Source organism: Zingiber officinale, chromosome 6A, assembly GCF_018446385.1.
Source record: "Zingiber officinale cultivar Zhangliang chromosome 6A, Zo_v1.1, whole genome shotgun sequence".
NCBI classification, from domain to species: Eukaryota; Viridiplantae; Streptophyta; class Magnoliopsida; order Zingiberales; family Zingiberaceae; genus Zingiber; species Zingiber officinale.
The window spans coordinates 96283873-96428051 of record NC_055997.1 but is presented as its reverse complement, the minus strand read 5'-3'; the positions used below and the strand labels follow the sequence as shown (position 1 = coordinate 96428051).

The 144179-nt window shown below is 38.5% G+C and overlaps 5 protein-coding genes, 2 long non-coding RNA genes and 1 other non-coding gene across 15 annotated transcripts; 2 read left to right on the top strand and 6 right to left on the bottom strand.

Moving 5' to 3' along the window:
- Positions 1-33278: 33278 nt before the first annotated feature.
- On the top strand, positions 33279-34864 carry LOC121997033 (arogenate dehydratase/prephenate dehydratase 6, chloroplastic-like). The gene has a single exon (XM_042551241.1). The coding sequence runs from the start codon at positions 33374-33376 to the stop codon at positions 34742-34744; it is 1371 nt and encodes a 456-aa protein (XP_042407175.1). The 5' UTR covers positions 33279-33373; the 3' UTR covers positions 34745-34864.
- A 681-nt stretch (positions 34865-35545) lies between these two features.
- On the bottom strand, positions 35546-47093 carry LOC121997031. 6 transcript variants are annotated; one of them, XR_006116215.1, is made up of 9 exons: positions 44804-47093; positions 44577-44721; positions 38798-39130; positions 38627-38725; positions 37943-38219; positions 37004-37072; positions 36249-36343; positions 35946-36149; positions 35546-35811 (listed from the first exon to the last, which is right to left on the bottom strand). It is a non-coding gene; the product is annotated as an uncharacterized LOC121997031 (long non-coding RNA). The 6 variants fall into 6 exon arrangements; XR_006116214.1 differs by having other exon boundaries at positions 38627-38895; positions 39033-39130; XR_006116212.1 differs by having other exon boundaries at positions 38627-39130.
- A 5817-nt stretch (positions 47094-52910) lies between these two features.
- Positions 52911-56685, bottom strand: LOC121995074. The gene is made up of 4 exons (XM_042548911.1): positions 56445-56685; positions 55447-56031; positions 55000-55396; positions 52911-52935 (listed from the first exon to the last, which is right to left on the bottom strand). The coding sequence occupies exons 1-4, from the start codon at positions 56683-56685 to the stop codon at positions 52911-52913; spliced, it is 1248 nt and encodes a 415-aa protein (XP_042404845.1).
- Positions 56686-72000: 15315 nt separating this feature from the next.
- LOC121994215 lies at positions 72001-72405 on the bottom strand. The gene is made up of 2 exons (XR_006115641.1): positions 72307-72405; positions 72001-72125 (listed from the first exon to the last, which is right to left on the bottom strand). It is a non-coding gene; the product is annotated as an uncharacterized LOC121994215 (long non-coding RNA).
- A 17796-nt stretch (positions 72406-90201) lies between these two features.
- Positions 90202-92323, top strand: LOC121997030 (growth-regulating factor 3-like). The gene is made up of 4 exons (XM_042551240.1): positions 90202-90870; positions 90942-91121; positions 91242-91548; positions 91637-92323. Exons 1-4 carry the CDS (start codon positions 90723-90725, stop codon positions 92058-92060), a joined length of 1059 nt encoding a protein of 352 aa, XP_042407174.1. The 5' UTR covers positions 90202-90722; the 3' UTR covers positions 92061-92323.
- A 433-nt stretch (positions 92324-92756) lies between these two features.
- LOC121997029 (probable glycosyltransferase 2) lies at positions 92757-94614 on the bottom strand. The gene has a single exon (XM_042551239.1). The coding sequence runs from the start codon at positions 94284-94286 to the stop codon at positions 92937-92939; it is 1350 nt and encodes a 449-aa protein (XP_042407173.1). The 5' UTR covers positions 94287-94614; the 3' UTR covers positions 92757-92936.
- Positions 94615-105278: 10664 nt separating this feature from the next.
- On the bottom strand, positions 105279-105384 carry LOC121998952. Its single transcript, XR_006116733.1, has one exon. It is a non-coding gene; the product is annotated as a small nucleolar RNA R71 (small nucleolar RNA).
- A 31930-nt stretch (positions 105385-137314) lies between these two features.
- LOC121997028 (histidine-containing phosphotransfer protein 1-like) lies at positions 137315-143416 on the bottom strand. 3 transcript variants are annotated; one of them, XM_042551237.1, is made up of 7 exons: positions 143124-143416; positions 142956-143034; positions 142347-142477; positions 142187-142255; positions 139122-139193; positions 138866-138938; positions 137315-137493 (listed from the first exon to the last, which is right to left on the bottom strand). In XM_042551237.1, the coding sequence occupies exons 2-7, from the start codon at positions 143004-143006 to the stop codon at positions 137449-137451; spliced, it is 441 nt and encodes a 146-aa protein (XP_042407171.1). In that variant the 5' UTR covers positions 143007-143034; positions 143124-143416; the 3' UTR covers positions 137315-137448. The 3 variants fall into 3 exon arrangements, with proteins under 3 accessions (XP_042407171.1, XP_042407170.1, XP_042407172.1); XM_042551236.1 differs by having other exon boundaries at positions 142956-143053; positions 143124-143415; XM_042551238.1 differs by lacking the exon at positions 142956-143034 and having other exon boundaries at positions 143124-143415.
- Positions 143417-144179: the final 763 nt, after the last annotated feature.

The window sequence follows — 144179 nt, the reverse complement described above, 5'->3', positions numbered from 1 at the left end:
GGATTTTATTTTTGATCTAGATACATGTACATTCCTTTTATGGAATATAGGATCAAAAATGTAAAATTCTATTTATGTCGCGGATCGAATCTTGCAAAGCGTGGAACCTTCTAAGGACTAGAGGCGCAGCGGAACTAGGAGCAAGATGGATGCGACAGCTAGACCCGTTGGCGGTGGCCAAATATGGCAGTAGCTTGGGATGACAACACACGGAGGACAACTAGAGATAAAAGCCAAAATAGTTGAAAATTAGATTTTCTATTTATTGCTTTTATATTGTGCTGTGTGTGCATGTTAGTTTACATGTTTAGTAGGCTAGCATAGTTAAAATTCCTCATTTATAAATAACTAAGTGGGAGAGGGATTTTTAAGTAAATCCCATGGTCTCCATTACTGGTTTGTAAGTGATGCAAACAAGCTTGCGCGTTGGCTCTGAGTGCCTTCCTCCAAAACGGATGAGCTTGTTTGTGGATCACTAGAACAGACTTCCATTTTGGATGACTATAGGAAGTTAATTAAGAGCGTGTGATCTTCCCCAACGGAAGGGGCATAATCTTATTAATGGACTTAGTGTCAAGTAATGGTATACACTTAGACACATCTAATAGTATCCTCCCCATCGGAGTCACTGCTATTATTTGTGTGACCAAAAGACACCAACTATTAATTTTATTTGTCAAAAAGTTAGGTTGACAAGATAATAAAATTAATAGGTTAAAACCCTCCTTTTACAAATGTTGAATTTGTATACATCCACACTAACGTGGCATACAAAATTCACGGTGTTTTGAGGTGTTGGTTAATTTAAAATAGTATTGTTTGAGGAATCAATATTATTCTAAATTTAGAGTTCTGACCAAAAGTTATTTGTGATTCTTAGGATGACTTTCAACCCCATCATACTTCAACAGAATAGACTTCTTGGACCAAACTACATAGATTGGAAAAGAAACACGGACATTGTTCTTCTTTGAAAGCTATAAATTTATCTTGGTGAGCCTTGCCACAAGCACCCTCTTGGTGAATCTACTCAAAGGAGATTGAATATCATAGGAAATGGGTAAAGGCGATGAGATGGCGCGGTGTTACATTTTGGCTTCAATGTCAAATGTATTGCAACATCGATCAAGATTTACCAACAACTTATGATATTATGAACAATCTCAAGGAACTCTTTGGTCATCGGGATAGGGCTTCTAGGAAAGAAGCCATGAGAAAGATAATGACGACCACCATGCAAGAGGGTACTCCTGTGAGGATCATATCCTAAAGATGATGGCTTATCTAAATGAAATACAGATCCTTGGAGGAGAAATTGATGGGGAAACCGGATCGATATGATCCTCCAAACGCTACAAGTTTTGAGCGTTCCGTTTGAACTATAATATGAATAAGAGGATTTATTCATTAGCGGAACTTTTGACAAGCTGCAGAAGGATTATTTCGTCACAATGCTCAAATTCACTATGTCGAAAATGGTTCTACTTCTAAACCGAAGGAAAGAAGAAGAAGAAACAAGTGGTTCAAAAGAAAGTGAATAAATCTCAGTCTACGGGATTTAAAGTTGGAATGAAGAAGCCGAAGGGCAAGTGCTTCATCTCGAAGCAGACAAGGCGGACTGTCCTCATAGGAACCAAAACAAAGGTATATCTCATACTCTAGTTGTTGAAACATGTAAAGCGGTGTTATCTACCAGCACCTGGTGTGTAGATACGGGAGCCACTGATCATGTCTGCAATTCTTTGCAGGGGTTCCAGGAAACCCGACGACTATCTAAAGGAGAGATTACCGTCTACATGGGCAATGCTACTAAGGTGGCAGCTGTTGCAGTGGGAGACGTCTACTTATCTTTTATTAGAAATAGAAATTTGGTTTTAAGAAATTGTCTTTATGTACCCAGTTTTAGAAAGAATTTAATTTCAGTTTCTAAATTGTTTTTAGATGGATATTCAGTTTCTTTCAGTAACGATGTAGTTATTAAAAGAAATAAAGTGATTATCTGTTCTGGTGCATTGGTTGGCAATTTGTATACTTTAAATCCAATTTCTTCCACAAAGCAAAACATGGAAATTTATAACTCATCTTCTAACTCTAATAAGAGAAAAGAACCTTCGGAAATGAACCAAGCATATCTTTGGCATCTAAGGCTTGGTCATATTAACTTAAGTAGGATTCATAGGCTTATAGCTGATGGACTTTTGAGTTCGGTAGAGTTGAAAAATTTTCCAACTTGTGAATCTTGCTTGGAAGGTAAAATGACCAAGAGGCTGTTCAAGGCCAAGGGGTATAGAGCCAAAGAAGTGTTGGAATTGGTTCATTCTGATTTGTGTGGTCCTATGTCTGTCCAGGCAAGAGGTGGTTTTGAATATTTTGTCTCTTTTATAGATGATTATTCAAGATATGGATATATTTACCTAATGCGCCGCAAGTCCGAGTGCTTTGATAAGTTCAAAGAATACAAGGCTGATGTGGAGAAACGATTAGGTAAAAGTATCAAGACACTACGATCTGATCGTGGTGGCGAATACCTCTTAGGAGAGTTTAGGAATTACTTATCAGAGGCCGGGATTCAATCCCAACTCTCTGCACCTGGAACACCCCAACAGAATGGTGTAGCAGAGCGAAGGAATAGGACTCTTATGGAGATGGTTAGATCGATGATGAGTTATTCAGAATTACCAAATTCGTTTTGGGGATATGCTCTGGAAATAGCAGTATACATTCTGAACTTAGTACCTTCTAAATCAGTTTCTTCTACTCCCATAGAATTGTAGAATGGGCGAAAATCCAGTCTAAGACATATTCGGATTTGGGGTAGTCCAGCACATGTGCTGAAACCAGATGCTGATAAGTTAGAATCCCGTACAGAAGTTCGCGTGTTTGTAGGATATCCCAAAGGAACGAAAGGTGGTTTATTTTATAGTCCTAAAGACCAGAAGGTCATTGTTAGCACCAATGCCCAGTTTTTAGAAGAAGACTATATAATGGATCACAAGCCCAGTAGTAAAGTTATTTTAGAAGAACTAAGAGAGGACACGTCTACTTTAGTACCAACAGTACAAGATGAAGTACCACAAGAGACTGCAACACGTGTCACACATGATACACAACCACAGACAGTGCCTCGTCGTAGTGGGAGGGTTGTGAGGCAGCCTGAGAGATTCATGTTTTTGGGAGAGTCTTCGGACTTGATCCCGGGTAAACATGAACCTGATCCCCGGACATATGACGAAGCACTCCAAGATATAGATGCAGCATCTTGGCAAAAGGCGATGAATTCTGAAATAGAGTCTATGTACTCTAATAAGGTCTGGGAGCTTGTAGAACCACCTGATGGTGTAAAAGCCGTTGGATGTAAGTGGATCTACAAAAGGAAAAGAGGGACAGACGGGAAGGTAGAAACCTTCAAAGCTAGGCTTGTTGCGAAAGGGTACACTCAGAAAGAGGGAATCGATTATGAGGAAACCTTTTCACCGGTAGCCATGCTTAAGTCTATCCGGATACTCTTATCCATTGCTGCTCATATGGATTATGAGATTTGGCAAATGGATGTCAAGACAACTTTCCTTAATGGAAGTCTTGAAGAAAACATCCATATGAAGCAACCAGAAGGGTTCATTGAAAAAGGCAAAGAGCATCTAGTGTGCAAGCTCAATCGGTCTATTTATGGACTGAAGCAAGCTTCAAGATCTTGGAACATCCGGTTTAATGAAGTAATCTAGTCATATGGATTTATTCAAAGTCCGGATGAGTCTTGTGTATATAAGAAGTGTAACGGAAACGTGGTGGTATTTCTTGTACTATACGTAAATGATATTTTGTTAATTGGCAACAATGTCAAGTTATTATCAGACGTAAGGGTATGGTTGTCCAAAAAATTTGATATGAAGGACTTAGGAGAATGTGCACACATTCTTGGGATCAAAGTTATAAGGGATCGCAAGAAAAGAATGTTGTGTCTGACCCAAGCATCATATATAGATACAATCCTTGCTCGTTTTAGCATGCAGGATTCCAAGAAAGGTTTCTTACCTTTTAGGCATGGAATAGCTCTATCTAAAGAGATGTCTCCAAAGACATCAAAGGAGATAGAAGACATGAAAGCAGTTCCTTATGCTTCGGCTGTAGGAAGCCTTATGTATGCAATGCTATGTACGAGACCTAATATCTGCTTTGCCGTGGGCATGGTCAGTAGATATCAGAGTAACCCTGGACAAGGACATTGGACTGCGGTAAAGCATATATTAAAGTACCTGAGAAGGACTAGAGATTATATGCTAGTTTACAAAGCAGATGATTTGCTCCCTGTGGGTTACACGGATTCAGATTTCCAATCAGATAGAGACAGTAGTAAGTCTACATCAGGCTATGTGTTTACTTTAGGAGGTGGAGCCATTTCATGGAGGAGTGTTAAGTAGAAATGCGTTTCGGACTCAACCATGGAAGCTGAGTATGTAGCAGCCTCTGAGGCAGCTAAAGAAGCAGTATGGCTCAGGAACTTTCTAGTGGACTTAGATGTGATTCCTGGTTTGCCCAAAATCATCACAATTTATTGTGATAATAGCGGTGCAGTTGCAAACTCGAAGGAACCATGAGCTCATAAGGCAAGTAAACATATAGAGCGCAAGTACCACCTGATACGAGATATCGTGAAGCGAGGAGAAGTTGTCATCGCCAAGATTGCATCAACGAATAACCTGGCAGATCCTTTCACTAAGGCCCTTCCGGCGAAGCTTTCGATCGGCATGTGGAGGAAATGAGAATCAGATGTATGGTAGAAGATATGGCAGCTTAGTCATTAGTATAAGTGGGAGATTGTTGGAGTGTATACTGAAAGCCTAAGCTTTGTAAACATTCATTATGAATAAAGAATCACATTTGGTCAAATTGTCTACATTTAGTTGTAGTTGTTCAATTAATTTATATTGTAGATAACATAGTATGTGGTGTCACATGCAGAAGATGATGTTATCAGTACCTTATAAATTATAAACAGTAGCTCACGACCAAAATGGAAAGGAACAAACCATTAGAAGGTCGTAGTGTAATTAGGTATCAGTTTATCTTGACTGTATAATTACACTAGTACACTTAGAGTGTATTGAGTAGGACCATTTGAGGTCGTTTCTTTTATACTGATTTTATAAAGAAACAAAGACCTCGGTTATTATGGAAGTGTGTGCTCTTAATCCTAATATAATAACAAGCACATATATTTGATATTTATTTCTTTAATTTATCAATGGGTGAGATTTAGTTCGATGAATCAATAAGCCCGATAAGTTGGGAAATGGTATCACTTATAGTGTGTGTTGTTGATTATAGAAGGAAACTGTGTCCTAGAGATACTAGGTTGATAATGTCCCCAATAGGAGCTCATAAGGATTGTCATGTTAAACCCTGCAGGTGGACTTAGTCCGACATGATAATAAGGTTGAGTGGTACTACTCTTGGACTAAGATATTAATTAAATGAGTTGTCAGTAACTCACTTAATTAGTGGACATTCGATATCTTAAACACAGGAAGACTAACACACTCATAATAAGAAGGAGCCCAAAAATGTAATTTGGGATTGGTGCGGTAGTTCAATAATAGTTCTCTAGTGGAATGAATTATTATTGATAAAATTAAGTTGTGTGTTCGGGGCGAACACGGGATGCTTAATTTTATCGGGAGACCAAAACCAATTCCTCCTCTCGGTCCCTATAGTATCCTCTTATTTATAGAGTACTATATCCACCTATACCCACCTTCTATACCCACCAATAGGGGGCCGGCCAAGCTAGCTTGGGGACCAAGCTAGGGCCGGCCTAGGTATAAAATTGGGTGGTTGGCCCTAGCTTGAACCCAAACTAGTGGGGGCCGGCCAAATTAAATTAAAAAAGAATTTTAATTTTTATTTTTATTATGTGGAAGAAATAATTTATTAAAGAGAATTAAAATTATCTCTCTTGTAAAAGATCTACAAAAGATTAAAGAAAGAGATTAGATCTCTTTCCTTATTTGTAGATTGGTGAGATATTTTATTTTCTCTTTAAAAATTATTCACATGTTGTAAAATTAAAATTATAAAAATTTCTTTTTATCAACCATGAAGAGATTTTTGAAGAGAAATTTTAATTTTAAAATTTTCGGAAACAAATTAGGAAGTTTTAATTGTTGATTAAAACTTGTCCAATTTGTTTTCATGATGTGGCCGGCCACTTGAATTTAATTGGGGAAATTTTATTTTATTTTTCTCAATTAAATCATGTCAAGGAAATCAAGAAAATTTTATTGTAATTAAATTTCCTAATTTGCCTAGGCCAAGGAATATAAAAGAAGAGGTGAGGGTGCCTTCACAAGACACAACCTCTATTATTTCTCTCCCTCTTTTGTTCCTTGGTGTGGCCGGCCATCCTTTCCCTCTCTTCCTCTTGTGGTGGTCGAACCCCTCTCTTTCCTTGGAGTTCTTGTGATGGCCGGATACTACTTGGAGAAGAAGAAGAAGAAGGAGAGGAAGCGAGCATCTCTTGGAGCTTGGTTAGTGTTTTGATTTTCTTCCTTGGTGAAGCTTCTTTCTTTGTGGCCGAACCTAGCTAGGAGGAGAAGAAGGTGGTTGGTGGTTTCTCATCTCGGAAGATCGTTGCCCACACAACGTCCGAGGTTAGAAGAGGAATACGATAGAAGATCAAGAGGTCTTTCTAGAAGGTATAACTAGTAGTTTTTCCTTTTCCGCATCATACTAGTTATTTATGGAAATAATACCAAATATAAGAGGCTTACGTTCTAGTATTTCGAATATGTTTTTTGATATTGTGTTCTTTTGTTTTATTTATCCTTGTGATTTGATTGTTCTTTTCGGTTAACCTAAAGTTATTTTAGGAAATTAAATATTAGCTTTCTATAAAAGGTTTTGTCTAGTCGGTGGTGGTTGCTCCCATATCGAAGAAGGTCATGTGCCTCACCATGTCAGTACTGGGAACCAGTTATGAAAATTAATATTTAATGGAATTAATAACTTAAGGCGATTTGGGTCGAACGTGTTAAGTTCCGCAGGAGACCCAAGTCAAAACCTAAAAGAACGAATAGATTAAGTTTTGGATCAAACGTGTTAAGTTCCGCAGGCGATCCAAAATTTAATTTAAAAGAACACATGGTAGCCTCGCCATGTACTCTCACGCCCAATGACCGTCCAGGTCGGGTCCCAGACTCTCGCCCCAGTGCGAGTTATAAGTGAGCAAGGCTCTCATGCCCAACGACCGTCCAGGTCGGGTCCCAGACTCTCGCCCCAGTGCGAGTTATAAGTGAGCAAGGCTCTCATGCCCAACGACCGTCTAGGTCGGGTCCCAGACTCTCGCCCCAGTGTGAGTTATAAGTAAGCAAGGCTCTCACGCCCAACGACCGTCCAGGTCGGGTCCCAGACTCTCGCCCTAGTGCGAGTTATAAGTGAGCAAGGCTCTCACGCCCAATGACCGTTCAGGTCGGCTGTTCCAAACTCTCGCCTTAGTGCGAGTTATAAATGAGCAAGGTTCTCACGCCCAACGACCTTCCAGGTCGGGTCCCAAACTCTCGCCCCAGCGCGAGTTATAAGTGAGCAAGGCTCTCACGCCCAATGACCTTCCAGGTCGGTTGTCCCTGACTCTCGCCACAGTACAAGTTATAAGTGGACAAGGCTCTCACCCCCAACGACCTTCCAGGTCGGCTGTCCCAGACTCTCGCCCCAGCACGAGTTATAAGTGAGCAAGGCTCTTACGCCCAACGACTGAGCAAGGCTCTCACGCCCAAAGACCGTCCAGGTCGGGTCTCAGACTCTCGCCCCAGTGCGAGTTATAAGTGAGCAAGGCTCTCACGCCCAACGACCTTCCCGGTCGGTTGTCCTACCCTCTCGCCCCAGTGTGAGTTATAAGTGAGCATGCTCTCACACCCAATGACCTTGCGATCGGTGCAATGATTTTCTTAGTCAGTACCCCTTATATTCGCAGATGTAAAATACAGCAAGCCAAGTTATCGTGTCGGACTGGTCAATAAGCCATATTTCAAGGGTTCTTGCTAAATATGAAATTTTGCAAGCACATTCTCAAGTCACTGGCACATCTCAAGCATCTCATTCGCTGCGACCAAAGTCTCATATGTTATGAGGTAAGAGGAAAAGGGGTAAGCAAGTTGTCTTTATTATTTTTGTTATTTTTGCTAGAAATATTAGAAAAACGCAGGTGTCCTACAAAAACACAATGATACATGAGCAATAGAGTGTAGGGGCTACCATGTGAGTAGAATGCAGAAAACAGGATTTATTCCATTAAAATCAGAGGTACATTTCTTAAGGGTTTACATGGCTACCAGAGCCGGAGTCTTGATCCTTTCTGGCTAGATGAGCTTGGGCTTTCATTAGATCTTCTTTAATAAGATCAATGGTGCGCTTCAGTTGCCCAATCGTCTCATCTTTGATCCGTCCCTCCTCTTTCAGAAGAGCCACCTCATCCTCATGCTTTATTTTCAAGTAAATAATATAGTGGACTTGGCTCTGGAAGTCAGATTGAGCTTTCAGCTTGAGAACAACTTCAGCCCGAGTCCTAGATTTGGCTGCCAGCCAGAGGCTTTCCATTTCATGAGTAAGGGACGCTTGAAGATCTCTGATCGCAGTCATCTCCAGCAGGATTTCTTCTTTTTGAGCCAATAACTCCGTCAGAGCGGTAATTTGCTGAAGCGAGGCTTCCTCTTTCTGAGTCGATAACTCCAGTAGATGGGAAGTTTGCCGAAGTAAAGAAGCAAGTTCGCTGGATTATGTCGTAGGTTCCATGAAGACAAGATACTACATTAGCAAGAGGATAACTTGAGGCATTAGATGCTCGGACCTTTTATAAGGAAGGAGAAGGTGAAGGGATTTCCTCAGAATTTGAGTTGTTGCTTGGAGAACCGTGCGGCATTCATGGAAAATGAGTACGCTCGGAAGTTGAGGAGCCAACATACGTGTAGGAGCCTGTTCGTCTCCCCGGACGGAGGGAAACTGTGTAGACTACAGATGGAGGACAGGTCGGAGGAGAACGTGGGAGCCAAGTCAGGTAACTCAGGGACACGGGTCTAGTCAGTCGGACTATAGCCTCCTTCGACTAGACTTGAGGGGGAGGCTTGTGATACGGTGCATGTTCGTGGGGTCAGTAAGATGATGTGGTTAGTAGTCGAGACCACAAGATGGTCAGAAGTCAAGCTTACGTGGAGGTCAGAAGTCAAGCTTACATGGAGGTCAGAAGTCATGCTTACGTGGAGGTCAGAAGCCTAGCCTACGTGGCTGGTCAGAAGTCAAGCTTACATGGCCAGGGGTCAAGTCTCAGCTGATGGGGCAGTCAAAGGATGCGAGTATAAGTCGGACAAGGGCCAGCCCGGATAGCGGTCAAGGAGCGAGCCCATAGGCCAGGTACAGTTGAGGACTGAGCTCACAAGCCAAGTAAAGGTAAAGGAAAGAAAGCCCTGAGCGTAGAATAAACAGACCTGGCGTACAGGTCGGGATGTGCAAGCCATGGATAATAGTAAATTGAAACAAATCGGGAAACAGACCTAGCATATAGGTCTGGACCTGCAAGCCAAGGATAACAGTAAATAGGTCTGGACACATACCTGGCGTACAGGTTGGGACGTGCAAGCCAAGGATAACAGTAAACAGGTCTGGACACAGACCTAACATACAGGTCGGGACATGCAAGCCAAGGATAACAGCAAACAGGTCTGGACATAGACCTGGCGTACAGGTCGGGACGTGCAAACCAAGGATAACAGTAAACAGGTCTGAACACAGACCTAACATACAGGTCGGGACATACAAGTCTAGGATAACAGTAAATGAATACAGGTCAAGAAACAGATCTGGCGTACAGGTCGAAACATACAAACCATGTATAACAAGAGATAAAAGCAGGTCAGGACATAGACCTGGCGTACAAGTCGAGACGTACAAGCCATGGATAACAGTAGACGAAGGCAGTTCGGGAAACAGACTGGTCGAGCAGGTCGGAACGTACAAGCTATGGATAACAGTAGACGAATGCAGGTCAGGAAACAGACCGGTTGAGTAGGTCGGAACTGTTGGTTAATCCTAGGAAAACGTACCGGTTCCACTGTACAAAAATTTTTGTACAAGTGTCGAACCTTTCTTTAAATAACATATTGTGTTCTTTAGAAGTTAAATTAGGAATCGCAGACGGAACTTAACATCATTGATTCCAAATTTAATTTATCTATTCTTAATGGTTTAGATTTGAATCGCAAGCGGAACTTAACACTATTGATTCAAATCCACCTAAGTTATTAATTTCATTAAATATTAATTTCCAAAATTGGCTTCCAGGACTGCATGGCGAGGCACATGGCCATCTTGGATATGGGAGCAACCACCACCGCCTAGACAAAGCCTTTTAAGGAAAGCTAATATTTAATTTCCTTAAATAACTTTAGGTTAACCAAAAAAGAACAATCGAATCACAAATTCAAAAAATAAAAAGAAACACATCTTCGAAACAAATTCGAAAATCTAGAATCTAATGCCTCTTGTGTTTGGAATTCATAAAAAAGAAATACAACTATTTAAATTTACCAACACCTCAAAACACCATGAATTTTGCATGCCACGTTAGTGTGGACGTATACAAAATCATCATTTGTAAGAGGAGGGTTTTACCCATTAACTATCTTGTCAACCTAACTTTATGACAAATAAAATTATCTCAAACACCGTTAATTTTGTATGCCACGTTAGTGTGGATGTATACAAAATCAATCATTTATAAGAGGGATTTTAACCCATTAATTTTATTATCTTGTCACCCTAGTTTTATGACAAATTAATAGTTGGTTTCCCTTTGGTCACACAAGTGATAGCAGTGACTCCGTTGGGGAGGATTCTATTAAATGTGTCTAAGTGTATACCATTACTTGATACTAAGTCCATTAAATAGAATTGTGCCCCTTCAGTTGGAGAAGATCACACACATCCTAAATAACTTCCTATAATCATCCATTAAGGAAGTTTGATCTAGTGATCCGCAAACAAACTCATCCATTGTGGAGGGAGGCACTCAGAGCTAACACGCAAGCTTGTTGCATCACTTACAAACCAGTAATGGAGACTGTGGGATTAATATACTAATCCCTCTCTCACTTAGTTATTTAAGGTGAGGAATTTTAACCTATGCTGGCATACAACACATGCATACACACACATCACAGTAAATAAAAGCAATAAACATGGAAATTAATTTTCCAACTATTATGGCATTTTCATCACTGTCCTCCATGTGCTCCAACCCTAGCTGCTGCCATCTTTAGCCACCGCCATCGGGTCGAGTTGTCGCATCTATCTTGCTTCTTGTTCCGCTGCGCCTCTGGTCCTCCGATAGCACCACGCCTCGCAAGGATATGATCTGCGACAAATATAGAATTTTACATACATCGATCCTATATTCCATAAAGGAATGTACATATATTCTAGATCGAACAAAAAATGTAAAATCCTAATAACTAATACAGCTCCTGCTGTATTTAATTTTACAATCATGCACACACAATTAAATGCCCTTGACATGTCCAAGGGTCCAATCACACACAATAAAAATATGTCATAATAGTTGGAGCCTGCAACCATAAAATTAGCACATCCTGCTATTATCCTGCCTAAATTATGTATGACATGTGCATAACCTAATTAGAAAACCAAACACACAGAGGCAAACTCTAGCTCTGATACCAATTGTTGGTTAGTCCTAAGAAAATCGTACCGGTTCCACTGTACAAAATTTTTTTTGTACAAGTGTTGAACCTTTCCTTAAATAACCTATTGTGTTCTTTAGAAGTTAAATTAGGAATCGTAGACGAAACTTAACATCATTGATTCCAAATTTAACTTATCTGTTCTTAATGATTTAGATTTGAATCGCAAGCGGAACTTAACACTATTGATTCAAATCTACTTAAGTTATTAATTCCATAAATATTAATTTCCAAAATTGGCTTCCATGACTGCATGGCGAGGCACATGGCCTTCTTGGATATGGGAGCAACCACCACCGCCTAGGCAAAGCCTTTTAAGGAAAGCTAATATTTATTTCCTTAAATAACTCTAGGTTAACCAAAAAGAACAATCGAATCACAAATTCGAAAAATAAGAAAACACAAACTCGAAAAAACTATTTCAAAAACTCTAGAATCATATGCCTCTTGTGTTTGGTATTTCCATAAATAACTATACAAAGAAACTAGTATGATGCGGAAAACAATTACTAGTTATACCTTTCTTTGTAAGCAAAATAACCTCTTGATCTTCTATCATATTCCTCTTCTTATCCCGGACGTTGTGTGGGCAACGATCTACTGAGATGAGAATCCACCTAAGCCACCTTTCTTCTCCAAGCAAGATTCGGCCACCACATAAACTCCAAGAGATATGAGGTTCGGCCACCACCACCAAGCTCCAAGGGATGCTAGAAACAAAAACTCCTTTCTCTCCTTCTTCTCCTAGCTAGAATCGGCCACCATCAAGAGCTCCAAGAGGGGTTGCCGCCGGCCACAAGAAGAAGAGAAGAGGGAGAAGCTAGGGTCGGCCACCAAGGAGGAAAAGAGAGGAGAAGAATAATAGAGTCGTTCTCAATGAAGGCACCTCTACCCCCTCTTTTATAATCCTTGGTCTTGGTAAATAAGGAAATTTTAATAAAAACTTCCTTAATTCTTTTACCATGAAAAAGAAAAATTATTTTAATTAAAACAATTTTCTTTTTTCAATTACAATGGTCGACCACCTCTTTCCCCAAAACAAGGAGAGTTTTAATTAAAACAAAAATTAAAACTTCCTAATTTGTTTCCAGAAATTTATAAAAAATTTCTCCAATAATTTTTCCCTTCATGGTGGGTTATAAAAAGGAAATTTTATAATTTAAAATCTTTCTTTTAAACATGTGGATAATTTCTAAAAGGAAAAGTTATCTCTAAAAATTAAAATCTCTTTTCAATCTACAAATAAGGAAAGATATCAATCTTTTCTTAATCTTTTGTAGAAATTAATAAAAGAGAATATTAATTTTTAAAACTCTCTTTTAAATTATGATCATGGTTAAAAAGGAAAGTTTTCTCAAAATTAAAATCTCCTTTCAATCTACAAATAAGGAAAGATTTCAAATCTTTTCTTAATCATTTGTAGAAAGCTATAAAAGGAAAGATTTAAATTTTAAACTCTCTTTTAAAAAATATAATATTCACATAAGAAATAATTTTAATAAAAATCTTTTTTAATATTCTAGTGGTCGGCCACCTAAGCTTGGGACCTAAGCTTTGGCCGGCCACCTAAGCTTGGGACCCAAGCTTTGGTCGGCCACCAACTTGGCTCATCCACTTGGTCTTGGCCGGCCCTAGCTTGGGTTCCAAACTAGCTTGATCGGCCCCATTAGGATGGGTAAGAAGGTGGGTATGTGGTGAGTATAAATCTCTATATACAAGAGGATACGATAGGGACCGAGAGGAGGAATTGGTTTTGATCTCTCGATGAAATTAAGCATCCCGTGTTCGCCCCGAACACATAACTTAATTTCATCAATAATAATTCATTCCACTAAAGAACTATTATTGAACTACCGCACCAATCCCAAATTATATTTTGGGCTCCTTCTTATTATGAGTGTGTTAGTCTCCCTGTGTTTAAGATGTCGAATGTCCACTAATTAAATGAGTTACTGACAACTCACTTAATTAATATCTTAATCCAAGAGTAGTACCACTCAACCTTATCATCATGTCGGACTAAATCCACCTGCAGGGTTTAACATGACAATCCTTATTAGCTCCTCTTGGGGGCATTATCAACCTAGATCACTAGGACACAGTTTTCTTCTATAATCAACAACACACACTATAAGTGATATTATTTCCCAACTTATCGGGCTTATTGATTTATCGAACTAAATCTCACCCATTGATAAATTAAAGAAATAAATATCAAATATATGTGTTTGTTATTATATTAGGATTAAGAGCACACACTTCCATGATAACTGAGGTCTTTGTTTCTTTATAAAGTCAGTATAAAAGAAACGACCTCTAATGGTCCTACTCAATACACTCTAAGTGTACTAGTGTAATTATATAGTTAAGATAAACTAATACCTAATTACACTACGACCTTCCAATGGTTTGCTCCTTTCCATCTTGGTCGTGGGCTACTATTTATAATTTATAAGGTACTGATAACATGATCCTCTGTGTGTGACACCACACACCATGTTATCTATAATATAAATTAATTGAACAACTACATTTATTATAAATGTAGACATTTGACCAATGTGATTCTTATTTCTAGATAAATGTTTATACCAAATGCTAGGCTTTTAGTATACATCCTAACAATCTCCCACATATACTAAAAGACTAAGCTGTCATTTCTGCTGCTATACATCTGATTCCCAACCCTTCAACATGCCCATCAAAAACTCTTGCCTTAAGGACCTTAGTGAAAGGATCTATAGGTCATCACCTGATGCAATCTAAGCGGCAACAACTTCTCCTCGTTATACGATTTCTCGTATTGGGTAGTACTTGCGCTCTATTGTGTTTACTTGCCTTATGGACTTATGGTTTCTTTGAGTTTGCTATTGCACCAAATTATTTTGGGCAAACCAGAAATCATATCTAAGTCTATCTTAAAGTATCTGAGCCCTACAGCTTTTATGGCTACCTCAGAGGCTACCATATACTCAGCTTCTATGGTGGAGTCCGAAAAAGCACCTATGCTTATTACTCTTCCATAGTTATGACTTCACCTCCTAAAGTAAACACAAAACCCCGAGGTCAACTTACTATTGTCCCTATCTGATTGGAAGTCAAAATCCGTGCAACCCACAGGGACCAAATTAACTGCCTTGTAAGCTAGCATATAATCTCAAGTGCCTCTAAGGTACTTCAATATATGCTTTACCTGTTGGTTGCTACTCGGAAAACCTAGAGATTCCACTGTACAAAAATTTTGTACAAAGTTCTGAACCTTTTCCTAGCTACCATGTGTTCTTTTAAATTAAATTTTGGATCGCCTGCGGAACTTAACACTTTTGATCCAAAACTTAATCTATATGTTCTTTTAGGTTTAGACTTGGATCTCCTGCGGAACTTAACACATTCGACCCAAATCACCTTAAGTTATTAATTCCATTAAACATTAATTTCCATAATTGGTTCCCAGTACTGACGTGGCGAGGCACATGACCTTCTTGGATATGGGAGCAACCACCACCGACTAGACAAAACCTTTTATGGAAAGCTAATATTTAATTTCCTAAAATAACTTTAGGTTAACCGAAAAGAACAATCAAATCACAAGGAAAAGAAAAACAAAAGAACACTATATCGAAAACAAATTCGAAACACTAGAATCGTAAGCCTCTTGTATTTGGTATTATTTCCAAAAATAACTAGTATGATGCGGAAAGAAAAAATACTAGTTATACCTTCTAGAAAGACCTCTTGATCTTCTACCGTATTCCTCTTCTAACCTCGGACGTTGTGTAGGCAACGATCTTCCGAGATGAGAACCACCAAGCACCTTCTTCTTCCTTCTAGGTTTCGGCCACCAAAATTCTCCAAGAGAAGTAGAGGTCCGGCCACCACCACCAAGCTCCAAGGAATGCAAGAAACAAAACCTCCTTTCTCTCTTTCTTCTCCTAGCTAGAACCGGCCACCATCAAGAGCTCCAAGAGGGATTGCCACCGGCCACAAGAAGAAGAGAAGAGAAAGAAGCTAGGGCCGGCCACCAAGGAGGAAAAGAGAGGAAGAATAGAATAGAGTTGTTCACCATGAAGCCTTCTCTACCCCCTCTTTTATAATCCTTGGTCTTGGCAAATAAGGAAATTTAATTAAAAACTTCCTTAATTATTTTGCCATGAAAAAGAAAATTTTATTTAATTAAAAATAATTTCCTTTTTACAAATACAATGGCCGGCCACACCATTCCACAAATCAAGGAAATTTTAATTCACACAAGAATTAAAACTTCCTAATTTGCTTTCGGAAATTTATAAAAATTTCTCAAATAATTTTTCCCTTCATGGTGGTTAATAAAAAGGAAATTTTATAAATTAAAATATTTCTTTTAAACATGTGGATAAAAAGAAAGTTATCTCTAAAAATTAAAATCTCTTTTAATCTACAAATAAGGAAAGATATCAAATCTTTTCTTAATCTTTTGTAGAAACTTATAAAAGAGAATATTTAATTTTAAATTCTCTTTTAAATCATGAACATGATTAAAATTGAAAGTTTTCTTAAAATTTAAAATCCTCCTTTAATCAACAAATAAGGAAAGATTTCAAATTTTAAACTCTCTTTTAAACATGTAGATGATTTACAAATAAGGAAAGTTTTTACCAAAAATTAAAACCATCCTTTTAATCTACAAATAAGGAAAGAGATTAATCTCTTCTCTTAATCTTTTGTAGAAAGTTATAAAAGGAAATTTTTAATTTTTTAAACTCTCTTTTAAAATCATGATATCCACATAAGAAATAATTTTAATTAAATCCTTTTTAATATTCTAGTGGCCGGCCACCTAAGCTTGGGACCCAAGCTTTGGCCGGCCACCTACATGGCTCATCCACTTGGACTTGGCCGGCCCTAGCTTGGGTTCCAAGCTAGCTTGGCCGGCCCCATTGGATGGGTAAGAAGGTGGGTATGCGGTGGATATAAATCTCTATATACTAGAGGCTACGATAGGGACCGAGAGGAGGAATTGGTTTTGGTCTCCTGATGAAATTAAGCATCCCGTGTTCGCCCCGAACACACAACTTAATTTCATCAATAATAATTCATTCCACTAAAGAACTATTATTGAACTACCGCACTAATCCCAAATTACATTTTTGGGCTCCTTCTTATTATGAGTGTGTTAGTCTCCCTGTGTTTAAGATAACAAATGTCCACTAATTAAGTAAGTTACTGACAACTCACTTAATTAATATCTAGCTCCAAGAGTAGTACCACTCAACTTCATCGTCATGTCGGACTAAGTCCACATACAGGGTTTAACATGACAATCCTTATGAGCTCCTCTTGGGGACATTCTCAACCTAGATCACTAGGACATGGTTTCCTTCTATAATCAACAACACACACTATAAGTGATATCATTTCCCAACTTATAGGGCTTATTGATTCATCGAACTAAATCTCACCCATTGATAAATTAAAGAAATAAATATCAAATATATGTGCTTGTTATTATATTAGGATTAAGAGCACACACTTCCATAATAATTGAGGTCTTTGTTTCTTTATAAAGTCAGTATAAAAGAAACGACCTCTAATGGTCCTACTCAATACACTCTATGTGTACTAGTGTAATTATATAGTTAAGATAAACTAATACCTAATTACACTACGACCTTCCAATGGTTTGTTCCTTTCCATTATGGTCGTGAGCTACTGTTTATAATTTATAAGGTACTGATAACATGATCTTCTGTGTGTGACACCACACACCATGTTATCTACAATATAAATTAATTGAACAACTACATTTATCATAAATGTAGACATTTGACCAATGTGATTCTTATTTCTAGATAAATGTTTATACCAAAAGCTAGGCTTTTAGTATACACTCTAACAATCTCCCACTTATACTAAAAGACTAAGCTGCCATATCTGCTGCCATACATCTGATTCCCAACCCTTCAACATGCCCATCAAAAGCTCTTGCCTTAAGGACCTTAGTGAAAGGATCTATAGGTCATCACCTGATGCAATCTGGGCGGCAACAACTTCTCCTCGTTTATACTATTTCTCGTATTGGGTGGTACTTGCGCTCTATTGTGTTTACTTGCCTTATAGACTTATGGTTTCTTTGAGTTTGTTACTGCACCGATATTATTACAATAAATTGTAATAATCTTTGGACAAACCAGAAATCATATCTAAGTCTATCTTGAGGTTATTGAGTCATTCAGCTTTTATGGCTACCTCAGAGGCTTGCCATATACTAAGCTTCTATGGTGGAGTCCAGAAAAACACCTATGCTTATCACTCTTCCATAGTTATGACTTTACCTCCTAAAGTAAACACAAAACCCCGAGGTTGACTTATTATTGTCCCTATCCGATTGGAAGTCAAAATCCATGCAACCCACAAGGACCAAATTAACTGTCTTGTAAGCTAGCATATAATCTCTAGTACCTCTAAGGTACTTCAATATATGCTTTATCGCAGATCACTGTCCTTGTCTAGAGTTACTTTGATATCTGCTAACTATGCCTCGGCAAAACAGATTTCGATCTCGATAGCATACATTAGGCTTTCTACAGCATAAAATCGCCTTTATTTCCTTTATCTCCTTTGATGTCTACAGAGACATCTTTAGATAAAGTTACTCTATCCTGAAAAGGTAAGAAACCTTTCTTGGAGTTTTGTATGCTTAAAACGAGCAAGGATTTTTTCGATGTATGAAGCTTGGGATAAGTAAAATATTCTTTTCTTGCGATCCCTTATTACTTTGATCTCAAGAATATTTACATTCCTTCATATCGAATTGTTTGGACGACCATACCCTTACTTCTGACAACACTTTGATATTGTTTCCAACTACCAAAAATGTTATCTACGTATAGGACAAGAAATACCACCACGTTTCTATCACACCTTTTGTATACACAAGACTTATCCGGTTACTAAATAAATCCATAGACTTTAATAAACCGGATGTTCTAAGACCTTGAAGCTTTGCCTCAGTCCATAGACTGATTGAGCTTGCACACAAGATGCTCTTAGCCCTTTGCAATGAACCCTTCTGGTTGCTTTATATGGATGCTTTCTTCAAGACTTCCATTAAGGAATGTTGTCTTGACATCCACTTGCCAAATAGATAAAAGAATCCGGATAGACTTAAGCATGGCTACCAGTGAAAAAGTTTCCTTTTTCATCAAGCCTTGCCTTGAAAGTTTCTACCTTCCTGTCTATCCTTCTTTTCCTATTATAGACCTTTTACACCCAAAGGCTTTTACACCACTTGGTGGTTTTACAAGCTTCCAGATTTTATTAGAATACATATATTCTAATTCTATTATTCATTACTCTTTGCCAAGATGCTGCATATTTATCTTGGAGTACTTCGTCACATGTCCGGAGATCAGGTTCATGTCTTTCAGGGATCGAGTCCAAAAACTCTCCCAAAACATGAATCTTTTAAGGTTGCTTAACAACCCTCCCACTACGACAAGGCATTTTTTTTAATTGTGTATCATTTGTGATACGTGTTGCAGTTTTCCTTGTGGTATCTCATCTTGTACAATTGGTACTAGATTAGACATGTCTTTTATTATTTCCTTAAGAACAAATTTACTTATGAGCACGTGGTTCATTATATAGTCCTTTTCTAAAAAATAGTCATTGATGCTAACAATGACCTTCTGATTTTTAAGACTATAAACCTACTTTTGTTTATCTAGGATAACTTACAAACAAGTGAACTCCTATCCAACTTATCATTATCTCTCATATGTGTTGGATTACCCGAATCCGAATATGCTTCAAAATAGGCTTATGCCTATTCAGCAACTCTATATGAGTAGAGAGTTATGACTTTGGAAGGTACTACGTTCACTTTCGTTTCCAGAGCATATCCTTAAAACAAATTTGGTAATTTTCTGAATAACTCATCACCTATCTAATTATTCCATAAGAGTCCTATACCTTCTTTCTACTACATGATTCTGTTGGGGTGTACCAGATGCAGTTAGTTGGGATTGAAATCCAACTTCTGATAAGTGACTCCTAAATTCTCCCAAGAGGAACTTGACACTACGATCTTACCATAGTGACTTTTACTTTAACATTTCTCCGCATCAGCCTTGTACTCTTTGAACTAATCAAAGTACTTAGTCTTGCGGCACATTAAGTAAATTTATTTGTATCTTGAATAGTTGTCTATAAAATAGACAAAATATTCAATACTACCTCTTGTCTGGATAGTCATAGGATCACACAAATCAGAATGAACCAATTTCAACATATATTTGACTCCATACCCCTTAAAAGCTTCTTGGTTATTTTCTTTCTAAGTAAGACTCGCAGGTTGGAAAGATTTCCACTACCAATGAACCCAAAAGTTCATCAGCTACCAATGAATCCTACTCAAGTATAACCTAGCTTTTAGATGCCAAAGATATAATTGGTTCTTTTCTGAAGGTTGCTTTTTAGAAGATGTGTTACTAATTTCCATTTATTGCATCGTGGGAGTTATTGGATTATAAATTGTCAACCATCATACCAGAATAGATAATTTCCTTATTTTTCTTGATAACATCTTTGTTATCAAAATAGACACAATATCTATAATAGTTTAGAAACTGAAATCAGGTTCTTTCTAAACTTGGTACGTAAAGACAATTACTTAAAATCTATATTTTATTCTTATCAAAGGATAAACATCTCCCACTACAACAACTACCACTTTTACAGTAGTGCTCATGTGGACGGTGATTTACCTTTCATTTAGTTGTCGGGTTTCCTGGAACCCTGAATTGCAGACATGATTAATGGCATCTTGTATCTACACTCCAGGTTCTGGTAGATAACACCACTAGACATGTTTCAACTAATGAATTAAATACACCTAAATTGTTCTTAGTTCTAAGAAGACAGTCTACCTTAATGTCCAAGTCCTATTTCCAATCATTACAATTGGGACTACTAAGTCTTTTTCTATAGTATGACTACTAGGGATTGACAAACATCCTAAGAATCACAAAAATATTTGGTCAAGATCAACTCCTTAAAATCTCCATGAATTTTGTATATACAAAATCGAAGAGGAGATTTTATTCATTAATTTTATTATCTCGTCAACTTTACTTTATGACGAATAAAATTAATAGTTGATCTGTCTTTGATCAAATATTTGGTCAAAACTTTTGAATTTAAAATAACATTGATTCCTCAAACAATATTATTTAAATTCACCAACACCTCAAACACCGTGAATTTTGCATGCCACGTTAGTGTGGACGTATACAAAATTTAAACATTTGTAAGAGGAGGGTTTTACCCATTAATTATCTTGTCAATAAATCTTTATGACAAATAAAATTACCTCAAACACCGTGAATTTTGTATGCCACGTTAGTGTGGATGTATACAAAATCAAACATTTGTAAGAGGGGTTTTTAATTTTATTATCTTGTCAACCTTTTTATTTGACAAATTAATAGTTGGTTTTCTTCGGTCACACAAATAATAGCAGTGACTCTGATGGGGAGGATACTATTAGACATGCCTAAGTGTATACCATTACTTGACACTAAGTCCATTAATAAGATTATGCCCCTTCCGTTGGGGAAGATCACACGCTCTTAATTAACTTCCTATAGTCATCCAAAATTGGAAGTCTGTTCTAGTGATCCACAAACAAGCTCATCCGTTATGGAGGAAGGCACTCAGAGCCAACGCGCAAGCTTGTTTACATCACTTACAAACCAGTAATGGAGACCATGGGATTTATTTAAAAATCCCTCTCCCACTTAGTTATTTATAAACGAGGAATTTTTAACTATACTAATCTATGTATACTAACATGCACACACAGTACAATATAAAAGCAATAAATAGAAAATCTAATTTTCAACTATTATGACTTTTATCTATTGTTGTCCTCCGTGTGTCACCAACCCTAGCTGCTGCCATCTTTGGCCACTGCCACCGGGTCTAGTTGTCGCATCCATCTTGCTCCTTGTTCCGCTGCGCCTCTGGTCCTCAAAAAGTTCCACGCCATGCAAGACTCGATTCGCGACATATATAGAATTTTTACATTTTTCGATCCTATATTCCTCGAAGGAATGTACATGTATCTAGATCAAAAAATAAAATCCTAATAAAACTAAATACAGCTCCTGCTGTATTTTATAATACAATCATGCACACACAATAAAATGCCCTTGACATGTCCAAGGGTCCAATCACACACATAATAACTATAAGCCATAATAGTTGGATCCTGCATCCACAAAGTTAGCACATCCTACTATTATCCTGCCTAAATTATGTATGACATGTGCATAATTAAACTAATACCAAATACACAGAGGCAAATCCCTAGCTCTGATACCAATTGTTGGTTGCTACTCGGAAAATCTAGAGATTCCACTGTACAAAAATTTTGTACAAAGGTCTGAACCTTTTCCTAGCTACCATGTGTTCTTTTAAATTAAATTTTGGATCGCCTGCGGAACATAACACTTTTGATCCAAAACTTAATCTATATGTTCTTTTAGGTTTAGACTTGGATCTCTTGCGGAACTTAACACGTTCGACCCAAATCACCTTAAGTTATTAATTCCATTAAACATTAATTTCCATAATTGGTTCCCAGTACTGACGTGGCGAGGCACATGGCCTTCTTGGATATGGGAGCAACCACCACCGACTAGACAAAACCTTTTATGGAAAGCTAATATTTAATTTCCTAAAATAACTTTAGGTTAACCGAAAAGAATAATCAAATCACAAGGAAAAGAAAAACAAAAGAACACTATATCGAAAACAAATTCGAAACACTAGAATCGTAAGCCTCTTGTATTTGGTATTATTTCCAAAAATAACTAGTATGATGCGGAAAGAAAAAATACTAGTTATACCTTCTAGAAAGACCTCTTGATCTTCTACCGTATTCCTCTTCTAACCTCGGACGTTGTGTAGGCAACGATCTTCCGAGATGAGAACCACCAAGCACCTTCTTCTTCCTTCTAGGTTTCGGCCACCAAAATTCTCCAAGAGAAGTAGAGGTCCGGCCACCACCACCAAGCTCCAAGGAATGCAAGAAACAAAACCTCCTTTCTCTCTTTCTTCTCCTAGCTAGAACCGGCCACCATCAAGAGCTCCAAGAGGGATTGCCACCGGCCACAAGAAGAAGAGAAGAGAAAGAAGCTAGGGCCGGCCACCAAGGAGGAAAAGAGAGGAAGAATAGAATAGAGTTGTTCACCATGAAGCCTTCTCTACCCCCTCTTTTATATTCCTTGGTCTTGGCAAATAAGGAAATTTAATTAAAACTTCCTTAATTATTTTGCCATGAAAATAAAATTTATTTAATTAAAATAATTTCCTTTTACAAATACAATGGCCGTCCACCTTAAATCAAGGAAATTTTAATTCACACAAGAATTAAAACTTCCTAATTTACTTTCGGAAATTTATAAAAATTTCTCAAATAATTTTTCCCTTCATGGTGGTTAATAAAAAGGAAATTTTATAAATTAAAATATTTCTTTTAAACATGTGGATAAAAAGAAAGTTATCTCTAAAAATTAAAATCTCTTTTAATCTACAAATAAGGAAAGATATCAAATCTTTTCTTAATCTTTTGTAGAAACTTATAAAAGAGAATATTTAATTTTAAACTCTCTTTTAAATCATGAACATGATTTAAAATTGAAAGTTTTCTTAAAATTTAAAATCCTCCTTTAATCAACAAATAAGGAAAGATTTCAAATTTTAAACTCTCTTTTAAACATGTAGATGATTTACAAATAAGGAAAGTTTTTACCAAAAATTAAAATCATCCTTTTAATCTACAAATAAGGAAAGAGATTAATCTCTTCTCTTAATCTTTTGTAGAAAGTTATAAAAGGAAATTTTTAATTTTTTAAACTCTCTTTTAAAATCATGATATCCACATAAGAAATAATTTTAATAAAAATCCTTTTTAATATTCTAGTGGCCGGCCACCTACATGGCTCATCCACTTGGACTTGGCCGGCCCTAGCTTGGGTTCCAAGCTAGCTTGGCCGGCCCCATTGGATGGGTAAGAAGGTGGGTATGCGGTGGGTATAAATCTCTATATACTAGAGGCTACGATAGGGACCGAGAGGAGGAATTGGTTTTGGTCTCCCGATGAAATTAAGCATCCCGTGTTCGCCCCGAACACACAACTTAATTTCATCAATAATAATTCATTCCACTAAAGAACTATTATTGAACTACCGCACCAATCCCAAATTACATTTTTGGGCTCCTTCTTATTATGAGTGTGTTAGTCTCCCTGTGTTTAAGATAACAAATGTCCACTAATTAAGTAAGTTACTGACAACTCACTTAATTAATATCTAGCTCCAAGAGTAGTACCACTCAACTTCATCGTCATGTCGGACTAAGTCCACCTGCAGGGTTTAACATGACAATCCTTATGAGCTCCTCTTGGGGACATTCTCAACCTAGATCACTAGGACACAGTTTCCTTCTATAATCAACAACACACACTATAAGTGATATCATTTCCCAACTTATAGGGCTTATTGATTCATCGAACTAAATCTCACCCATTGATAAATTAAAGAAATAAATATCAAATATATGTGCTTGTTATTATATTAGGATTAAGAGCACACACTTCCATAATAACTGAGGTCTTTGTTTCTTTATAAAGTCAGTATAAAAGAAACGACCTCTAATGGTCCTACTCAATACACTCTAAGTGTACTAGTGTAATTATATAGTTAAGATAAACTAATACCTAATTACACTACGACCTTCCAATGGTTTGTTCCTTTCCATTATGATCGTGAGCTACTGTTTATAATTTATAAGGTACTGATAACATGATCTTCTGTGTGTGACACCACACACCATGTTATCTACAATATAAATTAATTGAACAACTACATTTATCATAAATGTAGACATTTGACCAATGTGATTCTTATTTCTAGATAAATGTTTATACCAAAAGCTAGGCTTTTAGTATACACTCTAACATTACCACAGTCCATTGTCCTTATTCAGGGTTACTTTGATATCTGCTAACTATGCCCTTGGCAAAACAGATTCCTGATCTCGTGCATAGCATACATTAGGCTTCCGACAGCCGAAGCATAAGGAACTGCCTTCATTTACCTTATCTCCTTTGATGTCTTCGAAGACATCTCTTTAGATAAAGCTACTCCATGCTGAAAAGGTAAGAAACCTTTGTTGGAGTTTTGCATGCTTAAAACGAGCAAGGATTGTATAAAGCTTAGGATAGGCACAACATTCTTTTCTTGCGATCCCTCATGTCTTTGATCCCAAGAATGTGTGCACATTCTCCTAAGTTCTTCATATTGAATTGTTTGGATAACCATACCCTTACTTCCGACAACACTTTGATATTGTTTCCAACTACCAAAAATGTCATCTACGTATAGTACAAGAAATACCACCACGTTTCCATCACACTTCTTGTATACACAAAACTCATTCGATTATAAAATATATCCATAGGTCTGGATTACTTTATTAAACCAGATGTACCAAGATCTTGGAACTTTACTTCAGTCCATAGACTGATTGAGCTTACACACAAGATGCTCTTTGCTCTTTGCAATGAACCTTTCTGATTGCTTTATATAGATGTTTTCTTCAAGACTTCCATTAAGGAAAACTATCTTGACATCCTCTCGCCAAATCTCATAACAATAGATAAAGGAATCCGGATAGACTTTAAGCATGGCTACCGGTAAAAGGTTTCTCTTTTTCAACAAGCCTTGCTTTGAAAGTATACACCTTCTTGTCTGTCCTTCCTTTTCTATTATAGACCTAATGGCTTTTACACCATTTGGTGATTTTCAAGTTCCCAGACTTTATTAGAATACATATATTCTAATTCTTTATTCATTGTTCTTTGCCAAGATGCTGCATCTTTATCTTGGAGCGCTTCGTCGTATGTCCGGGGATCAGGTTCATGTCCACCAGGGATCAAATCCAAAGACTCTCCCAAAGCATGAATCTTTTAGGTTTCCTAACAACCCTCCCACTACGACGAGACACTTTCTGTAATTGTGTATCATTTGTGATACGTGTTGCAGTTTCTTGTGATATTTCATCTTGTACAGTTGGTACTAGGTTAGACGTGTCCTTTAATTTCCTTAAAACAATTTTTACTCATGGGCTTGTGGTTCATAGTATAGTCTAAAATCGGGCATTGGTACCAATAATGAACTTTCGATTTTAAGGACTATAAACATCTTCTCGTTTTTCTAGGATGACTCTCAAACAAGTGAACTCATGTCCAATTTATCAGTGTCTCTCACATGCTAGACCACCCAAATCCGAATATGCTTCAGACTAGGCTTATGCCCATTCTGCAATTCTGTGGGAGTAGAGAGTTCTGACTTTAGAAGGTATTATGTTCACTTCCGTTTTCAGTGTATATCCTTAAAATGAATTTGATAATTTTTCTGAATAACTCATCATCGATCTAATTATTCCATAAGAGCCTTCTACCTTCTTTCTACTACACCATTCTGTTGGGGTGTACCAGGTGTAGTTATTTGAGATTGAATCCCGACTTCTGATAAGTGACTCCTAAATTCACCCAAGAGGTACTCACCACTACGATCTTACCATAGTGACTTGATACTTTTACTTTGACGTTTCTCCGTATCAGCCTTGTACTCTTTGAACTAATCAAAGCACTTAGACTTATGGTGTATCAAGTAAATCTATCTGTGTCTCGAATAGTTGTCTATAAAATAGACGAAATATTCGAAACTACCTCTTGTCTGGATAGTCATAGGACCACACAAATCAGAATGAACCAATTCCAATGTATCTTTGACTCCATACCCCTTATACTTAAAAGCTTCTCGGTTATTTTTCCTTCCAAGTAAGACTCGCAGGTTGGAAAGATTTCCACTACCAATGAACCCAAAAGTTCATCAGCTACCAATGAATCCTACTCAAGTTAATATAACCTAGCCTTAGATGCCAAAGATATAATTGGTTCATTTCCGAAGGTTGCTTTCTCTTAAAGTTAGAAGATGTGTTATTTATTTTCATTTATTGCATCGTGGGAGTTATTGGATTTATAAATTTTCAACCAACGTACCAAAACAGATATCTTTCCTATTTTCTTGATAACAAGTTTGTTATCAAAATAGATAGAATATCTATTCTTTGATAGTTTAGAAACCGAAATCAAATTCTTTCTAAACTTAGTACGTAAAGATAATTTCTTAAAATCCATATTTTATTCCTATCAGAGGATAAGCATCTCCCACTGCAACAGCTACCACTTTTGCAGCAATGCCTATGTAGACGGTGACTTCCCCTTCATATAGTTACCGGGTTTCCTGGAACCTCTGCAATAAATTGCAGACATGATTAGTGGCTTCTCGTATCTACACACCAGGTACCGGCAGATAACACCACTAATCATGTATTAACTAATGAATGAAATACACATATTTTGTTCTTAGTTCTAAGAGGACAGTCTACCTTAATATCCAAGTCCTATTTCCAATCAATACAATTGGGACTACTAAGTCTATTCTATAGTATAACAACTAGGGGATTGACAAACATTTTAAATCCTAACAATCACAAAAATATTTAGTTAAGACCAACACCTTAAAATCCCCATGAATTTTGTATGCCACGATAGTATGGACGTATACAAAATCAAAGAGGAGATTTTATCCAGTAATTTTATTATCTCGTCATCCTAACTTTATGACAAATAAAATTAATAGTTGGTCTATCAAATATTTGGTCAAAAACTTTAAATTTGAAATAATTTTGATTCCTCAAAACAATATCATTTAAATTCACCAACACCTCAAACACCGTGAATTTTGCATGCCACGATAGTGTGGACGTATACAAATTCAAACATTTGTAAGAGGAGGGTTTTACCCATTAATTATCCTGTCAATAAGTCTTTATGACAAATAAAACTACCTCAAACACCATGAATTTTATATGTCACGATAGTGTGGACGTATACAAAATCAAACATTTGTTAGAGGAGTTTTTCCCATTTTATTTCCTTGTCAAACTGACAAATAAAATTATCTCATACACCGTGAATTTTGTATGTCATGATAGTGTGGACGTATACAAAATCTCAACATTTGTAAGAGGGGGTTTTAATTTTATTTTCTTGTCAACTTATCCTTTTGACAAATTAATAGTTGGTTTTCCTTTGGTCACACAAATAATGGCAGTGACTCCGATGGGGAAGATACTATTAGACGTGCCTAAGTGTATACCATTACTTGACACTAAGTCCATTAATAAGATTATGCCCCTTCCGATGGGGAAGATCACACGCTCTTGATTAATTTCCTATAGTCATCCAAAATGGAAGTTTGATCTAGTGATCCGCAAACAAGCTCATCCGATATGGAGGAAGGCACTCAGAGCCAATGCGCAAGTTTGTTTGCATCACTTACAAACCAGTAATGGAGACCGTGAAATTTATTAAAATAAATCTCTCTCCCACTTAGTTATTTAAAGTGAGAAATTTTAAGTTATCCTAGCATACATCACATGCATACACACACATCACAGTAAATAAAAGCAATAAATATGGAAATTATTTTCCAACTATTATGGCCTTTTCCTGTTACTATCCTTCATGTGCTCCAACCCTACCTGCTGTCATCTTTAGCCACCACCATCGGGTCGAGTTGTCGCATCCATCTTGCTTCTTATTCCGCTGCGCCTCTGGTGCTCCAAAAGTACCACGCCTCGCAAGAATCTGATCCGCGACAAAAATAGAATTTTATATACATCGATCCTATATTCCACAAGGGAATGTACATGTAATCTAGATCGAAAATAAAATTCTAAAATCCTAAGGCTAATACAGCTCCTGTTGTATTAGTTACATACAATCATGCACACACAAAAATAATGCCCTTGACATGTCCAAGGATCCAATCACACACAACATCTATAAGCCATAATAGTTGAAGCTTGCAACTACAAAGTTAGCACATCCTACTATTATCCTGCCTAAATTATGTATGACATGTGCATAACCTAATTTGAAAACCAAACACACAGAGGTAAACCCTAGCTCTGATACCAATTGTTGGTTAATCCTAGGAAAACGTACCGGTTCCACTGTACAAAAATTTTTGTACAAGTGTCGAACCTTTCCTTAAATAACCTATTGTGTTCTTTAGAAGTTAAATTAAGAATCGCATACAGAACTTAACATCATTGATTCCAAATTTAACTTATCTGTTCTTAATGGTTTTGATTTGAATCACAAGCGAAATTTAACACTATTGATTCAAATCCACCTAAGTTATTAATTTCATTAAATATTAATTTCTAAAATTGGCTTCCAGGACTGCATGGCGAGGTACATGGCCTTCTTGGATATGGGAGCAACCACCACCGCCTAGACAAAGCCTTTTAAGGAAAGCTAATATTTAATTTCCTTAAATAACTTTAGGTTAACCAAAAAGAACAATCGAATCACAAATTCAAAAAACAAAAAGAAACACATCTTCGAAACAAATCCGAAAATCTAGAATCTAATGCCTCTTGTGTTTGGAATTCATACAAAAGAAATACAACTAGTATGATGCGAAAATTAATTACTAATTATACCTTCCTTTATATGCAACGACCTCTTGATCTTCTACCGTATTCCTCTTCTTATCCCGGACGTTGTGTGGGCAACGATCTACAAAGATGATAATCCACCTAAGCCACCTTCTTCTCCAAGCATGATTCGGCCACCACAAATATTCCAAGAATAGATGTGGTTCGGTCACCACCACCAAGCTCCAAGGGATACTTCCTTTCTCTCCTTCTTCTCCATGCTAAAATCCGGCCATCTTCAAGCTCCATGAGATTACAAGATCCGGCCAATGAAGAAGAAAGAAAAGGAAGAAGGAAAAATAAATAGGGATGGCCACCACTAAGGAAGAAAAGAGAGGAAGAAAAATAATAGAGTCGTTCTCTTTGAAGGCACCTCTACCCCCTCTTTTATAATCCTTAGTCTTGGCAAATAAGGAAATTTAAATAAAAATTTCCTTAATTCCTTTGCCATGAAAAATAAAAATTATTTTAATTAAAAATAATTTTATTTTTTCAATTACAATGGTCGGCCACCTCTTTCCCCAAAATAAGGAGAGTTTTAATTAAAACAAAAATTAAAACTTCCTAATCTGTTTCCAGAAATTTATAAAAAATTTCTCCAATAATTTTTCCCTTCATGGTGAGTTATAAAAAGGAAATTTTATAAATTAAAATCTTTCTTTTAAACATGTGGATAATTTCCAAAAAAGAAAGTTATCTCTAAAAATTAAAATCTCTTTTCAATCTACAAATAAGGAAAGATATCAAATCTTTTCTTAATCTTTTGTAGAAACTAATAAAAGAGAATATTTAATTTTTAAAACTCTCTTTTAAATTATGATCATGGTTAAAAAGGAAAGTTTTCTCAAAATTAAAATCTCCTTTCAATCTACAAATAAGGAAAGATTTCAAATCTTTTCTTAATCTTTTGTAGAAAGCTATAAAAGGAAAGATTTAAATTTTAAACTCTCTTTTAAAACGATGATATCCACATAAGAAATAATTTTAATAAAAATCCTTTTTAATATTCTAGTGGTCGACCACCTAAGCTTGGGACCCAAGCTTTGGCCGGCCACCAACTTGACTCATCCACTTGGTCTTGGCCGGCCCTAGCTTGGGTTCCAAGCTAGCTTGGTCGGCCCCATTAGGATGGGTAAGAAGGTGGGTATGTGGTGGGTATAAATCTCTATATACAAGAGGCTACGATAGGGACCGAGAGGAGGAATTGGTTTTGGTCTCCCGATGAAATTAAGCTTCCCATGTTCGCCCCGAACACACAACTTAATTCCATCAATAATAATTCATTCCACTAAAGAACTATTATTGAACTACCGCACCAATCCCAAATTACATTTTGGGCTCCTTCTTATTATGAGTGTGTTAGTCTCCCTGTGTTTAAGATGTCGAATGTCTACTAATTAAATGAGTTACTGACAACTCACTTAATTAATATCTTAGTCCAAGAGTAGTACCACTCAACCTTATCGTCATGTCGGACTAAATCCACCTGCAGGGTTTAACATGACAATCCTTATTAGCTCCTCTTGGGGGCATTATCAACCTAGATCACTAGGACACCATTTCCTTCTATAATCAACAATACACACTATAAGTGATATCATTTCCCAACTTGTCGGGCTTATTGATTTATCGAACTAAATCTCACCCATTGATAAATTAAAGAAATAAATATCAAATATATGTGCTTGTTATTATATTAGGATTAAGAACGCACACTTCCATAATAACTAAGGTCTTTGTTTCTTTATAAAGTCAGTATAAAAGAAACGCCCTCTAATGGTCCTACTCAATACACTCTAAGTGTACTAGTGTAATTATATAGTTAAGATAAACTAATACCTAATTACACTACGACCTTCCAATGGTTTGTTTCTTTCCATCTTGGTCGTGAGCTACTGTTTATAATTTATAAGGTACTGATAACATGATCTTATGTGTGTGACACCACACACCATGTTATCTACAATATAAATTAATTGAACAATTACATTTATTATAAATGTAGACATTTGACCAATGTGATTCTTATTTCTAGATAAATGTTTATACCAAAAGCTAGGCTTTTAGTATACATCCTAACAGGAACGTACAAGCCATGGATAACAGTAGACGAATGCAGGTCGGGAAACAGATCGGTCGAGCAGGTCAGAACGTACAAGTCATGGATAACAGTAGACGAATGCAGGTCGGGAAATAGATCGGTCGTGCAGGTCGGAACGTACATGCCGTGGATAACAGCGGACATAAGCAGGTCGAGGAATAGACCGGTCGAGCAGGTCGGAACGTACAAGCCATAGATAACAGAAGATAGCAACAGGTCGGGAAACAGGCCGGTTGGCCAAGTCGGAACGTACAAGACATGGATAGCAGCGGATCTAAGTAGGTCAGGATGCAGACCTACAGTCCAGGCACTATCAGACAAACAAACCAAGGAATCGCAACTACTCGTCAGAGAATGTCAGAGAATCATCAGTGTGTCAGGGAGTATGCTAACAGTCGGGGCTCATTCCCACTTTGGTTCTGTCGCCAGCCTATCAGGAGAAGCCACGTGTCATTCACCGCCAGACAAAGCCTAACAGCCGACATCCCTGACATCTGTTAGGTCCCAGAAGCATCAGTTGCAGTATAAAAAGGGATGTTTTGTCCCTTATGCAGGTACGCTCACTCGTCATTTATTACTAGTTTTTACTTTTCGTCCTTTCTCTCTATTTTCTGAGGAAAAAGTACCTAATTTGAGCGTCGGAGGGCCTGACCCGGGGACTATTTCCCTGGTTTCTGGTCTCTAACGACTCGTGGGCTCGTCTGAATGTACGCAGAGCCGTAGTATCATCTTTCTGATCATCCTCCTTCGTCAACCGCCCGTGCGAACCTATCCAAGGGGTACCAGGTAGATCCAATGTCTCAGCGACTTTCCGTCAACTTCCAGTACATCAAGGTCCGCCTCCATCCGACTCATCTTCCGGACGGGATCAGTTAATCTTATAACAATATATGGACAGATAAATCAAATACATAGTAGACCCCAAGAGAGTGGGTATTCTAAATTGTCATTTCCATGATTTAAACTCATGCCCAAGAAAGCAAATCTACTTATTGGGAACTAATTACACTATGCCCTGTGGGCATTTATATTTATAGCATGAATCAAGTGCTCATTCGACTTGAATATGTTAGTTGCTAGCCTCCTCTAGGCGTCACATAGCAAGGAAGTGTTTGGTGAGATGGTCACAATCTAAAGTTACTTAACAAAAATCATAGAATAAATAAACAATATACATATGTAATATGCCCATAAGATATCATATTATCATCTTCAAATTATGATATAACAGTTAATCCTCCAACAAATAATTAATAGATTTAAGATTTAAATCTCAATTACAACGCACTATAGGAGAGATTTTTCTCTCCAATAAAAACAGATCTAAAAATATTAACCGTCTATATAAATCTCTATTAGTATTTATCCATTTATCCTCAGTAAAAAAAACTTTTACATACCGAATCAATGACTCTCAAAATAGGTTCAAAAAACTAAATACACATTGTCAATATAATAAAAAAAAAAAAACTAAGATGTCACATTGTCTATAAAATTTAGTACTTGTGCAATTCTTTTTTAATTCAAATTTTGATGATTCACTACATTGGGAGATATTTTAATTTTTACATTATATTAGTACATTCTAAAATTACTAAAGTAGTCATAGATTAAAGTAATTTATTTTAGCCACGATCTCTATATTATATTAATTTTGGTCCCTTTAATAATATTAAAAAAGATTTTTTTATTTTATTAAGTTTGGTTCTAGAAATGAACCCAAACCTTACTAAATACCTACTACACTTAATCCTCTTTTAGTATTTTTGTTTATTATTTTTAATTATATTATTTAACATCGGTTAGCCGTCCAAACCCCTTCTTCATTTTCATTGTCTTCTTCTTCTTTTGTTTTTTTTCTTCTTCTTCTTCGTTTTTCTTCTTCCTCTTCTTCTTTCCATCGTGCGCCATGTCCAGCATGGTAGCCGCCTTGCTGCCTTCCAATCCCACTGCCACACCTAATCACCGATGCGCACTCCTCTCTCTTCGCCGCCGCCTTACCGCCGCCGTTCGGTTCAGCCAATGTCCCATCGCGTCCGCCTCCTTCACCAGAGCTAGCCGCTCCGATTGGCAAGCCTTGTGCGCCATCCTCTCAAGCAAATCCGCCGCCGCCGCTGCTTTGGGATCCTCCTCCGACAAGCCGTCTAACAGTCCTGTGGACCCCTCCGCCGCCGAGCCCGACCATGGCGAAGCCACCAATCACCGCCTCCCCTCATCCACCAACTCTACGAGCGCCGTCGTGAAGTCCGTCGTGTTTTCCGCTGCCGCGGGCGGGGTAGATCTGGCCCCGACCCCCAACCTCCCGCGGCCGCTGAGCATCGCGGATCTGTCCCCGGCCCCGATGCACGGGTCGCGGCTGCGCGTGGCGTACCAGGGTGTCCCGGGCGCGTACAGCGAGGCCGCGGCCGGGAAGGCGTACCCTAATTGTGAGCCGATCCCCTGCGACCAATTCGAGGTGGCGTTCCAGGCGGTGGAGCTGTGGATCGCGGACCGGGCGGTGCTTCCGGTTGAGAACTCGCTGGGCGGCAGCATCCACCGTAACTACGACCTCCTTCTCCGTCACCGCCTCCACATCGTCGGCGAGGTGCAGCTGCCCGTGCACCACTGCCTCCTGGCGCTGCCGGGGGTGCGGAAGGAGTACTTGACCCGGGTGATGAGCCACCCGCAGGCGCTGGCCCAGTGCGAGCTCACCCTCACCCGCCTCGGCCTCAATGTCACCCGCGAGTCCTTCGACGACACGGCCGGCGCAGCCGAGTACGTAGCCAACAACGGCCTCCGCGACACGGCGGCCATCGCGTCGGCGCGCGCGGCAGAGCTGTACGGGCTGCAGGTGCTGGCGGACGGGATCCAAGACGACAGCGGCAACGTAACGCGGTTCGTGATGCTGGCGCGGGAGCCCATCATCCCCCGCACCGACCGCCCCTTCAAGACCAGCATCGTCTTCGCCCAAGACCGCGAGGGCACCTCCGTCCTCTTCAAGGTTCTCTCCGCCTTCGCCTTCCGCGACATCAGCCTCACCAAGATCGAGAGCCGCCCGCACCGCCACCGCCCCATCCGCCTCGTCGACGACGCCAATGTCGGCACCGCTAAGCACTTCGAGTACATGTTCCACGTCGACTTCCAGGCGTCGATGGCGGAGCCCCGCGCCCAGAACGCGCTGGCCGAGATCCAGGAGTTCACCTCCTTCCTACGCGTCCTCGGCAGCTACCCTATGGACATGACCCCCTGGTCAACCTCATCTTCTCCAACTCCGCCGCCATCCTCTTCTCCCTCCTTGTGATCGATCTATCTGTATAGATCCTGCCCGTTGCTTGTGTGTTTCGCAATTTTATATTCGAAATTTCATGTATTTATTAATCGATGATAAGCATCGATTGGCATTAAAAACTTTGAAAAACAACTCTCCTCTCCTCCTCCTCCTCCTCCTCCTCCGAAGTCCTAACTTCCTTTTAATTAAAACTTTTCTTTATTTCTTTCTTTCGTTTTCATATTCATAGTCATAGTCGTGTTTTTGGGGAAAGTCACTCATACATGCCTAAATTCACTTTTAAAAATCATTAAAGTTGTTCAAAAGCCATAACTTACCTAAAAAATTTAATTTCATAGGATTGCGCGTTCATTGAACTTGGTCTATTAACGCTTTGCAATCCAACTTTGCCGGTCAACCTTTTTGACTTTAGTCTGACTAGAACCCAAGCTTTTTTACTTTTCTTCATTGACGGTCCAATGTTTTGAAGTGCACCAATACAGCTCACGTTGACCATCGGCTCTTTAGAGACTTCTCATACAATCAGAACGATATCAAGTGTTGAATCTTAAATCAAAAGCAAGTTTCTCTCTAAAAATTGATTTTCGCCATCGCTATGAACAAGATTGTTATGTTTGCTCTATTCTATTTAATGTACATGAATTTTTTTTATTTAACCTTACGGTTAAAGGCGTCTCATACCCATTGTATTCATATTGTTTCCACCAAATGCAAAGAACAGATTTTGCATATTTGACAATGTCTCTGTTATTTTGCAACGAACTGTTCCATCTACATCGAACCTTGTGGTTAGCATACCTCATGATCATCGGCTTCATATTCAGTTTGTTCCAAATGCAAGAACCGTAGTATAATTGACAAAACATAGAAGCGCAGATGAGACGGAATAGAGAAAACACTACTACTGCAATGAACATATAAACCACAATTTTAGATCTATATCTTCCCACGACAGAAATATTGTCGATCACAAGTCTACATCTTTCAACATGACGGACGTATTGTCTATCACGAGCACATATATTCAGGTATGTTCCCTTGTGCTTGATGATGACGAAAAGTCGATGAGTCTCGCGCCCCTTCCACGACGACCACCACCACAAGAACAACATAAACGATGAAATTATATATATATATATATATATATATATAATTTTTGAAGAGCAAGATATGGAGGTCATGACAAGAACATTACTGCAAGAATAAAAAATACCTGATCCTCAATAGGCAAAAAATTGAAGCACCCTCCTTTGTACAAGTATAAGAACTACAATACACCTTTAGGAATATGCACTCGTCTGGCTATCGGACGGTAGACGTATCAGCATGTAATGGCTGAGGTGACAGAGGAGTGATTAGAGGCTTCAAGAATTCCATGATTGTAGAAAAAGAAGGCCGTTTCCGTGGCTCGTTGAAGCTCAAAATATAATTTAAGTTAGTGGGGGGTGGACGAAAGAACGAAGAAGAACATCAAGAAACATGTCTGCCAGAGGCAATAGATTGAATATATGTATACCTGGCCCAACAGGACTCAATTATAGCAGCCACATGTTTATTTACACTACTTTGGATCTCGAGCCTTCTTCCTTTGAAGCCGACTGCAGCAACCAGCTGCAAGGGAACAGCTTGTAATTCTTATACTGGTAAAGAAATGGTACCAAGCAATGGGATCCAGCACGTGCCAGAAGACAGATTATGCATTTGAATATCCTTTTTCTAACTGGAAGTAAAATTTGTTTGTAACTAAAGTAATCAAGATGTGTTTTGCAACAAATTTAACCAAATGTGATTCGTTGATGGTATATAGGAATTAAAAAATAGGAAAATGAGCAGGGAAAGCTTAGCCTACTGATAGTCCATGTTTGATGGGTCTCATCCTAGCAGAATTGCCACATCAGGAAGTTAACAAACAACCCACTAACAGAGGGTTAACAGATTGACGAATAAAACACAAAGCAACATGTATATGCTAGAAACCAACTAAAGATCTACAATAGACCTCTCAAACTTGAATTTGTTTAGGTGTCGTTCATAATCATTTAATCCTTAAATAAAATTGAAGGGTCACTAAAAAAACATTGAACAAGGATGATATGATTTCAATTATACACCAACTATTAATATCTGATTTCTCATTTGATGGTTTGTCCCAAAGTACTTCAGGTGCCATCCACTCAGGCTAATATGAAATAATAAAACCAAAAGCCATCAATAATATGTGATAGAGGAAACAGATTCAGTGAAGCTAGTTGAACAATGCAAGCAACTTACTGTTCCTGCAAGAGATCTGGATGAGAGAAATGTGTTTGCTTTAAGTCTTGAAAGACCAAAATCACAGATCTGGATTTCAAAAGAACAATTTACTGAGGTTATAGTTGATATTAATCACAATCTTTTGACAAGCAAACTTAGTAAGTAACAAAAATCATTGACAACTTTGCATAGAAGCAGCATACAAAAATAAAGTCCCCACGGGGGTGCCCAGTTGGTCAGAGAGTGAAAGACTTGCTATAATAGGTAAGGGATCTATTCCTGGCAGACGCATACCCTCGGAGAAAAAAAAACTCTTCTACCCCTAGCTATTTGGGCGATCGGCTATAAGTTGACCCTATGATTTACCTCTCTTCACATAATCTAGGGACGGACTTTGAAAGGTGCCTAGGGTGAGCGTAATAATCTTTTTGCTATAAAAGGATACAAAAAAATGAAGTCCCCATGGGGGTGCCTAGTTGGCTAAAGGATGACAACTTTACTATAATGGGACAAGAGGTTAATTCTCAATAGATGCATGCCCTTGAAAGGAAAAAAACTCCTCTCACCCTCGCCACTTGGCGATCAGCTATAAGCTTACCCTGTGATTTATATCCCTTTACATAACCTGGGGATAAGGGGCATTTGAGGTGAACGTAATCACCTTTTGCTATAAAAGGATAAAAAAAAAATGAAGACGACTTACATCAAAGGATACAAAAAAAATAAATCAAAATTTAACAAGATGAATGTACGGCTGTAATAAATACAAATTGAAGTTACAAATATAAGTACTTCACAAGGATCAAAACACATGGTTAAGAGCATTGTATTTGATAAACTTATATTTGCCTGATATATTTTTGTAAATAATACACTATCAGGTTATACTTATTCAAGTATTTCATCAACCATGAATACAACATTAAACATTATGCATCCATCTGTGCAGAAAGATACCTTTTTATTAATGCCAAAAAAAGAACATTGGTAGATGGTTGGAGTATGCCAGCAAGTATTAATCTTGTAAAAATTTCTATTGAAATAAATATTCCTTTGCATGTTCAGTTTCGTTCTCTGCCAGTTGTTCAAGAAAGATCATTTGCTTGATTCATTGATATTTTGACAGCAGATTAACTCATCAAAGTGAATCAAACTGCAATGCTCTTTGTAGCTCCATGGAAGGGTTGCAAACTTTTCTTCCGCATTTGTCTCCAACTTTATCCTAAAGTTTGAGCTGCAAGAACTTGATTAATTAAAGATACCATACCATGTCGGTGAGTTTGATTAATTAAAGAAATTGTCTAGCATATGTTGCATAAAATAACATTGATGTTAAAATTGATCTTTCCAGAGATCCTCATTTAGCAATAAATATGAAGCAAGACTTGCAGAAGTAACACAACATACTCAAATCATACATGGTGCTCTATGGACTAGTAAACAACAACAAATTCATTAGCAATTAGTAGGAAATTCAGGCTACTTAAGAGTAATAACGATCACATTTGAAATTTGAATGAGGCTACCTGTGCAAACAGTAAATGGGCAGAAAAATATCAGGTGAAACTTTGACTTGATGGTGATAAGAAAACATTGTGCAGACAGTACAAGGTACATAAGGCATATTACTAGGAATCTTACTTTCACAGTATATTTCTCATCAACAAGAAGATTTGGAGACTTCAAATCACGATGCACAATCGGAGGATTACATTTGTGAAGATAATTCATTCCCTCTGCCTGCAGAAGAAATTAGCTTTTAGTATAACCATGCAGCCTCAAAGAATTGTGAAAAGTCACTATGTAAGTTACTGAAGTAGTAGTGATCTTCAAATGCCATGCTTAATCTGCGTCTCTCATCTAAAGTTTCCTTTGTGTCATTTTTATGTAAAAGTATATACAAACTTCCTCTGCAATAACACAAAATCTTCCATATATCAATCGTATTATGGACTACATTGGGTAATGCTTTTATTAATAGACATGTACAAAGAAAGGGAAATAGACATCTACAAAAAAGGGGGAAAACTTAAGAAAAACTGCATACCTTGGCAAATACTCAGTGACAATGGACAAATTTGGTGGTTCCGTAACAGCACCCATAAACAGAAGGATATTAGGATGTCGTAGACTTCTTTATAGCAACTGAATGACAGAGGCAACAAAATGACAGAACTTTCATGACAGAGCTTGTGCACACCAGCAGAGAGAGGAAATTATCTCTCTAAATCAAACATCTTTCAGAAAATACAGGCATTCACTGGATGCAGTCAATTTACTCATTTTTAGTAAATTGGCAAGCTGTCAATTTTTACAATCTAAGGTTTTTAGTGAGTGCATTGAATATTTTGAAAAATGAATTGGTTTGGCCAATTTGACTGGAAATTATTCCATATTTGATCCACACTAAGCTATACACTTTAATAAGTCCAGATCATTCAAATACAATGTAGAAGGATGCTTTGTTTAATTTTTTGTGTTTATGTTCTTTAGCTCATGTAGTCATATCGTTGTTCCAGCCCCATGGGACCATCTAGAAGTTTTGTCTTCCTCCATCTTCTTGGTTGTATGACACCTTTGCCTAAGATTGTAAAATGAAGGTAAACGACTCAATAGGTTCCAAAGAGAGCAGCATAGAGTTCGTTTATGGATTTAGTAAGCTTGGTCTATGTTGTTTTATCAAAAAAAAGCTATATTTACCAAGTTGTCCCAAATTTACAAAAAAAAAAAAAAAATGAAAGCATAGAATGATTAGTAAAATCAAGAAAAAATGTTAAAATAAGAAGCTTGTTCCTTTTGCAACTGTAAAGTTGATTACATCACCATATATCCTTATAAAAAAATAGTCCTTTTCAACTTGGTTCATAAGTAAAGCACACGAATTGTGTATGTAATACTACTAAAGAGGCTAGTGACAAGTACAAAAAACAATATTTTTCAGTTAGACATGGAACTAGAGTAGTGCAATTTGAATTCAAGAGGCAGTGAAAGATCATAAAATTGCAAAACATGCGCAAAATACTTTGAGATTTATAGCTATCTTTAACCCCAACCAAGGTTTTTTAATATCTCGTTCTGAGTTGGAGTTTCAATCCCCAGCCAGATCTGGGAACGAGATGTTTAGGTGCATGCGGATAGTGTCGATACACAATGCCAAAAGGTACGAACACGCATGGGGAAGGAATTATAGAGCAGTAGAAATAAAAGGAAAAAGATTGGAGAAGAAGAAGAAGAAGAATAAAAAATCTTAATAGGCTAACCTCAACACGTGGTCACTTTGCAGAAGCTCACAGAGTAAAACAGCACGCAGAAGGCTTGAGCGAGCAGCTTTGTTTTCTCAGATAGTTTTGTGGAAGCTTTGTTGTCATCTTAGACAGCTCATGGAAGCTTGTCATTGTCATCTTAGACAGTCAAGCTTCATTGTCATCTCAAAAATTGCGAAAGCTTTGTCATCGTCTCAGAAAGGCAACAGAAGCTTCATCTGTTAGAACTAGAGTTTTCTCCTAACTGTATGAATTCTAGATAACCAAAATAAAAATTTGAATAGAAAAAATAAGAATAAGAAGATCTAGTTTTATCGTAAATATGACATAATATAGTAATACAAAAGCATTGCAAAGAACCTAATTGAAGAGCTATGTTTTTATCTTTTAGCGTCGTCTACAAGATCTTGAGGAAGAAGAAGTGAAAGTAAATGAGGAGGATCTTCTAAGGGGCTTAGGGGATAACAGCGCCGAAAAATTTCTTGTCAATGGGAAACAAGAAACTAAGTCAAGATAATGCACTAAACCTTTGGGGACCTCCCTTTTATATAGGAATCCAATCCATTATCAACCCATAAATAATAACGGATTAGGCTAAAGGGTTCTACACATTCAACCTACATCCAATAACCCGAAACCCAATAAATTTAAGTTAGATCACTTAAAGAGTTTCGGTATCACAAGTCTCTTAAATCACATGTGAGCCCACCTTAAGGGATATTAAATCCAACAATCTCCCACTTGGGCTATATGTGATTATAGACAACATGCGAATGTAACTTTAGTTGATATCATACTTTATGAGTACAAAATACCCCTGTAAACAATATAATCCATTAACTTCATTGGTATAGGATTAAAGAAGTCATAACCACTGTACATAATTGTAACAAGCCCCAACAGTAATCATAATACCAATGTCATTAATGACACTGATCAAGATGTGTATGTGTAGAGTGAAAATTATATGAAATGTGATCAATACATGTCAATTTCCAACTAGTTCTAAGTGACCCAAAAGGGTCTAATCATATTTGTAAATATCGTATGTTAAACTGCAATAGCAAATCACGATCTAAACCTTATAATTTCTAAATGAAATTTATATCATATTTACAAATACCAAATGTTAAACATGATTATATTTCAAAGTGTCCAACAAATAAATAAAATCCCATAAATATTTTGAACTTTAATTACGTACAATAATCAAAACAAAATGTTTGTCTTTATTATCAAATATAGAATAATAAATACAGACTCCCACTAGATAAGTTCTTCTTCCATAAGGACTCTCATATCCACAACATACGCATGAAACACCTTAGGCATCAATCCTTTGGTGAGTGAATCGGCCAACATAGAATTTGTGTTGTGTGCTCTACCATGATTTAACAACTGAACTCTTTCTTTAACTGCTAAAAACTTGATATTGATGTGTTTAGACTTCGACGAATTGCGATTGTTCTTGGCATAAAGTTTCATGGCTTTATTATAAATCCTCAGTGGTCTGTCAATGTCATCAACGATATGCAACACTGTGATGAATTTCAACAGCCAAATCCCATGATTGGATGCTTCATAGCATATTATCAACTCTGCCTCCATAGTAAAAGTAGCTATTAGCGTCTTCTTGACGCCCTTCCAAGATATAGCTCCTCTAGCCAGCATTAAAACATAGCCCGAAGTGTACCTCCTGCTATCCAAGCATCCAGCAAAATCAAAATCTGAATATCCAATCACCTTTAGATGATTTGATCTCTGATACGTGAGCATGTGTCCTTTAGTTATTTGCAAATACCGCATCACACTCTTTACCGCTTTCCAGTGTGATGGTCCTGGGTTACTAACATATCTGCCTAACATCCTCACTATAAATGTTATTTCTGGTCGAGTACAAACTTATGCATACATGAGACTTCCTACTGTTGATGTATATGAGAATTGTTCCATCTCAAGCTGAACTTGTTACCTCTTGACACAAGTATGTCACCAGGTGTATAATTCTACGTACCATACCTTATAAGTAACTTTTCAATATAGGTCTGTTGTGAAAATTCAAGAATGCCTCTTGAACAATCATGATAGATCTATATGCTTAAAACAAAGGGTGCTTCACCAAAATCTTTCATTTCAAAATTACTAGATAGAAATGACTTGATTTGATGCAGCAAACCCTTATAATTGCTCGCAAGTAATATATCATCCATGTACAAAACAAGTATAACAAACTTGCTCCCACTGAACTTGAAATATATGCATTGATAAACGGGATTCTCTTTAAAACCATATGAAGTAACCACTTGATCAAATTTCTAGTACCATTGACGGGATGTCTGTTTCAAACCATAAATGGACTTCTTTAATCTACATACTAGGTGCTTTGAGTCCTTAGATTCAAAGTTCTCTGGTTGGACCATATACATAGATTCCTCTATATCTCCATTAAGGAATGCAGTCTTTATGTCCATTTGATGTAGCTCCAAATCATAATGAGTTACAAGTGTCATGATTACCCTAAAGGAGTCTTTCGTCAACACAAATGAGAAAGTCTCCTTGTAATCAATGTCTTCTTTCTGAGTGAATCCCTTAACAACAAAATGAGTCTTATATTTTTCGATATTACCCCTTGAATCCCGTTTGATTTTAAATATCCATTTACAACCAACGGGCTTCTTACTTTTAGGCAATTTGACAAGTTCTCAAACGTCATTGTCTGTCATAAACTTCAACTCTTCTTGTATGACGTTAATCCACCTTTCAGGATTAGAGCATTGTTTGACTTCTTGGAAAGATATAGGATCACTTTCTAACCCTATGCCAAAATCATGCTCTTGGAGATAAACATAATCACGAGAATTCGTGGTTCTCCATTTCCTTGTGGATCGCCTTAAAGGCACTTGTATTTGAGATGGTTGCGGTACTTGCTCATCAATATAAAGCAATACTTCAATTTTAATGGCAGACTCTTCCAATTGCATTGAAGATGTCATGGGAATATCTTAGTTCACTACGCTCATTGGATGTGTAATACCCATATTGTGCGGTATGATAACCGCACCGCTACTGATCGCACTAGTAGTAACCACAGAAAGATTGCTAACGCATTCCTCAAAAGATACTTCCCTAACCTTATCACTCCCACTGTCCGCAATGAACTTGGCATTTCCCGTTTCGAAGAAAGATCTATAAGAAGATCATAAAATTTATACCCTCTTGACTTCTCAGAATAACCTATAAAATTGCAATTAACTATTCTTGAGTCCAGTTTTCTTTCATTAGGCATGTAAGGCCTAGCTTCAGCTGGACAACCCCAAACGTGTAAACGTCTAATACTAGGCTTTCTACCCGTCCACATCTCGAATGAGGTTTTAGTCACTGCCTTACTAGATACTCTAAGGTACTCTATTAAGTAGGTAAACTACAATCTTAAGTATTTCGCAAAAGGTAATTCGCAAAAGGCCCTAGACGTTATTTACCTGATCCATCATATCGACCATAATATTTACCTCCACAATCGGATCGGATGGCTTAAATGTTCTTACCTAGTTGAAATTAACTTCGGCTTTGAAAATTTTAAATATGTTCAAAGATTGCGACTTTTTACGAATAAGGTATAGATGGTCAAATCTGGATTAGTCGTCTACAAAGCTAATAAAATGTGTCAATTCCAAGATGTCTTATTGAATGGTCCACAAATATCCACATATGCTTCAAGATGCGTCGGAGGCATCCCGCGATGCCTCCGGGATGCCAGAAGCGTCAAAAAAAAAAAATCTACGCTCCACACAAATACAAACGCTTGTGCTTTTGCACGACGCACAATGGAGCGCGAGCTTCAGATCTCATGCGCTTTTGAGGTGTCTGAAGCGACAGGCTTGCACCTCGCCGTGCTTCACGCACGTTTAACAACTATGAACCCATTGAATATCCTTACACAAGGGATTAAAATGCTTTTTATAAAAAATGAAATGACGAATAATTCACCTAAGATTGGACTGAATTTTATCTCAGTAAAAACACAATGACATTTTAACAACTTTTAATACTTAAAACCTTGGAATAATTAAAACCCTAAATTATGTACTGCACTAAAGAGCTTAGGATCAAGAACATGAAGGAAATCTCATACAACTACTTAATCAATACCAACGCAGAGCATGGAACAAACTAAAGCATGAGAAAGCTAATAAAATAAATAGTGCTCATTAATATAACACACTTCTAAACTTGTATGGAAAATTTAGCTTGCAATAGCAACAAATATTAGAATCTTCAGTCGACATAGTTCATTAAGCAATATTAGAATAACTTGCATACTAAATTACCTTAAAAAGCAATGCTCGATGCCTGTAAAGACCAAACGATAGCTTTCCCATTGGAGGCACAACAGTGCATGAACTAGCCTTGATCACCTCACTCCAGTCCTTCCAGCAATGCAGAAGAGCATCTTCTCCATTAAAAGCTATACCCCTTGTGATGCAAATTGATAATTAGTTACTGAAGAAATAAAACCACAACCTGAACCGTAAAGATTTAGTCTCCAAAGATTTACCCCATTTGTGTACAGACAAGCTTTGCTAGCTGATCCACCATATCTTTAGCTGTAGGACAGCTACATGAAAGGCCATTTACAATTGTTTCCAAATGCCTTAGGTCTGGATCATGTTGCCTATCTATAAGAACTACTTCAACGGATGACTCACTCGGATGAATAGTCTTCAATAACTCAATTGATGGAATTTGGTTCTCTTCTTCTACGCCAGTACATAGGGTCCACACAAATGGATCCATTCCCTGAATTAGGTAAAACCCATCTGGAATCTTATCATGATAAGATAAACATCCATTTACCTGTTGGAGTAAAAGAGTATTGTTTATTTTTTTGAGGGCATATACCTGTTTGGCTATCATGGTTCTCAGAATCATGATTTGAGGGCATATATACATTCTATACCCTCACTCCTTCCATCTCATACCAAAATATCATAAATCGGACCTAGAGGACCCCGATCGGACACATTCCTATGGGTTCACATGGCTCACAAGAGTTTAAATATGCCCTCAGTTACTCTTTCTAGGCCTTCGTTAGTCCAAACAATTTGATTTTTTTTTTTTGTATATTGTGGTGTTAGTCTGAGAAGATCAACACCACGTTGGTGCTGATTTCAGAAACCAACACCAAGCCTGGTGATGAGAAGCCAAGGCCACATTGGTACTGGTTTCCGTAGATTAGCACCAACATAGAGCTGATTTTCTCAGACCAGCACGATAATGTATAAAAATATTCAAATCGTTTGGACCAACGCTGGAAGGCCTAAAAAAAGTAAATGAGACCATATTTGAACTCTTGTGAGCCATATGAACCCATAGGACTTGGAATGGGTCCGATCAGGACCCTCTAGGTCCATTAATGGATTTTGACAGAAACTCATTAATTGATCTAGGGGCCTTGAATTTCTAAAATTTTGATATGAAATATAAGGGGTGAGTGTATAAAATGTATATATGCCCTCCCACCTTCGTTTTGAAACTCACACAAGAATCCATGGCTGCGTGCCAAGTGGCACAGATGTTGGTCCTAATCTTGCAAAATCAGTACCAATGTGGTTCTAGTCTTGCAAAACCAGCACCACATTGGTTTTGATCTTGTAAAACCAACACCAACGTTGCCTTGGCTTCTCATCACCAGGCTTGGTGGTGGTTTTCGAAGATCAGCACCGACGTGGTGTTGATCTTCTTAGATCAGTATCATAATGTACAAAAAGATTCAAATAGTTTAGACCAACGCTGGGAAGGCCTAAAAAGTGTAATGAGGGCATATTTGAACTCCTGTAACCCATGTGAATCCATAGGACTTAGAATGAGTCCGATCAGGGTCCTCTTGGTTATCAATGAGTTTTGACTGAAACTCATTAATTGACCTAGGGGCCTTGGATCTAAAATTTTGGTATAGGATGGAAGGGGTGAGTTTATAAAATATATATATATCCTCCAACCATGGTTCTGAGACTCACAAGAATCGATAGCCCGTGCCCAGTAGCACGAACATTGATGTTGATCTTACAAACCAGTACCAATGTGGTTCTAGTCTTGTAAAAGCAGCACTACGTTAATGCTGGTCTTGCAAAAGTAGCACCACCGTGGCCTTGGTTTCTCATCACCAGGAATGGTGCTATTTTCCAAATATTAGCACTAACATGGTGTTAATCCTCTCAAACCATCACCATAATGTACAAAAAGATTCAAATCATTTGGACCAATGTTGGAAGGTCCGATCCGAATCCTCTAAGTCCATTAATGGGTTTTGACTGAAACTCATTGATTGACCTAGGGGTCTTGGATTTTTGAAATTTTGGTATGGAATGGAAGAGGTGAGTGTACAAAATGTATATATGCCCTCCGACCATGGTTCTGAGACTCACACAAGAATCTATGGTTGCGTGCCAAGTAGCACAAACATTGGTATTGATCTTACAAAACCATCACCAACATGATTCTAGTCTTACAAAAGCAGCACCATGTTGATTCTAGTTTTGCAAAACCAACATCAACATAGCCTTGGCTTCTCATCATCGGGCTTGGTGTTGGTTTCTGAAGATAAGCACCAACATGGTACTGATATTCTAAGACCAGCACCACAATGTATAAAAAGATTCAAATCATTTGGATCAACACTAGGAAGACCTTAAAAGAGTAAATGAGAGCATATTTGAACTCCTGTGACTCATATGAACCCATATGACTTGGAATGGGTCCAAGCGGGGTCATTGTAGAATCAAAAAGAATTTAGATATCTCCACAATGGTATGATATTGCCCACTTTGGGCCTAAACCCTCATGGTTTTGCTCTTGAGCACTACCCAAAAGGCCTCATGGCAATGGAGATATTTTTTCTCTTATAAACTCATGATCTTTCTCATGTGTTTTTAATGTGGGACTATGCTAGCAACCTTGCAACCCCAACAATTCTCCCCTCAAACAAAGGATCAAAGGCTTCCCACATCCGATCCTCGACCCACCAAGTCTTCCTGCCCCTCGGTCCACCCGACCTACTAGGACTTCCTTGCCTAGCCGCAACTAGGACTTCCTGCCTGGTGTCTGGTATTGATCTGAACATAAGAGCCCCCACTTTCTTTATTCGAGGTCAATATTGTACCCACATGGCTCAATCAGACCATAGCTCTTGTGCATAGTCGGCAGTTAAACCTTCTGGCAGTCCGAGCTCTGATACCAATTGTAAGATCGAAAAGAATTTAGATATCTCCATAATAATATTGTCCACTTTGGGCCTAAGCCCTCATGGTTTTGCTCTTGGGCTCTACCCAAAAGGTCTCATACCAATAAAGATATCTTTTCTCTTATAAACCCATAATCTTTCCCATGTGTTTTCAATGTGGGACTATGTTTGCAACCTTGCAACCCCAACAATCTAGGTCCATCAATGGATTTTGACCGAAACTCATTGAATGACATAGGAGCCTTGGATTTCTAAAATTTTGGTACAAGATGAAACATGTGAGTTTATAAAATGTATATATGCCCTCCAACCATGGTTTCAAGACTCACACAAGAATTTATGGTCGTGTGCCAAGTGGGACAGATGTTGGTGCTAATCTTGCAAAACCATCACCAATGTGGTGCTGGTTTGCACGTTGGTTCTGGTCTTGTAAAACTAGTACCAACGTGGCCTTGGCATCTCATCACCAGGCTTGGTGCTGGTTTTCGAAGATCAGCACCAACGTGGTGCTGATCTTTTCAAACCAACACCACAATGTACAAAAAGATTCAAATCATTTAGACCAACGCTGGGAAGACCTAAAAAGAGTAAATGAGAGCATATTTGAACTTCCGTGGCCCATGTGAATCTATAGGACTTGGAATGAATCCGATCGGGTCTCTAAGTCCAACAATAGATTTTGACCAAAACTCATTGATTGACCTAGGAGCCTTGGATTTCTGAAATTTTGGTATTGGATAGAAGAGGTGAGTTTATAGAATATATATATGTCCTCCAACTATGGTTCTGAGACTCACACAAGAATTTATGGGCGTGTGCCATGTGACACAGACGTTGGTGCTGATCTTGCAAAACTAGGACCAACATGGTGTTGGTCTTGCAAAACCAGCACCACGTTGCCTCTTGGATTCTTTAAACTCAATATCCTGTTTCAATTGCTAGTGAATGACAATATCAATGGTTTCTATTTAATGGTATCATTTCACTATTAATATTGGTAGAATTCACATGCAGAATTGAGTTTCATAAAAAATTGAAAACTTTTGTTAAAAATATGACAGATATAAAATATCATCCAAGAATTAAAAATTCTAATTTTACAAATTCCAGTTCACATGAGGGAAATTGTCTACACATAGGTCAAACAAGCCAAATACGAGTTGCAGATTAAGGAAGCACTCCTAATCCCAATACTAAGGGAACTTCAACTTGGAGTCCTTGTATATAAACCTGTGTGATGCAAATTAATGTAAGCAAATTGTAATAACCATAAAATAATGCATGATTTATACAGAATGATTTTCCGAATTCATTCTTTATATTAGAATGAATTTCCAATGTCTGTATCCTTTATGAGCCTGGAAATATTTGCATTCGGATATACTAAAATAGATTTATAGAAGGCTTAAACCAATCTACTGCTAGTAAAAGACTTAGTTTTTCATGTATAATCATAAAACATGAGAATGTTCTGTTTTTACATGAACAGAATAAGTTAGCAATTCTATCTAACTGAAACAAACCTAGATTCAGGATTGATAACATATAGAAAAATCATGATATATTTCAATTTGTGAAATTTAACTAGCAATAACTTGTAAATATTAAATGAAATGTAAAATAGTTTAAGTATAGGGTTGAAATCTAACATTGTGACGGGCAGACAAGATATAACAAGCAACTATCTAAGGGAAAACTTGGGCAATAACTTTCGTATAGGATCCTAATCAGTGATGATCACGTTTGGTGCACCTTTAGGCATGACTTCTATGAACTTCTTAAGCAACCAGACTCAATTTTCTCATCACTTAGAAACTCGCAACCAAAAACAATTATCTGATGATGATAATGATGATTAACTTCTACAAATGGTGCAAAAATCAACTCATATTTGTTAGTGTTATATGTCATATCAAATACAACTTCATTACCAAATACACTATATGCCCTCCTTAATACATGATCCACCCAAGAACACCTATCAAATTTGTTATCTGAATCAGTATCATAATCAAAGAAAAAACCTGAATTCTTCTCTTTCTCATAGGCAAATAACTCAATCAGTGTTTCAGCATCGATACCCTTTTATTCATCCCTTAGCTCTTTCTCAAAGTTTCTGATATCTCTTTCTGTACAACCTACATACTCATGGTCTTAATACTCTATATCCAATAATCGTATTGGCTAGCAGGTTGGCACATTAGCCTCTGAAAACTGCTGAGGCAATGCTTTCTTTGCTGTCGAAACACTATGATGTGAGCATAGTAAATGCACCTTTGTAGGAGACGAGAATGGATGATTATAACTTTCAATGAAGTTAGTGAGAACCCAAGTAGGTTTAGTTTGCTTCTTCACTAATTAAATCTTTGACTTACATCCAGTTCTAACTTCACCACATGCTCTTGTTTTTTTTTTAATTTTATCACCTTGTGTCTGCATATTTTGTTGAACAAATTCTTTAAAGCATACAAATTTTTTGCAGGTTGCTTCATTAGTTTTCTTATTTTTCCTGCTATTGCTTATTCTTGCGCTAAATCCAGCTTCTCATGTATATTGATTATAGAACGAAAATGCCTCCTCCAGTGATGCAAATTTCATCCCAGTTCTTGGTTTTCGATCATCATCAACCTAGGGAACGTATAGCTGATTGTCATAGAGATTCTTCCATTAATATAGATTGTTTGATTTAGAAAATCGAGCAACAGTACAGGTGGGAGCACAAACAATATATTAGTTATTGGATAGCTATAAATCGAGCAACAATTTTTTTGCTTGATTCTTGAAGTTCACTACAATTAGAATCTTATCTAAAAATTAAATATGCCTGTAAATTTCTTTGTCAGGCACGAAAGGATGCATTCTACATAGGTCAATGTAAATTACAAAATGATTATGATGATGATAATAATAACGATACAAAATCCAAAATAAAATATTACTTTGTAATACTAGGTACGTTGGTGCCATTGTTTAAAAACCAGCACCAACGTTGTGTTAGTCTTTTAAAACCACCACCATATTGTTGCTGATTTTCTTTCAACACCAGCACCACATTGGTGTCGGTCTTTCAAAACCAGCACAACATTGGTGTTCGTCTTTCAAAATCAACACCCCGTTGCCAGTACTAAGTTGGTGCTAGTTTTGAAAGATCAGCACTATTAAGATCAGCACCAATGCTGTTGATCTTTCAAAACCAGCACCAACTTGGTGACCACGTTGCTAACACCAAGTTGGTGCTGACAACGTGGTGCTGGTTTTAAAAAAACCAACACCAAGTTGGTGCTGGTTTTGAAAGAAAATCAGCATTAAGTTGGTGCTGGTTTTGAAAGAAAATCAGCACCAATGTGGTGCTGGTTTTGAAAGACCAACACCACGTTGGTGCTGGTTTTGAAAGAAAACCACCAATGTGGTGTTGGTTTTGAAAGACCAACACCTCGTTGGTGCTGGTTTTGAAAGAAAATCATATGAACGTTTGTGCTAGAACCCTAAAATCCAACAATTGGAGTTCATAAGATCGATATAGAATATGGATTCTGAAACACGAGTAGAAAAAAAAGAGGGAAATGACCCGTATAGTTGTGAGCAAAAATCCTAATTCACTTGGTGCAAACTGAGAGTTGAACAAGATGACATGTATCTAAAGTTAGAAGCAGAGGAAGAGAGGAGCGGATGAACAACGAAGAGGACTTAGGGCTTTCATTTTAGGGAAGAGAGGGAAGCGAAGGAAGAGAAAGAGCAAAATTAAGCCCGCACGAAGGAAGAGAGAGATTAAAAAATTCAAGTTTATGTCGCGTTACCAACCCACGTATGTTGTCGCCCATATAAGGGTGTGCAGGATATATATATATATATATATATATATGGCAAATAAGTTAGGGTCCCCAAAGTTGGGGTCGAAGTCAAGAAAGCTGGTTGATGTGGAGGTTAAAATCAAGGAGGAGTCAACACTCGGAGCTACAATGGTCACATGGCTCAGCTAAATTGTCCAGCCATCGAACCTTTTGTCTGGTCAGATCCCGAGTCCCCTGGCTCGATGGAATCCCGAGTCGTCTTAGTTCAATTTAGAAACGAGTCCTCTCGGCCTAACTGAATATACTAGACGTACGGCTCGACCAGACTCCTTGTCCGAGTGGATGTCGAGTCCTTAAAGAGACTAAGTCCTCAAGATGGTCAACATTCCTTAATCGACAAGACCTCGTCCGAGAATAAGGTCCGACTGGATATTAGAGGAGACTCGGTCGACCTACCATCCAAGCGTATTAATGGTTCCAACAACCTAATATTCCTTTTTGGTATTTTATGTAACTGATGTCAGAGAATCAAGGGAATATACCTTGTGCAATCTGTACGGCAGAAGGTTCTACCTTGCAAAGCACAGAAATGGTAGATTTATTTTAGGAAAGTTGTTAGAATATCAGAATAATCGATCTTCAATCATGCACAGAGGAAAACTAGCACTATATAAAGGGCTCCTAAAGGTGCAAGTACGCAAGCTAGGCTCTGAGAATTCACTATTCATCTCCCTGTTCATCATCTTTTTCTCTGCCCTCTTGAGCGTCGATCACTAGCATTTTCATCCTCCTTCGTTCTTCTTTGACACGCAGGCTCAATCACAGCATCAAGTTCCTCTTGCTCGAAGTCTTCTCATGGTCAACCTCGACGCCACCTAGCCAACATGCCATATTCCTCGATTTCAGACGGGATCATATATACAAACCAAGCAAACAAAGAGTACAAACCAAGCAAGCAAAAGAGCCAATATTTACATCAGAAGTTTACATATGAAAAGACATAGGGAATTACAAGAAAATTTACAACAGAACTAGTATTTAGTGAACTGGGGACTGAGGACTTGCAGGGAACTTGTGCTGCTTATACTTGCTGCAACTTGCTTGAAGAAGAGGAGGTGAGGTATTTTTATAGGAGAAAGCAGGGCTGCTTGGGGAGCAAGGAAAGAGAGGTTGCTTGGAGAGGAAGTAAAGGTGTGATGTTGCTAGCTGACTGAGAGAAAAGAAAAGGTGCTGAAAAGAAAGGCTTGGGGAGAGACAGGTGGTAGTATAAAACGTCATGGATGACATATTAGGATGTGTGGATGTACTGTAGAGAATTGGTGGAGGTACTGTACAGGCATAGTGGAGGTAAGAGGTTGAGTTAAGTCAAGATTCCATCATGTTATCCAAATTATTTTCACCTGTGAAATCTAGAGAAGGAGCTTGAGAATTACTAGCTTGAACTGGATTCAGGTTTCGGTGTAGAGTCGCTTTGTACGCTTTGGCTGAGAGGGTTGAACTGGATAGTTGATTGTTGCAGAATCTTTCAGTTTTCCAATGATAATGTTGGATAAAGGGCTTGACCAGCTAAGTTCTAATTTTCTAAATATTCATGAAAAGCAAGTTCACATGTTTGAGCTGCTAGTTTACAGCTATTCTTGAGAGGACATTGACAATCTGTGAACAATAGATGGATAATCAGATACTATTGGGGATACAATAAGTGTGGTGAAGAAAAGGGCATAGTCTTTCGTTAACAGAAATGCTCTATCTAGTGTGAGTAAAAAATTTAGGCCTAGAATTAAGTGAATGTTTGTGTATAATAAAGGTTTAACTCATAGTTTGGAAAGTGGTAAAGGTGTACTATATTTCCCACAATTATCATAAAATCTTATATGAGTATTGGTAACAAATTTTGTATATGATAAGTGTTGCCCGTCAAATTGATGACTCACTAATGGTTGGGCTATAGTTTTGATAAGGGAGGTAGGTATGATAGAAAGAAGAGTACTCAATTATCATATCTATCTCCCTAATCAAAACTGCAGCCCAACCATGAGTGAGTACTCAATTTAACGGACAACACTTATCATGTACTTAATTTGTTGCAACATTATCAGTGGAACATGATAGAATCTTGACTCAATAACTCAACCTCCACAATACCTCCACCAAACCTCTACAGTACCTCCGACAAGCCTCTATAGTATCTCCACCAACCATCTACAGTACACCCACTCAACCTTATATGTCATCCGTGACGTTTTATACTACCACCTGTCTCTCCCCAAGCCTTTCTTTCCAGCCCCTTTTCTTTTCTCTCGACTAGCTAGCAACGACACACCTTTACTTCTTCTCCAAACAACCTCTATTTCCTTGCTCCCCAAGAAGCCCTGCTTTCTCCTATAAAAAGACCTCACCTCCTCCTCTTCAAGCAAGTCGCAGCAAGTATAAGTAGCACAAGCCCCCCGCAAGTCCTCACTAAATACTAGTTCTATTTGTAAGTTTTCTTGTAATTCCCTGTCTTTCCCTATGCCTTTTCTTATGTAAACTTCTATGTAAATATTAGCTCTTTTGTTTGCTTGGTTTGTACTCTTTTATTTGCTTGGTTTGTATCTCGCTTTATGGAATGCAAGAAACTTCTATAATAAACATAGTTTGATGATAAGCTAAATTTCTTACCTTAGGTCAAGAGAGCTTTGTCCTGTTTTTCTTCTCTAATCTTAATATAAGTCTTCCTTAGTCCTTATCTCAGTAACCATAGGTGAACAATAACTATATTAGGAATAGCCTAAGGATTAACCAAATAAGATCTGTGCAGACTAAGGAGGACAGTTCGTCTAAACTCCATATAGTCGGGCCAATGATTAACGATGAACTCCTATACAGGTGAGGATCATTGGAAGATACAGTAAGAGCATCCACAATGCTCTAATGTTATAACACCCACCACCTCATCAAAAAACATGGGGCTCACTGCCACATACTCGTTATAACAACATCCTTCTTTCACCCACATCCCTTTTAACGTTAATACTCATTATTCATGGACCCCACCGTCCACTCACTCATCTTAAAATTATATCATATTAAATAAATATATTTTAAATATGTTTTAAAATATTTAAATTATTATTATTATTTTTAATAATAATCTTACGTTTAAAAATATAATTTTATTATTTTTCAAAAATAATATTAATTTTTTTAATATATTTATTAAATAAAATAGATGTTTGTGAAAAAACGAAATTACAATGTTAGGAAAACGAAATTATAAAGTTGGGAAAACGAAATTACAACTGAACACCTAAAATTATAAAGTTGGGAAAACGAAATTACAACTGAGCGGCTAAAATTACAAAGTTGAGAAAACAAAATTTATTATAAATTACCATATAATTATGAAATTGAAATGCAACAATAACTTAAATAAATCATACTATTATGTCATTAAAAATAATATATGAAATATTAATTCACGGATTGTTATTGTATTGCCCCCATATATGCTCAACTAAGCCGACGCGAAGTTGGTGATGAACTTGAGTGTCACATAGCTCAGAATTTGTTCGAAGATAATCCTGAAATTCTCGGTTTGAGCCATGGATAGGTTGTGCGGGTTCGTCACCTTCTTCGTTGTACTAATTTATCACGTGCCCTCCCTCATCCTTAACAATCATATTATGCAAAATAATACATGCTAACATGATTTGTTTTAACTTATCCCTATACCAATACCGAGCTGGACCTCTGACAATCGTCCATCGAAATTGGAGCACCCCAAATGCACGTTCAACATCTTTTCTTGCAGACTCTTGTCTTTCCTTAAACAACTTCCTCTTGGGATCCTCCCGGCAAGGAAAAGCCTTAACAAAAGTAGCCCACTCGGGATATATTCCATCTGTTAGATAATAGCCCTTCGTATATGCAGTGTCGTTCACCGTGAAATTAATCTCCGGCATATTTCCTTGCAAGACGTTGTTGAATATGGGAGATTCATATAACACGTTAATATCGTTACGTGAACCGGCGACCCCAAAAAATGCATGCCATATCCACAAGTCATGAGACGCGACTGCTTCAAGTACGATTGTTGGTGACCCATGTCTCCTTGTAAATTGACCTTTCCAAGCAACTGACAATTTTTCCATTTCCAGTGCATACAATCAAGGCTACCTAACATACCAGGAAAGCCATGTCTCTCATCATGCATTTGAAGAAGACGTTGAACATCATCAGCATTTGGCCTTCTCAAGTACCTATCACCAAATATTTCAACAATGTATTCGCAGAACTTGAAAAGGCACCTGATGGCAGTTGATTCACTCATACGTAGGTACTCGTCAAGATGGTCGGCGGGGACTCCGTAAGCCAGTTGACGAATCGTAGAGGTGCATTTTTGTAGTGGTGACAATCCTTTTCTTCGTACAGTATCGTTCTTTTGTTGAAAAAATGCTGAATGATTCTCTAATGCATTCACTATGTGGAGGAATAACTCTTTTCGCATTCGAAATCGTCTTCGAAATATTTCATCGTGATACACCGGGGTTATAGAGAAATAATCATTGACGAGTCTCTCATGCCCGGCTTCACGATTTCTTTGGACGAACCTTCTTCTGCGCGTGTCCCTCCTCTGATATGCTTCCATAAGTTGTTGGTGTTGTTGAAGAACCAATAACATCAGTTCTTCACCCGGATCATAAGCTTGCTCATCGATTTCAACATGGACTTCGTCTTCGCTTGTCGAGCTGGAACTTGAGCTAGAGTTGCCTGTAGAATGACACATTTTTGGAGGAACCACGTTTTAGTATATGTGTTTGAGAAATGGTATGATGGTCTATATATATTGTTTTTCTCATGCAACGGCTAGTTTGCAATGACTAGTATGCAACGTCGCGTTGCAACAGCTAATTTGCAACGGTAAGTTTGTAAGACCTAGTTTGCAATGGCTAGTTTGCAACGGCTAGATGTAACAGCTAGTTTCCAACGGCTAGTTGTAACAGCTAGTTTCCAACGACTTGTTTATAACGACTATTTTACAAAATTATAATAATTAAAAATCACATTAATCGAAATGAGAAATACAATAATTAAAAATTACAATCACTCTAAAATATAATAATACTAGAAAATGAACGTTAAGTAAACAATTTAGATATTCCATCTCGACCTAATATCCTTGCATAGGCATTCATGTATGATAAGTTGCTCCTTTGTCATCTGCGAAGTGTCTTTGTTCAATATTTCGTACTCCTTCAACTTCAAGCAACGATTCTTAGCTTCAGATTTGGACAATGCAGCTTTTGCCTTAATCTCCTCTACTTCGAGTTGTTTTTGTTTCAAATCGACTTCGGACTTCTTCACACTTGTGTACTCAGTGAACTTTGTGATAATATTATTGTAGTTTACTGTCAGATCCTCCATGGTCGATTTTATTTTGTCTTTTCCCTTTCTTTTTGCTGCCTTTTGCCCCATTGGACGAGTATCTTCATAATCCAGGTCTATACTCACATCTTGGTTGGAGGAGGTGTTGCTTGCTCCCGACTCTAAGGTCCTCGTCTTCTTTGTGGCCACAAAGTGATCAGCGGACTATGGAGTAAACATTGGACGGTCTTTGACAATTCTCCACACATGTTCGAGATTAAATGCAACACCATTATTTTCGGATAGATATTTTTCGTACGCAAACCTCAATATATCTTCATCACTGTGACCACTTCGATATGAACTATAAATACTATTGTAATTTGTGTTGAATCGATATACCTTCTTTTGGATTGTATTGTGCCAATATGACCGTATAACATTTGCACTTCTGGTGTTTGAACCTAGGGGAAGATTCTCATTGTAGTAGCTTGCAACCCGTCCCCAAAAAGAATCCACCTTTTGATCATTGCCGATTATTGGATCATCACTGATAGTGACAAAACTTCTCGCTAAGACCTCATCTTCAACCTTTGTCCAACTTGAACGCTTTCTTGTACCCTCGGCATTTGAAACCGCCTTTTCTAAATTGACCACCTCAATTAGGGATTCACGGTCGGAAAGTTGAGTCTCCGGGACAAAAGTCGGAGTTGCAGGTTCATTCGACATCGAAGGAATGAAAGACATACCAGTTGTGTATGGGATACCATATCCATGAACAACCGACGACGTGAAATACGGATGGCTCATGTTTTGCCAATATTTGGCTGGAAGCGATTGATATGGACCTCGAGGGGCATAATTCAGATGATTCATAGAATTTCCAAAACCTTGGAAATTTTGAAGATTTTGTGGAGAAAACGACATATTGGGAAATGGATGTGGGTATTGATAATTTGGTGGAATTTGTGAATTTTGGGAAGATGAATATTCTTGTGAATTGTTTGTAGAATTCAAAAAATTTGTAAAAAATATCCTATTATTTTCATCCATTTCGGATAGAAAATAAGATGGTAGGAACTTGAAAAAAATAGATGGGGAGAGAATTTAGAGAGTAGAATTGAAAGAGTAGTGAGTTGGAATGAAAATACGTGTGCATATTGATGGTTATTTATAGATGAAATTTCGAACTAGCCGTTAAAAAATAACCGTTAAATAACTAGCCGTTATTTAATTTTTAATTTAAAATTTTACATTTAAAAATAACTAGCTGTTATTTAAATAACTAGCCGTTATTTAAAAAAAATAAAAATAAGCCGTTATTAAAAAAAAAGTTTACACATGGGGTGGGCCCGCATGGAACGCTTGAACGCGTTCAAAAGCTTGAACGCGTTCAAGCGCTTTAATGCCGCGTTGGCAATTGCAACGCAATGTTAAATGAACAGTCGCGTTATAACGCAGCATTAACGCCGCATTGCAGTTGCTCTAAGTATTAGGATAGATAAACAGTGCACTCTTTTGACCTAGTCTAAAACCAACTCAACTAATCTAAAATCAACTCAATTGCCACTAGTCTATATATATATATATATATATATATATATATATATATATATAACTTCCTTTTGTTTTGCAACACCTTGTCTTAGCATAGAAAAGATGTTGTAGCCTCGCAAAATAAACCTATAGCGGCAAAATAAAAAATTAAACAGATAGCAGAGAGGATGAAAGTATTTCCGAACCCAGAACCGATGGGACAAGGACGCAGGGGCAGCACGTTCCGGCAGCACCACCTGATCCGCGGCGTCCAAGAAATTAGGGTCCTCCCCGCACGCCGCCTCGGAGCAGAGTCGGAGCGCCAGAGCTAGCTGGAGCTGGCCCAGCTCTTGGCCGACGACAAGGACAGACCAGCGGCAGCGCCGTCCTGCCCCCGCCCCTCTCCGCCTGTCAACGGACTGAAGCCTTCGGAGTCGACGTTCGACGAAGAGATCATAGCGGGGAGGCAGTAGTCCCCCGAGAGGGAGCTCTCCCCGTAGCCGCTCCCGCTGGACTGCCGCTGCAGCTGTGGCAGCGCCGTCACAGCCGACGAATTGCTCGGCAAGTCAAAGCGTAGGCGACCCTTGTCGGAGGGAGGAGTATCGAACACGGGCGGCGGAGCGTCGTCAGGGTCCTGGCTGAGGAGGGAGTAGCTGGAACGCCTCCCGGCCATTTTCATTGCCTAAAGGAGAAAATCAACGTAGAACAAATTAAAGGAGACAAAGCTGGCCGGCTCAAGGCAGGCCTATGCCTAGGCCTCTATTATATTGGGGTCCACTATATATATATATATATATATATATATATATATATATATATATATATATATATATATATAACGTAGAACAAATTAAAGGAGACAAAGCAGGCCGGCTCAAGGCAGGCCTATGCCTAGGGCCCTATTATATTGGGGCCCACTATATATATATACAGAAATCTTCTGCTGCGGTGCCTTATCTACGATTTTGCTGCGGTACTTGCCACGTCAGCGAGAAAACACAAAAAAAATCAACATCTGATTTATATCTGCACATGCGAAGAAGAAGACAAAGAACAACACAGACCGATCCTCTCGCGCTAACCCTAGCCGCGAGCCACCTCCTCTCTGCCAGCCACTCTTCCTCTCCGCGAACCCTAGTAGAGTGCGGCGCGGCTCAACCGCCTCTAGCCGCACTCTCCCTCTCTGCCGCAAGCGTGTCCTCTCTGAGAAGGCCATCTCCTTCCTCTCTTACCTTCCTCTCTGAAAGCCACCTCCTTCCTGGTCGCCGAGCCGTCTCCATTTGCAAGCTCTCCTCTCCACGAACCCTAGCGAAGCGGCGCCGGCGCCTCCCTCTCCTCGAACCTTAGCAGAATCGCCTATCACATTCCTGTGTAACTCTCCGCACACTTACCTCTTTTAAATGTTTATGTTTAATTGAGAAAGCTTCTTCATGTTTAAAGTTTCTATTATTATTTGTGACAAAGATGTTTACGCCTATCCAAATGGGTACAATCTTGATACTATGTTTCATCCGTTGTTTCAATGTATGTTCTTAGTGATTATCATTTTATTTAGTTTCGACTTCATCCGTTGCTCGCTCGGTGGTTCCATTTCTCCGGCACCATTGCTATTTCCATCCGATCCATAAGGTGGTTGCTCTTTCACTAACCATTTCACCCATGTTTTGGGGTTCTTTGGAGATTATCCATATGTCTGCTGAGTTAATGGTAATAGGATTTCTTAGTAGGGAACAATCAAAGAGGTGCTTTGCTTAAAACTTAATTTCGACAATCGAATCAACTTCCTGAACATCACATCAGCCAAACGTTTTAATCGCAAAGGAACACTTAATTGAACGTCACCGACGCAACAGTGAAAACAATGATCACAAACGGGGTCTGGCAACACGACGGGGAAACGGTGACCTGAGCAGCACAACACCTCATGCCAACGATGACGCCCCTCAGACTGGACGATATGAGCCGATCACCCCTTACTTTATCTCATTGACCCGAACACCTTGTCATATCACGTTCATGGTTTGTTGTCAGAATTTGCTTTATCTCACATCAGTACTTCATTTCTCCTTATTGAAAAGAACTCTAAAAGGACTGGATGACATTTCAAGTGATATAATCTAACAATCCAACAAGAGCTACTGGAAGAATCACCACCAAGGCCATGCTAGTAAAAAACATCTACAAAGGCAAGCCCTATCTAGTATGCACAACAGGATAGTACTTGTATTTTATTTACTATTTACAAAATTGTGTTTAAATAGAATATCGATTGTTATTCAAAGAGGGGAGTTTCGCCTGTCAATTATCAGCAGGCGCCGTCACGAAGCAGCTTGCAAAGATCGACAACCCAATTTTCGTGAGGCAAGTTGGTACATTGACCTCTGAAAATTGAGTTGTCAATGCTTTTTTGGCTGCCGAAACACTACGATGTGAGCGTAGCAAATGCACCTTTGATGGAGTTGAGAGCGGATGATTATGAGCTTCTATAAAGTTACAGATAACCCAATCCGGTCCCATCTGATTCTTGACAAATACAATATTTGCCTTACAACCCGTTCTAACTGTGCCACGTGCTCTTTCCCTTATTTGTTGATCAGGGTTTGGATGTTTATTGTGTCGCATTAGATCTATATGCCCTTCTTTAAAGCATACAATTTGTTTCCATGTCACTTCATTTGTCATTTTGTTTTTCCTGCTCGTGCTATTCCTTGAACTAAATCCAGCTTCTCGTGCATATTGGTTATAGAACGAATATGCATCCTCTAGAGATGAGAATTCTATTCCAATTTTTGGTTTTCGATCATCTGCAACTTGGGGAATGAATTCCTGATCAACAACTCTATTTTCTTCCATTTCTGGGCGCCCTCGCAATTTTTTTTGACAATAGATAAATAAATAAAAACTGTTTTAATTAACAGAATAAAATAAAAGTGATTCTGATATAGATACAACAATAAACCATAGACATGATATAAATAAAAATTGTTCCAATTAATAGAATAAAATAAAAGTGATTCTGATATATATGCATCAAATCCTAAGAGAACATCATCTAAGTTAAACATGAAATTGACTGTACTTATGCAAATTCTTTTTCTGTTTTACATGTCTTTTTACATCTATTGTTTACTTGATTTTTTTACATTTGCTTGATATTTATATTGTTTTCCATATTTGCATCATACTGTTTGATTTCTAATTAAATTGTTCCTTTTGCAGTTAAAATGAGCTTAATTTCCCAAAGCGTGCTTCTGAATGAAAGGAAGGGCAATAAACTTGATAGAGAGGTAGCTGATGCGGTTGTGGATGATGAAGTTCAGGAAGTTGATTTGATTGAGGAAATTAAGTTTTAAGCAAAGCACTCTTTGATTGTTCCCTACTAAGAAATCCTATTACCATTAACTCAGCAGACATATCAGATAATCTCCAAAGAACCCTAAAACAAGGGTGAAATGGTTAGTGAAAGAGCAATTCACCTTATGCGGATCGGAAAGCCAAACAGCGCAGGCACGGAGGAAATGGAACCACCCAGGCGAGCAACAGATGAGATCGCAAAACCCTAAATAAAATGAGCAAATAATCACTAAGAACATACATTGAAACACGCCAGATGAAACATAGTATCAAGATTGTACCCATTTGGATAGGCATTAAACATCTTTGTCACAAATAAATAATAGAAACTTTAAACATGAAGAAGCTTTCTCAATTAAACATAAACATTTAAAGAGGTAAGTGTGCGGAGAGTTACATAGGAATGTGATAGGCGATTCTGCTAAGGTTCGAGGAGAGGGAGGCGCCGGCGCCGCTTCTGCTAAGGTTCGCGGAGAGGGAGAGCTTGCAGCTGGAGACGGCTCGATGACCAGGAAGGAGGTGGCTCGCGAAGAGGAAGGTGGCGGAGAGGAAGGAGATGGCCTTTCTCTCGGAGACGGCTTGCAGTAGGTTTCGAAGAGGGAGAGAGTGCGGCTAGAGACGGTTGAGCGGCGCCGCACTCTACTAGGGTTCGCGACGAGGAGAGGAGACGGCTCGCGGAGAGGAGCTGGACCGCGGAAGTAGGGGGTTCTCTTCGCGCGGTTAGGGTTCGCGACGAGGAGAGGAGACGGCTCGCAGAGAGGAGCTGGACCGTGGCAGGTTTCGAAGAGGGAGAGAAATCGGCTTCCTCTTCGCACGGCAGAACGGCAGGAGAGGAGAAGGAGGGGGGAGAAGTCGGGGGTTCTCTTCGCGCGGCTAGGGTTCGCGACGAGGAAAGGAGAGAAGTCGGAGTTTGGTGAACGCTGCGGAGGAGAGCAGCGTTGATTTTTTTTTGTGTTTTCTCGCTGACGTGGCAAGTACCGCAGCAAAAGCCTGATCGGTCCATAGACCGATCAGGCTTCGAAGCCAATGTGAGAGCTGGTTGATCGGTCTGGGGACCGATCAGCCTAGGGCCTGATCGGTCCACAGACCGATCAGGAGACTCCCAGACCGATCAGGTTGGAGCCTGATCGGTCTGTGTTCGGTCTGTGTTGTTCTTTGTCTTCTTCTTCGCAGGTGCAGATATAAATCAGATGCTGATTTTTTTTTGTGTTTTCTCGCTGACGTGGTAAGTACCGCAGCAAAACCGCAGATAAGGCACCGCAGCAGAAGATTTTTGTATATATATATATATTAATTTAAAAAAATATATAAAGTTGTATTTTAAATATTTAAAATTATGATTAAAATAAAATTAGTCGAGATTTATTTTCATTGGTAATTTTAATTTTTATTAGTCAAATTATATTTAATCAGTAATTTAAAATTTTTTAATTTAATCAATAATTTTTAATTTTTAATAGATTAAAGTCTAGATCATTTTTATTGTTTTACTCTTGTTAAATTTAATTGATAATTTTAATTTTTTACAATTAAAATTAGATTTGGTTAATAATTTTTTTTACTTTTTTATTAAAATTTAATTAGTAATTTTTTACTTTTTACTAGTAAAAATTTAAATTACTAATCAAAATTAAGTTTTGTTAATAAATTAAAAATATTTATGAGTATTTTTTTGTAAATTTTATTTTATTTTTCTATCTACTCCTTCCTTATCATTTTTTAAAAATTTTATTTTTCTTTCAATTTTTAATAATTCACCATTGATGTTTATTAGTTAATTATTTTTGGTTAAATAAATTTTCTTAATAATTTATCAAAATTAAAATTGATAAAAAGATAATTTGGTTTATAAAACTCCCTCAAATACAAGATTTCAAGAAAAAGTCTATTTTAAGTAACGACTATATCTAGTACTTGAACTTATTTCTCTAGGTTACATACAATAATTTTATTGTTGTGTCAAGACTTTATTTCCTCATCGTTAAAATTGATTGATATTTTTTTAAATAGCAATTAAAATGCATATTAATAATATTATAATAATTTATTACTCGTTTCCAAATTAGTTAATATAAATATTTTTTATTTTTTAAATTTACTAATAAAGAAGTGAAGTTTAACACAAGATAAAATTATTGATATGTGGCATAGTCTGTCACTACTTCCAATTGTATAAATTATTATTGACAATATATGAAATTGTTCTTTTAAATTTTACTAATAAAATTAAATGTCACCCCCCGAATATGATTGAGTTGGCTAATGCACAATGGGCAATGGGTTGAATCTCGGTAAAGTCGAGAAAAATGCTCTTCCCACAGTAGGCCCCGCTGAAGGCATAGGCCAATAAGGCCTATGCCTAGGGCCTCAATATAATTGGGGCCCATTAATATTAGATTTTTTAAAAATATATTTAATAATTACAATTTAATTTTAATTAAAAGTGGGTGTTTCTTTTCAAACTGCTTCGGCGCTTCGATTTCTGTGCAGGCGTGCACAGTAATATTTAATGTACCGCCGCCGCATCTATTTTTTTGCTGTGCACATTACAATGCCGCTTCGATTTCCATGCAGTATGCACTGTACAACCTGCAGCCACCTATTCAAATTTTAAACTTCAATTAATTATCTAAACTTTTCAGCCTGCACTCTGCAGCCACCTAATTAATTATCTAAACTTTTCAGCCTGCAGCCACCTAACTTCGGCCGTCTCATATAATTCTATAATCTATATAAAACCACTGGTCTACTACAGAACATTTTTAAAACTCGTACTCTCAAGTCTCATCCTGCTCATATTTTCATCCTTTAAATTTCATCCTCTGTAATCTGTATTTTTTGTCTCTTATCATCTCGACGGTGATTTGATACTGATTCCTGAATACAACAAAACACCCTTCGCATTCCTTAATCGTCAGGTAATATTTTTTTAATTTTTTCTTCATTCTTGAAATGTTTTTTATTGTTCTGTATGAATAATAAATTATTGATGTCTTGATGAAATAGATCCAAATATGAAATATGGTTGGAAAAATAGATTATTAGCAATTGTATGAAAATTTTTCTTCTCTCGCAAACAAATTATTATTTTATGCACTTATCTCATTTATTATATATTTGTTAAGTATAATTTATTATAAAATATAAACTTCTTAAATTAACCGATTCAAATCAAATTTAATATTTTTTATTTTTTATTATATTTGTGCAGATATTAAAACTACACGGCGTAAATCAGATTTTATTGTTCATTTAATTCTAAGTAATTTTATTTTGATAAAATAATAGAGATTTATATTTTCTTTTCTAATATTATTTTAATATAAATATGTCTATGAAAAAATATGATTCTGGATATATGAAACGTATGAAAAAAAAGGAAAATAGAAGAATTTATTCAATCTCAAAAAGGCGCACTCAATAGATTTATTATTAATAATCAAAATCAAAACTCAGAAAATAATATAATTGAAAATTTAAATGAAAAACTAATTGAATTTTTACCGGAAGATAATACTTTAGGACAAAAAGAAATCTATCAAGAACTTTCTAATGATCACACAACAAATTCATCAAATATTAATATTAATATTAATGAAGAAAATAATTATAATTTAGAAGAAGAAAAAGATGACTTAATAAATCATGAAAATAATTTTTTTAATAATATTGATGAAACTATTATTCAAAATATATATGATCCAGCACAATGGAAAAATATAAATACAAATTTAATAGATTTATTAGTTGAAAAGCGTCCAATTAGAGAAATTAATATTTCTTTTCCAAATGATGAAAATTCTAGACATTTTTCTATGATTCATTACATTCGAAAATTACCCAATGGAGAAAAACATGATAGAAAATGGTTAATATATTCAAAAGAATTAGATAAAGTATTTTATTTTTGTTGTAAATTATTTAGTCAAAAATCAATTACAATTCAATTAGCAAACGAAGGGTGTTGTGATTGGAAAAATCTTAGTGTCAAGCTTAAAAGTCATGAAACAAGCAGTGAACATATTATAAATATGAATATTTGGTTTGATATTGAAATGAGATTGCTTAAAAATAAAACCATTGATCAAAATTTACAAGAAAAAATAAATAAGGAAAAAGAACATTAGAAAAATGTATTAATAAGAATTATTGCTATAGTTAAAAATCTTGCAAAAAATAATTTGGCATTCCATGGCACAAATGAGAAAATTTATCAAGATAATAATGGAAATTTTTTAGGTTTAATTGAAATGATAGCAGAATTTGATCCTATAATACAAGAACACCTTAAACGTATTCAAAATGGTAAAATTCATAATCATTATCTTGGTCATAATATACAAAATGAGTTAATAAATATATTAGGAAAAGAAGTAAATAATATTATAATTAAAAAATTAAAAGAAGCAAAATACTTTTCAGTTATACTTGATTGTACTCCTCATGTAAGTCATCAAGAACAAATGTCTCTTATATTAAGATGTGTAGATATTTCAACAAGTCCAATCAAAATAGAAAGAATATTTTATAGATTTTTTAAAAGTAGATGATACATCGGAAAAGGTCTTTTTGATACGCTTATTAATATAATAAAGAAAATTAAACTGGATGTGAATGACATAAGAGGACAAGGATATGATAATGGAGCTAATATGAAAGGTAAACAACAAGGTGTACAAAAGAGATTGTTAGATATAAATTATAGGGCTTTTTATACACCATGTGGTTGTCATAGTCTTAATTTAGTACTATGTGATATGGCTAATTCTTGTCCTAGTGCTATAACATTTTTTGGTGTGATATAACGTATTTACTCATTATTTTCTTCTTCTACAAAAAGATGGAAAATTTTACAAGACCATGTTTCTAATTTAACTTTTAAACCATTATCACAAACACGTTGGGAAAATCATCTTGAAAGCGTTAAATCAATAAAATATCAAGCTCCACAGATAAAAGAAGCTTTATATAAACTTGCAGAAACTAGTGATGATCCTAAAACAAAAAGTGAAGCAAATTCTTTAGCAACATATGAGTTTGAAAATTTTGAATTTCTATTAGGTATGGTTATTTGGTATGATATATTATTTGCAGTTAACACTGTTAGTAAATTTTTACAATATAAAGATATGAACATTGCTATTGCATTAGATCAGTTAAAAGGTCTTGTTTCTTTTTTTAATGATTATAGAGAAAATGGATTTATATCTGCTATGATTTATGCTAAAGAGATTGCAAATGAAATGAATATAGAACCAAAATTTCGTGAAAAACGTGTAATTAGAAGAAATAAACGATTTGATGAGAATAAAATTAATGAAGTGAAGCTTTCACCTGAAGAATCTTTTAAAATTAATTACTTTTATTATATTATTGACTATGTCATTTCTTCACTTCAAAGTAGATTTGAACAATTTAAAATATATGAAGATAATTTTAATTTTTTATATGATGTAGAAAAGTTAAAATTATTTGATGATGAGTTTTTAAAAATAAAATGTTTAAATCTTCAAAACTTTTTAAAACATGACATGTTATCTGATATTGATGGTTTAGATTTATTTTTAGAATTAAAAGTTTTAAGAGAAATAATAAATCCAGAATTAAAAACTGCACTTGAGGTATTGAACCTTATAAAAAAATTAAATTCTTTTCCAAATGTATGGATAGCTTATAGAATATTATTAACTATACCTGTTAGTGTAACTTCGGCAGAAAGAAGTTTTTCAAAATTAAAATTAATAAAGTCTTATTTACGTTCAACAATGTCTCAAGAAAGATTAAATAATCTAGTAATTTTATCAATTGAAAAAAAAATATTATCAAAACTCAAATATAAAGATTTAATTACTAATTTTGCATCTCAAAAAGTTAGAAAACTAAATTTTACAAAAAAAAATTATTTTAAATTAATAGTTTATTTTAAATTAATAGTTTATTTTTTCTAAAAAAAAAATTTAAACCCACCATTGTCGGTCCCAAGTCCGAATGAAAAAGGGTGAGGGAAATTTTTTTTTAAAAAAAATATTAAAGGACTAAATATTTTTTTTGGCCTAGGGCCTCATAGAACCTTGAGACGGCCCTGTCCCACAGTAGTAGTCAACCACAGCTTCCTAATTTATCTCCTCATAGATGATCGTAAGATTGAAAGATTGACCGTGTTAAGCAGCTAGGCTAGCAACTTCTACTTTTTACTATAACTAATAAAATTAAACATCTTTAATCATATTTATTTTAAAAAAAATATTAAAACCTTATTTTTTTCTGCCTAGGGCCTCAAAAAGGGTTGAGACGGTCCTACGACAAAGCATCGAAAAATCAGGTTGGTCGCCAGCGTCGAAGGGAGGAGTTTCATTCAGATTATCTGGGTTATTCATTCCAGAGATTTTATAATCTCCCAAATTCAACTAACAACCAAATCTAATTAACTATAAATTAAATCAAATTACTTAAAATTAATTTAGATTATTTAGTTCAGTAGCAATTAGTCTAAATTTTTTCAATTTTAAATTTTCAATCTTCTTCGTAGATTTATAAATAAATAAGTTTTTTAAAAAAAATTACACATTCCAATGAGTATAATAAAAAAATTATAAAATATACATTAATTTCATATTCAAGTTTCGGATGGATTATCCAGATGAAGTTAAATTTAAAATTAAACCATTAATCTAATTAATATTTTGAATTATTTCATTCTACCCATCCAAATTTCATTTAACTAAATTAAATAATCTTAATATTTTTTGGATCGGACAAATTAATAAATTGATCCGAATATAAAGATGAGGGAATAGACATGAGATAGACACATGAGATAGACGACCGAAGCTGAGTTTAGTAAAATATATGGTTACTATTTTTTTCTTGTTTTTTATTTCCAAAAATTGCAATAGCATTGATGCCGAAAGGAGCCTAAAGTAATTTTAATTTTTTTAATATATTTAAATTCAATATTTTAGATTTTAAATATATTTTTAAAAAATTATTTCTGTTGCTTTCCTTAAATTTTGGTTATATAATGGTATATTTAAGTTGATGTTAAAAAATAATTTTAATTAATAATAATTTGATCATGTCCTTTGTTTTTTTTCTCAAAGTTTTATGTAATTTTTAGATGTCTATTTTTTACTGTTCTTTCAAATTAATAAATTAAAATCATTTTTGAAATTTTTACCTGAATTAACGGATTCATTAGTTATCTCCAAATGTAAGTTGATATCAAAGCGGGATTGATTTTATGGAGTCGATTGTTATCTCCTTCAGTATTGATAACACTTCTGATGATAATATGATCGGTAATTTGAGGATGAATTTTTATACTAGAACAAAAGAATAATTTTAATATTTTTATTCAGTTTGATATTTAAAATATTTTTAAGAATTTTTATTTTTAAAATTTCGAATCCGTTTAAAATATTTTAAAATTTTAATACGTTTAGATGTTAATATTTATTTTCTTTCTTTCTTTGTCTTAAAAGTTAAAGTTTATATAAATAATTATTTGATTGATGTATGAGTAATTTTAATTAATAATAATTTGGTCCTTATATTTTTTCTTTTTCCTAAAGTTTGATGTAGTTTTTGAAAATCTATTTTTCATATTCTTTTAAATCAAAAAAATTTGAAAATTGTTTATAATATTCCTGTGAATCAACGGATTCGATTATTCCTCCCTTAATTAATATATATACACATTAAACTGTCCTTTTTTAAAATAAAAATAAAATATATTGAAAACAATCTTTTTAAAATATCAAAATTAAATCCGCTAATTGCTCTGTCATCCGGAAGAAGCAAGCTGGTGCCAGTTGCCTCCCAGTCCCACAGGACACTGCTGCTCCACAGAGCAGCAGCAGAAGCAAAGTGTAAAAGCACAGTGGAGGTGATCGAGAAAAAGGAAGGGGCAAGTGAAGCGTCGAATCACTCACTGATCAGCACTGAACAGACAACACAACGGTTGCGATGAGCACCACCTCAACAGAGTTGGTGGATCTTCCCAGAACCCCCAGTGGGGGATACAGTAGAGAGAGGTCTCCTCCCGCACGACAGTCTCAACCAATGAGCTCCCCACAGCTTTCCCTCCCTCGAGCATCACTATTGATGAGTGGGCCGAGGAGGGAGCGTAGCTAGGTCCCATGGAGGAGTGTTACCTGCTTCCTTGGTCCGCTCTGCCATGGGATGCATAGATTAAAGTAGACCCTACCCTGGGTCAGATCTGGCCCGGACCCGGGCGGGGTCTGGTCCGAATTCGGTCCGGACTTGTAACTGGGTCAACAGGCCGGTTATTCGTTGATCCGGTTCGCCGGTTCGAACCGAAACCGGTCCGGCAAGTTGTCGGGCCGGTTCCGGTTCAATTGTTGTAAAATCGGCGAACCGCTGGTTAACCGGCGGTTCAGCCCGCCGGTTCCGTCGTAATTTTTTTTTTTTTTTTTGTAACGGCTTGAACTGCTAGTTAACCGGAGGTTCATAGCCGTTGGGGGATTTTTTTGGATATTTTTTTCAACAGTTAAGATCATTTGACCGTTTTTTGATCAATGACTATGATTTAGTGTCCGTTACTATCAAAACTTTATAAATAGAGAGCTCATTTTATCATTTTCATACACATCTTCTCTATTCTTACTCTTAATCTCAATTTCGTATTCTCTACATGCTTTCGTTTCCAATTTTCAATTACAATGGAAGAAGGCCGCGGAGGTGCATCATCTTGAGCTCGGAAGGGAAAACAAATAATGAATCCGCGGGAGGAGGACCCCAACATTCAATCCACCGATGATGAGATCGAGCATCTTTCGAATCCGACACTCGAAACACAAGGAAGTACTGATGCAATTACTTCTAAGGTTCGGGAACTTCCTCCTCTAAAATATTCTATTTTCACTAAATATTTTGAAAATGTCACTCTTCCGTCGGGAGAAATATGTGCAAAATATAAGCACTGCAATACTTCCTACAAATTCCAAGCCGGCGGTGGCTATGGGTCGTTGAAACAACATGTAGAAACGAAGCACCCTACGGAATATGGATTCGATCATTCTCAAACACAATTATCAAAATTTTCTTCAACTAGCGGTAGTACCGATTCTGGTTTATTTTTATATTCGGATAATAAATTAAGAGAATCATTAGCTAAAATTGTTTCCGTAGAACATCTTTCCACTACTAGAAAACTAGGCTTTTGAGACACAACAAAATATGTCTTAAATTATAAATTTAGTGTCTCAAAATGTTTTTGAGACGATGATGAGACGGTAATGTAGTCGTCCCTAATACAAGCGTCTCAAAAAAAAAATTGAGACAGTTGTACTGTCTCAAATGCTATTTAAGACGGTGATGAGACAGTTATTCAATTGTCTCAAAAGTATTTAAGACAGTTATTATTTTGTCTCAAATGTTATGTCTTATCATGTGAAAAAACTAAAGACACTAAATCGAGATAGTAATGTGCTGTCTCAAATAGAAGTGAAGACAGTAAATTACTGTCCCTAATATTTTAACTTGTTAGATGCAACAATTATGACAAAAATTAATAATCTTTAAAGAACATTTATTGTACAAATTAATCTAGATTAAATTTATTAAATTACCATTTCAAAACAAAAGAAAAAACTCTCTTTTTATAAATTAAAAATGATATCCACAATATAAAATTCTATAATCATTAATTAAAATACATCCAATATTCATCCAATAATAGAAATATCTACATATCTATCACTAATTTGATAATAAAAAAATAATTATTCCCATGAAAGTTACACAAAAGAAAGTCTAAAGAACAACTCCTCGTGATCTAGAGATAACTTCTATAATCCTTCTTCATCAGAATCCTGAACATAAAAAAAAAACTCTTATTAGAGGTAAAGATGATTTATAATATATACTGTTAAAAAAAATCAATAAATAGAACATTTCAATAAGAAATCTCATCATCTAACACATAATCCTCTTTATTGCAACTATATATATACAACATAAAACCCCAAGTTAAACAAACCTCTCCATTTCGTAATAAGAAATGATCGTTTATGTGTTTGTCAATATCTTTATGCCTTTAAAGTTGTTGCACCTGTAAAATAAATTTATCTATAGCTTAAAAATATGTACACTACTACATCACCAAAATTGTTAATAAAACTAAAAAAATCTTATGGAAACAACTACCAATGTACCTGTTGGTTATCCATTCCTTGTTCATGTGAAATAATATTATCTGCAACCTAAATAAAAAATAATGTACGTATCACAAAACTATCAAAATTTATTATAAAAGTTAATTATTTAAATAAAGTAAAGATACGTTTTGATTTCTAAATCTAGTAGTTCGTTCAAGATAGTACCCATATAGTTAACCCGGACCCACCTTTGGAATGTCATATGCTCACTGAGATTTGCCTGATACTGATTGAAATCCTGGATGCGATCACGGTGAGACTTGTTTGATGTCTTCACCAGCTTTTTCACATTAATCCTCTCCCTCTATTCAATATATCACCTTTCTGCTGGAGTCAAGTGATCATCGACTGATGGGGCTTGTCCTTCAGACCCAACCTTCTCGGCTTCAGTGAGGACTTCAGTTGGATCAGTTGATAATCCAGAACTCCCACCTGTATGACACCATAAGCAATCTTAAAAAATTGTTACATCCCTTCTCAAATAAAGTGGATTTTAATAAGCATAAAAAAACAAGAACATCTTATAAAAGGTCAAGGTAGGACAGAATAATCTTGAAATTGCTTGGTATGATTATAAAATATTTTCTAGAGAAAAAAATTAGTAAGAATCAACCTTCTGTAAGTTCCTGATTTTCAGTCTTGGAATCTATTTCATAGTTATGCTTCTTCTTCTTTTTCACGCCACCTCCCTTCACATCCAATGCTTTTCCTTTCGGTTTAAGCTTCCCACCAACATGAAACATAACTCAAATACAGTAGAGCGAAGAAAAAATGCAATATGTGAAATAGCCTACATAGCTAATAGGGGTGAGTATGTCACATATCTAGTAACCACTAATAGAGCCAGTCAAACAGTCTCATGACCCTAGAGGTACCTCCTAGAGAACATGCAGTCATATAGCCGAAACTAACAATAAATTACAGTATCAGTCATAAGTTACAGTATCAGTCATATTTGGAAGGGCCCTTCCCGGAGCTCATATCGGGGCACCCAACCCGTACTGTCACCACATATGCTCATACCCATCCAATTAGTCACATAAGAAAATATGCTCAATCCACGTTATACCTATAACAATAATACATTCAATTCATTCTGTATTCACAACAATTCATAAATCATGTACAACATAGGATAACTAACGAATAATAAAGACTCATGCATAATAAATAAGGACTACAACTCTAGTTCTTCCATAATTCTACACCTCCTAAGCAGTTAGGTGAAGCAACTACATTAAACTTCAATAGTGTAATAACGTTCAAATTTCATAGAATTGATGGATCACAACTATCCAAGTTCAGCTATCATGGAATAAAATTCAGCTAACTAGAAGATGTGCACACCATTGAAAGAAAAACCCCTCATCTTTGTTACTGCCAGGAAGAGGAAACCCAATGCCAACTCAATTGAAGAACACTTAAGGATAACTAAGAAAACTGAAATCCACAGCTGCTTGGGTACAGAAAAACAACGATGCAGGGAAGCCCCATAACATTCGCATTTCGTCCAATCTTTACCGAACACAAACGGACAGCATCAAGAACCAAAATAGAAATCAAAAACCACAACAAAGGAATAGAACAATCTCGAAAGGTAATTCCATATCAAAGCCCAATTTCATCCAGTGTTCTCGAAAACAAAAAGGAATGCAACAAGATCATCAACAGACCCTATAAAAATCCCAACTACCTTTCCCAAAACTTCCAGATGCGCAAAAACAAATTTAACATCATTGCAACTAATCAAGGCTACCAAAAACTGGATTCCAAACTCAAATTGACAAGAAGAAACCAATCAAAACTCATTTAAACCACAAACCATAGCAAAAACCTCATGAAAACCCAATCCGAAATCAAGACCTGACAGAAATCTCAATCCGAATCTAGAACTTCACAAAAGCTCGATCACAACTCATTCTACCAATCGATATCTTAGTCAAGCATTTAAGCAAACAAGTGTGACACAGTAAACTCGTAACATCCACTTCACATAAGAAATCAAATCCAAACTCAATCACAACCCATCGGACACCAGAAGAACCATGAGCAGAACACTCTGGGAAAAATCGAACTCATCACCACAGAATGCACTGGCAAAAAAATCCAGAAGCAATGCGAACCAAGCAAGAACATCAACGGAACCTCAAGCCGAATCAAGAAAAACGCGGAAAGAAATCGATCTCTTACACAATCCATCAATCGGACTTTGTTGGCAAGTTTATCAACCTACCTAGCTACATATCCTTTACCTCACCGATCCCATATCATCATAGAGGATGTACTTGCCTTCTCCTTCTTTTGCCATTGCCGGGAGCCTTAGCCACAGGACGACGCGACGGAGAGGAAGGCTTGTCCACAGAGGAGATCACCGGCGTGGCGTCAACAATCAGCCAAGATCTCGGCCCGAATCAAGAGCTTGGGTTGTGGCGGTGAAGTTGAGAGGAAGAGGATTGGGGATTCCGTGAGAGGTGAGCGGTGGAATTCCCTTAGGCAATTAAAACCTAGGTTTAGCTTTAAACTTAGGTATTATATATATATTTAATTAACACCTCACTTTAATTAGGTATTAACGGGCTTTATCTTTTACCCAATTTTAACCTTTAAAATATAAAATGATTCCTTTAAAATCTATAAAAATTCCAATAAATATCTTAAATTCATATAAACTTATTTCCTAATAAATTATATACTGGATTATATTTATTTTCCTTAAAATAACAAAATTTTAGTTAGTATATCCTTATTTACATTTTTGGTATGTTACATTAGGTGTCTTATTTAGTTGAATTTGAGACAAAATCTTAAATACTGTCTTAAAGTTAATGTCTCCATGTAAAATTTTGAGACATCTATTATTACTGTCTTAATTACTTAGTATTTGAGACGAATTTTGTCACTGTCTTAAAATTTTTGTCTCAAAAGCCTAGTTTTCTAGTAGTGTTCTTTTAATTTTGAATCTAAATGCACATTTGAAGATTTTTGTAAAGAAACTCTTAATTCATGTGCTAAACGTGTTCCTAGAACTACACTTACTCGTACAATTAAAAAATTAGTAAAACAAGGAAAAAAGAATTTAATTGATGAATTTAGTAAATTAGATAATAAAGTTTCTTTATGTTCCGATATTTGGAGTGATCATTGACAAACACATTCGTATATGGGTGTGACTTGCCATTGGATCGATAACTCTTGGAACCTCAAAAAAAAATTGTTAGCTTATAAAGTTTTTGATGAATCACATAATACTCATAACATCGCACAATTATTATGTTTAATTTTAGAAGAATATAACTTAACTCATAAAATATTTTCAATATCATTAGATAATGCTAGTTCCAATACCGCTTGTATAGATGATCTAAAATTTGTTTGTCGACCTATTATTGACGGTTTATTTTTTTTCATATTCGTTGTGTATGTCATGTTTTAAATTTATGTGTTCAAGATGGTTTAAAAATTTTAGAAAGTTATATTAAATCAATTAGAATTACAATTTCTTATTTACGATTTCATCCATCTATAATAAAACAATGGGGTATGGTTTGTAAAATTAATGGAATAAGACCTAAAATTTTTTCCACGTGATGTACCAACACGTTGGAATTCAACATACCAATTATTACAAGATTCATTTCAATATAAAGAATTATTATGTCCATTTTTTGCACAAAATACTAATACTAATTAATATATATTTATTTTTACAACAATGAAATATTTGTAGTAATATTTGTGAAATTTTAAAAGTATTTAATGATGCAACCGAACAACTTTTCGGTATTTATTACCTCACTGCTCAATTAGTTTTAGAAAATTTTTCTATTAGTTTTAAATGAATATATTAATAATGAATCTTTATCTCCTTGCATCTTAGCTATGAAAATTAAATGGGAAAAATATTGTTATTTAATTCCTGAAATTTATTTAGTTACATTCTGTTGGTGCGGGAAGCATCCGACGATCGAACTCGTGTTTTGATAATGACAAAGGATTCAAAGTTAAGGTGTCTTTGTGATCTAACAAGTCTGCTTGAGCATTTCAGGAAAGTCCTAGCTGCGGTTAGGCAAAGGGAAACCCCTAGGGGGTGGTAACCCTAGGTCATAGGGGGTGGTAACCCTATGCGAAAAGTCTTGGCAGGTCGATAGCTTCAGGCAAAAGTCCTAGGAGGTGGTAACCCTAGGTGGAAAGTCCTGGTGTCGTGAACTAGGTGAAAGACTGGACTAGCTGGGAAGCAGATGTCCAGCAGAAAGTCCGGAAACGTCGAGTGCTGAGCAAAAGTCCAGTCGATCTGGAGGATCGTACTGGCAACAGGTAAATCTCCTGAGTGGAGTAGGTGAGGACGCGTTCCCCGTAGAGGGAACAGTAGGCGTCGGGTCGACCTAGGGTTTCTGGACGGAAATCTGAAGTCAGACCCGGACAGCCCAGAGACTGTCAGAATATTTTTATCATATTCATACTATGGTTTATGCTAACTTTGTGTTGCAGGATATTGTTTGGGACTAACACATCTTGCAGGTACAAAGAAATAAAGTTCTCCTCGAATGAACAGTGTCCGAGGCGCCTCCATGGAGCTTGGAGGCGCCTCGGGTACAAAAGCTGACCTGGCCGCGAAACAGGGTTGAAGGCGCCTCAGCTGGCTCTGGAGGCGCCTTGGAAGGCGCCTTGAAGACCCTTGAAGGCGCCCTCAAAGGTGATAAGCACAGACTAGTCAGCGCTCATCTGCACGGTGGACTCAGAACTATGAAGGCGCCTTCTGAGGCTTCCAAGGTGCCTTGGATGCCCTTTATAAGGGGACTTCGAGCAGCATTGAGAGATAACAACTTCTAAGCTTCCATTCTGCTGTGTTCTGCTCAAGTATTGCTTCCGAAGTGCTGTTGCAACATTCTGATGACCCGGAGCTCAGATTTCTTTCCTACTACTGTTGTCGGTATAATTTTAAATTGTAGTTACATTTGTAATTAGATTGTAATATTCATACGAGCTTATAGTTGTTGCCCACGGAAAGCGATCAAGGATCGCCGGCCTTCGAGTAGGAGTTGACCTAGGCTCCGAACGAAGTAAACAACCGTGTTCTTGTGTTTGTTTCCTTTATTCCGCTGCTTTAATTACTTTACGAACGTTTTACGATTCCGATAATCGAACGATTTAGCCACGAGCGCTATTCACCCCCCTCTAGCGCAGTCTCGATCAAACAATTGGTATTAGAGCGGGGTTGTTTTGAATTGGTGCAACCACCATTCAAAACATATTTTTTTTTCGTGGTATTCATTTTTATTTTTCGGAGTCAATTAGAAATTAGCTCAGTAGCTAACATTCTAATTCTCTTTAGAATCAGTGTTGCTCAAAGTTGGTCAATACCACTTGAGCTCGTTATTTTTTTTTTTCCTTCTTCCAGCACTACTAATCCAAGACTCAGTTTTGGAATAGATCCTCTTGTTTTTGCTCTTTTTCAGATCTAAATGGCCCAACAAGAAGGATATAGCACTGTTCGTCCCCCACTATTCTCCGGAGAAGACTTCGGGTATTGGAAGGGGCGAATGGAGATATATCTTAAAACCCAATTCGACACCTGGATGATAGTCAAGATGGGACTTCGATTACCAACGGATGAAGACGGCAAGCCTACATCTTGCGAAAAGTGGGAACCAGCCCTTATCAAAAAGGTAGAAGCCGATGCCAAAGCCACCTGCACCCCTCCAGTGCGGTCTTACCAAGGAAGAGCTCAACAGAGTCGGTTCGTTCTCTTCCGCAAAGGAGTTGTGGGAGAAACTGATCGAACTTCACGAGGGCACCTCAGAAACTAAGGTAAGTAAGCGTGATTTGTTACTTAATAAACTATATAATTTAAAAATGCAGGAAGGCGAGATGACGAGTTCACTACACGCAAGAATCCAAGATATCCTTAACTCCCTTCACGGAATCGGACAGAAGGTCGAAAATAGGGATATCATAAGGTATGCTCTTAATTCATTTCCTAGGAGCACATTGTGGGCATCAATGGTAGATGCTTACAAAGTCTCTAAGGATTTGTCTTCCTTAAAATTAGATGAATTGTTTAGTGAATTTGAACTTCATGAACAAACTAATGCACAGCCGACCGAGAAGGGTATTGCTTTGATTGCAGGTTCTAGTCGAACACGGGAACCAAGAGTACGACGAAAAATTGAACCGGAATCAGAAGACGAACCCGACTCAGAAGACTCAGAAGACGAACTTACCAGCGAACTAGTAAACCTCGTAAAGAAGCTCTACAAGAAGAAGAAGGGCTTCAACAAGAAAGACCTGAAGAAGGTAGTGCAATCCAAGGAGGCCCAACCGAGCTCGAAGGTAAAGTTTGAAGTTACTTGCTATGGGTGCAACCAGAAGGGGCACATCAAAGCCAACTGCCCCAACCAAAAGGAAGCCAAAAAGCAAAGGAGAAAGAAGACCCTGAAGGTAACCTAGGACGAATCTTCTTCGGAGGACGAAGACGACGAACTCGATCAAATGAGTCTACTCGCACTGATGGCCCGGGACCATATCGTCAAGAGCGAGAGTGAGTCAGAGGCCGAGTCCGAGCAAAGCCACGGATCCGCATCCGTTTTAGAAGGGCCAGACTCCACTGTAAGTATTCCAAGGCTTAATAATTTAGTCAATTATTTATTACGCAAGTTAGCTAAGTCAAACCTTAGGATTAAATCACTTCTAAAGGAAGTAGCTGTCCTTAAAGAAGTGACTAACACTAATTCCTTACCTGATCAAGTTCAGACTGGAAATTCAACTCAAGTTCAAAAACTTGAGGAAGAAAATTCAAGTTTGAAAAATCAGGTTAAGGACTTAAAAAATACCTTAGAACAGTTTTCTTTAGGTTCCAAGAATCTTGACCTAATTCTTGGGACACAAAGAGCCGTTTATAATAGAACTGGGCTAGGTTGTAAAAGTAAAAAGAAATATAAATCTTACTTATCCTTAATAAACAAACAAAGTAGTAAATCAGTTCAAGCATGAGTCCCAAAGTCCAAATTGATCAATCAAGTTGGACTTGGCCAATACTGGGTCCCGAAGGATCAAATACACTACCTCGATAGACCATATCGAGGCCATAATCCAGGGGGAGCAAAAAGAAAAACAACCTTAAAAATTTAAAAATTAAAAATTTGAAATTAAATTAAAATTTTGAAATTAACTTATAAATTCCAAATAAAAAATTCGAAATTAAATTAAAAATTCGAAATTAACTTATAAATTCAAAATTAAAAATTCAAAATTAAATTAAAAATTCGAAATTAACTTATAAATTTAAAATTAAAAATTCGAAATTCGAAATTAAATTAAAAATTCAAAATTAATTCAAAATTCAAATCAAATTCAAAATTCAAATCAAATTCAAAATCAAATATAGATGGAGGATCCAGACTAGCTGGCACCCCCAACTGAACTACCCGACAGGGTAACTAAACCTAATCTACCCGAAATGGGTAAAACAAGAGTAGATTACCCGGCAGGGCAAATAAGGTTAGATTAAAACGAGTTAGGTTTAACTTGACCCAAAGTACTGGTGAAATTTTTGGATGATAGTACGTTAGGGAAGCTTGGGCATCGCATGTCTAGGAAGATATGGCTTCGACCTAGTGCATTTGGCCAAGTGGAACTGACCGAAGCTACCCTTAAATGGATCCTAACTAGTTAGACCAAGGATTAGTATTAAGTTCAATGGGTAGGACTATTTGGGAAACCTCGAAAGTATGGTCACTTTAATGAGCTCCTTGTGACTCACCATAACCCAGAAGTTTATCCAAAGAATGCTTACTTGTTGAACCCAAAGCTAAACCTGAATCTAACACAAAGTTAAACTTTACCATAAAATTCAACCATAATTCAACTCACAACAATTATAGGATTCCCTAATTGACAATCTAGATCGGGTGAGATGACTAAGAAATTAAATTTCAAAAACTAAATTTCGAAAACTAAATTTCAAAATTATTTTAAAAACTAAATTTCAAAATTATTTTAAAAACTAAATTTCAAAATCATTTTAAAAACTAAATTTCAAAATTATTTTAAAAAAACTAAATTTGAAAATTATTTTAAAAACTAAATTTCAAAATTATTTTAAAAACAAAATTTCAAAATTATTTTAAAAAACTAAATTTCAAAATTATTTTAAAAACTAAATTTCAAAATTATTTAAAAAAAACTAAATTTCAAAATTATTAAAAAAAAACTAAATTTCAAAATTATTTTAAACTAAATTTCAAAATTATTTTAAAACTCAATTTCAAAATTATTTTTAAAACTCAATTTCAAAATTATTTTTTAAAAAAACTTAATTTCAAAACTTAAAATTAACTTTAAAATCTTTTCCATAGGATTAATTGTTTGCTTCAAATACAATTGAGTCAGATAGAAAATCTAAGGAGTCTACTTCAATTAAGCTATCTTTAAATCCATTAAAAAACCAATTCAAACTACTTCATGTGTAGGAATTGGATCAATGGATGTTGGATAGTGGATGCTCTAGACATATGACTGGAGATAAGTTGAAGTTTACCAAACTCAAGTACAAGAATTTAGGATCAGTTGCATTCGGCAACGACGGTAAACTTAAAGTAATCGGAAAAGGTAATATTGAACTAAGTTCCGATTTCATTATTCGAAATGTTTTATTGGTTGAAAATTTTAACTTTAATTTACTAAGTATAAGTCAATTGTGTGACAGCGGATATCTAGTCAATTTTGATAAATCTGGATGTCTAGTTAAAAATATCGAAAACCCTGAAATTAGACTTAAGGGACTTAGGAAGAATAACATCTACACAATTGACTTATCAATATCCTCAATAAAGTGTCTCTTGACACAACAAGAGGAAACCCAACTGTGGCACAGAAGACTGGGTCACATGCACACTAGACTCATTTCAAAAATGAGTCAAAATGGTTTAGTTAGAGGTTTGCCCAAATTAAAATTTATTGAAAACTCAATCTGTGATGCATGTCAAAAAGGAAAACAAACCAAGTCAACCCACAAGTCAACCAACCTAGAAAGAACTAACTCCGTACTTGAGCTCCTTCACCTTGACCTATTTGATTCACATGGAGCCAAATCACTAAGCAAGAATCAATATTGCTTAGTAATAATTGATGACTACTCTAGGTATACATAGGTAAAATTCCTAAAAACAAAAGATGAAACCTATGAAATATTTAGTAATTTTTGCAAATTAATAGAAAATGAAAAAGATACTAAAATCAAAAGAATAAGAAGTAATCACGGGGGGGGGGGGGGAATTTGAAAATCATAGGTTTACCCAATTTTGTAAAATAAATGGATACCAACATGAATTTTCATGTCCTAGAACCCCCCAACAAAATGGTCTAGTGGAACGTAAAAATAGAACACTACAAGAAGCCTCTAGGACTATGCTAAACGAATATAATTTAAATCATCAATTTTGGGATGAAGCAATAAATACTGCAAATTATATTCAAAACAGAATTTTAATTAACAAACTTCACAATAAAACACCTTATGAACTTTACTACCATAAAATTCCCAATCTAAACTATCTAAAAGTATTTGGGTGTAAAGTTCACATTTTAAATACTAAAGATTACTTAGGAAAATTTACGCCCAAATATAACCAAGGAATATTTTTAGGATACTCCTCAACCAGTAGAGCCTTTAGAGTATATAATCAAAACACCTTGAAAGTTGAAGAAACAACCAATGTAATATTTGATGAAGAAAACAATTTACCTAATATAAATGAAAATATTGACATTAATCCAAGAGCTATAGAAGATGATGAAATCCGTCCTAACCTTAATGAGTCAGAAGAACCAGTTTCTGACCCACAGATAAGACTAACTAGAGTAACTACCTCTCATCCACCTGACCAAATTCTGGGTGACCCAAACCTAGGAGTCAGAACTAGATCATCCTATAGAAACCTAAGTCAGATTGCTCTTATCTCTAAAATTGAACCTAAGACTATAGAAGAAGCCCTACCTGACCCAGATTGGATCATTGCAATGCAGGAAGAATTAGCACAATTTGAGAGAAACCAAGTCTGGGACCTTGTACCCAAACCCTTAGATAAATCAATAATAGACACCAAATGGGTTTTTAGGAACAAGTTGGATGATCAGGGTGATATAATAAGAAACAAAGCTAGACTAGTAGCCAAAGGGTTTAGTCAAGTTGAAGGCTTAGACTATGATGAAACCTATTCTCCGGTAGCTAGACTCGAATCCATTAGGATGTTATTAGCCTATGCAGCAAATAAAGGGTTTAAATTGTACCAAATGGACGTTAAGTCAGCCTTTTTAAATGGGTTTATCAAGGAAGAGGTCTACGTAAGTCAACTTCCAGGATTTGAAGACTTAGACTACCCAAACCATGTATTCAAATTAAAAAGGCGTTATATGGACTAAAACAAGCCCCTAGGGCATGGTATGAAAGATTATCTAATTACTTAATATCCAAAGGTTTTAACCAAGGACAAATAGATCCGACCTTATTTGTAAAAACTATAGAAAAAGACATCTTTATAGCCCAAATCTATGTTGACGACATAATTTTTGGCTCAACTAATTCTAAGTTCTTAAAAGAATTTGTTAAATTAATGGAAAATGAATTCGAAATGAGTACGGTTGGGGAACTCAACTTCTTCTTAGGCTTACAAATTAAACAAACCAAAGATGGAATCTACATTTATCAAACTAAATATACTAAGGAGTTAATTAAAAAATTCTGCATGGAAAATTCAAAAATTATTAATACTCCAATGGCAACCAACATTAACATTGACTCTGACCCTAAAGGAAAACTAGTAGACCCAAAGTACTATAGGAGTGCCATAGGTAGTTTACTTTACCTAACTACAAGTCAATCTGACATATTGTTTGCAGTAGGTATGTGCGCGAGATACCAATCCTGTGTAAAAGAGTCACACCTAACATATGTCAAAAGAATACTTAGGTATATTAAAGGAACTTTAAATGTAGGACTTTGATACCCAAGAACTTGCACCTTTGACCTGTATGGCTATTCTGATTTAGACTATGTCGGGTGCAAGTTAGACAGAAAAAATACAAGTGGTAGCTGCCAGATTCTAGGTCAGTGCCAAGTAAATTGGTCAAGCAGAAAGCAACATTGCGTTGCTCTATCCACTACAGAAGCTGAATACATAGCTCTAGGAGAATGTGCATCTCAACTGTTGTGGATGATGCATACCTTAAAAGACTTTCAACTAGAATATAAAAATACAAAAATCTTTATTGATAATATCAGCTCAATTAATCTGACCAAAAATCCTATTCACCATTCTAGGACTAAACACATTGAGGTAAAACACCACTTTGTAAGGGATCACGTAGCTAAAGGTGAAATCGCACTCAACCATGTTGAGTCCAAATCAAACCTAGCTGACATCTTTACAAAACTCTTACCTGAACTTGAGTTCAGTGCACTTAGAAGGCAAATAAGAATGTGTTGGGTAGAGTAGGTGTCTCAGTTTGTCTCATCTTGTTTTAATTATTGTTTTTCAAAATCTAGGAAAAACAGTTTTCAAAATTCTAATTTATTAGATTTTTCAAAAATTTAGAATTAGACTAAGTTTTCCCCCTAGAAATCATGTTCTCCTAGACTTAAGCCAGAGCATCTCACAAACACCTAGGTATACCTTGATTGTGTTTGACAGACATAGAATGATGTGAGATGCATAGGGTACAGCCTGGACTCAAGAATGCTTATATCTGTGCATCAATATGAGTATGGGCGTTAAACACGCAATATACATCAATCAAGTCAAGTCTTCCAGATCTAGTCAAATCTAACTGGACCAAATTGACTTAACTTGACTAATCATGTGAAAGCTGTTGCCCTATAGGCAGTCAACAAGTAGCTAAAGGTTAGACAGTTGGTAAAGGACACTCAGTTTTCAGATTAAGCATGTTTTGATATTTAGGGCTCTGATACCTCTTAAAATCAATCTATTAAACTTGACTCATGCTTGGACTTAAGGATCAACTGACTTCTTAAACCAATTTTTTTTAGCTACTTTGCTCTCTCCCAACCGTAAAATTTAATAAGTATTGTTTAAAATTAAGTACCAATTTTTATTTTCAAAATTTTAAAACTTAGCTCACTTTGAACTCTAACTTTGTAAATTCCTAAGTAAAGCACAGTCTTGCAAAATTCAACTCATTTAACTATTAAGTGCTTTCAAAATCTTGTTTATTCAAATATCTATTTTTGCTTATTTTTTTTGATATATGACAAAGGGGAAGAATAACAAATTCAAAAAATTCAAATACTTCCTCAAACTTAAATATTATTAAAGGGGGAGCAACAGTTAAGGGGGAGCTATTACCTTAGCAAAATTGCTAAGCTCATGTTAAATGTGTTGATTTATTCGTTTGTGATATCTGTTTACTTGACTTTGAATTCGAGTTGCCATAATCAAAAAGGGGGAGATTGTTGGTGCGGGAAGCATCCGACGATCGAACTCGTGTTTTGATAATGGCAAAGGATTCAAAGTTAAGGTGTCTTTGTGATCTAACAAGTCTGCTTGAGCATTTCAGGAAAGTTCTAGCTGCGGTTAGGCAAAGGGAAAACCCTAGGGGGTGGTAACCCTATGCGAAAAGTCTTGGCAGGTCGATGGCTTCAGGCAAAAGTCCTAGGGGGTGGTAACCCTAGGTGGAAAGTCCTGGTGTCGTGAACCAGGTGAAAGACTGGACTAGCTGGGAAGCGGATGTCCAGCAGAAAGTCCGGAAACGTCGAGTGCTGAGCAAAAGTCCAGTCGATCTGGAGGATCGTACTGGCAACAGGTAAATCTCCTGAGTGGAGTAGGTGAGGATGCGTTCCCCGTAGAGGGAACAGTAGGCGTCGGGTCGACCTAGGGTTTCTGGACGGAAATCTGAAGTCAGACCCGGACAGCCCAGAGACTGTCAGAATATTTTTATCATATTCATACTATGGTTTATGCTAACTTTGTGTTGCAGGATATTGTTTGGGACTAACACATCTTGCAGGTACAAAGAAATAAAGTTCTCCTCGGATGAACAGTATCCGAGGCGCCTCCATGGAGCTTGGAGGCGCCTCGGGTACAAAAGCTGATCTGGCCGTGAAATAGGGTTGAAGGCGCCTCAGCTGGCTCTGGAGGCGCCTTGAAGACCCTTGAAGGCGCCCTCAAAGGTGATAAGCGTAGACTAGTCAGCGCTCATCTGCACGGTGGACTCGGAACTATGAAGGCGCCTTCGGAGGCTTCCAAGGCGCCTTGGATGCCCTTTATAAGGGGACTTCGAGCAGCATTGAGAGATAACAACTTCCAAGCTTCTATTCTGTTGTGTTTTGCTCAAGTATTGCTTCCGAAGTGCTGTTGCAACATTCCGACGACCCGGAGCTCAGATTTCTTTCCTACTACTGTTGTCGGTATAATTTTAAATTGCAGTTACATTTGTAATTAGATTGTAATATTCATACGAGCTTATAGTTGTTGCCCACGGAAAGCGATCAAGGATCGCAGGCCTTCGAGTAGGAGTCGACCTAGGCTCCGAACGAAGTAAACAACCGTGTTCTTGTGTTTGTTTCCTTTATTCCGCTGCTTTAATTACTCTACAAACGTTTTACGATTCCGATAATCGAACGATTTAGCCGCGAGCGCTATTCACCCCTCCTCTAGCGCAGTTCAATCCAACACATTCGCTTTAGATCCTAGATTTAAATTAAAAGTTTTATAAGAAATGTTAACTTTATATTATGACACTTTAATTCCAATTAAAGATTATTCTTCCCCTGATCCAGTTAATATTTTATATAATGTTAGAATTTATTTATATGATATTTATAATTAATATTATGTAAAATATGGAATGCAAATTAATATTTTTGAAATACAACAAACTACTAGTAGTAATTTAAAACTTACAAAGGCATAACTCTTATTAAAAGAACGGACAAAATGTCCACGAGGATCCTCAAGTTCCACACAAGAGCTTGAGAATTATTTTACGACTTCTTTTGATTTTAATGAAGCAGATAGCGAAAATTTTGATATCTTAAAGTGATGGTCACAGTAGTCTCAAAACTTTCCCGTTCTTTCTGTGATCGCCAAAGAAATATTAGCTTGTCCAGTGTTAATTGTTGCTGTGGAGCAAACGTTCAGTGTCAGCGGCAACATATTAGATGAACGACGATCAACTTTATCTCCCGACTCCTTGGAAGACCAAGCATTACTCGACGATTGGACCAGAGCGGAGAAAATAATATAAGGAATGCAACTTTTAGATGACGAAGTTGAAGATTTTGATACTGAAAGAACAAATACAACAGGGACAGGAAATGGAAGTGAGTGAAAATGTAAAAGGATAAAAATGTAAAAGAACTATGTGGGCTTTGATTCCCCTAAAGGGATACGCAGACAACTTAAATAAGTGCAAGCTCTTTTTTTCAATAAATTTTAATTTCTAATTTGTAATGTTTAATTTATAATTTATAATTTTTAATTTCTAATTTTTTAACATAATAATTTGGAACCGTGGCGAATCGTGACAAACCATGAATCAAACCGTGAACCGACGGTTTCGAACCGTGAACTGTAACCGTCTTGAGCGGTTAAGGTTAAGGGTCAACTTGTCTGGAATTGTCGAACTGGCGGTTATGAACTGTCGAACCGTCGGTTCTGAACCGTCGAACCATCGGTTCTGAACCGTCGAACCGTCGATTCTGAACTGTCGAACCGTTAGTTCTGAACCGTGGTCAGGTCTAGTAGTAAGTACCGCGAGCTGGTCGTAGCTGGTGCTAGACTCTCTTCATTAAGGCCATGAGATAAAACATGGTCGTTCATCACTGGAAGTCCCATTTGGTATTCTGATCCTTGTTTAGAGAATGCCTGATGTTGATTTATTATTAAAGAGTGTCTCCTCTTTCCTTATAAAATGACATAAGTATCCTACATTATAAAATAACAACTTATTTTTATTATTATTTGTTCCTATTTTTTCCATTTAAATCAGCGTGGTGTAACTGTTATAAACTCATAACTACTACACAGTTGTAGCATTTATGGTATAATAGTTATGACAACTAAACAGTCTCATTCTACTGTATGTAAAAAAAATTAAGACTAAATTTATTTGGAGATTACTTAAAGAATTTAGACAATAATTTTTTAGCTTGAAACCTAATTGTTAAGGGTTCCATCCCATTACAAGTTGTAAATATCTTAAATAACTTCGATTTAATATCTTGTGTCTCCCATACTTCAATCCGAGTTAAAAGTTTTATGATACAGTGCATAAAAGGAGGAGCCCGATAAGGTCAGAAGGTTAATAGTCAAAGGGACGTGATAGTTAACAGTCAAAAGAAGGAGGGAGTTAAACTGTCTCATGTCATCAACCGCATAATTCCTGGTCGGTCAGATTCAGGGCAGGACCCCAGTTCTAAAACATAAGATGGAGCTTGGACTAGTTCATGACCTGCCCCTGATTGATCGGACTTCCCCAGCTCAGGCTGTGTAGATGGGTCTGGTACTTTTACTAAGACAACTCTCGACTGACTCTTCAGCGATCAAGGAGTGAAAGATGAGTCTCTCGCCACAGTCTCAGATAAACCTCAGTCGGTTCGCCACAGCTCATCTTCCTCATCAAGGCTCGAGCCTGGTGGCACATTTGATCGGTCATCCCGAGTTGTTTGTAGCTGAACCACGACGGGACGAAAAATACTAAACGATAATAATATTAGGAAATCGTAACCTCCTGTCAGAGAATATATGTCATATGCGAGAGAATATTCCAGTGGTCTACTATTACCTGCGAATGGAACCTTCCTTCCATCAATAAGAGGCCACCGTACATCCTCTTTCACCCGACATACTCTGACACCTGACATTCTCTGACAACAGGCATGCTCTAAAGGTATGCAACATCATATAAAAAGAGAGGTTCTCTTCCTTAGCCAAGTACGTACACATATGCACTTGTCTTCAACAATTCTTTTTCCATTGTACACTGTTCTTCCGGGGAAAAAGGACTTGACTTGAATGTCGGAGGGCCTGTGCCAGGGACTTTTTTCCTGATTTCTGGTCTCTAACACTCCGGATGCTTTATCTGAGTGTGTGCAGAGTTCAGGTACCACAATCCTCATACTATAAACCTTGGAGTTCCACGTGAGGGTTAGCTTTTGGGACATGCGTACTTAGGGTGCGTCAAAGCTGCCTCTCCGTCAACACCAATGTTATCTCTACCGACCTTCGTCTGACTCAGATTCCGAACAGGATTATTATAGTTTTTCAAATTTTAAGATTTAGCATTCATGTTATAGTGACTACCAACTTTAATAAATCAACACTTTTGATTCAGAGTGAACCACGAGACGCACAATATATCAAATGAAAACTCGTTCAGGAGCCTTCAATTGATATATTGTGTGTTTCATAGTTCAATCCGAGTCAAAATTTATGATCTCTCAAAATTTATCCAGTATACACAGTATCTACAAAATCTTAGCTGTTACAACTCAAAGTTATAACTTTAAGAGATTATAACTTTTTATTCGAGTTAAATCATAGAACGCATAATATATTAAACTGAATATCTCTGAACAAGGTTCAATTTAATATATTATATGTCTCGTGGTTCATCTCAAATAAAAAATGATGACATCTCAAAGTTTAAGATTTAAATTTCACGCAACTATAGTAGTTACCAATCAAAACTTGTTCAAATGTCTTTAATTTATTATGGGGCATAACCCATACCAATTAGATTTCAAACTAAAAAAATATATTTTTAATTATTTTTGGAGGCTCCTAATAATTTTAGTTTTACTTTTTTTTTTTTTTTCATATTATAGTGCCTAGAGAACCATAATTGCTATAAATCTATTATTGTGCCTAGAGAACCATAATTGCTATAAATATATAACAACATAGTTTTAATAGCTATGATACCATAACTGTTATAATACAGAAAAAAAATAAAATAAATAATAATAAAAATAAATTGTAAATTTTTTATAGAGAACAATTATATTATTTTTTAAAAATAATATACTTTGTTAATAATAAATCTAGAGGACTGATCCTATGTGACTATTCATCTGTGTCACATACCGTGCATGACACGTGCTTGAAGCACCTGGAATTAATTCGAACGCCTAAGCTTTAGTTTAGCATAACTTTTTTACTTTTTAAAAATCTTAAATTCATTAAATCTTACCGTCCTAAATATTATATCTCAAATTCTAAAAAAAAATTAAGCATCCTAAACTGCTGTATCTTAAACACTAAATCATCCTAAATCCAAAATTTTTAAAAAATTAAAAATAAATTACGCCTAAATACTATATACTGTACATCTAATTTTTTTAAAATTTTAATTTCCATTAACTAAAATATTTTAATCCAACTCATAAATTAAATCTAATTGATTTACCTTTAGAGTAAAAAATAGAATCTATATACTGAGGCGCTGGAATTGATCGTGCTAAAAGAAAAAAAAAAAAAAAAAAAAACTGAGACGCCGGAAATATCCTCACGCACACACATTCTACTAAAACTACCGTATTACTGCGGTTAAAAGCTAGTTGCCTGGACCACATTCACTGCTTCAGACCCAAATGGGTACATTAGTCCTTTAATGTGGCTTTTCACCGTGCGAATGCCTAGCAGTTACAGTAGGTTAGAGCATGCAGTTTACCTAATCTCCATGTCGTGTGCCTGTAAAGACATTGTCTTATTTTGACTTTGGACAAAGCAACTGCACGAGGGGTCACGTGGTCTTCAGCCCGCCCCCGTCCGTCTCTCTCTAATAATTGCACCCATTCAAATACTAATATTCCTATTATTCTAAAGCTATTTACACATTTCGTTGTCAAAAACAGTGGCACTTCAGAGATTGAATTGCTAGGAAGGTTGGATCCAGATAGATGTCTGAAAAAAATGATTGATGCTTGCTTATACATACTCGCATTTGACTGTTACTTGTTGGATGATTTGCATAGCCATTAGTACATAAATATAATCATCAAGCTCACGTCTTCGTTAGCAATCTTTGATGATTGGTTCTTCATACACACGAAGAATGTTTCTTTGCCATGATTTCGTAGCAGGACTCAGTTTGAAGTTTGAAGGCTGTCATACGCATGCACATCCGCTGCACCACCTGTTTGGCTAAGTGTCTAACCTGAGCTGGTAAAAAGGTGAAAGTGAAGCGGGAATAATGCCCACAGTGGAAAAAAGTCGAAAGACAGAATTGGACTTGTGAGCTGTGTGTGTGTGACCAGATTAATAATAGCATTTCCGTTGATGCTTTCGAGAGAAGCCGGCCGTTTTCGGCTAAACCTCGGTCTCCGTCGCCGGCTCTGCCTCTGTCTCCAACCCCAAGATTCCTTCCATCCTCGGAGAATACGCAGGCATGCTTTACAGGCACTGTTCTCTGTGTACAGTTTAGGAAAAAGAAAATGCTTAGATTTTCTCTGAGATTTGGTGGGCTTGGATTCATTATGGAACATATATAGTCTGTTCTAACATTTGTTTAAAGCGAGGTTCAGTTAATGGTGGAAGGCCGCTTCCGCGACTCCCTAGGCGCTTGCCTTTGTAATAAAGGCGGGCATCTATCTTCTTCTGCCTTCTTGTCCTTTGTTATCCTCTCCTCTCCTCTCCTCTCATTATTATAATTTACAGCCAAAGCAGCTACGAGTGTCAGGTAGAAGTATCTACCTTCGCATCCTTCTATCCTTTCCATCTTCCCCCGTCCCATTCCATGTATATCTGTCTGCCTGCTCCTCCCCATCTTAACTCCATGTGAGACAGTTCTTTGCAGAGTGAGATAGGTTTGCTTTCCGAGAAAGAGGAAACAGATCTATCCCAGGCCTCTTCTGAAGAGACAGATCGGCCTCTTCTTCATGCTTCCAGCGGACAAGCTCAAGAGAAATCCTTCCTGAACCCACTTCATCGTAGCGTTCCAAAAAGCAGGAGCCATATAAAAGGCCGACCTTCAAAGAACGAGCTTCCTCCTCACTCTTTGTGTGTCTCCATCTCCATGGATGCCTATCTATGGAGAAACCGGCAGCAGTCAGAGCATCAGCCTTGTGCAGGGCACACAAAGCTCCAGCACTTGGATCAGCAGCAGTCACATGCCTCTGCTCTCGCTCTGCTTGCGCCTGAGCCCAACAGCAGCCTCAATAAGGGTACTACTCCCCTCTTCTTATTGCTCTTCAGATGCTTGGCAGCTGCTTCATCTGACTCAACTGCTCTTCAGACGTAGGTTATTTCACTCTGGCGCAGTGGCAGGAGCTCGAGTTGCAAGCTTTGATCTACAAGTACATGTTAGCTGGGGCTTCTGTTCCTATGGAGCTTATTCTGCCCATCAAAAGGAGCCTTCTCGGTGCATCTCCCTACTTGCACTACCCTGAGTTCTATCACCATCTCCAGCCATCCCGTAACTGCTCTGTCTTTCTCATATTCTACCTCTGTAACCTGACATTGTTTAGCATCCATCTAGTCGATTGCATTTGGATTTCGTCGTGATGTTTCCTTTTGCAAATGCATTCCCTTTCAGTTTCGGCCTTGCAAACGGGCTACTGGGGGAAATGCACCATGGATCCTGAGCCAGGAAGATGCAGGCGGACAGATGGGAAGAAGTGGAGATGCTCAAGAGAAGTTGTGGTGGGTCAAAAGTATTGCGAGCGTCATGTTCACCGTGGCCGAAACCGTTCAAGAAAGCATGTGGAAGCCCCCACACCATATTATTCCAAGAGTAGTTCCAAAAGTGGCCTTTGCTCGCCTTCACCATTGTTGGCTCAAGAGAACCATTTCGACCTTCCTAGATCGTTGGCCACACTAAATACCCAATCTCTGGACCAGAGGTAACATCCGAAAACTTTTGCTAGAATTTTGAATGATCATTTGGAGGTTTTTGGCACTTTGAATGCAACTTCCAAGACACTACTTCAGGACGACTGTTGAAAAGAATCTTCAAAGCAATTGCCTGAACTTCTACCTCAAGAACCTTCAAGACGACAAAGCCGAAGGCTATGTGCTCCAGAGTTTCTTGGACGAGTGGCCAAAATCCCAACGAGAGAACACCGACAGCATCGACTACACCGTCCATCCTGCTTCGACCACCCACCTCTCTATTTCAGCTCCTGGGAATCAATTATCAGATTTCTCTCTGAAACTTTCCACTGGAAATCCTGAGAGGCCTGGACAAGATAACAAAAATGGCTGCGAAACACAACTGTTGGTCAGCTATGGACAGGCATCTATGGGTGGTCCGCTAGCGGAGGCACTCCGTTCGTCAGCCTCGACTCACTCGCCGACTAGTGTTTTGCACAATTCGAACGGATCTATATCCGAAATCAGCAGCATTAGCCCATGAGAACTGTCTCTCAGTCGCATTCATTTGCTAGATCTATGGCTATACATTTCATGATTTGGTAACTCGTCTTGTTTCCATATCTGTCAAGTTTTTCTAGTTTGCATGCATCTTTAGATTTGGTTTTCTGCGTTGTTTCAGTCTGGAGGATGATTATCTGGAGTTTCTTATGTGATTTTTCTGTGTCTGGAGTAAAAGGGTAGTGATTTTTCTGTGTTATCATGGTTTTGTTTCGAGACAGTAGATTGTGTTATTGTTTCTCTTAAGTTTCGGTATTATTTAAATCATGTATCAAATATTTCAATCAACTCGATAAAATGGTATAAATTCATTATAAGGTTTAGTATATTGTTCGGACAATATTAAATTTTTAAATAGTGTAAGTCCAGTCAATTTTATCCGAAATTAACTGAATTTAGAGAATTTTAAATACTTTTAAATTCGTAGTTTAAATTAAGAATAATGAATTTTTAAATTGGTATAATAAAATTTAAAAATGTAGTTTAAATTTAATTCATTATTTGTAATTTACACCATCAAATTTGTAATTGGGAATGATTTAAAATTCTTTAGGTATATCAGTTAATTTAGGATGAAACTGACTAATATACCTGTAGATAAAGCGGAGAGTATTTGAAAAGTGATTTGGATATTATAAAAATGGTATACTTCGAGTAAAATATCATAAAATTTGGGAAAGTTGCCATTTGGATAAGGAATTAATTTCAGAAGTAAGAGGATACAAGTTTTTAGAAAACAGAAAAAAAAATACATGTCGTTTTGATGATCAAAAGTGAAAGAGTAGCCCAAATTTGCGCTAGAACAGATTAAACACGATCAAATGAAAAGGAAAAAAAAGGAGAGCTTTGTGTTGCTCCCTCAGCCTCTGCTTCCCGTCCCGGCTACAAGATTAAACCGCTCGAGAAATTCCAATGGCGTCGAGGTTTGCTCCTCCGTCCTGCTAATCATGGCGGTGGTCAGGTTCTCGTGCGAAAACCCATACATCCGCAGCACCTGGTTATCTGCAAAATTGAAAGCTCTCTCCATGCTGTTGAAACACCTCTCCACCGGGTAGTCTCCCTGGCTTCCGCAAGGCTTGCAGCCCACAAAATGCGTCACGAACGGCCATCTTCCATTCCCCGAGCCGGTGTGATGCTTCTCCATCATCTCTTCGTACCTGTCCACCAAACCGACCCAGTATCCATGCAATTGGTAGGAGTTCTCGATGTACACCTTCCCGCCCCATCTTTCCTGTTGCCGGAGCAACAGGTATATGAGAGCTGACTGGTCGTCGGCCTCGAACGCTGGCCGGTCCTTTAGATTCGCCGTCAGCATCTTTCCGGCCTCGTCGCGAATGCGGCCTTTTGGCCCCATGGGGGCCCACGCATCCAGCAGTTCCAGACTCCACTGGCAATTGCGCAGCAAGAAGCTGCCGGTGCTGAGTCCGATCCAGGAACGCTCCTTGAAAATTAGGTCGGGTTGGCCGGGGACGACGAGATTGTGGGCGGCGTAGCGGCGGAGAGGGATTTCGAAGGCCATGTCGGTGAAGAGGGCGTCGCTGTCCATCCACCAGAACCATTCCACCTCCGGGTGGGACAGCATCAACCGCCGAATCAATGGGAGCTTGGCCCAATCCCCGGCGAACTCGCGGTCGAGGTGCGCCGTGTTGTAAACGATCTCGATCCCGTGGAGGCGGCAATAGTCGATCTTGTTCTTGGTCCCTTTCAGAAGGTAGTGGTCGCACATGGGGTTTTCGCAGGGATTGGGCGTCGATCCAGTGACGAGGAGGATCCGCGGCTTCCTGTCGGGGCGCCAGCTCGGGAACCCCGGGTTCTGGTCCAGCCACCTCCGCCGCTGGTCGTCCCAGTCCGAGATCTTGGGTCCTAGGGTGAACTTGGACGCGAAGGCGGAGAGGACCGCGACGGCATCGGCGGCGGAGGTGTAGTTCAGGGGGGCGAAGGAGAAGTCAACTCCGACATTGGAGTCGTCCTCATCATCGGGTTCGTGGTTGGAGCGTATCTCACGGAGGACTCGATCAATGTCCTCGACGACCTTATGGTCCTCATCGACGTCTCCAGAGACACCTCCGACGGCGCCGAGGAGGTTGCCAAAGTCAACAGTGCCGCGGAGGACGAGGACGGTGATCACTCCGCATAAGACGGTGATCTTGAGGTTGTTCAAGGTCTTGCGGATATGGCGACGACGCGGGAGGCGGGAGCGGTCCTTCATCGCCGACGGAGGGGCAACCGATGAAAGATCTACGGCCTTGTTTCGATCTCGCCGGAAAGCCGCCTAACGGGTTGATAGAGACTTATTTCCCGTGTTCCATCAAAGACACCAAACAGGAAAGTATCGCGCAAACCGCATCGTCCCGAAGGCCCAGCGGCTTCATTTCTTATACGCCGCTGTCGCTTACCGAACAGTTCATCTGCTTGTTTTTTTAATACGATGGACTCTCGAAAGTGTCAAGTAGTGCTTGGCATCAAATAGAGGACTACTCCCATAAGACGTGGAGAGGAGGCCGTTTGTTTAATCTACTGAGCTTCGTCCTTTCACAATTCATGTTTATCATTTTGTACGTTGACATGAGGAACGATAAAGCCTCCACGTGTACTATTAAGTCTAAATATTTTTATCTATATGACTGGAAAAGTCTATTTGATGGAATTAAAAAAAAATATTCGACTGATCAGAACGAATATTGATTAGACCGGGCTGGCTGCCCATGTGAAAGACCGAGTATTCGATCGGTTGAGCTTGTTGCCCAAGTTAGTTGTCTAAATACCCGGTCAATCGAGATGAGAGTCACTTAGATAACAGTGGATAAAATATAAATGTCCACGAACTTTACTAACCAGGACTAAAAGGACTCCGTCAGATATACAATAGCATTACTAGGTTAAAACTGAAAGAAAAAAGAACATTAATAATCGATGTTGAAGATAATCATTGTATGTATTGGTGATAAATAATAACGAACGATGAGACAATACAATAAAAGAGGAAAATATATCTATACTTAATAAGAGAAATTAATAAGAGAAAGGAGAAATAAAAGAGAACATTTTATTCATATTATGGCTCCATTGAATGTAAAAAAAGTCAAGACAAAGATATCTTCTATCGACAATTAATATTGATTCCATTAACATAAGGAAATAAAAAAAAACACCTTATGTCGGCAATTAATACTGATACGATGTATAAAGGGGGGGGGGGTGGGGTTTGAGGAGGCTAGATAGTCAGTAGTCAGGAGATGTGACAATCAGAAGTCAAGGGGGCATGACAGTCAGAAGTCAAGGGAACGTGACAATCAATGATAGTCCAACGTAAGGGGATGTAACAGCCAGAAGTCAAAGGGATGTGACAGGCAGTAGTTAGGAGGGGAAAGAAGGAGTTGGATCGCATGATGTCATCGGCTGCATAATTCTCGATCGTGCATAGACAAGTCTGGGTCACAGATCTGAGGCATGAGACGCAACCCGAAATAGTGCCTGACCTGTCTCGACTGGTCAGATTTCCTCAGCTCGAACCCCATAGCCAGGCCCGGTACTTTCAGTAATACCAGCAAGACACCTCCCGGTCGGCCCTTCAGCTATCCAAGCATAAAAGATGGAACCCTCGTCGTAGCTCATCTCCCTCATCAAGACTTGAGCCAGATGCCACACCCAACGGTCATCCCAAGCTGTCTGTAGTTGAACCTGGACAGGATATAAAACACTAGGCGAGAACAATGTCAGGGAATCATAATTTCCTGTCAAGGAATACCTACCATCCGTCAGGGAATATTCCAATGATCTGCTATCATCTGAGAATGGAATCGTCGTTCAACCAATGAGAGGGCCCCATGTGTCCTCCATCATCCGACAGGCTCTGACACCCAACATTCTCTGACATCGGTCAGGGTCTAGAGTGTTAGAGTGTATACTAAAAGCCTAGCTTTTGGTATAAACATTTATCTAGAAATAAGAATCACATTGGTCAAATGTCTACATTTATGATAAATGAAGTTGTTCAATTAATTTATATTGTAGATAACATGGTGTGTGGTGTCACACACAGAGGATCATGTTATCAGTACCTTATAAATTATAAACAGTAGCTCACGACCATAATGGAAAGGAACAAACCATTGGAAGGTCGTAGTGTAATTAGGTATTAGTTTATCTTAACTATATAATTACACTAGTACACTTAGAGTGTATTGAGTAGGACCATTAGAGGTCGTTTCTTTTATACTGACTTTATAAAGAAACAAAGACCTCAGTTATTATGGAAGTGTGTGCTCTTAATCCTAATATAATAACAAGCACATATATTTGATATTTATTTCTTTAATTTATCAATGGGTGAGATTTAGTTCGATGAATCAATAAGCCCGATAAGTTGGGAAATGATATCACTTATAGTGTGTGTTGTTGATTATAGAAGGAAACTGTGTCCTAGTGATCTAGGTTGAGAATGTCCCAAGAGGAGCTCATAAGGATTGTCATGTTAAACCCTGCAGGTGGACTTAGTCCGACATGACGATGAAGTTGAGTGGTACTACTCTTGGAGCTAGATATTAATTAAGTGAGTTGTCAGTAACTTACTTAATTAGTGGACATTTGTTATCTTAAACACAGGGAGACTAATACACTCATAATAAGAAGGAGCCCAAAATGTAATTTGGGATTGGTGCGGTAGTTCAATAATAGTTCTTTAGTGGAATGAATTATTATTGATGAAATTAAGTTGTGTGTTCAGGGCGAACACGGGATGCTTAATTTCATCGGGAGACCAAAACCAATTCCTCCTCTCGGTCCCTATCATAGCCTCTAGTATATAGAGATTTATACCCACCGCATACCCACCTTCTTACCCATCCAATGGGGCCGGCCAAGCTAGCTTGGAACCCAAGCTAGGGCCGGCCAAGACCAAGTGGATGAGTCAAGTAGGCGACCGGCCAAAGCTTGGGTCCCAAGCTTAGGTGGCCGGCCACTAGAATATTAAAAGGATTTTTATTAAAATTATTTCTTATGTGGATATCATGATTTTAAAAGAGAGTTTAAAAATTAAAAATTTCCTTTTATAACTTTCTACAAAAGATTAAGAGAAGAGATTAATCTCTTTCCTTATTTATAGATTAAAAGGATGGTTTTAATTTTTGGTAAAAACTTTCCTTATTTGTAAATCATCTACATGTTTAAAAGAGAGTTTAAAATTTGAAATCTTTCCTTATTTGTTGATTAAAGGAGGATTTTAAATTTTAAGAAAACTTTCCTTTTTAACCATGTTCATGATTTAAAAGAAAGTTTAAAAATTAATAATTCTCTTTTATTAGTTTCTACAAAAGATTGAGAAAAGATTTGATATCTTTCCTTATTTGTAGACTAAAAGAGATTTTAATTTTTAGAGATAACTTTCTTTTTATCCACATGTTTAAAAGAAATATTTTAATTTATTAAATTTCCTTTTTATAAACCAATCATGAAGGGATTAAATTATTGAAGAAATTTTATAAATTTCTGGAGACAAATTAGGAAGTTTTAATTAATTAAAACTCTCCTTGTTTGTAACTTTAGTGTGGCCATGTAAATTGAGAAAAGGAAAATTGTTTTAATTAAATAAAATTTTCCTTTTCATGGCAAAAGAATTAAGGAAGTTTTTAATTAAATTTCCTTATTTGCCAAGACCAAGGATTATAAAAGAGGGGGTAGAGAAGGCTTCATGGTGAACACCTCTATTATTTCTCTCCCTCTTTTCCTTGGTGTGGTCGGCCAACCTCTCCCTCTCTTCCTCTTGGTGGTGGTCGAACCTTCTTTATTGGCTTGGTGCTCTTGTGGTGGGCGGATACTACTTGGAGAAGAAGAAGAAGAAGGAGAGAAAGCTTGTATCCCTTGGAGCTTGGTTGGTGTTTTGTTCTTCGTCCTTGGTGAAGCTTCTTTGTGTTGGCCGAACCTAGCTAGGAGGAGAAGAAGGTGCTTGGTGGTTTCTCATCTCGGAAGATCGTTGCCCACACAACGTCCGAGGTTAGAAGAGGAATACGGTAGAAGATCAAGAGGTCTTTCTAAAAGGTATAACTAGTAATTTTTCTTTCCGCATCATGCTAGTTATTTATGGAAATAATACCAAATACAAGAGGCTTACAATTCTAGTATTTCGAATATGTTTTTCGAAGTTGTGTTCTTTTGTTTTATTTTTCCTTGTGATTTGATTGTTCTTTTCAGTTAACCTAAAGTTATTTTAGGAAATTAAATATTAGATTTCTATAAAAGGTTTTGTCTAGTCGGTGGTGGTTGCTCCCATATCCAAGAAGGTCATGTGCCTCGCCACGTCAGTACTGGAAACCAATTATGGAAATTAATATTTAATGGAATTAATAACTTAAGGTGATTTGGGTCGAACGTGTTAAGTTCCGCAGGAGATCCAAGTTAAAACCTAAAAGAACAAATAGATTAAGTTTTGGATCAAACGTGTTAAGTTCCGCAGGCGATCCAAAATTTAATTTAAAAGAACACATGGTAGCTAGGAAAAGGTTCAGACCTTTGTACAAAATTTTTGTACAGTGGAACCTCTAGGCTTTCCGAGTAGCAACCAACATAGAGGTATGCATTGTCATATAAAAGGGAGGTCCTCTCCCTTAGCCAGGTACGCACACGCACACATTCACACTCATCTTTTACAGTTCTTTTTGTAGGACCATTGGGCCGGCTAGAAGGGGGGGGTTGAATAGCCTAAAAAAAAAAACCAACAAAGACCCTTCTCGAACTTTCAACAGAACACTTGCATAAAGTAAATTAGCAATAAATAAAAAGCAGAAAGAAGAGGCTCACAACTTGACTTGGTTACAACCAAGGAGGTTGTTAATCCAAGGAATGAACGTGCACTAAAATATCTCCTTCAAGCGGAGAAGCCTCTTACAGCAGTGAAAGCACAAAAGACAGAAGCTAAACTAGAATAGAATCGCACAAGTGTTTGGAATGTAAATCTCTGAGTTGATTTTAAGTTTCTGGACCAAGGCTATATTTATAGCCTTGGTCGGGGCGCCTGGAAGGGTTCCGGGCGCCCTGGGGGGATAAAACTTATCCCCCAACGTTCAGATCGAGTCAAAACTCGATCTGGTCGATTTTACTGCTTAGGGCGCCCTAGAGGGTTCCGGGCGCCCTGGAGCCCAAAGTCAACAGTTGTTGACTTTTTCGTCCGGGACTTCTTCTCTGGTTTAGTCCCGCCTCGGTCCGGTTCTTCTCCTCCGGATCCGCTCGCTTGGATGATCTCTGCTATCCGGAATAGGGCTCGCCCGAACCCAACTTCCGGTCTTCTTGAGCGTGCATCCCTCCGGCTTCTCGTCCCTCGGAATTGCCGCGTATTTCCTTCTCGTCCGCCAACGTACTCATCCGCAGTCTTCGTCCCTCGATCGTTGACCTTCTCGCCAGCTGCGTCTCTTGCTCCCCGAGCAATCTTCCGCTCCGACTTTCGTCCCTCGGAACCACCGCACGCTTCCTTCTCGTCCGCCGGTGCACTCTTCCGCAGCGCCTCGTCCCTCAGACGCACAGCGTGTCATCCTTCTCTCTAGCTGCGTCTTCCGCTCGAGTACCTGTGCTCCTAAGCTCCTGCACACTTAGACACAAGGTTAAATACACACAGGACCTAACTTAACTTGTTGATCACACCAAAACAACCTTGGGGTTCCAACACTTTTTTCCTTCGTACACTATTCTTCTGGGAAAAAAGTACCTGAGTTGTGCGTCAGAGGGTCTGTGCCAGAGACTTTTTCCTTGGTTTCTGGTCTCTAACATTTTGGGTGTTTGTCTGAGTGTGCGCAGAGCCTAAGCACTACCGTTTTCGTCACCCTTGTCCTTCAACTCCACGTAGGGGTCTGCTTTTTCGGTGCCTGTACGCTAGGTGTGTTCAAGTCGCCTCTCTGTTAACACCGACGCCATCTCAGCCGACCTTTGTCTGACTCAAATTTTGGACAGGATCAATTTGGCACTGTTTGTGGGAATTTTCGTCACCTGTTCTAGAACGTGACGATGGAGGATATCGGAAGAATCAATGTAACTATGACAACAGGAGAGTACAAACTGTTCAATTAGGCCAAGAGATGATCAGCTTCCGAAAAACACACTACTGTTTTACACCCACATAAGATGCCCACAATTTCCAAGGACCTGGCCCGTGTCTCGGACAGGGGGTCTAAGAGAAAACAACCCGATGATTTCTCTCAAGGCTTCTATCGCGAGCCCTGCCCAGACTATTATAACAAGGGTCTAGACTGTTATAATAAGAAAGAGAAACCGTAGGCCTCCATGACCAAGAGTTCCCCATAGAGAGATTCGAAGAAGGGGAAAGCCATGATCCTCCGGGAAGAGCTGAAGGAGATGCTCGAAGAGTAGGTGTCCTTCTCTCTGAGGGTACTTGAGGAAAATCTATCGAAGGGGTACAATCCCCCATCTATTAGAGAATATGATGGTAGCAAAGATCCAGAAGATCATCTCTGAAAATTTCGGAATGCTACACTGCTGCACCAGTATAGTGACACCATCAAGTGTCGAGTGTTCTTAAGCACTCTGTCTGACTCGGCACAAAAATGGTTTGATAGATTTCTGAACGGGTCCATCACCTACTTTCAAGATTTCAAGAATGTTTTCCTATGTCATTTCACTAGTAGCAGGAAATATCAGAAGACAGACCACTGCCTCTTCGCCCTTAAGCAAGGGTTTGCGGAACCCTTGAGGAGCTATATTAAACGCTTTAACCAGGTAGCCTAGGACATCCCATTCGCTACCTCATAGATCTTGATGAGCGCCTTCTCCCACTGTCGAGTAGAGGGGGAGTGTTGGATCCCGTGGTAGTTTTGATGTGATCAACCAAGTTGGTTAGGTCCTGCGTTTTGTCTGAACCCCGTGTCTGAGTTTGCAGGAACTTAGGAGCGCAGGAAGTCGAGCGGAAGACGCAGTTAGCGAGAAGGACGACACGGGAAGGGAGCCGACAGGCTCGGTGCATCCGAAGGACGAGAGAGCTGCGGAAGAGTACTCCGATGGAGCGAGAAGAACGTGCGCGGCGTTCGAGGGACGAGAAGCCGAACGGAAGCCTGCTCGAGGAGAAGGCCGGGAACTGGGTTCGGGTGAACCCTATTCCGGATGGCCACAATCACCCAAGGAGTCGAACCGGAGCAAGTCAACTGGAAGTTGACTTGTCAACGGTTCGGTCGACCGAACCTATTGATCGGTCGACCGAACCCTTCTTTAACCGAAGCCAACCGCAACAGACACGTCGAATGCCACGTCAGAAGCTGATCGTTGGTGAAGCTGATCGGTCGACCAAACCTCCTGATCGGTCGATCGAACCGAAGTTAATCCAGAGACTTAGTCGAGCAAGATGATCGGGCCAACTCAGCTGGAAGACCGTTGGCCGATCGGTCGACCGAACATAAGGATCGGTCGACCGAACAAAAGCTCATCCTTAGAGACTGCACCTGGACGGAAGACTGGGCAGGTACAGCAGGTTCGGTCGACCGAACTTGGGGATCGGTCGATCGATCCCTCTCGAGTCAAACCTGATCCCGGAGGTTCAGGTTAACTGATAAGCTCTAGAACCCCTATATAAAGGTGGTCTCGGGTAGCTATTCAGAATAACGATTTGATACGAAATTCAACTCTGTAATTACTGTTTAAGCAACTTCTGTGCTCTCAAAGTGTACAAGGCTTCTCCGCCTTCAAAGAAGGAGTTTCTTACTGCGCTTTCCATCGCCCTGGATTAACAACCCTCTTGGTTGTAACCAGGTTAAAAATTCTGTCTTCACTTCTCTTTCTTTTATTAAGTGTTGCTTTATTTTAGAGTTGAAAAGCTTTGAGGAGGGTAACTTTTATTTGCAGACAATTCACCCCTCTCTTGCCGGCCTCCGCTGCACCAACAAGTGGTATCAAAGCCTGATCGCCTCAGAAGGACTAACCGCCAATTGAAGCACTACGATCAAGACAATGGCCGGCGCGAACATTCATCCCCCGAAATTCGACAGAGATTTCGCTACATGGAAGCGAAAAATGGAGGTATTCTTTAAAACATGCTTTGATATTTTAATTACTATGAAATATGATTTTGCAGCTCCTAAAGACAAAGAAGAAAACATGTGGAGCAAGAAGGAGAAAGCCGATTTCGTCGCCAACGGAAAAGCTGAATTCCACCTCCTCAGCATTCTGCCACCTCAGGAGGTAAGCCAGATCGGAAGCTACAATTCAGCGAAAGATCTCTGGGAGAAATTTCTGGAGTTTCACAAAGGTACCTCTGAAGTGAAGCTGGCGCGGCGCGACATCCTTCGGGAACCCTTGAGGAGCTATATTAAACGCTTTAACCAGGTAGCCTAGGACATCCCGTTCGCTACCTCAGAGATCTTGATGAGCGCCTTCTCCCACGGTCTAGTAGAGGGGGAGTGTTGGACCCCGTGGTAGTTTTGATATGATCAACCAAGTTGGTTAGGTCCTGCGTTTTGTCTGAACCCTGTGCCTGAGTGTGCAAGAACTTAGGAGCTGATATGCGTAGATTATATACTCTTTTATGCATACTTTGACGCGCATCTACTTGTATTTCATTGGCATAATCTATGTTTATTGCACCCTGTTTCAGTAGAATATCATACTTTCATTATATTCTGTTCGGAGATCTACTCTTTGCTTATTTTGATTGACAGGACGTGATTTGGAGTAAAAACAGAGTTTAAATGAAGTCTAGAGCTTCCAGAGTGACATGGGCATGCAAAACTATGTTTTCTTCATGTTCTGGCCGTGTAGAACTCACATGGGCGTGTTAAGGCCGTGTAGGGGTCATGTTGGGGCCGTGTGAACCTCACACGGCCGTGTGAAGGCCGTGTGAGGTTTTCTGCACTGCAGACTAAAACTAAAACGGCCATAACTTTGTGCTCGGTTGGAGATTTGGGCTGTTCTTTATACCGACTTGTAGATAACTTCAAGATCTACAACTTTGATGAAGACTTCAACGGGAGAAAACCCCATCTTGGTGGCATAAAAGATGTTGCAATGAAACATAACTATTCAAAGCTAAGACAAAGGGTGTGCAAGGGCCATGCAAGGGGGTGTGAGCTGCACACGGCCATGTATGGCATCTAGTGCTGAAACCTTACATGGCCGTGTAAATCTACACGGCCATGTGAGGTTTCCAGAGGCCAAGCAGGACATGGCCGTGTGGATCTACACGGCCATGTGAGATTTCCAGAGGCCAAGCAGGACATGGCCGTGTGGATCTACATGGCCGTGTGAGGTTCCCAGAGACCAAGCAGGTGATGGCCGTGTGCACCACACGGCCGTGTAGCATTTCCAGAGAGCAGGAGGGCCTTGGCCGTGTGCACCACACGGCCGTACAACATTGGCAGAGAAGGAACTGGACATGGCCGTGTGGATCTCACACGGCCGTGTCGAGGGGCCGTGTGGCGCCCGATTCCCTCCTCTATTTAAACCTTCCTTCATGAATTGAAAGGGGATCTCTCCCCTTGGGAGAAAGCAAGATTTGGTGGTTTCCTCCCATTCTTGGGAGGATTTTTGGGCGATTCTAAGGGAGATCTCGACGATTTCGACTCCGGAGCGTGGATTGGATCCGAAGACGAAGCTTCTTTGTAGATAAGTTTTCTCTTTCTCCCTTTTCTTGGTTTCTTGGACTGGGGGATTCAAGGAATGCTTGTAATCTCTATTTCTTCGGGTTTTCTTCCTCGATTCATGAAGTAGATCTTGTATTCTAGGATTAAGGGAGTATTTGTATGATGGATTGATGTAATCTCTTATGGATTTGCCATTTTCTTGTTTCAATGACATTATCTTGCTTGTATCAATTAGATCTTGAATGATTGATGGTGATTTGTGCTTAAGTCTCATTCTTAATTGATTGTTTGGATTTCTTATGGACTTTGTAAAGATAAACTCTCACTCGATCATCCGAGGGATCCACGTGACAGGTGCAAGCCCGTGTAAGGACGTTTGAGAGATAATCTTGAAGAGGAAATAGGGATATTCAAGAGAGTAGGATGGATTTTATGATTAGCTTCTTGTATCTTGATAGATTAATGAGTCGTGGGCTTCTACGTTGATATCCGAGGAAGGCATAGTAATAGGTGCACTTCTGTGTAAGGACAACATAGGTACATGTCTAATTAATCCTATTTAGATACATTTCTCAGTCCTTAGCCGGTTGTCTATTGCAAGAGGGAACCGGCAACTTTCTACATGTTTGGCAATTGAGGGATAAGAATTGGTGAACCATTTACATTCAAGAAATCTTACAAAGAAATCGAAACTCCTAGAATCTCCCTTTATCATAACCCAAAACACTAGACTCTTGTTTGTTGATCTTTAAGACTAGATTTGTTTACCTTTACTTTGCTTTTGAAATGATTGGATAGTTGTTTAGCTAATTCGCATTGAGGCATTTCTAGTACTTATTCCAGTCCCTGTGGATACGATAATCTTTTATATTACTTGCGACATTTCCGTACACTTGCGGAGCGTAACAAGTTTTTGGCGCGCGCTATAACATTAGGAATTATCAATTGAGTTAGACTAAACATAACATTTGTTTTCCTTTCATATTGCATAGTTGTAACTAATCATTAGATTTCTATTTTTTTTTAGTTTTTTGTATAACTTTCTCTTCTTGTTAATTCTTTTTGCATAAACTCAATTCTGCATTTTTGATTCTTCTATTTTTCTTTTTGTGTCGAATTGCTATCTGCTATCTTGTTCTTGTGTATGCGAAGATCTAACTTTGCAGGGGAATTCTTTCCTTTTGACCCTGAGATTGATAGAACTTTCCATAAAAGAAGAATTCTGCAAAGGCAAATTGAAGAACAGGAACATTTGAATATGGCAAATAGACCACTTAAGGATTATGCAGCACCCTATGCGAGAGGTTTTCGATCTAGTATTTCAAGACCTTCAGTGGAAGCTAATAACTTTGAGATCAAACCCGCAATTATATCTATGGTGCAGCAGAACCAATTTGGTGGAGGACCTCATGAGGACCCTAATCAACACTTAGAGGTCTTTTATGAAATATGTGGTACCATGAAAATGAATGGAGTTCCTTCAGATGCAGTTAGATTATTATTATTTGGGTTTTCTCTAAGAGATAGGGCAAAGCAATGGCTGAATTCTTTGGCCCCTAATAGCATCACCACTTGGGAGCAGTGTGAGCAACAATTTCTTGATAAGTTCTATCCACCAAGCAAAACAGCTCATATGAGGAATTTAATTGCAAGCTTCAAGCAAACCGACTCAGAATCTCTTTTTGAAGCATGGGATAGATATAATAGTATGCTCAGACAATGCCCACATCATGGGTTGGAAAGATGGTTAGTGTTGCACACTTTTTACAATGGTATCAATTATCATACCAAAGTGTCCCTTGATTCAGCTGCTGGAGGGGCACTTATGAACAAAAGCTTAGATGAAGCCGAAGAAATCATTGAAAGTGTAGCACAAAATCATCATCAATGGGCAAATGAAAGAAGTGGTGGCTATTCCTCTGTAAACCCAACAATTAAAGCATCAGGGAAGTTTGATGTAGATGCAGTCACTCTTTTGTCTGCAAAATTGGACGCTCTTACAAAGAAATTTGAGAATATGGGGACTAGTGTTAATATGGTCAATGCTATGAGTACATCTTGTGAAGTATGTGGGAGTTCAGAGCATGCAAATGACTCATGTCCATTGGGAGCTATCACTGCACAAATCAATCAACTTGAACAATGTGATACAATCATGAGTTACAATCAAAGGCAGAACAACCCATACTCAAATACTTATAACCCTGGATGGAAGAGTCATCCAAATTTTTCTTATAGAAATAATCAAGATCAAGGACCATCTATGGGGGCAAGACCAAATTTTCAAGCTGGGCAACAAAATTTTCAACATCTACCTTCTCAAGGCTTACCAAAGTCAAATGTTGAAAAGATGCTTGAAGAAATTATCTCAACTCAGAATGAAATGAAGCAAGATATAGCAAAGCTCATTCAGAGAATGGATAATTCTGAAAAGCATCAAAAGATTCAGGATAGTCAAATTGCCCAACTAGCTTCCTCATCATCCAGAGCACCAGGACAACTTCCAAGAAAACCTGATGTGAATCCTATGGAGCATTGCAATAGGATTGAGCTTAGGAGCGGACGGACCTTGGGAGACTCCCAAGTGACTGCTTCAAAAGGGATACAAAAAGAAGAAGAGCTCCCTCCTCCTACACCGAATCAGATTCAAGCTAATGAGGAGAGTACCATTGAGGTTGAAGAGACTCTTCCACTGAACCATCAGAGCAAAGCTGTCCCTTTTCCTCAGAGACTTACAATGCTTAAGAAGGATGAAGAATTTGGCAAGTTTCTAGAAAAGGTTAAGGAGATTTGTGTAGAGGTACCTCTCATTGATGCTATTCTACAAATGCCTAGATTTGCCAAATTTCTGAAGGATCTCATGTCAAATAAGAGAAGAAGAGGAGAGGTCGAGACCATTGCGCTTAGTGAGGAATGTAGTGCTATTTTTGAGAAGAACACTTCTCCAAAATTGAAGGACCGAGGGAGCTTTTATATTCCTTGCAACATAGGAAAAGAATTTTTTGAAAAAGCTTTTTGTGATTTGGGGGCGAGTGTTAGCCTCATTCCCTATTCAATTTGTAATAAATTAGGTCTCAAAAACATTAAACTTACTACTATGGCACTTCAACTTGCCGATCATTCCTGCAGGTACCCTTTGGGTATTATAGAGGATGTGCCGGTAGAGGTGGATGGGAATGTTATTCCCACAGATTTTGTCGTGTTGGACATGGAAGAGGACCCTAGGATTCCTATCATATTAGGAAGACCTTTCCTTGCTACAGCTGGAGCTATAATTGATGTCAAAAATCATAAGCTTTCTTTGGTAATTGGTAAGGAAAAGTTGGAATATGATTTATCTAATATCTCTAACCATGTCTCGTCTCTCTTAAATGCTTGTAGCAGGACAAGCATTTATAAACTTGAGGAATGGAATTTCCATCCTCATGGTAGGCCACCAAATGAAGGAGACAATGTGGTGGAAGATGTTGGGAGAAGATCTCCCAACAGAAATGAAAAGTATATCTGTCCTCCAAGGGCGAGGAAAAGGAGCGAATGATTAAGTTTGGTCGAGCTAAAGACCTTAAACAAGCGCTTCTTGGGAGGCAACCCAAGGGTTCTTTTAGTTAGTTTTGATTTGTATTGTAATTTCTTTTAGTTTGATGCATTCTTTTGATTTTGTTTTCAGGTTGGGTGCAAAACGGAGTCAGGCCGTGTGCTATACACGGCCAGGCAGAGGGTGCAGAGAAGGGAGGTGTTTGGGCCGTGTCATCCAGACACGGCCGTGTGGGATCTCCCGAGGAGAAAAAGGTATAGGCCGTGTCATAGACACGGCCGTGCAAAGAATCCCGAGAGGAAAGATGGAGAGGCCGTGTCCCAGACACGGCCGTGCGAGGAATCCAGAGAAGGAAGAGGGGGAGGCCGTGTGGATCTACACGGCCCGTGCAAAGAATCCCGAGAGGAAAGATGGGGAGGCCGTGTGGATCTACACGGCCCGTGCAGGAGAACTATTAAAGTCTACCTCCTACCTCACACGGCCAGATCTTGGCCGTGTTCCGCACACCCCCAACTCTCCAAAACATATCTTTCTCTCCCAATTTCTTAAAAACTCCTCTCTAATCTCTCAAGATCTTTTAGATCCGATTCTCCTCCTCTCTAAGACTTGGACTTTTGTTCTCCTAACCTAAGATCTTTTGTTCTTTGAAGTTTTGTTCTTTGAAGTTCCACAACTCTAGATAATTCTTCCCCTATCTAAACTCATCAAGATGTCCAATATTTTGAAGAGATTACGCAAAGGAGGTGGTGGATCTAGTGGAGACAAAGAGAAGGAGCCATCAAGAGACAAAGGAAAACAACCAGTGAAGGGCAAAGGCAAAAGGACTTCACGCAACGAAGGTAATGACAATGAATTCAATATTGTGTTCAGAAATGATGATCAAGTAACTAGATTTGCAATTCTTGTCAATAGAAAGATAGTGTGTACTAGATATATGGACCCAACTGTTCTTGATATGCTTGGAATTAGGGAAGATGTAGATTTGATGATTGGGTTTTTGGATTGGAGTGATATTATGTACACACATTTGCCTACATATCCTCGTCTTGTTTTGGAATTTTTAAGTTCATTGGATGTCCATTTTACTAATGAAGATGATTATTATGGAAAAATCTCTTTTAGATTAATGAATCAAGAATTTCTATGGGCATTTAGTGACTTTAATTCTTGTTTTGGAATAACCACCGGTAGCCCTCGTAGGTTTGATCCAAGGTTTAATTGGAATCATTTTTGGAATGCAATAACTGGGTTAGATCAACCTTATGAGCCTTCAAGAGCTAAGGCCTCCCATATGCAAAACCTCATCTTTAGGTATCTATATAGAGTCATGAGTAAAACTATTTTTGGTAGGGGAGAGAGTGATGGGGTGGTTAAGAAGATAGAGCTTTATGCTTTATGGGCTATGCTTTATAAGGTTGAATTTGACTCTGGTTTTCATTTTGTTCAAACCTTATTGAGATCAGCTAGGGCATCATTGGGATCAATTGTTTTTGGTGGTTTGATTACCCGAATAGCTTGTAATTTAAATCTTGATGTTGATGGGTTGGAAATAATTCATGGTAATGACATGATTGACATTGATACATGTCTTGCTATGAAAATGATCGTTCGGGATGAGAATGGTTTCGCGTTTCCTAGGAGGAGTGGTTCTCCTTTACCCCTTCCTTTTCCTGAACGAACTACTATTCGTAACCCGGCTAATTGGGTAATTTCTGAGTTAGATTTTGAGGATAACCCTTCTATACCTGGAGACACTGAGCCACATCATGAGCCCTCGTCATCTGGACACCCGCAGCCTTCTAGTTTTATGGAGCCTGCTAGGCATTCTTTTGCATATGGCACGGGATCTTCTAGGTTTGATTTTTCAGATTTTCGTACGTCTCTAGAATTACTTCATGAGAAGCAAGATTCTCAACGAAAAATGTTGGAGGGGCGTTTCTCTTTATCTGATGATCAGTTTAGGGAGGTACAAAATCATTTTCAGTTTACGAGGAATTTTCAAGGTCAAGTGGCTGAGTTTGTGCAGGATTATGATACTGATCAGGCTAGGATGAGAGATTTTATGCAGAGTATGACGCTTACTAGCCAACAAGTTGATGCTTTATATGAGTATCATAGATCCTTGGGTGAGATTCCAGGTTTTCCTAGTTTTCCTATTGGCCAACCACGTCGTAGACCTCCTTTCCCTCGTCTACCTCCACCTCCTCCACCATACTGATTTCATCGGGACGATGAAAAGTTTAAGTCTGGGGGGGTGTCATGTATTGTTTAGTTTGGTTTTCAGTTTTTAGTTTTTGAGTAGTTTTTCATGTTGGTTCTTATTTTCTTTGCTTGTTGCTTTATTTTGCTTGTTTTTGAAATAATCATGGCAAAAAAAAAAATTTTGAGAACATCAAATCTTCACTTATATGCTTTCTTGGATTCAAGTGAAATGTTAGCACGATTATTGTCTTGATTCATGATGTTCGAATGATGCTAGTAGTAAACTTTGTGTAGTTCTTTTTTCTATCTTGGGAAGCATTAATAAGTTAAGAATCTTATGGTGATGAGTTTTAGTTTTGGTTCAACCTTAAGGATTTTATCTTCACTACACTTGTGCTTGATGCTTGAATAGTTGATGTCATTGAAATAGTCATGATTCATCTTGTTTGCTTAGTACTTGGTTTCCATGGTGATTTCTCAACTTTCATTTTGGTTACTGGATGAGGCTCAAATCATTAAAGCTCATTTGGAAAAATCAAAATATCCCAACATGTGTGCTAAAAGTACATTTGTGAATAAGTTTTGCACAATGCAAACACTTATTAAAAAAAAAAAAAAAAAGAGGGATATAAAAAACAGTTGTCATGAGTGGAATCTAGCAAGTCACCTCTTTGAGACCGAGTAAGGTTACTGGGGAAATGACTGCTTAGCTTCCCTTGAGATTGAGCACACCTTTGAGACCTTGGGTTAGTTGAGAAATATGAACCAAGTGAATGGTGAGTAAGTGCCTATCACTGGTTACTTGTCTTTCACTGGAAACATTAGGAATTCAAATTTGATGACGACTTGACTAGGACATGGATTGAAACTTGAAGGGTGTTGAGTTACTTTTACACTGTGCACAAGATTCTTATGCTTGAACCATACTTTACTTGTTTACATGATCACGCTTGTTAATGAAACTTTTTGATAGAATTAGGAAAGTGCACTAGGTTTTATGAATATGTTGTAGAACATATGAATTTAGACTGCAGCATTTTGCTTGAGGACAAACAAAGGTTTAAGTCTGGGGGTGTGATGTGCGTAGATTATATACTCTTTTATGCATACTTTGACGCGCATCTACTTGTATTTCATTGGCATAATCTATGTTTATTGCACCCTGTTTCAGTAGAATATCATACTTTCATTATATTCTGTTCGGAGATCTACTCTTTGCTTATTTTGATTGACAGGACGTGATTTGGAGTAAAAACAGAGTTTAAATGAAGTCTAGAGCTTCCAGAGTGACATGGGCATGCAAAACTATGTTTTCTTCATGTTCTGGCCGTGTAGAGCTCACATGGGCGTGTTAAGGCCGTGTAGGGGTCATGTTGGGGCCGTGTGAACCTCACACGGCCGTGTGAACCTCACACGGCCGTGTGAGGTTTTCTGCACTGCAGACTAAAACTAAAACGGCCATAACTTTGTGCTCGGTTGGAGATTTGGGCTGTTCTTTATACCGACTTGTAGATAACTTCAAGATCTACAACTTTGATGAAGACTTCAACGGGAGAAAACCCCATCTTGGTGGCCTAAAAGATGTTGCAATGAAACATAACTATTCAAAGCTAAGACAAAGGGTGTGCAAGGGCCATGCAAGGGGGTGTGAGCTGCACACGGCCATGTATGGCATCTAGTGCTGAAACCTTACATGGCCGTGTAAATCTACACGGCCATGTGAGATTTCCAGAGGCCAAGCAGGACATGGCCGTGTGGATCTACACGGCCATGTGAGATTTCCAGAGGCCAAGCAGGACATGGCCGTGTGGATCTACACGGCCGTGTGAGGTTCCCAGAGACCAAGAAGGTGATGGCCGTGTGTACCACACGGCCGTGTAGCATTTCCAGAGAGCAGGAGGGCCTTGGCCGTGTGCACCACACGGCCGTGCAGCATTGGCAGAGAAGGAACTGGACATGGCCGTGTGGATCTCACACGGCCGTGTCGAGGGGCCGTGTGGCGCCCGATTCCCTCCTCTATTTAAACTTTCCTTCATGAATTGAAAGGGGATCTCTCCCCTTGGGAGAAAGCAAGATTTGGTGGTTTCCTCCCATTCTTGGGAGGATTTCTGGGCGATTCTAAGGGAGATCTCGACGATTTCGACTCCGGAGCGTGGATTGGATCCGAAGACGAAGCTTCTTTGTAGATAAGTTTTCTCTTTCTCCCTTTTCTTGGTTTCTTGGATTGGGGGATTCAAGGAATGCTTGTAATCTCTATTTCTTCGGGTTTTCTTCCTCGATTCATGGAGTAGATCTTGTATTCTAGGATTAAGGGAGTATTTGTATGATGGATTGATGTAATCTCTTATGGATTTGCCATTTTCTTGTTTCAATGACTTTATCTTGCTTGTATCAATTAGATCTTGAATGATTGATGGTGATTTGTGCTTAATTCTCATTCTTGATTGATTGTTTGGATTTCTTATGGACTTTGTAAAGATAAACTCTCACTCGATCATCCGAGGGATCCACGTGACAGGTGCAAGCCCGTGTAAGGACGTTTGAGAGATAATCTTGAAGAGGAAATAGGGATATTCAAGAGAGTAGGATGGATTTTATGATTAGCTTCTTGTATCTTGATAGATTAATGAGTCGTGGGCTTCTACGTTGATATCCGAGGAAGGCATAATAATAGGTGCACTTCTGTGTAAGGACAACATAGGTACATGTCTAATTAATCCTATTTAGATACATTTCTCAGTCCTTAGCCGGTTGTCTATTGCAAGAGGGAACCGGCAACTTTCTACATGTTTGGCAATTGAGGGATAAGAATTGGTGAACCATTTACATTCAAGAAATCTTACAAAGAAACCGAAACTCCTAGAATCTCCCTTTATCATAACCCAAAACACTAGACTCTTGTTTGTTGATCTTTAAGACTAGATTTGTTTACCTTTACTTTGCTTTTGAAATGATTGGATAGTTGTTTAGCTAATTCGCATTGAGGCATTTCTAGTGCTTATTCCAGTCCCTGTGGATACGATAATCTTTTATATTACTTGCGACATTTCCGTACCCTTGCGGAGCGTAACAGGAGCGCAGGAAGTCGAGCGAAAGACGCAGCTAGCGAGAAGGACGACACGGGAAGGGAGCCGACGGGCTCGGTGCGTCCGAAGGACGAGAGAGCTGCGGAACGGCGTTCGAGGGACGAGAAGCCGGACGGAAGCCTGCTCGAGGAGAAGGCCGGGAACTGGGTTCAGGTGAATCCTATTCCGGATGGCCACAATCACCCAAGGAGTCGAACCGGAGCAAGTCAACTGGAAGTTGACTTGTCAACGGTTCGGTCGACCGAACCTATTGATCGGTCGATCGAACCCTTCTTTAACCGAAGCCAACCGCAACAGACACGTCGAATGCCACGTCAGAAGCTGACCGTTGGTGAAGCTGATCGGTTGACCAAACCTCCTGATCGGTCGATCGAACCGAAGTTAATCCAGAGACTTAGTCGAGCAAGATGATCGGGCCAACTCAGCTGGAAGACCGTTGGCCGATCGGTCGACCGAACATAAGGATCGGTCGACCGAACAAAAGATCATCCTCAGAGACTGCACCTGGACGGAAGACTGGGCAGGTACAGCAGGTTCGGTCGACCGAACCTGGTGATCGGTCGACCGATCCCTCTTGAGTCAAACCTGATCCCGAAGGTTCAGGTTAACTGATAAGCTCTAGAACCCTTATATAAAGGGGGTCTCGGGTAGCTATTCAGAACAACGATTTGATACGAAATTCAACTCTGTAATTACTATTTAAGCAACTTCTATGCTCTCAAAGTGTACAAGGCTTCTCCGCCTTCAAAGAAGGAGTTTCTTACTGCGCTTTCCATCGCCCTGGATTAACAACTCTCTTGGTTGTAACCAGGTTAAAAATTCTGTCTTCACTTCTCTTTCTTTTATTAAGTGTTGCTTTATTTTAGAGTTGAAAAGCTTTGAGGAGGGTAACTTTTATTTACAGGCAATTCACCCCCCTCTTGCCGCCCTCCGCTGCACCAACAGGGAGTTCTTTCGGGCTTTCATTCGGGAGCCAGTAAAGAATTTTGATGAGATGCTGGGGAAGGCAGCCAGCTACATCAATATAGAAGAAGCCCAGGAGGCTCGGCGGAAAAAAGACAAGGCACCTGCTCTTGCCAACAAATCAGAGAAGAAGCCACTCCAGCCCTAACTCGACCCTTTCCCTGTTCCAGGGATGCCCGACCAGGATTTCCACTAGGTCATGATTCCAGGGCGACGCAACGGGTAGAAGCTATCCAAACCCCTAGACCCAGTCAGTGGGGGCCCCGATATTGCACCTACCATAGGTCCCATACCCATTCCACTAGAGATTACGTCTAGTTCGCCCGAGATTCTCGGAGGGCAGCTGAACTGGGCTTGCCTCCGCCTGAGATCGTGCCCAAGCTTAAGAAGATGTTGGCCAACTCTCCTATTGCTGCAGGGCAATCAGGTAAACCCCTGCCCAAAAAATACATGTAAGGGAATCCAGCAGTCAGGACGGGGTAAGGAGCCAATGGAATCTCCCGAGGAGGAGAACAGGGAAAATGTCACCATCCGAGAGATCGACATGATCTCTGAGGGGCCCACTAATAGAGACTCCATCCGGGCCCAAAAGTCCCATGAGCGCCGCTTGGAGATACATGTGGTGGGGTGTAGCTGGGAACAAGCTGCTGGACCCATGATCAGCTTTGGGTCGCAAGACCAAGAGGGAGTGGAACTCCCCCATGAAGATGCCCTCATAATCAAAGTTGTCATCACCAACAGCTGCGTGGCCAGGGTTTTTGTTGATACCGAAAACTCTGTCAATGTGCCGTTCAAGAATGCGTTCGAGGGCATGCAGATAGACGCTAGTGAGCTCTAACCCATAGCTACTTCCTTGTATGGGTTCACTGGCAACGAGGTGCGACCAATGGGTCAAATTAAGCTAGTCATCTCTTTGGGTAGCGAGTCATTGGTGAGGATTCGGAGGAGTACTTTTATTGCAGTGGATTCTCCATTATCCTACAATGTCATCTTGGGAAGATCCACACTACACGAGTTCTGAGCAGCCGTCTCCACCTTTCATCAGAATATGAAGTTTCCTATGACCGACTAGGTCGGGGAAGTCAAGGGCGAACAACTGGTCTCCCACAGATGTTACATTGACATGGTGAAGGTGGAGGCTGGGAAAACTCAAAGAACCCAGGATGGAAGGATCCATGTCATCCAAGAGGAGCCTTTGCCTATAGTAGAGGAACTCATCCCTTGGGAGGAGGTCCAGCTCTATCCAGAGCGTCTAGAGAGCATCACCCATATATCAGGCGATCTGCCGATCGAGATCAAGACAGATCTAGTCAAATGCTTGACACACAATAGGGACGTCTTTGCTGTTGGTCAGTCCTAAGAAAATCATACCGGTTTCACTGTACAAAAATTTTTGTACAAGTGTCGAACCTTTCCTTAAATAACCTATTGTGTTCTTTAGAAGTTAAATTAGGAATCGCAGACGGAACTTAACATCATTGATTCCAAATTTAACTTATCTGTTCTTAATGGTTTAGATTTGAATCGCAAGTGGAACTTAGCACTATTGATTCAAATCTACTTAAGTTATTAATTCATAAATATTAATTTCCAAAATTGGCTTCCAGGACTGCATGGCGAGGCACATGACTTTCTTGGATATGGGAGCAACCACCACCGCCTAGGCAAAGCCTTTTAAGGAAAGCTAATATTTATTTCCTTAAATAACTCTAGGTTAATAAAAAAGAACAATCGAATCACAAATTCGAAAAAGAAGAAAACACAAACTCGAAAAAAAATATTTTGAAAACTCTAGAATCATATGCCTCTTGTGTTTGGTATTTCCATAAATAACTATACAAAGAAAACTAGTATGATGCGGAAAATAATTACTAGATATACCTTTCTTTGTAAGCAAAATAACCTCTTGATCTTTTACCGTATTCCTCTTCTTATCTCGGACGTTGTGTGGGCAACGATCTTCCGAGACGAGAACCACCAATCTCCTTCTTCTCCAAGCTAGATTCGGCCACCAAGAATTCTCCATGAGAAGTAGAGGTCCGGCCACCACCACCAAGCTCCAAGGGATGCAAGAAACAAAACCTCCTTTCTCTTCTTCTTCTCCTAGCTTGAACTGGCCACCATCAAGAGCTCCAAGAGGGGATAAAACCGTCCACTAGAGAAGAAGAGAAGAGGAGAGGGAGAACCTCTAAGGGCGGGCCACACCAAGGAGAAAAAGAGAGGAAGAAAAGAATAGAGTCGTTAGCCATGAAGGCACTTCTACCTCCTCTTTTATAATCCTTGGTCTTGGCAAATAAGAAAATTTTAATAAAAACTTCCTTAATTCTTTTTCGAAAATTTAATTAATTAAAAAATAATTTTTTTTCTCAATTCATATGGCCGGCCACTTTCTCCCCAAAACAAGGAAAGTTTTAATTAAAACAAGAATTAAAACTTCCTAATTTGTTTTCGAAAATTTATAAAAATTTCTTCAATAATTTTTCCCTTCATGGTGGGTTATAAAAAAAAAATTTATAAATTAAAATCTTTCTGTTAAACATGTGGATAATTTCTAAAATGGAAAGTTATCTCTAAAAATTAAAATATCTTTTCAATCTACAAATAAGGAAAGATATCAAATCTTTTCTTAATCTTTTGTAGAAACTAATAAAAGAGAATATTTAATTTTTAAAACTCTCTTTTAAATTATGATCATGGTTAAAAAGGAAAGTTTTCTCAAAATTAAAATATCCTTTTAATCTACAAATAAGGAAAGATTTCAAATCTTTTCTTAATCTTTTGTAGAAAGCTATAAAAGGAAAAATTTAAATTTTAAACTCTCTTTTAAAACCATGATATCCACATAAGAAATAATTTTAATAAAAAACCTTTTAAATATTCTAGTGGCCGGCCACCTAAGCTTGGGACCCAAGCTTTGGCCGGCCACCAACTTGGCTCATCCACTTGGTCTTGACCGACCCTAGCTTAGGTTCCAAGCTAGCTTGGCCGGCCCCATTAGGATGGGTAAGAAGGTGGGTATAAATTTCTATATACAAGAGGCTACGATAGGGACCGAGAGGAGGAATTGGTTTTTGTCTCCCGATGAAATTAAGCTTCCCGTGTTCGCACCGAACACACAACTTAACTTCATCAATAATAATTCATACCACTAAAGAATTATTATTGAACTACCGCATCAATCCCAAATTACATTTTTGGGCTCCTTCTTATTATGAGTGTGTTAGTCTCCCTGTGTTTAAGATGTCAAATGTCCACTAATTAAGTGAGTTATCGATAACTCATTTAATTAATATCTTAGTACAAGAGTAGTACCACTCAACCTTATCGTCATGTCGGACTAAGTCCACTTGCAGGGTTTAACATGACAATCTTTATGAGCTCCTCTTGGGGGCATTATCAACCTAGATTACTAGGACACAGTTTCCTTCTATAATCAACAACACACACTATAAGTAATATCATTTCCCAACTTATTGGGCTTATTGATTTATCGAACTAAATCTCATCCATTGATAAATTAAAGAAATAAATATCAAATATATGTGCTTATTATTATATTAGGATTAAGAGCACACATTTCCATAATAACTAAGGTCTAGTTCTTTTATTAAATCAGTATAAAAAGAACTTACCTTAAATGGTCCTGCTCAATACACTTAAAGTGTACTAGTGTAATTTATTAGTCAAGATAAACTATGCCTAATTACACTACGACTATTCCAATGGTTTGTTCCTTTCTATCTTAGTCGTGAGCTACTGTTTATAATTTATAAAGAACCGATAACACAATCTTCTGTGTGTGACACCACACACTATGCTATCTATAATATAAATTAATTGAACATCTACATTTGGTATATATAATGTAGACACTTGACCAATATGATTCTTATAAATGTTTATACAAAAGCTAGACTTTTAGTATACACTCCAACCAATGGGTCAAATTAAGCTAGTCATCTCTTTGGGTAGCAAGCCATTGGTGAGGATTCGGAGGAGTACTATTATTGCAGTGGATTCTCCATTCTCCTACAATGTCATCTTGGGAAGATCCAAACTGCACGAGTTCTGAGCAGCCGTCTCCACCTTTCATCAGAATATGAAGTTTCCTGTGACCGACTAGGTCGGGGAAGTCAAGGGCGAACAACTGGTCTCCCGCAGATGTTACATTAACATGGTGAAGGTGGAGGCTCGGAAAACTCAAAGAATCCAGGATGGAAGGATCCATGTCATCCAAGAGGAGCTTTTGCCTATAGTAGAGGAACTCATCCCTTAGGAGGAGGTCCAGCTCTATCCAAAGCGTCTAGAGAGCATCACCCATATATCAGGCGATCTGCCGATCGAGATCAAGACAGATCTAGTCAAATGCCTGACACGCAATAGGGACGTCTTCGCCTGGTCCCCTAAGCAGCTACCGGAAGTTAAGCCCGAGGTAGTTGAGCACAAGCTACACCTCTTGCCTAATTCCCAGCTGGTCAAGCAGAAGAAGCGAAACTTCTCGGCCGAACAAAATAAAATCATCTGAGCTGAAGTTGATTAGCCCTTGAAAGTAGGACACGTTAGAGAGGTTCAATTTCCGCCCTGGCTCTCTAACATAGTCATGGTGTCCAAACCTAACAATAAGTGGAGGTTTTGTATTGACTTCCGAGACCTCAACCGAGCCAGCCCTAAGGATTGCTACCCACTACCAAGGATCGACCAGATGGTGGACTCCACCTCGGGCTGTGAGAGAATCTGCATGCTTGATGCCTATCAAGGATACCACCAGATCCCTCTTACTTAGGAAGATCAAGAGAAGGTTAGCTTCATCACAATCGATGGTACTTTCTGTTATACAATTATGTTGTCCGGTCTATGCAACGCAGGAGCTACTTATCAGCGGATAATGGACAAGATCTTCCGAAAGCAATCGGATGAAATGTGAAAGTTTATGTAGATAACATCCTCATCAAGTCCACTACAACTACAAGCCTTATAGACGATGTGGAGGAAACCTGTGGCACCTTGCGGCAGTATGACTTAAAGTTAAACCCACACTGAAGTGCTTGTTCTGAGCCCGAGAGAGAAAATTCCTGGGGTACCTCGTTACTGAACGCGAAATTGAAGCTAACCCGGAGAAGGTTCAGACCCTCTGAGACATGCAAGCGCCCAAGAATCTGAAAGAAGCACAGAAGCTGGTGGGCAATATTATGACACTCTCGGTTCATATTCCAATTTGCAGACCGGGCACTACCTTTCTTCAAGGTACTCAAAAGGGTTGCTAAGTTTCAATGGGATGAAGAATGCAACAAAGTTTTTGAGGAACTGAAGCAACATCTGGAGACCTTGCCTTCGCTGCTTAAACCTATTATTGGAGAATTGCTCTGGGTATATCTATCAGGTACACCTGAGGCTGTGGGGACAGTGTTGGTAAAAGAGCAGGATGATGTACAACGGTCAGTGTACTTCTTCAGCCACTTATTAAAAGGGGTCGAGTCCCGATACACGACCCTGGAGAAGTTGATTTATGGATTGGTCCTTATGCCTCGCCACTTAAGACCTTACTTCTTTGCACACCCAATTACTGTCCTGACTAATAACACTATGGGGAGGGCTCTTACCAACATGGAGATAGTCGACCGCCTCATCAAATGGGCCACCGAGTTGGGCGAATATGATATACAATATCAACCTCGAACAACAATCAAAGCACAAGACCCGACCGACTTCCTAACAGAAATCCATCAAGGCGATGCTGAGGAAACATGACAAATATATGTGGATGGGTCGTCCACTCAACAAGGGAGTAGAGTAGGGATACTTCTGATATCCCCTCAAGAAGACATCATGCAACTAGCCATTAAGCTAAATTTCAGAGCTACCAACAATGAGGCAGAGTATGAGACACTATTGGTGGGGTTACAAGCAGCTCGACATGTAGGGGAAACCCGGGTAGTCATTTATTCAGATTCTCAGCTAGTAGCTCAGTATGTGGCTGACAACTTTGAAGTCAACAATGAGAAACTGCAGCTATACAGAGAAGCATATGAGAAATGAAGGAGGGCTTCAAGGAAGTTACAGTGACCAAGATTCCCCAAGTAGACAACCAAAGAGTAGATGAACTAGCTAAAATGGTCATCTCTTCGACCACTTGGGTGTTGGATAGGTTAATATCTCAGAGCTTCCTAATAGCCCAGATTGACCTGCAGAACAATTTGGATGAATCGATTGACTAGAGAGCACCAATGATCATTTATCTTCAACAAGGAATTTTGTCAGCCGATGCTGAAGAAGTCAGATCAATTAGAAAGAGAGCTCATGCATACACACTGATTGGGGATCAATTATACAAGTGGGCATTCTCTCAACCACTACTCAAATGCCTAGTTTTGAACGAAGCGGAGTATGCCTTGCGAGAAGTTCACCGGGGATGTTGCGGCAGCCATGTAGGAGGAAGGATGCTAGCCCGAAAAATACTCTTGGTCGAGTATTTTTGGCCTACTTTGCTGAGAGATGCTCAACGGCTGGTGGACACTTGCCTCTTTTGACAAAAGCACCAAAACCTGACCTACCGGCTGATCGAGATTTCAAAGACCTCAATAGTCTCTTGTCCCTTTGACCAATGGAGTATGGACATCGTGGAACTTTTCCCCATGGCTCCCGGGTAGAGGCGCTTTTTACTCGTGATGGTAGATTACTTCTCTAAGTGGGTCGAGGCAGAAGCCTTGGCCAGGATAACGGAAGGAGTTGTCATCCATTTCCTATGGAAGAACATCTTGTGTTGATTTAGAATTCCTCACAAGTTAGTCTCGGACAATGGTTGACAGTTCTAAGGGCGCAAGATCCAAGAATGGCGTTGAGGGTTTGACATCACTCAGGATTTCACCTCCGTGGCGTATCCGTAGAGCAATAGACAGACCAAAGTCACTAATAGAGAGATAATTTGCGGGCTGAAGGTCAAGCTGGACCATGTGGGTGACAACTCGGTGGAAGAGCTCCTAGCATTCTTTGGGTATATCGAACGACTCCGCGAGAGAGTATGGGACTTACTACTTTCCATCTCGTCTACGACAATGAAGCAGTTGTGCCGGTCAAGGTTGGAGTTCCATCCGTTCGATGTTTACTATATGACCCTGATAATGTTGAGCGACGACTGCTAGAGCTAGATTTTATCAGTGAAACTCGTGATAGGACGGTCGCCCGGTTGACAACTTAACGACAAAGGATGAGGTAGACTATGATAAGAAGGTGATCCTCCACTTCTTCGTAGAAGGGGACCTAGTATGGAAAAGAATCAGACCAGTAGGAGAGGTAATCAAGTTAGCACCTCAGTGGGATGACCCTTATAAGGTTATTAAGAAATTAACGTCCAATGTCTATTATCTACAAGACACTCAAGGTAGAAGGTTGGATCACCCATAGAGTGCTACTTACCTCCAACCTTACCGTGTCTGAGGGTGTTATTCTTTGTAACAATAATTGTTTGAGAGAAAGATCTGTTAAAGTGTATACTAAAAGCCTAGTTTTTATATAAACATTTATTTAGAAATAAAGAATCACAGTGGTCAATATCTATATTTATTTGTTAAATGTAATTTGTTCAATTAATTTATATAGTATACAACATGGTGTGTGGTGTCACACACAGAAGATCATGTTGTCGGTTCTTTATAAATTATAAACAGTTGCTTACGACTAAGATGGAAAGGAACAAACCGTTGAAGTAGTCATAGTGTAATTAAGTATTAGTTTATCTTAGCTAATAAATTACACTGATACACTCTAAGTGTATTGAGTAGGACCATTTTAGGTAAGTTCTTTTTGTACTGACTTTATAAAAGAACTATACCTTAGTTGTTATGGAAGTGTGTGCTCTTAATCCTAATATAATAACAAACACATATATTTAGTATTTATTTCTTTGATTTATTAATGGGTGAGATTTAACTCGATAAGTCAATAAGCCCGATAAGTTGGGAAATGATATTACTTATAGTGTGTGTTGTTGATTATAGAAGGAATCTGTGTCCTAGTTATCTAGGTTGAGAATGTCCCCAAGAGGAGCTCATAGGGATTATCATGTTAAACCCTGCAGGTAGACTTAGTCCGACATGACAATGAAGTTGAGTGGTACTACTCTTGGAGCTAGATATTAATTAAGTGAGTTGTCAGTAACTTACTTAATTAGTGGACATTCGTTAACTTAAACATAGGGAGACTAACACACTCATGATAAGAAGAAGCCCATAATGTAATTTAGGATTGGTGCAGTAGTGCGATAATAACTCTCTAGTGGAATGAGTTATTATCGATGAACTTGAGTTGTGCGTTTGGGGCGAACACGGGATACTCAAGCTCATCGGAAGGCCAAAACAAATTTCTCCTCTAGGTCCCCATCGTAGCCTCATTAGAGCCTCAAGTCCATCCAAAGAAAGACCCATCTTGGTGTCCAAGAAGGGGGCCGGTCCATTGCTTGGTGACCAAGCAATGACCGACCACATCTCCTCTTAAAGGGCTGACCCTATTGCTTGGTGACCAAGCTAGTAGGGGCCGACCACAATAATTCAAAAGGGGAGGGTTGTTTTGAATTTTTAAAATATTCTCTTTGTAGAAAACTATAAGTTTTAAAAGAGAGATTTTAATTTTTAAAACTTTCCTTATTTGAATTAGGCCACATGTTTTAATAGAGAGTTTTAAAAGTTTTAAAATTTTTCTTTTTTAACCATCCTCATGGTTTAAGAAAAAAAGGAAGATAAGTTTTAAAATTTAAATTTTCTATCACCATGTTAAAAAAAGGAAATTTTATAAGAGAAGTTTTAAATTTTAAAACATGATTTTAATTTTTAGAACTTTCCTTTTTTTACTCCTACTTTAGGAAAGAGAGCTTGTAAAATTTTATAAGAGTTTTTCTTCTTTTAAAATTTTATAAAAAATAAAATTTCTTTCCTCTTATGGGGGCCGGCCACCCTTGCTTGGTGCCCAAGCAAGGTGGCCGACCATATTATAAAAAAATAAAATCATCAAATTAATTTTTGGTGATTGATTCAATCAAGAGGAAAGAAAAGAAAAATAAAAAGGGAAAAGGAAAAACTAGAGGATGATTTTAATTTTTGTAAAAATTCTTCCCTTATTTGCCTTGGGCAAGTATTATAAAAGAAGGGGTGAGGAGGCTTCATGAGACACAATTCTTATTCTCTTGCTTGGAGATCTTGGTGTGGCCGGCCCCTTCTCCTTCCCTTTCCCTTTGCTCTCTTCTCCTTGGTGGTGGTGGTGGCCAGATTTTAGAGGAAGAGGAAGAAAGTTTTTGGGTGGTGTTTATCTTGGAGGATCGTCGCCCACACGACATCCAAGGTGAGGCGAGGAATACGACAGAAGATCTCGAGGTCGTTAGTTTACAAAGAGAAGGTATAATTAGCAATTGTTTTCCGCATCATGCTAATTATTTTTCTTTGTATGAATTCCAAACACAAGAGGCATTAGATCTAGTTTTTCGAATTAGTTTTTTGAGTTTGTGCTTTCTTCTTTTTCGAATTTGTGATTCGATTGTTCTTTTTGGTTAACCTAGAGTTATTTAAGGAAATTAAATATTAGTTTTCCTTAAAAGACTTTGTCTAGGCGGTGGTGGTTCCTCCCATATCCAAGAAGGCCATGTGCCTCGCCATGCAGTATTGGAAGTCAATTTTGAAAATTAATATTTAATGGAATTAATAATATAGGTGGATTTGAATCAATAGTGTTAAGTTCCGCTTGCGATTCAAATCTAAACCATTAAGAACAGATAAGTTAAATTTGGAATCAATGATGTTAAGTTCCATCTGCGATTCCTAATTTAACTTCTAAAGAACACAATAGGTTATTTAAGGAAAGGTTCGACACTTGTACAAAATTTTTGTACAGTGGAACCGGTACGATTTCCTATGACTAACCAACAAGATCTAAGGTCAGGGAATAAGCACTATATACATATGCACAAAAACCCGGTCAGGTAATCTTGACCCAGATTTAGCTTAATTCTTTCAACAAGGCACTTCGGAAATCCTCAAGTCACAGACGTAGGACTTAGTTAAGTCCTACTACGCTCTTTATGCAAATCTCGAATAAAGCTCTTCTAGCTCCTGGCTGGCTGTCCCAGCCAAGATGGGCAAAGATCTAAAAGATCTCTCACAATAAGTTCTTTTGGCTCTCGGCCTAACGAGCTTTGCCTCACACACACAAATTCAGCCTAAGGAAAGTAGAAAAATCCCAATGGAGAGCGGGGACTAAGAAGCTAGAAGCAAGCTCTTATAAACAAGGAGGTAACAGAAAAATAAAGCAGTATATGGGCTGAGTCACTTAAACTCTGAAAAACATCGTCGGACATTTCTTTAATAATCTGATGATGATCTAGGAAATCTTCAGGGGGGTCCGATGACAAGTACCCTCCCTCTTAGAGTTGTTGGACTGCTCCTACTGCTCCATGGGCCAATGATCGAATGAAGCGATCTCCTACTTGAGAGCCAAACTCTGAAGAGCGCAGGTACTCTACCCGATCGGTTAAGCAGTGCTAGTTCTCTCCCGCCTTATAGGTTTCCAAGGCATGGGCTGATTGAGATAATGCCGATCAGGCTTGAGACAACTCTGCCCACAAAGAGTCCAACTTTATAACTTGAGATTCCAGATCCCTTCTATGGTCTATAAGGAGCACGTCCTTGGTGTTAAGTTCCTTGGTCAGGCAGTCCATCTCATGCTTGTGCATGAGCTTAAAGTTCTCCAGGACTGCAGTTTGTTGTGCCAGCTTTGTCTAGGCCTTTTCCTTGAAGGCCAACTCCTCCTGATACTTTGTATCAGCTGATTGATAGAGGGCCTCAAGCTTCTTCTTGTCATCCCATAACTATCGGGCTTCCAGTAAGGCCTCACTGAGAAGCTGCTCCTGTGAAACATTCAACTTTTCTAAGGATGCCACCTTCGCCTTTAGTTGACTTAACTCTGGAGGAGGGTCAGAAGGAGGAGACTCCAGGTCTTCAATGTGCTCCTTCAGGATCTTATTCTGCTAATACAGGTCCGCGATTGTCTGACTTAGGTGCAACATCACGACATAGAGATGGCCATAGAAAGGGATAATCAGAATTGGAAGAGAGGAACAAAAAGAAATCAAGGACTGACCTCAGTAGCATCTTTAACAAACAAGTCCACCCAACCATGAATGGGGAGAGAGTCTGCCTGATCCAAAGCATCTTTCCAGGTCGTTGTCAGTTTCCCCCAAAGTAGGACGGTACTAGCACTAGAAGAAGGGTCATGGCGTATCTTCCTTTCAGAAGGTATATTGGCGTGAAAGCAAAACACCCTGGACCTAGAAGATCTGGGAGCGGTCCCTCTAGAAGGAGGACGAGTGGAGGTAGATGGTCAAGGAAAGGAAGCCCAATCGATGCAGCTGGTATGGAGCTTCTCTCTGGATCGATCTCTTCTTTAACGACAGGGGTTTTCCCTCGGTCAAGCCACAGTCGAGCTTCTGGACGAATGGAAGGGCCGCCTTGAAATTATGGTTTTGGGACAGAGGATGCCGCTGACCGGGGCACTTGAGTCGCAGGGGAGGCCCTGGCTCCATGGTTGGCCTCAGCAGGCCTGTGCCTCGGCCGACGTAAAAGTGTCTAGTGGAAGAGGGCGACGAGCGGGAGGAACACGAGGATTTTGTTGAACGGGTTGGGGGATAGAGCTACCAAGATGTGTCACGGGAGGGGCGGCAGAACTAGATGCAGTACTATCCATGACCATCCCGGGAGTGGTCGGATTCAAAGACGAGGGGCGTCACCTACTTAGAATTGTACGCCCTCGACGACGACGATTTATTTCTATATCGCTCAGTGGAAGATGCCTGATTAGAGACACCTTGGTAAGAGTGTTCATTGCAGCAAAATAAGGGTCAGGATAAGAAGGCTAAAGTAAATTAGGACAAGGGTGACACTTACCAAGGGAATGTGAAAGCTCCGAAGGAACAACGCTTAGCCTAAACAAGTATAACACATCCTCTATCAATAGCACGCGTAGGTCGAAGCACCAACCCGCCAATTGTGCCTCTACTTCCATAAACGTAGGGTTGGCACGATAATTACATAGGAAAGGCACTAAAGGAAGCGAGGACCTTCGTTCGATGGGCCAATCGACTGAAGAGGGAAAGCGAAAGAAGAAGTACTTTGCTTTCCACTCGGTCCCCAAAGACGGTAAAGGAGCGAAAAGAGTGGTCTTGAGGAGGGTCTGGAGGAGCGAAAAGCATTGAGGGGAGAAGTAATGAAACAGGCGAGGGATCCAACGGAGATCACATAACTCACAAACGAGAACAAAGCCACACAGAATTCGTATGGAGTTAGGGATGAGTTGACAAAAGGGAATACAGAAATAGCGACTCACTTTAGAGAGGAAAGGGTGAATATGAAAACGGAGGCCAGCTACAATTTGTCCTTTGAAAAAGGTCACATAACCCTGTGGAGGTCTGGAGAGTTGATGAACTTCGGAGGGTATGATGATGGGCATGGCTGTGGACACTTCATAGTTGAAGCGAAGATCATCCAAATCAACACCACTAAAGTTCGGCACGCCTGGAGTAGGCCTAGGTGTTGAAGGATCCATGGAGAGCAAAAGGAAGACGAGAATGCGAGAACACGGAAGGAAGAAGAGAAGGGCAAAGGGTTCAAGCTAATAGTAGGGAGTCCGAAAGATGCATAGAGTAGACTATTTATAGCTGTCAGGAGGGATGCTAGAAGAAATGCCTCGATATGAGTGCCAATCATACGCTCCATAAATGATGTATGTAGCTTCAAAGGTAGGCGCAGAAGTGATGTTGGTCGTTGGATTACCTTCGAAGATAGTGCAGAAGGGTCTTGTCAGAAAAAGCTAGGTCGAAGGACATGTGTTAAAAAGGAGTTGGAAGCCTTTATGACACCAGGGATATACGATGCTACAGTAATTCCTACTCAATAAGTAAGAGGACCCTGGAATCACTGTGGTTTGAGACCAATCGAGTATTTAGACCATGTAACCTGTTCAGGGAGATGGAGTGACTAATAAGAATTAACGCCTGACCAGGTGAAATGACCCTTGCTGATGCATGCCCGGATGATAAGCCTACCTGACATCTAATAAGGAGTGAAATACTTAATAGGTCACTTAAGCATACGAGGGGAAATGTCTAAGAATACTGGATATGCCCAGTAGACATTTTAAGCACCACAGGGTACACCGATAACATGTTCATTTCAACACTTACACAACATCTTCGAGAACTTTCAAGTGAAAAGTTATAGAAAGGTGTGAAGTCTTATATCATCATTCAAAATGGAAGATAGTTAGAAGGGGACATACACTACTCAAAGTGGGGAAGGCTTTATCAAGAAGCTCATTCAGGAGACGGGTCCAGTCCAAGAAGTTTTCAGGGGGAGTCGACCGAAGCAAGTCTTTCTCTTGAAGCCGCAGCAAGGCCCCTGCGCCACCATAACACAACATTTGGTTAATAAGGTGGCTTATCTTAGCTCCAAAATCTTTGAAGCTAGGAAGAGGTCTTGTGGGTTGCCAGACGTGAGTCCTCGCTCTCCTGGCAGTCTTTCAACTCTTCCCTAGCCTTGTCTGTGTCATTCCGCACCTTAGCCAACTCCTGACATGCAGCCACTATCTCTGCCTTGGCCGCTGATATCTCTGCTTGCACATACTTGAGGGTGGCCTGAGCCACATCTACCTGCTTTTGAAGGGCGGTCTTACTATCCGTGCTGACAAACAGATCTGTCGTTTTGACCACTAGGTCTGTTTTTAGAGAAGCATGTGCCTTTTGGAGTTCCCACGGCCACGAAGAGAGGGTGGTCATCTCTGCGTCCCTCGCTTCTAAGTTAGCTAGGATCTGGACTCACCTCAGACCCTCAGATTTAATCTTGGACTCGTGGTCTTCAGGGTGGTATTCAAGGACTGCACCTTCTCTGACTCTGCGTGAGCTAGGTCCCTGGCAGTTCGAGATTGCTCCTCTGCCGTCTGTAGGTGAGACTGGATCAGGCTCTCAGTGGTTGCCAGGTTAAAAATGTGACTAGCGGTCGTAGGAGACGCCATCTCTTGAATTTGAGCCCTCAAGGATTGGTTCTCTCGATGCAGATTGGCTACATACTGGGAGAGGCTCAATCCCATGATGTAGGTTTGCAAAAGACAAAGGATTAGCTTGTATTCCAAGGACATGAAGAGGAAATAAATAAAACTTACCGACACTAGACGTTGAGAGAATTGGTCGATTAGATCCAGTTGGGGATATTCTAAAATCTGGTCGGCCGTGCTTTTCCATGAATCGGCCAGGGCACCATGAAGTTGCACCTGACCGCAATTGAAAGAAGTGTTGGAGGAAGGGATGAGACCCATCACTTGGAGGGATGACAGTTGAAATGAAGAAGTGAAGGCATACCGTCCTTTGAGTCACTCCTTAGGACGAGAAGAAGAAGCAGGAGTCGAAGGCGGTCGCTAGCTCAAGGATAGATGAGCAAAAGGCGTAGAAGTCCTGGGCTGGCCTTCTGCTTGGGAGGCTGTCTTCTCCTGGACTGGGACAGGGACAGGAGATGAGGTCGCAACCTTCGGTGAAGCTGAAGTGTTTACTTGGGTAGGAGTTTTGGCCTTGGAAGACGCCCGAGGCATAAGAGGCCTGGGAAGTGAAGATTGGACTGATGGAGTGACATGCTGTCTCTTGCGCTGAAGGCGTAAGCACTGCTCATGAGCCGGAGAGGAAGACTGCTTGCCGACAGTTATCTTGATGGGAAGCAATTCCTTTTCGGGGGCCTCAGGGTCCCCCGACTGTTGAGAAGAGGCCTGATAACCATGATTTTCTTACATTATTTTAATTCATAATGCATGTTTTTAATGGTTTATTCATAGCTTAAACTCATGTTTACTCTACATTTCATAAATTGCATGTGATCTTGGACTTAATTACAAATTATCATATTATCATGGTATTTGATGTTAATATTTGATTATTATTTTGTAGGCATCAAAAGGGTCATGGACCCGATCAGATCAGACCACATTTGGGCTCAAATCTAGGTTTAAACAAGTCGATCAAGCTTTGGATCGATTTGGATCGTTCATTGAAGATCAGAGAGATCTGAGCCATCCGTCAAGAATCTGGTCCATCCGACCTAATGAGGAGTAGATCTCGTCCGTTGATGAAGATCCAAAGGTTTTGATCCAGATCTGAGTTCATCCAACTGTTGATCAAGCCCCGAGCAATCTGGACAGTCTGATCAGTTTTGTTGAGGATTTAAACCCGCGAGAAGCTACAATGCACTTGGGCTCGACGTTTTCGCGACATCAACACTGTTCTTCTTCCTTCTTCCGTGATGCCGAGGCTCCATTCTTCATCTCCAGATCTCATATTTCGATTCTGACTTCAACCACGAATTCGGGATTCCTTGGCAATCAGTGAGCGAAGAGCATATTGTGATCCTTGGGAGTTTCCTAGATTAGCGACATTTTCTTCCACGATCCGTTTTCCCCACAGATTGTAGGGCGTTCTCTAGATCTAAAGTTTCCAGGCGTTTACGAAACTTAATTGGAGTTTTCCTGAAGTTTCTACATTAGTTCCGCTTCAATATAAACTCGCAGCTTTGAGATCAAACTGATCATTCGGTTCGAGTTGCGATCGTAATTTCCATCCTCTGTTCTTCACGCAACAAGATCGCGAGCCATAAGGGCGTTCTCTGCGGCTCAGTGATGCTTGTATCCACTGGCTGAAGATTCCCGATGCAGTGATTGAGAGCCAGAAGGGCGTTCTCTGCGGCTCCTTTGTAGATCAACGAAGAGAAGGGATTATATCTAAGATTTGGAGTTTGTAGAATGTTTAGGTTTTATTTTCTTTTAATTTGTTCTTGAACCTTGCTCAGATCTATTGATCTGATTCCCTTCCTTGCAATTTCTTCTTTGATTGAGGTTTCTTATGCAATTCTGATTCTGAATTTTACTTGCAATCCTGTTTTCTCTAAGATTTCTACAATTTCAGTCACGTATAGCAACTAACTTAGTTTGCAATCTAGATTTTGATTTGAATTAGACGATCTGATTATAACAAGGCCGTTGAATTTCAATTCAAGGATTTAGAAGTACAATTAGTTCTATTTATTAGGATTGTTGCGATTGTAATGAAGTTTAATTGTTGAATACTTAATTTGAGATGCTGAGTGTTGTACCTCTGTTCATTGATATTGTGAATGAGCTTCTGAGTTCATTGTTGATTGTGATTGAGTTAAGGTTTGAACTTGAGTGTTATGTTGATGAAATATTAGGTTCAGCTCTTGCAAATGTGATGAGGTTTTGAATGTAATGGGTACTGTGGTTGTGAATTGTAGAGATAGTAGTTGATTCAATGTTGCATTAGATCTAGGATTTAATTGAGGTTCACATGTTTAGAAGGAAGTGGATCATGTTTAGAAGGGAGTTATATTTCTTTGATGTTATTCTTGACCTAATTGACATTAGATGTTGATTGGAATCAATTGTAGAATTAACACACACTCACTAGTTATCTTTGAAAAAATACGGTTTGACACTCATTACTACAACATTTGTCTTAATTTTAATGAGTTTCAATCTTTATTAATTTGGAGTGCCACGTGACATGTAAAAAAGCTAACACCAAATTTTGGCGCCGTTGCCGGGGAATAATAAACTAGTAGTGTGTTTATTTTGGATTGTGCATTGATTGATTTTATTTGTTAGCATATTGATTGATTTGATTGCTTATTCTTTTTGTATTTTCATGTTGGTTTGTTCTTGAATTGTTAAATGCTTAAATGTTCATATTTTCATGTGTTTGAAACTTTATACTTTTGAGTCTTCTAATCTTGATTTTTAGTGTTGTAGTGAAGAACAGGAGATTTCTTTAGCATGGATCCAAATTTTTAGAATTTTAGAGGTGGAATGGAGAATCAGTATTTTCAGTTTGAGTATCAATTTTACCCAAACATGGATCAAAAAAATAGGTATGAGTCATTTTCAAATGGTTTTAATGTTAATTGGGTGGATAATTCATGTTTCAGGTATAAAAGTGCACAAGGACCATTGAGTCATATCCAGCTTACCAGAATTCATATGGATTTCAAGAAGTTTCAACATCTTTTATGCCACAACCTTTTCAACAAAATGACCCTCAGATGGATGAGTCAACATGGATATTAAATAAGATTATGTAACAAATGATAGAACATCAAGAGCAGCAATTCTCAAGGATACAGAATATACAGAATCATTTGGACCAAATTGCATCATCCATTTATCAGGTTACAAACACAAAGTGCCAATGAAGAGATGGATTGTGGAGATCTTGTCAGACCTGACACTGCATCTACTTCTTCACTAGATTCTTTAAGTACTTTTTATTGTTGTGATGATGTAGTTGATCATGCTTTTGATTCTACTAATGATGTTGCTTTAGATGTTGCTTTATATGATGGAAATGATGCAGGGGATAGCTGGAGGGAGTGGTGATGCCACTTCAATTGGCGCACTCGGCATAGGCGAGCATAATCTTTCATGGATCGATTGCCGAGGGGACACAAGGAGTACACTTGACCCAAGAGTTTGCTCAGAAAGGTTGCTCGGAAAGGATATCATCACACCCCTATGACTCAAAGAAACTAAGCGCTTGCACTTCTTGGTTAGGTTACCATAATGAAAACCAGATACAACAGGCGTGGCTTAGGTTTCCTCGGTCGCCTCCTTAATAGGAGGCATACATCGTACAGGGCGGGCTTTTTCCAATTCTAGTTGCTTGTGGCTGATTAGTGGGGTCCTTGGATCCTGTGCCCATTAGGGGCTGAGGAGGAGGTATCTCAAAGTCGCTCTTTACAGCATTAGGGGCATCCTCAAAGTCTTCTGGGTTAGGAGCGCTTGCAAATCCGTTAGGTCCCACTTGATCTGCTTGCTCATCGACAGGTTCAACATGATGACTTTTGCAGATGAGAGAGAATATGAGTTAGTTTTCACAAACAAAATCTTGTGCTCATTGGGGCTTAGCGGAGTGCGGTACAACAAGCCCTCATTTCTGGCCAAGTAGGTTGTGTTAAAGCACATGCTAGTTAACATCTCCAGGGCTCTCTGATATTCTGGATCCTTCCTATACCGATTGAGTGGTGGTGGGTCTGGTAGGTCTACTTGCCAAACGATTAAGAAAGTAAAGGGGAATGGGGGCTTAAGATAAAAAAAGGAAATTTTTCTAGCCCTTATGGGATGAATGGAATCAATCCGTGACAGCCTGTTCGAGCCATGAATTGAAAGGAACCCAACTCCTCCCTCTTAGGATGATAAAAATAGTGGAAGAAAATAGGAGTCAAAGGTATCTAATATAACTTAAAGATCACGGCTACCCCACTCATGATTCTAAAAGCATTGGGAGTCAATTGATGGAGAGGAATATTAAAATATCCTGAGACTTCCCTAAAAAATTTAGGAATAGAGAAGTGAAGATCTCCATTCAGTTGGTCAAAGAAGAAGGTGAGATACCCCGAAGGGGGCATGTAAGGGACTTGATTTAATTTAGGAAAACAGATTTTAAAATCCGGAGAAATCTCGTACAACAACTGCATCTCTAAGCAATGCTCTTTGGTCAATGGAGAATTAATCTATTCATACCAAGGCGAGAGCAAGGGGCATCTGGCTATAATGATAGGATAAAAGAAAAAGGAAATGAAACAATTTGATGAACTTACAGGCAAGAAGAAATCCCCAAACTCATATGAGAAGGTGAATACAACGAGTTGCACGGATTAAGGAAGAAGAAGAGCACACACTAGAGGCAACACTCCCTCCCAACGCATCGATTTATAGCTTTGTTTGTCAAAACTCAACCGTCGAATTATACATCAACAAAAGGCGGGATGTTTCTTCTCACCGTTAGATTGAGGCACTCAAATTAAGGTTGTGGCCATCATTACCTTGATTAGAAGCGATTGTTGGGATTTTCGGACCGCAAAAACCACTTTTTGCGTTGCGAAAACCCCGAATTCCCATGCCACCGGATCCGTGCGAAGATAAAATTTTACATGTACAAGTTTCCTTTCCTAGATCTACATTAGATCTACATGGTTAAGAGATTACCCTTGTAGCGAAGCCCTTCGAGAATCCCGCTCGTCCAAAAGTTGCCGGATCTCGAGTGTGTTCAAATGGACACACCTCTATACGTATCCACACGAACAATAGAGATGGAGAAAACACTTAGAGTGTGCTAGCACTCTAATGGTGTTTGGCCAAGGAGGAGGAGAGGGAGAGAAAAAGAAGCAAGGAGGAATAATAATGATCGATAATGAAATAAGAGTAAAAAAATGGATTAAGTATTTTCATCTAATGAAAATACTTAATACTCATTAACACCATTAATGAGCCTCATTAATGAGCCTTAATGAGTATTTAATAAATATTCTTCTTCATTAAATGACCATTTTTGAAACTCATTCGAAATTTGAATCTAAAATTCAAATTGAATTCTATTTATCATTGAATTCAAAATTCAATGAATATCATCATTAAGCCTCACTTGAGTCTAACTCAAGTCTAGCCTCATTTAAGTCTAACTCAATCGAGTCTTACTCAATTAATCTAATTTGGATTACTCTTAATCCAATTTGATTCATCACATGAACCTAATCCTTTTGGTCCATCATATGAACCTAATCTCCATCTAATTGCCCTTTATGTGTGATCCTATAGGTTCTTGTAACCTTGACAATGCTCCTAAACCCATTTAGAAGTATAAGTAATAAGCGGTATCTAGCAACACATCATTAATACCCAAGTTACAAGAATGTTGAGATCCAACATTACCTTGTGACTACTAATTGTGGCTCTTCACAATATATGACAATGCCCTTCTATCCATGACATCTAGATTGATCAATTTGAGGTATAGACGGAGTCATCCTCTGATCAATCTAAATCTTGAACTCCAAGTAGACTCACTATAATCAAATGAGCTCAATATCTCATATTGACTCATTTGGGCATGACCATGCACTTAGTGGTCTCACTCTATTAAGAATAACGATATTACTCCCGTTATATGGGAGGGATAGATCCCATCTACATCACTCACATCTCTCCGCATAATTTGTTATATACCCAGTAATCGCCTTTATAGTCCACCCAATTACGGGTGACGTTTGACGAAGCCAAAGTATGTAACTCCTTATGTAGGGAACCATGGTAACTTCAGGTCCAAGGACTAATAGTCATACTAATAGCCACATAAGAAAGTATATGACACTCATATAACGATCCATGATACTTTCTCATGGCGGGTCATTCAGTATACACTCTCTAATGCATACCCATATGTCAACTTGATATCTCTATATCCATGACTTGTGAGATCAAGTCATCGAGTTGACCTACATGCTAGTCTCGTCGCATTAACATTGTCCCTGAATGTTAATATCTGACTAGGAATGATTAAGAATAGTGTTATCTATATCATCTCACTATCGATTCAACCAATCGATTAATATAGATATGAACCTTCTACTCAGGGACGCTATTATACTTAGTTATTTGGCATCAATATAAGTAAGTATAATAACCAAAACAAATACCTTTATATATATATAGGAATATGATACAATGAGTCCATACAACAATTATCATATGATTGGCTCTAGGGCTCTAACTAACAACGATCCTATTCAGAAAAATCCTTTCACTTGATATGAGCTCCATCCAGAGTGAAGGATAGTGTGACAACTGCTCTAACACAATCCTATGGCATCACACCTCGTTAAAATGGTCCACGCCTCAGTAAAGGCGCCTCACGCGGCATTTAATACATGTCCTCTCTCCATTTTTCGGAGCATAAAAGCATACTTTTCATTAATGGTGGGGATTTGTGTCAGTTCACGTGGCAACAACCGGTGTTCACCTTGCAATACTCTCTCCTACAATTAGTCAAATTTATGCTTCCTTTGACTGGACTTGATGGGAAAACTTGTGATGTGGGAAAAGGATAAAGCCTCCCTGTGTCCTGCCCAAGTCAAGGTATTTTGCCTATGTGGATGGAAAAGTCAAAATGGACCATCGGACTAAAAAAATATCTGACCGATCGGGATTAATATCGCTCAGATCGGGATGGCGGTCCATGTGGCAGACCGAGTATTCGACTGGCCAATCGAGCTGGCTACCTAGGATGGTTGTACAAGTACCCAGCCGACAGAGACAAGGATTGCTCGGACTGCGGTGGGTAAAATGTAAATGTCCAAGTACTCTACCGACTGGGAGTAAGAGGGCTCTGTCTGACATATAGTAACATTAATAAGTTAAAGATGAAGGAAAAAGGGCATTAATAATCGATGTTGAAGACAACCATCATACGTATTGATGATAAAACAATAAGGAACCGATAAAACGAGAAAAGAGGAAAAGACAAATATATTTAATAAGAGGAAGGGGGAAACAAAAGAGAATATTTTATCTGTATTATGGCTCCATTGGATGTAAAAGAAGTCAAGATAAAGATACCTTTATCGACAATTAATGCTGGCTCCATTAAATGTAAGGAAGCCAAGACAAAAATACCTTCGGTAATTAATACCTTTAAACAGGGGAAGATGAATCATCGAAAAAAAAATATAAAAATAGCATGATGAGAATGAAGAAAGGGTAGATTCATCTCTAAACTCTCTATTATTTCGATTCATCTTCCTGCTATTGCTTCTTATTTAAACGTTGGAGTGTAAACACCGAGTCACTCCCTGACGTCTTGGTTGCAGATATTCCTGGAAACTGTGAACCCTCTTATTGGCAATAGTGGTCAAAACTTGAACCAGCTCATAAACGAGTCATCCTAAAGCATCTCGGAGCATGCACATACTTGATACAGGAAGTAAATAAGAAGTTGCATGTGTATCAGGATTGGTCAAAATCTTGTCAAGGTGGAGGTAAAATTCAAAAGAGGTTGGTAGGATTAGCCTCGCTTGAGTTACCTTAGGTCAAGAAAGTTATCGTTCAGCTCAATTGTCCGATTCCGTTAGTCGATCCGTCCAAATCCAAGAGCTCAGCTCCTCTGACAATCTATTCCTCTCAATCAACTCAACTTTTCGACTCAGTCAGTCGGTCCACTCGACTCTGCCAGTTAGTCTGTCTGTTTGACTCCAGGGGCTCAGCTCCTCCGACAATCTATTCCTCTCAGTCAGCTCAACTTTCCAATTCCGTAAGTCGGCCCACCCGACTTCAGGGGCTCAGCTCCCCCGACAATCTACTCCTCTCAGTCAGCTCAACTTCCTGATTCCGCTAGTCGGTCCATCCAACTCTAAGGGCTCAACTCCCCTGACAACCTGCTCCTCTCAGTCGGCTCAACTTCCTCGACTTCACCATATTAGTCTACCCGGCTCTTCGACTCAAAGTTACTACTATCATCCATTTGGCATTCGACCTAACGCTTTGCTCAACTCCTTTCTTGCTCGCCTTCACTGGCTAACCACTCCTACTTATAGGACTCTCGACCCATTCTTTTTGAGTTCCCCGATCTAATTTTCCTTTTACGTAAGAGGTCGAGTCTTTCGGTCCAATTAATCTTATATCTTATGGGCTAACACTATAAGTGATATGTCACGTGGAATGTCAGAGTATGTGAAATAGTGTAATTATATAGATACAATGAAAATACGATGATGTGACTATTCCTTTATCGAGGTATGACAAGCATCTCATCATCAATTAACACACACAGTATTCAGCGATAGCAATATAAAAGGTCTGCTACGTACGTACGCTTACATCTACATTTACACGTGCTCATCTATTATTTATCTTCTCTACCTCCCCGTAGAAGATCTTACTAAATGTGCGAGTGACTAAGTCCAAACAACCCTCGATCTTTATAACCCTCTTCTCCTCCCTCTTCTCTCCTCCAGCTGCGTGGACGACTCCCTTGGCAACCGATTCTCCATTCATCGTTTGAAGACTTTGTCAACAAAGAAGGCCGTTCGCCGGTACTTCAACTATCCATGCAATTTTGATATTTGAATATTTTATTTAAAAGATAATTCAGGGCTGTAATGCCTTTTCATGGTCTGAAATTTAGATTATTTTTTAAATTTATCATTTTAAAATTAAGTACGTGCAATGTATATAGACAATTTTGAATAAAAATTAATATTTTTTAAATCTGCTCAAAAAAAGATTTGATTCGTTTGCACCTGCAGATCGAACCATGCCTAACCAAAATCGAACTGTTTTCAGGCACCCTTGCCCTTTTCTTTTTGGTAGTAACAGTTCGTTATAGTTTTATGTACAAAGTGACTCAGGTAGAGAAGATAAACAAAGCTCGAAACTTTTTTTTTTTTTTTTTTTTAGTGTAGTTGGGAGCATTCACATTTTCTTATTTATCAAAAAAAAAAACCCCCTAATTTTAAAATTATCATAAAAAAAAATATTTACTTTCTATCCCTTCCACTAACATTTTATACATAAATTTAATATAAAAAAATATCAAACTTACAATCATATCAACTCTAACGTGAATTTAATATTTTTAATATTAAATCCAACATGGATATATTTTTTCATATTAAACCTAACATGTATAATATAAAAAGATATTAGACCTAATATAGACCTGATATTAAACCATATCAAACTCAAAATAGACCTAATATGAGAAATATTAAACTCATCGTAAGTTTAATATAAAATCATATACTTTATATAGAAACATATCAAACTTTTTTTTAATCCTAAAGAAAGAAAATATATTAAAAAATAGATAGAGAGGAAATTTAAGAGGTTGACGAAAAAGATAGGAAAATAATACTACTATTTTTAGTGTTTTTTTTAATAATTTTAAAATTAGGATGCCCTTTTAGATTAAAAAAAATGTGACCATTCCTTTTATAAAAACCGAGTGTAGTTTTAACAACAGCAATACTGATAAAGCTTCAAATTCACTTGAATACATGTTTAAACACAATGTACGAAGATCAGAAACAGAGTCAACACATAAACAATAAGTTGATTATGGAAGCTAAACTAGAGTGATAAAACATATTCCCTTCATCCTCTCTAATTATGTTTGTTGCTCTCATAAGCTTGGATTCTCTGCTCAAGCTGCACAGAAATTGGCAAATTAGTTCTATCTTAATGACGGTATGAATCAGAGGTTAGCAACGCAATGTTAACTGGAAAATCTTAAGAATACTATCAACAACACACAACAAATATATTCAATATCTAGTTAAGGATGCACAGCTATTGTTGAACTAACAAATCTATTCCGTTTTAACTTTAATGCTTTGTTTCCTTCAGTGCGGATTGAGGGAAAGAGATCCCTACGCAAAACACATCTTTCTAACGAAGGAAGAGAAACGAGAAGAGAATGAAGAGGAGAGAAACGAATCCCACATAAAGTCTGTGGAAGGAAGCGGGAAAGAAAAAAAAACAGCCAAGGGGAAAAAAAACGAAGGGAAGTGCCAGAGAAGATCGACTGGACGCTCGGCAGAGGCAGGCGAAGGCCTTTGCGCATGCCAGTTCATTAGGCATCTTCGTCCTTGTCACCGCAGCCCTCGTTCTCCTCATGCTACTGTGCCTCCTGCACTCGAACTTCTATAGCCTCATGGTCCTCCTGAGGCAGACCCCGCAGGCCACCGCGAGGCAAAGGGAGGGTGGGTTGTGCATTTGGTTTGCCAAGTAGAATGCTTATAATCACATGTTTAGAATGACGGTTAATTAACAAATGTTAAAATCAAAAAGATGAGTTTTTCTACATAAATTTCTTATGCAATATGCAAACAAGAAATGTTTGAGCGAGGAAAGAAATCTCCTCGGGAAAAAAATCCTTCGAAGCGAAGGTGAAGAAAAGAAAGGAAAGAAGATGGAAGATAAAAGAATACACGGAAAGAATGAGAAAAAAAAAACGAGCCGCCACACAATGCCACCACTACGCGAGTGGCTCTGTGCAACGTCGCCCTCTGCCACAGCCGCTGTGCTGCCTGCACAGCCACCTTGCGAGGTCGCACGATGCTGCACAAGCCATGACCATGCAGTGCCGCTTGTGGCTCGCGAGGTGACAGCACTGGGATAGCGACGAGGAAGTGCAGATGCAACATAGGAATAGAATGACATTCCATCCGATTTAGGCGGATGAAAAATAAGTCAAAAAGTGCCTTGCAGATGGATTTGTAAATCCATCTGTCCTTTATTTGATAAGGAGTAAACAGTGGAAAACTTTCCATAGTTTTCAAATCCACCCTCCCAGTAAACAGGGCATAAGTAGGACTAAGTCCTGATTTCTAGAGAAAATAAGTTCTTTGAAAATAATGATCTTTTTCATGGTACTCGGCATGATATGTTATTCAACAGTAGTTATGTGGTTGTCCGATCATGTAGTTTATTCAACTAGATATTAAAGTGAATGAACCAGTGAATAATAGAGAACTATAAGCCCTTATGTTGTCCACGGTTGCAACAAGAAAAATGATACCTGCAACATGGTCCCAAGTTTGTCCTTCAAATGAAAATACTCACGCTCCATCGCGTTCAAGGAACTGAGACACCTGGTACAAGAAACTTAGTCACGATACATGTAGTCAAGTAAAGGACATTGAAATGCTAATCCTGTTGAAGCAGAGTAACAGAAAAACCACCAATTGTATTAAAAGAGCTCTAGTTAGCCTCTAAAATTACTCGTAAATTGTTATACATTTACACAATTTGATATGCTATGCAACAATACAAACCCTTCTTTATTATTCTCCTCGTAGAACTGACGGAAGTGGATGCAGGCCAATTTTATATTATTCGCACCAACACTGAAATAAATACAATAACCAAGGGGAAAAGTTAGACTCTAAACATGCATGTAGGGAATGAAATGGTTGCCAGAAGTTTGTTCTACGTGTTAGCAATGATCAGCACTAAAAAAAATGAGTTACTAGATCCAGGATTAAATATCTTTAGTAATTCCTAACAGGTAATCAGGAAGGCAGCGATGACCAAACCAGCAACCCAAATTTGTCCCAATTATTTGTGTCAGCTAGGATTTTGCCCTTCATTGTAAGTTATCTACAAAAGAACATGCGTAAATAACAGAACATAAGAGGGGCACATATGCATACACCTATCCACATGGTTCGAACAAAGAAGATTTGGTAACTGCAATTTAGACAGATCATCCTTATCATAGACGTAATGTATGAGAAAAATTACCAATTTACTGAAACTTTGCAACGAGAATGGAGCAGTGCACATTCATATCAACGTTATGCATAACATAATTGCAATTATAAAAGCACTTTGAAGCACTTTTCATTCACACATTATTCCCATGAGAACTTCAGCAATACTGAGATTTTCACAATACTGTGGAATTACACATCAAGAATATATATATATATATATATATATATATTTGAGACACTCACTCATCTTGAAGAAGAAAACTATCTTAAACTTTTTCCAAAAATTGAAATTTAAAATCATATTCTTGAATTTGAGCTTTTAGGTTACAAATATTAACATTTTATTTTTGAATGATCAAATACTTTGAATGGCCACACCATCACAAAGCCAGACTAGGTTTATTTTATTTTTCCATATTTGGATGCTAACATTGAATTCAATCCTTCATTATTTCCCAACTTCCAAGCATTCCAAATTCAACCATTGAAGTCCACATTTATGACAACAAAAGAACTGCTAAAATTTAGTGATGAGACAACGTAATACAGTGACTAGCCAACTAAAAATCTCTGTAACTCTTAGAATGCCAAATTCATTCCTCCCATTCTCCATCAATCACATGCTAAATAGTTGTATTAGATAAAAAGTTCAAAACTACAAAATGTGTTAGTGTTGGTGGACTTTGCCACAATCAGTGAAAAAAAAACTAGCACTAGACTCCACTCCTCTAAAACCTTTTAGTATTTCTTTTTGTGGGGTAAATACAAGACAAGCTAGTTTAAAAGAAATTATTTACTGATACAACAAGCAAACGTTAAATGATTCATGAAGCATGTTAAGCTTGCCCCACGGGGTTATCCAGAGTAGTTAGTGCGTAGAAGATTGCCCAATGAGATCGTGGGTTCGAATCGCGGGGTAGTCAGGGCGTAAATCCCTGGTCCTCGTGTCCCTCTTCCCACTGCGCACTAGCTTCTCCAATTACCGTGATTAACCTCCCTCGTGATGGCCTTGGGCAAGGTACGGCGAGGGCACTGGGGGCGAGCGTTATCGTCTTTTTGCCCAATGAAGCATGTTAAGCTTAATGCAAATAGTTGCTTAGTGGACAAGCTCCTGCCAAAATGAGCTGCATATTTCAATGTGATTTGTATTGCTCAATTTTGGCATTTTGTTGGTTTTTTCCTGCTAATCCATTTTTGTCATTTCATCAACCAGAAGAACGAAAAGTGTGGATTTATCACCAAGTAAAGCAACAGCTGATATAGTTGCAATGTCACACAATGTCCCATGGAGATGAGTCTACACATCTACTCACCAAAAAACCGCATCACCCTAGAACTCTGTGCAGGCACTAGATAGAGCATGGAGAGAAAGGTGATTTATATACTAGTTGGTGACCTGCATCAATGAACAGGCCGGCAAGGCACGAGACTTAGGGTAACAATGAGCACCAAGATACAGTTGTTGTCTCTCTCAGAGGAGAGACAATGTGTCGGCACCATACAGAGGGAGAGTGTAAGAGAGAAGTGGTCATGATGTCAGCATTGTTGTTCAAGAACTTCAAGAAAAACACCATGATTTCATTCTCAAAGGAGAGGGACCCAAAGAGGGTTGTAGCTTCAAATGGGTCGAACTCTTCTCCAACCCTCTCCACCCTCATTTATAGCCTAAAAGAGGCAATGGAGAAAGGTTGGAATTTGAAAGAATACACACTAATTATGAATTAATAGTCTGCTGTTTAAATAGGAAACCCTTCTGTCGCTGCCTCACCCTATAAGTTTTGGCTTTTCCTAAACTAAAAAATATTGAGTTTCTTACATTTACGTGAAAACTAAATACTCAAAAATCTTACCTGATAAAATAACAAGGATCATGTAGAGTGCTTGTGTTGTATCAGGTTGGTAGCGTGGACTTAATTTTAAAGTTACGAACTATGGCTTTGGTGTTGAGAGATTAGACAGTTAAGATGTATCAATGGTTTATAAAGTGAGAAATATCCACTAACTACTGCCCCATCTTCGTAGAATGTGGAATATTTTGTGCCCATTTAAAAAAAAAGGCAGTCCGGAAAGATCCATTGTACGCAACCTTTTTTAGGATTCGAACCTGTGACTTTTTGATCACAAAACAACAACTTTATCGCTATGCCCATTTCCATGATGTTAAATTAAATTGTTAGGAAATTAATTTTTCAAGTTGGTACCTCTGAGTTAATAGCATGTCATTTGAATACCACCACAACTTATGCTAAATTAATCCTTTTCTCCACTATTTATGTTGTGTATTTTCTCAGCACTTTCCTTTCTAAGTTCATATCCTTACTTGGGCGGATGCTGATAATTCCTTCCTATTCACAAAAGAAGAATCAAACTACCTCGTCACTAGCTGAAATATGATCATCTCTAAAGTCGTACATTGTGGTTACTCAGAGGGGAGGAAATAAAAGAAAACTGAAATAGAAGTGAAAATAAAAGAAAAGAAAAGAATTGCATTATCTTATTCTATTCTATCATTCTTAGTTTACATAGAAGGAACTGAACAATAAAGATCTCACTTATTTTAACAAGCAAGTGCAAGAACCAGAATAGGAAATAAAATAAGCAGGGAAAGAAATAAACATAAAAACCTCGAGCTACTTCCTTTAAGTTGGTGAACATAAGCGTCCACCTTTTGAAAGTCAACAACAGGTTGATTCCTGCAGAATAAAAGTTCACAGACAAACATGTGAACATAAAGGCATACTAAACACAACCTTGAGAGGACATCTCAGTGGTTACACGACATACAGTAATTTTGTCAACTCAGCCAAGATGATCTCGGAATCTTTGCAGAACAAGGTGATCACCTCCGAAACAAAATCAGGATTACTGGCATCCTGCAGCATCTGGAGTTGTTGAAATTGCTGGTCCAACAAACCCTGCAAGAAAATGATTTGACCAAATTAGAGGGTCCTCCTTATCATTCCATCGGAACTCAAAGTCCACAGAAAGTTCAGTGACGATACAAAAAGAGAAGAATACAATCCACCAAATTTGCGTCTTATGTTCAAAACCTAGAGTCCAAAAGACAAAGGAACGATGCGATTAAAAAGAGAAGTCAATTCCAAGTCAGTTCAGAGATGCAAAAATGACGGCGATTGCAATATTGGTCAAGAATAACATCACATCAAAAAATATCTAGGAGCAGTGTTCCTAGCGCAAATGACAGAGCAGAACGATCCATACTGAGCCCTTCCTTCTATACCATCCAACTCAAAAGGGGGGAAAATTACAGGAAACAGCGCGTTAAAAATACGCTTGGAGTGGCACGTAAAGGAGAAATTTTTATTTTTCTATTTTTACATTTGAACCTCGGAAAATAGGAAACGGGAAGAAAATAGGAGACACTCAACTTACCTCCGAGAACATCCAATTCATCAAACTATTGAATTCCTCCGTCGGCGTCATCTCAACGACAAGAGCGGGAACAAAACCCCTAGAAGCTAAATCGGTCGCTGTGACTCGCAGCCTCAAAACCTTTCCCAAAAAACGAATAAGATAGGGCGAGGTTGAGCTATCGCCTACCCGATCAACGTTGTTGGGAGCGAGCGCGACGAAGAAAATTAAGAAAGGGAGAAGTTCTGACTCCAGCGCCCCTCGTTAGACGATTCTGTTTCGATGGGAGACAGAGGCCCAAAAGGCTTGTCTTTCCGGTCGGGTGGTGGAGAGGAAGATCCTTGCTTATCTCTTCGCCATTGGAGGGACGGGAAGGAGGCGTGTAGGCATAAGGCTGCGAGGGCTGCAAGGAAGTCTAAGCTTGCGGCGAGCATCTTGGGGCAGATTGCTTTTTTGATTCCGTTTGGCGGATTGCGATAGAACGAGGATCACGGTGGGGGACTGCCCGGGCTAGTCCTCCGGGCTTCTATAGAGAGACACATGGAAAGTGAGATAATTAAATAAATAATTTTTAATGATTTTATATATATAATCGCAGCAACATATAATATATTTTTTTATTGTAATTATTATAATGGTAATCATTTTAATCGACACTATTTTAATCTTAATCGTTTTAATCAAAATTATTTATATTTATTTTGATTAAAACTATTCAAATAATATTAGAATAAAAATATTTTTAAGATGACAAAAAAGATAAATAGATGTTTAATATTATTTTTAGAATATAATTTTATTTTATTTTTTTATAATAACAATATGACAAAGATCTTCTGATTTTTTCTAAATAGGAGATGATCCATATTGTAATTGTAATTGGATCAGAGTCGATTGTAATTAGTTATGATCTTTTCTTGAATTCATCTTCATATTTAGGTTATAATTTGAGTCCGGACTGACGATCGGAAGTCACCTGTCTACTTGATCTAAATTATAATTTAGATGAAAAGATAAATTCAAAGAGGGATCATAATTAATTGTTATCCAATTACATTCATAATTTCACTATAATCATATTATAGATCATCCATCCAATCTCCCTTCTCGTAACAACTTGAGCAATTATTATGTTAGGGTTTAAGTTTACAATTAAAGTCAAACGTTTTTATAATTTTTTATTAGAAGTTTAGAGGCATTGTCGAGATAATAATATCAAGCTCGACGGTTTATTGGCTACTAAAT

Excerpts from the sequence above, each read along its gene's own strand:
- LOC121997033 (XM_042551241.1), top strand. The coding sequence starts at position 33,374 with ATGTCCAGCATGGTAGCCGCCTTGCTGCCTTCCAATCCCACTGCCACA.
- LOC121995074 (XM_042548911.1), bottom strand. The coding sequence starts at position 56,685 with ATGGAGGATCTGACAGTAAACTACAATAATATTATCACAAAGTTCACT. Across the intron at positions 55,397-55,446 it reads TGAGAGACATGGCTTTCCTG|TTGCTTGGAAAGGTCAATTT; the intron begins GTATGTTAGGTA and ends AAAAATTGTCAG. Across the intron at positions 52,936-54,999 it reads ATTGTCAGAGGTCCAGCTCG|ATTGTCAATGTCCTCTCAAG; the intron begins GTATTGGTATAG and ends TATTGTTCACAG.
- LOC121997030 (XM_042551240.1), top strand. The coding sequence starts at position 90,723 with ATGGATGCCTATCTATGGAGAAACCGGCAGCAGTCAGAGCATCAGCCT. Across the intron at positions 90,871-90,941 it reads CAACAGCAGCCTCAATAAGG|ACGTAGGTTATTTCACTCTG; the intron begins GTACTACTCCCC and ends ACTGCTCTTCAG. Across the intron at positions 91,549-91,636 it reads ACCCAATCTCTGGACCAGAG|GACGACTGTTGAAAAGAATC; the intron begins GTAACATCCGAA and ends ACACTACTTCAG.
- LOC121997029 (XM_042551239.1), bottom strand. The coding sequence starts at position 94,286 with ATGAAGGACCGCTCCCGCCTCCCGCGTCGTCGCCATATCCGCAAGACC.
- LOC121997028 (XM_042551237.1), bottom strand. The coding sequence starts at position 143,006 with ATGACGCCGACGGAGGAATTCAATAGTTTGATGAATTGGATGTTCTCG. Across the intron at positions 142,256-142,346 it reads GCTGAGTTGACAAAATTACT|GAATCAACCTGTTGTTGACT; the intron begins GTATGTCGTGTA and ends TTTATTCTGCAG. Across the intron at positions 138,939-139,121 it reads GAGGAGAATAATAAAGAAGG|GTGTCTCAGTTCCTTGAACG; the intron begins GTTTGTATTGTT and ends TTCTTGTACCAG.